This window comes from Salvelinus alpinus, chromosome 5, assembly GCF_045679555.1.
Source record: "Salvelinus alpinus chromosome 5, SLU_Salpinus.1, whole genome shotgun sequence".
Taxonomy (NCBI): Eukaryota; Metazoa; Chordata; class Actinopteri; order Salmoniformes; family Salmonidae; genus Salvelinus; species Salvelinus alpinus.
In genome coordinates this window covers 34,003,800-34,147,978 of record NC_092090.1, presented here as the reverse complement: position 1 = coordinate 34,147,978, position 144,179 = coordinate 34,003,800, and the positions used below count along the sequence as shown (strand labels likewise).

The 144,179-nt window shown below is 44.4% G+C and overlaps 3 protein-coding genes across 3 annotated transcripts in view; all 3 read left to right on the top strand.

Moving 5' to 3' along the window:
* The window catches only part of LOC139575978 (immunoglobulin superfamily DCC subclass member 4-like), a 63,463-nt gene extending 43,156 nt beyond the window's left edge, over window positions 1-20,307 (top strand). The window contains exons 5-20 of the mRNA XM_071401512.1: window positions 1,177-1,314; window positions 1,873-2,025; window positions 2,213-2,623; window positions 2,855-3,019; window positions 3,381-3,518; window positions 4,059-4,232; window positions 8,148-8,384; window positions 8,598-8,699; window positions 8,834-9,017; window positions 10,600-10,727; window positions 11,973-12,143; window positions 12,266-12,400; window positions 13,530-13,632; window positions 14,821-15,058; window positions 15,166-15,294; window positions 16,344-20,307. Of these exons, the coding sequence (XP_071257613.1) occupies window positions 1,177-1,314; window positions 1,873-2,025; window positions 2,213-2,623; window positions 2,855-3,019; window positions 3,381-3,518; window positions 4,059-4,232; window positions 8,148-8,384; window positions 8,598-8,699; window positions 8,834-9,017; window positions 10,600-10,727; window positions 11,973-12,143; window positions 12,266-12,400; window positions 13,530-13,632; window positions 14,821-15,058; window positions 15,166-15,294; window positions 16,344-17,180 (3,443 nt within the window). The 3' untranslated portion in view covers window positions 17,181-20,307. The remainder of the gene's footprint in view (window positions 1-1,176; window positions 1,315-1,872; window positions 2,026-2,212; window positions 2,624-2,854; window positions 3,020-3,380; window positions 3,519-4,058; window positions 4,233-8,147; window positions 8,385-8,597; window positions 8,700-8,833; window positions 9,018-10,599; window positions 10,728-11,972; window positions 12,144-12,265; window positions 12,401-13,529; window positions 13,633-14,820; window positions 15,059-15,165; window positions 15,295-16,343) is intronic.
* A 6,691-nt stretch (window positions 20,308-26,998) lies between these two features.
* Window positions 26,999-133,362, top strand: igdcc3 (immunoglobulin superfamily, DCC subclass, member 3). Its single transcript, XM_071401511.1, has 14 exons — window positions 26,999-27,343; window positions 40,113-40,418; window positions 94,957-95,101; window positions 95,510-95,640; window positions 95,868-96,005; window positions 101,915-102,073; window positions 106,543-106,708; window positions 117,749-117,996; window positions 121,575-121,739; window positions 122,171-122,359; window positions 122,540-122,644; window positions 122,962-123,097; window positions 123,201-123,426; window positions 123,797-133,362. The coding sequence occupies exons 1-14, from the start codon at window positions 27,280-27,282 to the stop codon at window positions 123,971-123,973; spliced, it is 2,355 nt and encodes a 784-aa protein (XP_071257612.1). The 5' UTR covers window positions 26,999-27,279; the 3' UTR covers window positions 123,974-133,362.
* An 8,554-nt stretch (window positions 133,363-141,916) lies between these two features.
* The window catches only part of cilp (cartilage intermediate layer protein, nucleotide pyrophosphohydrolase), a 56,614-nt gene continuing 54,351 nt past the window's right edge, over window positions 141,917-144,179 (top strand). Inside the window, exon 1 of the mRNA XM_071401508.1 lies at window positions 141,917-142,498. The gene's annotated coding sequence lies outside the window, so the exon portion shown is untranslated. The remainder of the gene's footprint in view (window positions 142,499-144,179) is intronic.

Here is a 144,179-nt window from a genome sequence, read left to right as displayed (position 1 = left end):
TCCCTCAGATGCCCTCTCTCTCTCTCTCTGTCAATCCGTCTACAATAAGTGACTCCAAAGAGGTTTAGCATACATACTATAGAGCCTTCTGCTCCTCTCTTAAGCCCATTGGGGTAGCTAGCTAGCCTGGTTGTGCAGCATTCTTTCTGGTTTAACCAGGCTAGTAGCTAACTCTGTCTCCTCCACTCCTCTTCCTGACAGAGCTGCTAACTGTCCTAAACAGTGTTGCCAACGATTTTTCAGTGAGAATCTCTATTGGGTCTTTGATTTGTCGCTAGAAGTCGCTAGATGACATTTTGCATTGCCGCGACTACATCACAGCACCAATTGGCCTTGCTGCGGCACAGCTGCGATCCCCGACATCGCGTTTTTGGCCCCTCTCCTGCCGCAAACCCTCTTCCCTTGTGCTTCTCTGCCTGTGTGTGCACCGTTGCTGTGATTTCTGTTACACAGACAGCTTCTCCCATTCTCGTTTGTGGCAGAATTGTGTGGGAAAAGTCACTAAATGCTATCAAAGCCGTAGAAACTCTCAGTAGCAAAAACTCCCCAAAGGCAGCCTGAAAAGTTGCTGAATTTGCCGCTAAACTCTTTTACCAATATGAGTCACTGGCGGTGTCTGAAAACTTGATAAATATAGCGACAAAGTCACTAAATTGGTAACACTGATCCTAACTAACCGAGAGGGCCAAGCTTTAATCACTGTGGGCCCAAGGGGAAACTAGACTGGTGTCAGGTGATCTTTCCTCCTCTATTGAGAGCTGCTGTGATGTCATAGTGATGGACAGGACAGGACAGGACTGGTGGTGCTTTCAAGACAACTGGGAACTCGAGGAAACATGGTAAAATCAAGACGTCAGTTATCTTCAGGTTGGAAAGTCCGAGTTCTAGAAAAATGCCAGAGTTTCTAGCTTGGATTTCCGAGTTGGATGACCATTCCCAGTTGTCTTGAGTTCCGTGTTCAGAGTTGTTACACTGAATCTTGACAAGGGCCCCAGCATTGTCTTACATCAGATAGCACCACAACCCTGCCTAAACTGAGTTCATTGGTAGGTCATTTGTGACATGCCGCGTTAGAATGACAGTGACTGATATAAGACATTGAGGGTTAGAGTTGGTTGTAAGGCAGCTGTTGATTCCTGTGTCTGTGTTGTGTCTGTGATGTGTCTGTGTGCCCAGGTCCTGGCCCTGCCCAAAGTGAGGTAGTGATTGTGGCACCTCCTCAGAATGCCACAGTGGTGCAGGGGCGTCCAGCACTGATGGAGTGCATGGCCCAGGGAGGGCAGCCCAAACCCCTGGTGTCCTGGAGCAGACAGGGTAAGACTCTCTCTCAATCCCTCCGGAGTGGTGCAGCGGTCTAAGGCATTGCATCTCAGTGCAAGAGGCATCACTACAGTCCCTGGTTCGAATCCGGGCTGTATCACATACGGCCCTGATTGGGAGTCCCTTAGGGTGGTGCAGAATTGGCCCAGGTTTGGCCGGGGTAGGCCGTCATTGTAAATAAGAATTTGTTCTTAACTGACTTGCCTAATTAAATGAAAAAATAGACTCAATACCAACGTCACAACGAGAGCCTGGTCACTGTGTTATTTCTGTAATATCATCTTCATTGTGTTTCATATTTCTACCTTTGCTGACAAAACTCCCGTCATCACAGAGGTCTTACAGTGCTACCTAGTGGCTGGATATGCTCATTATACTTTTCTGTGATTGACGTTCAACTGCTGAACTGAGCTGCCTTGAAATGGCAGTGCCTAGTGTTGTGTGCATGAAACTACTGTTTTTAATTGCTTTAGTTTGGTCTTTTCAGATATTTTTTTCTCTGAAAACGCTTGTCTCTTCTCTGTTCCGTTCTGCTCTTTCTCCTGGACACAGATGGGAAGCCCATCGCCACCGACGTGGTTGTCCTGGAAACCAACCTGGTGATCCCCAACACACGGCGTTACCATGCGGGGGTCTACGTCTGCCGTGCCAACAAACCCAAGACCCGCGAGTTTGTCATCGCTGCGGCTGAACTGCATGTGTCAGGTAAGAGGAAGAATATGTGAGTGTGAGAATGTGGTATAGATTGCATGTTTGGCTTCGATCTTAGATCTCTGATTTGTATTTTTGGCTTCGATCTTAGTTCTCTGGTCCTCTAGTAAATTGTAATGTATATGCTGCTGTGAAGGATTTTTTTCCTAAGAAGGATGTTTCTCTATTTGCATTCTCCCAGCCCCACCAGTGATCCTCCAGCCCCCAGAGACGGTTTCTCTCTCTCGGGGAAACACAGCCAGGTTTGTGTGTAACAGCTCTGGGGAGCCTCCCCCGGCACTGCACTGGCTGAAGAATGGCAAGCCGGTCAAGTCTAACGGGCGGGTGAAGACCCAGAGCCCTGGGGTGCTGCTCATCAACCAGCTGGGCCTGGACGACGCAGGGTACTACCAGTGCATCGCTGACAACGCTCTGGGGACGGCCTGCGCCACAGCCAAGCTGTCTGTCATTGTGAGAGAGGGTCTACCCAGCCCGCCACACCAGCTCTCTGCCACGCCCCACTCCAGCACCACCGCCCTTCTCACCTGGGAACGGCCCGAACACAACAGGGACCAGATTATAGGCTTCTCTGTGCATTACCAGCCCACTTCAGGTGTGTGTGTTTGTGTGTGTGTGTTTGTGTGTCTGTGTGTCTGTGTCTGTGTGTGTTTGACCTGTACGTACGACATCTATGCACAAGGATGCTAACTAGTTTCAAGTGTATAGGCATTAACATACATAGGTTCCTGGTTCCTTGATAGCATGGTAGAGAATGACACTGTCAGGTCAGGCTGAGTGTGTCCTGTGCTGTCCTGGTTAAACACTGAGCTTGTGTGGTCCACAGGCTCTGATCACATGGAATACCAGTTTGCTGTGAACAACGACACCACAGAGTACCATGTGAAGGAGCTACTGCCACACACAGCCTATACCTTCTACGTGGTGGCCTACTCCCCCATGGGAGCCAGCCGCCCGTCACTGCCCGTCACCGTGGAGATGCTGGAGGACGGTGGGTAGACCAAAGACCTCACTTCTCAAAGGAAAATAACAGAGACACAGTTAGATCTAATGCATCCATATGACAGCCGACATGAGTCATCATACACTTGAGAATAAAAAGAACGTATTCTACTTTGTCGCTAAGAGATAATGTAATGAATAAATTGGTATAGTAGCCTGTAGAATAGTATGGTTGATGTATGGATACTAAGAGTGTCCTGTACCTGATCTGACATGCTCTACTCCCCTGTGCCCCTGCAGAGAATATGATAGGCTACTTAAGTCACCAGACACTAGATCCAGGGTTATCTGTACTGCAAACTATATGACACATTAATACTAAGAATGTCCTGCCATGCTCTACCCCACAGTACCCAGTGCCCCTCCACAGCTGTCCCTGCTCAGCACCTCCCCTACAGACATCAGAGTGATGTGGCTGCCCCTGTCCTCCCAGCACAGCAGAGGAGCTGTCACCCGCTACCGCATCGACTACTCCACACTGGAACAAGGCGAGCACATCGCCATCTACTGGCACGGAGGCCACAGTACTACACTGCTGTCCTGTGTTATTATAACGCTGTCCGGTATTAGAACGTGGTGGTACATGTGTTCATGTTTCAGGAAGGCACAAAGCCTCAAATCAATGCATGATTTATGCAACCAAGTTAGGATTCCTGTAGTAGAGAAGTATGTTAATTATGGCTGAATGTGTGCCTATGTGCGTGTGTTTGTGTATGCCCTGTTGGCATGTGTATCAGTATGCAACAGCAGAGAGACAGCCAGGCAGTTGTTGTTGGGGAGTGTGTACAGAATGACTACAAAAGACTCTTAAACTCAGTCACACACATTTTGGCTCAAAGAACAATTGTGGATTCTAAGCATTAAGTATTGAAGAGTGACTTGGGGTATAAGCCCAAAGCATAAAGTGTTCTATGTTCTATCCATGGTATACAATGAGTCATCAGGTCTTGCATAATAAGATAATGGATAATTATGAAGATGGGCTGCATCTTATGTATATCTTATGTATGTGTGTGTGTTTACTGCAGTGGACAACGTGTTTTCTGTGGACGTGGGGGGGAATGAGACTCAGCTTACCTTGCGAGAGCTACAGCCTAACCAGGCCTATCGACTGCGGATGGCGGCGGGAACGGGAGCAGGCTTTGGTGTGCCATCTGAGTGGTCTCAGCACCACACCCCAGCCCACTTTAACCACAGCATGGGTGAGACCTCGCGTCCTGCCCCCCCCCCCCCTCTCTCTCTCTCTCTCTCATATATATATATATATATATATATATATATATATATATATATATATATATATATATACACACACACACAGTGCCAGACAAAAATTAGGACACACCTACTCTTTCAAGGGTTTTTCTTTATTTTTATTATTTTCTACATTGTAGAATAATAGTGAAGACATCAAAATTATGAAATAACACTTATGGAATCAAGTAGTAAACAAGAAAGTGTTAAACAAATCAAAATATATTTTAGATAGACTGTTGGAAAAGCATTGCCGGTGAAGCTGGTTGAGAGAATGTCAAGAGTGTGCAAAGCTGTCATCAAATGATACTCAGATACTCAACTAGTCTGAAGAAGGCCAGTTTTATTGCTTCTTTAATCAGGACAACAGTTTTCAGCTGTGATAACATAATTGCAAAAGGGTTTTTAAAATTATAAACTTGGAGCATCACCTGGAGCATCAGCATTTGTGGGTTCGATTACAGGCTCAAAATGGCTAGAGACAAAGAACTTTCTTCTGAAACTCATCAGTCTATTCTTGTTCTGAGAAATGAATGCTATTCCATGCGAGAAATTGCCAAGAAACTGAAGATCTGGTACAACGTTGTGTACTACTCCCTTCACAGAACAGCGCGAACTGGCTCTAACCAGAATAGAAAGAGGAGAGGGAGGCCTCGGTGCACAACTGAGCAAGAGGACAAGTACATTAGAGTGTCTAGTTTGAGAAACAGACGCCTCACAAGTCCTCAACTGGCAGCTTCATTAAATAGTACCCGCAAAAGACCAGTCTCAACATCAACAGTGAAGAGGCGACTCCAGGATGCTGGCCTTCTAGGCAGAGTTGCAAAGAAAAAGCCATATCTCAGACTGGCCAATAAAAAGAAAAGATTAAGATGGGCAAAAGAACACAGACATTGGACAGAGGAACTCTGCCTAGAAGGCCAGCATCCCGGAGTCGCCTCTTCGCTGTTGACGTTGAGACTGGTGTTTTGCGAGTACTATTTAATGCGGTATATATATATTGTTAGGTTCTAAATAAAGAGTAAAAACTCATGGATGATTAGTAAAGCTCAAACCAAGTTTATTCACCCAATGGGTCAGACAGCTGAACAGACCAAGACATATTCACACAAGCACTGGTATTTAACCCTTCCTCCTATGTTGAGTCTCCTCCTTACATCTCTGAACAGCCAATACACCTCTGTTGCTAGACAGAACTTTAGTGATATCCGTTCCTCCTCACTTCATCTGACCTGACCTCTGCCCAAATTCCTCACTCCTCCCCAACTCACGGCTATCATATATATATCACACACAAACACATACACACCCTTCAACTTCAGCATCAATAGCCTACACTATGAAAGTATCCACCACAATAAGTGACCTGACCCGGTATGGTCCTTACTTATTTAACCTTTTATTTGTCCAGGTAATCTCATTGAGATAAAAATCTCTTTTTCAAGAGAGATCTCGTCCAACCAAGACAGCAGCAGGGGGGAACAAAGTTTCAGACACATCTCAGGCCTACTGTAATAACTTACAGACAGAAGCACACCATAAACAAATTATTGACGTAGACAAATAGATATCCAATTGTCACGCCCTGGCCATAGAGAGGTTTTTATTCTCTATTTTGGTTAGGCCAGGGTTTGACGAGGGTGGGCATTCTAGTTTCTTTATTTCTATGTTTTCTGTTTAGTTTAGTTACCTTACAGAACTGTTAATTTGTCTCTTTGTTATTTTTGTTCAAGTGTTCTAATTTATTTAAAAAATTATGAACACGTACCATGCTGCGCTTTGGTCCACTCCTTCTTCGTCAGACGAGCGTGACAGAACTACCCACCACAAACGGACCAAGCAGCGTGGTAAGTTGGAGCGTTTTCAGGATTCTTGGACTTGGGAGGAAATCCTGGAGGGGAAAGGACCTTGGAGGCAGGCTGGGGAATATCGCCGTCCGAAAGAGGAACTGGAAGCAGCTAAAGCTGAGAGGCGACGGTATGAGGAGGCAAGTCTTCGAAGCAGGCACGAGAGACAGCCCCCAAAAATGTTTTGGGTGGGCACACGGGTTGGCGAGCGGGGCGAGCGGAGTTGGTCACGGTTCCAGTGCCATGTTTTAAGGTTTTACGCACCGTGCATTCAGTGCAAAGTCACAGCCCGGTGCGTGCAGTACATGCTCTCCGAACCTGCTGCGTAAAGAGGGGTATCCAGCCAGGTAGGGTGGTGCCGGCTCAGCGCTCCTGGTCTCCAGTGCGCCTCCTCTGCCTGGGTTATCCTGCTCCAGCTCTACGATCCCCAGTTCGTCAGGAGAACCCAGTGCGGCCGGTTCCAGTTTCCCGCACGTGCCGGGCTAAAGTCGGCATGCAGCAAAGAGGAGAGGTGCACGTGTTAAGCACCAGATCTCCAGTGCTCCCCCACAGCCCGGTCCATCCAGTGCCTCCTCCAATGACCAGGCCTCCAGCGATGGCCTACAGTCCCGAGCCTCCAGCGATGGTCTCCAGTCCGGAGCCTCCAGCGATGGCCTACAGTCCCAAGCCTCCAGCGAAGGTCTCCAGTCCGGAGCCTCCAGCGAAGGTCTCCAGTCCGGAGCCTCCAGCGATGGCATACAGTCCCGAGCCTCCAGCGAAGGTCTCCAGTCCGGAGCCTCCAGCGATGGCCTACAGTCCCGAGCCTCCAGCGAAGGTCTCCAGTCCGGAGCCCCCAGCGAAGGTCTCCAGTCCGGAGCCCCCAGCGAGGGTGCCCAGTCCGGAGCCCCCAGCGAGGGTGCCCAGTCCGGGGCCCGCAACGAGGGTGCCCAGTCCGGGGCCCGCTACAAGGGTTCCCAGTCCGGGGTCGGCGGCAAGGGTCCCCGCGCCAGTGGCGCCACCAAAGTGGGGGGAGGCGGAGGGGGGTCTACGTCCCGCACCAGAGCCGCCGCCGTAAAGGAAGCCCACCCGGACCCTCCCCTTTAGAGTCAGGTTTTGCGGCCGGAGTCCGCACCTTTGGGGGGGTACTGTCACGCCCTGGCCATAGAGAGGTTTTTATTCTCTATTTTGGTTAGGCCAGGGTGTGACGAGGGTGGGCATTCTAGTTTCTTTATTTCTATGTTTTCTGTTTAGTTTAGTTACCTTACAGAACTGTTTGTTTGTCTCTTTGTTATTTTTGTTCAAGTGTTCTAATTTATTAAAATATTAAGAACACGTACCATGCTGCGCTTTGGTCCACTCTGAGGTTCTTGGTAAAGGCAGAAGATTCATTTCTAAGAAATGGACAGAAATCTATTCAATCCTTTTCTATACAGTGACTGAGCTCTCACAAATGCCCTTAATGCACAGAAGAAGAAAATCTGTTAATGCACAGAAGAAGAAAATCTGTTAATGCACAGAAGAACGAAAATCTGTTAATGCACACAAGAACAAAATCTGTTAATGTACAGAAGAAGAAAATCTGTTAATGCACAGAAGAAGAAAATCTGTTAATGCACACAAGAACAAAATCTGTTAATGTACAGAAGAAGAAAATCTGTTAATGCACAGAAGAAGAACATTTCACTGAGTAGGACCTCATTGTCAGTTCATGTGAATTACAGGAAGCTACTGAGGGGATGACGGCTTATACTAATGGCTGGAATAGATTGGAATGGTATTAAAACACATAGTAACAATGTGTTTAATGTTTGATACCATTCCATTAATTACTATAAGCCCATCATCCTCAATTAAGGCGGCACCTGTTCTAGATACATGTCTATAGAATTACAGAATTTAATGTTAAAGCCATTAGGAGATTGTCAAATTGAGTTGGTACCACAAATCAGTGTCTGGATCTTGTTTTCTTGAATCATGTCATGTGCTCTAGTAATGTTGTTTCATGCTGGCTCCTTGTTTGCTTTTCGTCTTTCCCAGTGATCTTTGCTCCCACAGAGCTGAAGGTTAGGGCCAAAATGAACTCCCTCCATGTCACATGGCAGCCCCCGCCCAATCACACGCAGATCTCCGGCTACAAGCTCTTTTGCAGGGAGGTGGTTGGTGAAGAGCTGACCAATGGGGAGACTCATCCTGAGAGGGAGCGGGTGAGGAGGATGGAGGCCCACACCATCAAGCTCCGCAAGAGGGTCAAACATCATGAAGTCTCTAGTCTGGGTGAGTCTGGGATGTTCACATGCCAGTGTTGTTTAAATCACTTCCTACTGGTCCAGGTGATATTATTTGTATGGTAAAATGTGACTATTAATAATATGTTTGGAACTCGTGGTCATTATGCCAAGCTTTCTTGTGGTTATGTATAATTTGGTGTGTTTCTGCGTTGAGATACGTTTCTATATATTTCTGTGTGTGTGTGTGTGTGTGTGTCAGTCCCTGACAGACTATATGAAGTGAAGGTGTGGGCCTTCAATAAGCAGACGGATGGCTATGCTGCAGGATGGAAGGGCAGGACAGAGAAGGCACATGGCAAAGGTGTGTCTATTCATCGGTGTGTGTGTGTGTGTGTGTGCGTGCGAGCGTGTGTCATTCTATTCTGTCTGTCAGAGTTAAAGAAAGTCTGTACAAACCACTATTTGTGTATAAACTGTCTGTGTGTGTTTTTGCAGCACCCCCTAAGGGGAACCCCCCTCCCCTGCCCCCCAGCAGCATCAAGGCTACAGCCAACAGCTCCACATCCATCTGGCTGCGCTGGGAGAAACCTCGCTTCAGCAACGTCCGCATCATCAACTACACCGTACGCTGCAGCCCGGCCGGCATCAGAAATGCATCGCTTGTGTCCTACTACACCAGGTCAGTCAGGGACCATCCAAAACACAACACATCTCCTGGTCTCCTACTACACCAGGTCAGTCAGGGACTATCCCAAACACAACACATCCCCTGGTCTCCTACTACACCAGGTCAGTCAGGGACTATCCCAAACACAACACATCTCCTGGTCTCCTACTACACCAGGTCAGTCAGGGACCACCACCCCTAACACAACACATCTCCTGGTCTCCTACTACACCAGGTCAGTCAGGGACCACCACCCCTAACACAACACATCTCCTGGTCTCCTACTACACCAGGTCAGTCAGGGACCACCACCCCGAACACAACACATCTCCTGGTCTCCTACTACACCAGGTCAGTCAGGGACCACCACCCCTAACACAACACATCTCCTGGTCTCCTACTACACCAGGTCAGTCAGGGACCACCACCCCAAACACAACACATCTCCTGGTCTCCTACTACACCAGGTCAGTCAGGGACTATCCCAAACACAACACATCTCCTGGTCTCCTACTACACAAGGTCAGTCAGGGACTATCCCAAACACAACACATCTCCAGGTCTCCTACTACACCAGGTCAGTCAGGGACCACCACCCCAAACACAACACATCTCCTGGTCTCCTACTACACCAGGTCAGTCAGGGACCACCCCAAACACAACACATCTCCTGGTCTCCTACTACACCAGGTCAGTCAGGGACCACCACCCCAAACACAACACATCTCCTGGTCTCCTACTACACAAGGTCAGTCAGGGACTATCCCAAACACAACACATCTCCAGGTCTCCTACTACACCAGGTCAGTCAGGGACCACCACCCCTAACACAACACATCTCCTGGTCTCCTACTACACCAGGTCAGTCAGGGACCACCCCAAACACAACACATATCCTGGTCTCCTACTACACCAGGTCAGTCAGGGACCACCACCCCTAACACAACACATCTCCTGGTCTCCTACTACACCAGGTCAGTCAGGGACCACCACCCCAAACACAACACATCTCCTGGTCTCCTACTACACCAGGTCAGTCAGGGACCACCACCCCAAACACAACACATCTCCTGGTCTCCTACTACACCAGGTCAGTCAGGGACCACCACCCCGAACACAACACATCTCCTGGTCTCCTACTACACCAGGTCAGTCAGGGACCACCACCCCTAACACAATACATCTCCTGGTCTCCTACTACACCAGGTCAGTCAGGGACCACCACCCCGAACACAACACATCTCCTGGTCTCCTACTACACCAGGTCAGTCAGGGACCACCACCCCTAACACAACACGTCTCCTGGTCTCCTACTACACCAGGTCATTCAGGGACCACCACCCCTAACACAACACATCTCCTGGTCCTGGGTCAAACACAGGACAGTAGAAGAGATATCCAGCCTCTCTTGGAGGAAAATGGAAATTCCATTTAAAGAATCAGATTAAAGAAGTGCTTTTCATTGAAATTTTATATTTATTCCACAATGACTAAATCTATATTCAGGTTATGAATGGAAGGATGTGCAAGTTTTCCCATTTGTGACTCTTCATTCATTCATTCATTTTTTTCTCTTCCAAACTGTGTTTTGCAGCTCTGCTCAGGAGATCCTCTTGGGGGCGCTAAAACCCTACACCCGTTATGAGCTGGCTGTGCAGTCCATTGGAGGAGACGTGGTTGGTCCCTTCAGCGGCACCGTGGAGGAGTCCACTCTCACTGACGGTAAGTCTCTACTGTTCTCATCAGTGTAGTGTAGAAATCTGTGCATCAGTGTAACGTATAGGTGGATGCTTGTATTCAATATGCTCTGTCGCTTGCTTTCTCTTTCTCTGTGAGGGTGTTTTTGTTTCTGACAGAGGTGTGTAGTTCGTTGGTGTTTGTGTTTGTGTGTTTTTGTTTTACTATCCTTGTGGGCACCAGAAGTCCTCACAAGTATAGTAAAATGTAGGAAAATTCGGAACAGTGGGGAGATTTTGACGGTCCCCACAAGGAAAAATGCTATTTTAGGCTTAGGGTTTGGGTTAGGGTTACAATTAGGGTTAGAATTAAGGTTAGGGTTAGGAGTTAAGGTTAGGTTAGTTTTAGGGTTAGAGGTTTGGGTTTATGATTAGGTTTATGGTTAGGTAAAGGGTTAAGGTTAGGGTTAGATTTAGGGTAAGGGAAAATGGGAAAATAGGATTTTGGATGGGAATCAATTATTTGGTCCCCACAAGTATAGCAATACAAAACTGAGAGAGAGAGAGAGAGAGAGAGAGAGAGAGAGAGAGAGAGAGAGAGAGAGAGAGAGAGAGAGAGAGAGAGAGAGAGAGAGAGAGAGAGAGAGAGAGAGAGAGAGAGAGAGAGAGAGAGAGAGAGAGAGAGAGAGAGAGAGAGAGAGAGAGAGAGAGAGAGAGAGAGAGCAAGTGTGATTGAGGCAGGTTAACAGAGAAGGGATTAATCTTTAGCAGCGTAGGGAGATAATTGGCTGTAATTAAATGTCCAGATGGAAGTGGCCCTTGTGTTGGCCAAGAGCTGTCTGGGACAGGGCCCGTCAATCAGTTCAGCCAAGTGGTGTCAGGGAGGGGCCAGGTACGAGGGCTGATCTAGGATCAAGTCCTCTCTGTCCATATAATCTTATTCATTACGATCTGAAAGGTCAAACTGATCCTAGATCAGCATTGAGACGCTTTGTGAATACTGACCAGGAGGGGCCATCCAGCAGAGGATTCATTACCAGAGCAACGAAGTAGGGGTCTTTGGTTTGACACAGCAGGGGTAGCTGCCTGCCGTACCCCATACTACCACCCTCTGTCACCTGAGACCCAGTCCCTGCCCTCAGCCCTCCCTCTATGACCAGGTGGCAAGGGCACCTTGTCCCAGCAGGGTGTCACACCTGTCCCAGCCAGCCATACAAAGCCTGTGTGGCCAGCCCACTGTGGTGCTTTATTTCTGGGGTGGGATTACTGACTTCACCCCCTGTGTCCCCAGTACCCTCCACCCCCCCAGCGGAGCTGCAGCTCAGTGCCTTGGACTCCTCCTCTGTGTTGGTGAACTGGCGTACGCCTGTGGAGCCCAATGGCATCATCATCAGCTACAGGATCCTATACACCATCAACCTCAGCCAGCCTGAGCATCTGTGGAACAACCTCTCCCAAGATGGTGGGTGGGTGGCTGAAGGTGCGGCTGTTGCGGGGAGCTGTGTGGGTTCTATAAGTGGATGCAAATGTGACAGTTAATGACTCACACACACTTACCCCCTCTCTCTCTCCCCCCCCCCTCAGGGACCATCATGAGTGCTGAGGTAACAGGGCTGTCTAGTGGTACACAATACTTCTTTAAGATGAGGGCGTCAACTGAGGTGGGGGTGGGGCCTTATTCCCCAGTGAAGGATGTGCGCACTCCTCCCAGGAAATATGGTGAGTGGGTCTACTGTCTACACATACTGTGATGGTGTGCGTCATCACTTACATAAGTATCTCCCGACACTTTCAATCACACACACACACACACACAAACACAGAGTCCTTTAAAGTGGTTAATCCATCCCTGCCAGTGGGGGAGAAAAGCCTGCAGGAGGCTGTTACTTTGGGGAGCCTGTAGCATATCTCTCCTCTCTCTCTGGCTTTCTGAGGTGAATATTAAAGGGGTGGCATCAGCAGCCACTGCACCCCGGAGAGCTCTATGAATCAACTTCACATCTGACTTTGAGAAGCAGAAGAGCTGTGGATGACACCTTGTCTATAACCACGGTGAAGGGGCCTGTGACGGAGCGGCTCATTCTATAGGGGGCTTGGCAGGGGAAAGAAAGATAGATATGTGCACACTGTTGAATGCTACTGCAGTTTCGTCGGGCTTCTCAAGGAGACCTCCATCACCTCCATCAATCCTCATCTATTTGTAGCCCAATTACACTTTGTCCGTCAGAGAATAATGAACACAACAGCTAAACTCGAGCATCTAGAAGCAAGCCTGGAGAGAGCTCCATTCTACAGCAAAAGGTCATCTCATTGGAGCTAGGGGAGTCCATCCTCCTCTGGTTGGCACAGGGCATTAGCTGAAACCACTGAGACGGAGTAAGATGAGTAGCAGGTTTATTCTGGTCCTGCGGAGTTGCCCCATATTCGGCTCCATCAGACAGTCTTGCCAGTTGTAAATGCAATGTGATTGAGGGCGAGGTGGATGGTGGGCGGGCGAGCGAGAGCGGGGCGAGAGCGGAGCGAGCACCATCTGTCCTCTCTCCACTCTGCTGCCAGACAGACAGCCATTGCCCAAGCTGAATTAATATCTCCCTCCCTGGAAGTGTGAATTGGTTCCTTCATGGCCCGCTGAAATTGATTGAGGGGTGACAGAATGGGTTCTGCAGAATTTTTGGAATCCGGCTGTCATCATACCTCATATACAGTATATTATCATTCATCCTCCCACCTAACTTCTGTTCTCTAACTGTGTCCTGTGCTGACAGGTTCAGACACTCATCCAGTATCTTGTCTGTTTTCTCTCCCCGTTTCCTGCATGCCTTCCTGGGCTGTTCCCTGTTCTCTATAGAGCTGGACATCCATGCAGTGACAGGCATCATAGTTGGTGTGTGTCTGGGGCTGCTCAGCATTCTCCTTTGTATGTGTGTCAGCTTCCGCAACGGCAAGGCCAGGTAAGAAGAGGCCACTTGAAAGCAAATGACTACTTTAGTATGTACGTCTAGGATTTGAGGATCATTAAGCTTTCACTGGCATTGTAAGATTTAAGGGAAGGTGTGTGTGTGCGTGTGCGTGTGTGTGTGTGTGTGTGTGTGTGTGTGTGTGTGTGTGTGTGTGTGTGTGTGTGTGTGTGTGTGTGTGTGTGTGTGTGTGTGTGTGTGTGTGTGTATGTGAGTGTGAGTGTGAAGCTGCAGCAGCAGAGAGACAGACAGGCAGATGTTGTTGAGTGTGTCCTGAAAGACAGAGCACCACGGATGGCTGCTCTTGGTCTATTATGAAGCTGTGCGGTTAATGAGCAGGAAAGAATATGAAACAAAAGTCATGTTTCCCTGCATTGAGTTTGGCACGGAGAGCAGTAAACTGATTTAAATAGAAGTGGAGTATTTGGAGATGTTTTGTATAGTTACAGTATTAGGGTGACTTTTGTGTGAGACCCAGGGGGGGGTCCATGTCTTCATGCTGCACATTTGACATTTCAGATTTGAATAATTTTGCATTAATACGAACGACTATTATTACTGTCTGTTTTGGTATTTAGCTCAACTGTTTGAATTCCAGTGTGTACTATAGTGAATCCAGCTAGCCATCACAATATGAGATGGAGTGACAATATGTTGTTCATCCTACTGTTATAGTTGTAACGACTGTCTATGACAATGCATTCCTCATATTTGTTTTTAAAGGGATACTTCAGGATGTTGGCAATGAGTCCTTCCTTTGTCTACTTCCCCAGAGGCAGATGAACTCATGGATACCATTTCCATGTCTCTTTGTCCAGTATGAAGGAAGTTAGAGGTAGTTTCGTGTTAGCGCCATGACTGGAAGTCTATGGGTATCTGCTTGCGTGCTAGTATATACCCATAGACTTCCAGGCATTGCGCTAATGCTAGTTAGCAATGGCTCGCGAAACTACCTCCAACTTCCTTCGTACTGAACACATAGACATATAAATGATATGCAAGAGTTCATCTGACTCTGGGGAAGTAGACAAAGGGCCTCAATGCCAGAATCCCGAAGTATTCCTATAAAACACAATTGTTAATGATAATCCTTGTTTTTATACTGTGCTCTGAGTTTAAACCGTGTGCAGTGACATAACCCTGGTCCATAACCCGTGTCCCTCCTCTGTGCTGTGTAACCAGAGAGGTGTCTGGAGGGCTGGACTCCACAGCTCTACCTCCACAGTACCGCCGTGGGGGTAGGTCTGTGCCCACCATGGTGCCAGAATGCAGTGATTGCCATGAGCTAGAGACCCTGATGCCCCTGGGCAGCCTGGACCATGACCATGACCGCACCCAACCCCTCACAGAGCCCACTGAGGAGCACAGCCTCATGGGTAATGTAGGAGTAGGGGACGATGCCCTAGGAGCTGAGCTCAAGGTGAGTAGTCAGGACACTAGATACCACACTAGACACATCTACAAATATAGTACTTTTCAAGGTTACTTGTTGAGTCGTGTTTTTCTTCTGACCTTGTCATTCTCCAGGCTGCTTGGAATGGGTCAGTTAGTTGTAACTGGGCCAACCGGATCACCAAATACAGGGATACCATCACAGAGGACTCTCCAACGCTCAACAATGGAACTTTGGACATGACCAACACAGAGAATGGCAAGGTATGTGAGCAGAGTGTGTGTGTGTGTCAATGCATGCACGTGCGCGTGTTTGTGTGTGTGTGTGTGTGTGTGTGTGTGTGTGTGTGTGTGTGTGTGTGTGTGTGTGTGTGTGTGTGTGTGTGTGTGTGTGTGTGTGTGTGTACAGGGAAAAAACGTAGATGGGGTAGAAAGGGGTTTGTATGTGAGCGTGGTGTGTGTCTGTGTGCGTGCGAGCGTAGTTTGTGTGTGAGCGTGGTGTGTGTGTGTGTGTGCGAGCGTAGTTTGTGTGTGAGCGGGGTGTGTGAGCGTGGTGTGTGCGTGCGAGCGTAGTTTGTGTGTAAGTGTGGTGTGTGTGTGTGTGTGCTTGCATGTAGAAGAGCAGTAAGAGAGATGGTGTAGAGGTAGAGTGGTTTGTGTGAGAGCTGAACAGGAAGTAATGAAACAATGAACGAGGTGTCAGGATGACGTATAGCTAATTAGAACGTGACACTCTGGCTGAAAGCTGAATGAGCCGCTTGATCATGCGTCTGATAAATTAATTACTCTACCACTGTTAAGGCGCTCTCATACCCTTCAAAAGTGTAGGATGGGAGAGCTATAATTAATCTATAATGAATCCCTCATTTATTTTGCAGTCACACCACATACCACCGCTTCTCTATTTTACTGGTGACATTTCGGTCTTATTCTCAATGATTTAATTTAGAGAATGGTATGCAGTTCGGAAAGCTGGATAGCATAACATGAAATAATGACTGTTATAATTGTATTATGGCTACCTTTCAGTTATGATTGATACCACTGGTGTAAGGTCATTTACAGTTGTATGTTAATACAGAACAACAGGAGTACAAACACACTGCCTTGTAGGACTCCACTGTTACATGGGCTGACTGTATGAAATGAAATGAAAGTATGAAATGTCTGCTAACTGTGTGTGTGTGTGTGTGTGTGTGTGTGTGTGTGTGTGTGTGTGTGTGTGTGTGTGTGTGTGTGTGTGTGTGTGTGTGTGTGTGTGTGTGTGTGTGTGTGTGTGTGTGTGTGTGTGTGTGTGTGTGTGTGTGTTTCAGGGCGACCCTGAGGACCGACTGGGCTCCTCCCTGTGCAGCAGTAACCAGGTGGAGGCAGAGGTCATAGTTCACTCTGAGCTGAACGACCTGGAGAAGGAGCAGCAGGAGGCGCGGAGTGACAAGGATGAGGACTCTCAGGCCACCAGGGGGCCGTCATTGTCCGAGGCAGCTTACTCCCCAGTCAGACAGCCTGCCCAGGCGGCACAACATCCAGGGGAGCCAGTCAGACAGCCTTCCCAGGCGGCACAACATCCAGGGGAGCCAGTCAGACAGCCTGCCCAGGCACCACAACATCCAGGGGAGCCAGTCAGACAGCCTGCCCAGGCACCACAGCATCCAGGGGAGCCAGTCAGACAGCCTGCCCAGGCACCACAACATCCAGGGGAGCCAGTCAGACAGCCTGCCCAGGCACCACAGCATCCAGGGGAGCCAGTCAGACAGCCTGCCCAGGCACCACAGCATCCAGGGGAGCCAGTCAGACAGCCTGCCCAGGCACCACAACATCCATCACCAGGGGAGGAGTCCCTAGAGACACAACCCCTGCCCAAGGTCCCACCCGGCCCTGTCCTGGAGCCAGTGTTCAATCACAATGGGCAGCCAGAGGGCATGGTTGGGGGCATGGTGGGCGTGGCAGCCCAGCTGACTGTAGATGTGGGGCGGCATACGGGAACAGGGCTCACCAACGGCTTCCACTCCACCAAGCCCCTGCGGACAGGGCAGGAGACCCTGGGGAACGGGGACTCCAGACACTGCCCCCCTCTCCCGTCCCCCTCTCCTTTCGTCAGCACCGGCCTTGTCCACTCTAACTCTGCAGCGCACAGCTACCTGTGCCCTTAGCAAGAGAAGAAACAAACCCCCACACCAAGACCAGTTGGACTTCTTTCTTTTTCTCATCCATGATGAATCCAATTATTTTTTTTTAAAGCACCTCAGTATCTGATTTTCTTCTTCCTGGCTCAGTTTTATAGGTACTTTGAATCCATTGTTTTATATGTGTATATATACAGTATATATTTTTTTGTGCTAGTAAGTATGGGTATTCATTTTGTTGAATAGCAGCAGTATGTTAGTCTGGCCTTACTCTGTGCTTTGCTACAGGCTCCTGTTACAGATGACGGAAGCATAATGTAGAAAGGAGGATATTCCCTTTTTTCATAAGCCTTGACCTGTTGGTCTCTGAGATTGAGCGTGGGCGTGTGGTACTTCAAGACCTACCTTTGGTCAACTGATGATGGTAGAGAGGCTCTTGATTCAGCACCATGGAGGAAGATAGAGCAGAACCGTGACCATGTGGCCCTTTCACTCTCACTCTGGCTCCTTTCCAATGACTGAGCTGTTCCTATTGGCTGTTCCACTGTATGGATGCTCCTGCCCCAGCACCAGGAAAGAAGCCTTATATTTAGACACAGAGTGCGGACCTCTTGTCTCTCTCTCTCCAACCTCCTGCTGTCTCAGGAACCACACACATTCCCTGACTGGGGGGCTCCCTGACTTGGGGGTCTCAGGTGCCTAATACTTTTAGGTGCATTTTTAACCTCTGTATATTTATATAGATGATTATATTCAATAAGAATAGGACAAATATGTTGAAAATGAAGAAAAAGGAAAATAAATGAGGCAATTGAAGAAAATTTGAAGGAACCGCATACAGTACATGTAGTTGATATAGGTTGCATTATTCTGGGGGGGGGGACTAGATGAGATGTGTAGGTGTATGATAAAATAACACATCTTAAGCAGTGGTCTCCTGGTTTTGCTCCCAGTCAACAGCACTACCTCATTTCTTTACAGGATGGTTTGTTGGTGATTTTAATTGTGTCATGCAGATAGGTGCAACTTTTAGAATCTGCTTTTTAACTGTTTGATTCATAGCCTTCAATACTTTCAGGAATAACTTCTTGTCCTCTTCTTTCTATATACATCAATTTGTATTACCTACAGGAAATGACACGTATGGTACATAACGGACTGTCTCAGATCTCTGTTTATTGCCCTTTTCCTCATTATCGGTTGTCCCATTCGATCTGGGTTTCCAGCTGTCGTCACCCCACTCAATGTTACATCTACTTTGGACGGGAAAAGAAAAACATTTTTAATTTACCAGTTACCTCAAATCACTTTTCACCTTAGGTAAATCATGCAGCAGTTTAGTTACCAGGCCTGCTATATGGTAGTCTGTTACTAGACCTACTACAGAGGAACAAGCCTCCGTCGGGAGGCCTCACCCGTTGTGATGCTATCTGACTCATCCTCTCTCAGCTGTGTCTGAGCTCCTCCCTCTGCAGGTGGGGGGGATGGTAATATCATAGAGAAATGAACCTAGAAACCACTTCTATTTTCAGCCATATTTACATTCTTTCTTTGTACTTATGACTCTCGCCTGCCTGAGGTCTTTCACAATACCATATGTAAAGTCTACACCCCTTTGAACTTTTTTCACATTTTGCTGCGTTACAGAGTGGAATTAAAATGGATTTAATTGTCATTTTATATACTCTGTAATTTTAAAGTGGAAGAAAAATTATATAATTTTTAAAAGATTAATGAAAAATAAACACTAATATAGGTTAGGTAAGTATTCACCCTCCTGAGTCAATACATGTTAGAAACACCTTTGGCAGTGATTACCGCTGTGAGTCTTCCTGGGTAAGTCTCATAAGAGCTTTGCACATCTTCAAGCTTTGCAAAATCTTCAAGCTCTGTCAAGGTGTTGGGGATAATGGCTAGACAGCCATTTTCAAGTCTTGCCCAAAAAAAATGCGCCGATTTAAGTCAAAGCTGTAACTTGCCCACTCAGGAACATTCACTGTCTTCTTGGTAAGCAACTCCAGTTTAGATTTGGCTTTGTGTTATAGGTTATTGTCCTGCTGAAAGGTGAATTCCTCTCCAGGTGTCTGGTGTAAAGCAGAGTGAAGCAGGTTTTTCCCTAGGATTTTGTGTGCTTAGCTCCATCCGTTTTCTTTTCATCCTGAAAAACTCCCCAGTCTTTCCCAATGTCAAGCATACCCATACCATGATGTAGCCACCCCATGCTTGAAAATAAGAAGGCAGTTACTCAGTGATGCGTTGTGTTGGAATTGCACCAAACATAAGGCTTTGCTTTTAGGCCAAAAAGTTTATTCATTTGCTGTGTTTTTTTGCAATATTACTTTAGTGCCTTGTTGTATACATATGCATGTTTTGGAATATTTGTATTCTGTGTATTTGTATTCTTCTTTTCACTCTGTCAGTTAGGTCATTATTGTGGAGTCACTGCAATCTTGTTGATCCAGCCTCCGTTTTCTCCCATCACAGCCATTGAACTCTATAGCTGTTTTAAAATCACCTTATGGCCTCATGGTGACATCCCTGAGAAGTTTCCTTCCTGTCCTGCAGCTCAGTTCAGAATGACGACTGCATCTTTGATGTCTCTGGGTGATTTAATACATCATTCACAGCATAATTATTGACCATGCTTATACCTGGTCTTGTAGTTGAATCTGTGCTTGAAATTCAATACTTGACTGAGGGACCTTACAGATGGTGTATGTAGGGGGGACAGAGGAAGGGGTAGTCATTCGAAAGTCAGTTCAACCCCTATTATTTCACGCAGAGTGAGTCCATGTAACTTATGTGATTTGTTAAGCCAAATGTTACATCTGAACTACTTTAGGCTTGCCTAAACAAATGGGTGAATACTTATGCAACAACTATATTTTAGTTATTTAATTTGTATTAATTTGTAAACATGTGTAGAATTTTCTTTTCACTTTCACATTATGGAGTATTTTGTGTAGCTCAATGACAAAACATACAATTAAATCTACTTCAATCCCACTTTGTAACGCGACAAAATGTGAAAGAAAGTTTGAAGCGGCGTAGACTTTATATTGGCACTGTAAATAATCCTTCTGACAAACACAGATCCTCTATTTTCTATTACCCTCGTGTTTTCATTTCTTCCATTATAGCATTTTTAAACAAGCATCTTTATTATTTTATTGAACATAATGCATGCTTGCATTTCTTATAGTTACCTTTTGTGGACCCTAACAAAATATGTTTTCTTCAAAATAGTCTCCACACAAGGACAAGAATATCTTGTCATACTTTGTGTGAGGCTTTTTGTCTAAATTAGAGTATGCCCATATCAAAGACTATACAGGTATAATGGGCCTGTTGTAAACGTGGCCCAAGACATTGAGTCTTATGGTCTGTCTGATGAATGAGGACTCAGCTAGTCCAGATAGGTACTAGAACTCAGAGGCATATAGAAGAGTCTCATAACTAAAGCATTCCAGTTTTATACTTTGAACAGACCTCACTCAGGATCAGGCATGCTCAAACTATCTAAGGAAAATAATGTCAATGTTGTGTTCTCATCTTACAACACTTAAATGCATTGAAACCCCATACATTCTCAGTCTCGTACACTACATGCTCCTGTTTTGGCTTTTTTTTCTCAAGACGTATCCTTCTGGTCTATTGGGAACAGCACGATCTTCAGGAAAACGTTCTCAGTCCATCTATGATCTATACAATTAGTCCAGTCATTATGGACGCAAAAGTCCTTTTACAAATGAATCATTGTGCTCTGATTAACTCATTCAGGTTTATTTAGTCAGTTACATTTTAATGAAAGGTGTCCACCCAATACAATATTTAATAGGACTGTGTGTACAGTATAACTACCAATATCTATTTTAAACTGAGTGAAGCTGTGAGAAGGTGACTGTTTGCAGTTCATTTCAATCTCACAGGCGTACAGTTCATTTCAATCTCACAGGCGTACAGTTCATTTCAATCTCACAGGCGTACAGTTCATTTCAATCTCACAGGCGTACAGTTCATTTCAATCTCACAGGCGTACAGTTCATTTCAATCTCACAGGCGTACAGTTCATTTCAATCTCACAGGCGTACAGTTCATTTCAATCTCACAGGCGTACAGTTCATTTCAATCTCACAGGCGTACAGTTCATTTCAATCTCACAGGCGTACAGTTCATTTCAATCTCACAGGCGTACAGTTCATTTCAATCTCACAGGCGTACAGTTCATTTCAATCTCACAGGCGTACAGTTCATTTCAATCTCACAGGCGTACAGTTCATTTCAATCTCACAGGCGTACAGTTCATTTCAATCTCACAGGCGTACAGTTCATTTCAATCTCACAGGCGTACAGTTCATTTCAATCTCACAGGCGTACAGTTCATTTCAATCTCACAGGCGTACAGTTCATTTCAATCTCACAGGCGTACAGTTCATTTCAATCTCACAGGCGTACAGTTCATTTCAATCTCACAGGCGTACAGTTCATTTCAATCTCACAGGCGTACAGTATGTATTGTATCGTTGCAACATTACAGAAGGTGTTACATGTTCTTTACTCACATTTCTACTGAAGCGTCTGTTTTTAACATACACATCTTGTAGTGTCATTCTCAGCTCTGTTTCAAACTCTTACTCGAGGGGCACCTATTGCAGCGGCTTTGTGTGGTCTGTTGAAAACAGAGCCAACGTTGAAGACCTAAAACCGCCTCCAGCATAAAGAATGTGTGCTCTCACTGACGAAGTTCACTTAGTTCTTTTTACTATTTCCTTCTAACCACATATCTTACAGTACGTAGTGTTCCTTACTGTAAGCATCTTTGCCCAGAGTAAGCAGATGTGATGCTCAATGTAGTAATATCTTGCTCTAATCTGATCAAATATGCACGTTAGTTCAATAACGGGATCCTCTCTTTTTTATAGAACTTTTATCAATAGAATACCTCATTTTGTTGGTTGCTTGTTAATTGAATGAAGATCATTATGAATAAGGAAATTATGTTTATAAGAATCTTTTTGTGGGAGCCAAGCTGGCAGAAGATGACGTAATACAGTAGACTGCTTGTCTTGTCTTATCTCAGCTGGAAATATCACTTGTTGCAGTGGATTTATTTTTGACTCTAAGAATAAACCCTTGAGTGGTGAGTGGATGCAGGTGCAGGGAGGTGGGGGGAGGGGGGCGGGGGTGTGAAGAGAGGGATGAGGGCAGGGAGGTGGGGGGTGATGTGAAGAGAGGGATGAGGGCAGGGAGGTAAGGGGAGGAGGGTGAAGGCAAGTAGGGGTGAGGTTAGGGAAAGTAGTGAAGGGAAACCCCTGTGATATCAGTGCCAAGAAGAGTGGAGTTGTGAAGCGGTGATTGATTGTTGAAGAGGAATGTCTACCTGCAGGTCTTACCTCAGTGCAGACATTTCTGTAGAATACTGGTCTTTACTGTTCCCTGCTCAGGTGGCCTGTCTTTGCATAAAACTGTAGAGGAACATGCCAGCATGTACAGTATACCCGACTCTGAAGCATGTCATTCGTTTTCAAACAAAACCTCACCACAAACACTGATACACAGATTCTGATAAAAGTTTCTGCGAAATGGCATATATTATTTTGCTTTTAGTTTTGTAAAAAAAAAAAAAAAAAAGATCAATGTATTCTGGCTCTGTGTCCTCTCTGGTGCTGTGTGGTGAGCTACCTTGTCCAGTGATGTCACATTTGTGCATTCTTCTTCTACTTCTTAACCAGCTGAACTGTGCTTTATCCAGAATGTCCAATCATAGAGACGCTAGTCTTGTGCCACCAGCAGAACTCAGTCTTTTTTTTACAGTACATTATTTCCAATGTGTCGTATGTATGCAACCTCTTTCACGTCATACTCACTCGCGCTATCATCGTCAACTCTTGTTGTTGGAGCACTTCTTGTGAATTAGCACTTCTATTATCTTCATATGTGTATGTGTATGTGTGCAGTGTCTTGAAAAAGCATTTGCATTGTGAAAGTAGGAATAACATGTTGGCGGCGGTATCGCTGCGTGACAGAGGCAGTAGAGGGTGTCAATGAGTGAGTCGGGCAGTGCTCGGATGCTCTTCTCTCCCTCTTGCACAGTGTGTCTTCACGGCCATCCTCGCTGATTAACACACCTGTCCACTGCTAAACACCTTTCCATCACTACACATGGCCCCTTCCATGTTGGCATCAGCTTTGCACAGTAATATGTCTTCCCCTTTTTATGCATTCCAGCATTGGTTAATTAAATTGTTATGGAAGTTGGGGCCATGGCAACTTCAGACTGTCAGTCTCAAAAATGTCAAGAAGTGCAATTTAACTTGGTCTTTAAAAAATGAGAGGATGTTTGTGTTAGCGATAAAATCCTGATGAAACCTTTAGTTTTGGAGGTGGCTGTAACATATACTCTGAGTGTACAAAACATTACGATCACCTTCCTAAAATTGAGTTCCACCCCTTTTGGCTGGATGTCCTTTGGGTGGTGGACCATTCTTGATACACACAGGAAACTGTTGAGCCTGAAAAACCCAGCAGCATTGCAGTTCTTGACACACTCACACTGGTGCGCCTCACACCTACTACCATAGCCCGTTCAAAGTCACTTAAATATTTTGTAGTGGCCATTCATCCTCTGAATGACACATATACATAATCCATGTCTCAATTGTCTCAATGCTTAACATGTGTCCTCCCCTTCATCTACACTGATTGAAGTGGATTTAACAAGTGACATCAATAGGGGATCATAGCTTTCACCTGGATTCACCTGGTCAGTCTAACTCATGGAAAGAGCAGGTGTTCCTAATGTTTTGTATACTCAGTGTACATATGGCTGGTCAAAGTTGTGGACATGGATGAGAAGTAATCTTGTTTTTTTAGAAGTTTATCCACACTGTGTTACCATCAGTGAACTTGTCAAACTCACAGCAACTCAAGATGTCTGAGCAAACTACTGTTGTGTAAATAAAACATCTTAATAAAGAGATGAGGATAACTGAGCAAAGATTTGTCTGACTGTTTGTAACCCTTCTTTAACCACCTTCTGATCATCTTTGGTCTTGATGTTTCACTAATATTACAGTCACCCATGAACAACCATGCGTGGATACTTATGGCTACAGAGAGTTCTGCCTTGACTGCTCTTGGTTCTCTGTTCCCTGTGTAACCGGTGTCAGTGCCCAGCGAGCACATAAGATCAGGTGTGGCATTAGTGGGAGCTCCATCCTGGTGGTGCAGTGTATTCATTCCATGGATAAAATACAGAAAATCATAGGTTAGAATCTTACTGATGCTGAGCCACAATAAAGAAGAAATGTGTTTGCATGATTAAATACCAAACAAATTAATTTCCATGTGTCCTATCTTTGCTCGGAGTTGAAAACAGTTAACCTAAGCTAGTAGTGATATTAAAAGTCTTACTGAAACATTAAGTGGCCTCCAAATAACTTAAAATTCCCTTCAAAATATTAACACTTGGAGAACGTTCTCAGAACATTATTTAATTACCTTCAAATAACCTTTCATTTCCGTTCTCAGAACATGAATAAAACATGTGGTTTTACTGGTCAGGACACGTATGGCTTCGTTCCCAGAACCAATGGGCAACCAAAAACGTACATTCCCACAACTCTCAATTCGTTACACCTAGGTGGAACACAGGCCATACACTAAAATAGCAGAGACATTATGCACACACTGTAATTATATATCAAAAAAAGAACAAAAAATAGCCACACTTGTCATCTTTGAAGAACTTAGTAGGAGGTATGTGTAGTTTTGTGATTACAATAGTTCACCTTGGAGATAAACAGAGGCTTTATCTTTGAACATTTCTCACACGTATCCTCTCCTACACATGACAGTCGGTTAATGTTGCAGAATTACAGTAGGTCTATTACTTGGTTCCATTAGGCTACCTCAAACTGAGGCACCAGGCGCTTAGAACAAGAGGGGGGTTAATAAGATGTAAATTAGAACCTCCAAGATTGCAATCACACCATAAGAGGTGGGCCTATTAAGAAAATCAAACCTGTCCATTACTAAGGATAACTAATGAAAATGTCGTTTGCATAGTAGGATTGCCTTACGCATAGTAATATAATGGAGTAGAATAACAACTTTAGTAGGCCTATGTAAAATCCTTTTGTTGTGTTTTGGGTATATGGAGATTAAAGATACAATATTATCATGAAATGAATGAAAGTGGACAGAGCTACCCTAAAGAGTAAACAAAGTCCATGAATAGGCATATTTATATTTTTAATGACAAAATGTGATTGAGCCTTCCTGGACCATAGGCTAGGCCTACCGTATGCTATAAAGGTGTCCATGCTATATAGCAGTACGCCACAGTTCATTTACAGGCTACTTTACCTATAGGCATTTCATCTAGGCCTACTCGCAACATATTCTGAAATATCACCTTCTAAATTTACAGTTACAGTAACTGTAGTCTGGATAACAGTATTTTTAGCTAACATTCCACTCCTGTCATTTGACAAAGAGACTGGCCTTTCCGCAATCTCAACGTTCAATATGCAGCCGGATTTACGGTGCAGTTGCTGATTGGTAGTTGGAAACATAGAGATGCTATTCAATTAATCTAATTCTTAATTATATGGTTGGAAACAACATTGATATAGCCCATGACAACGTTATGGAAGATGGGGTGCGCGCAAACTTGGCGCAATATAGAATTTGAATTTTAAGAACAACAATGTGGGGGGGGGCAGGATCAATGAAAGATCATGTTGTTTAAAATGGCTAGAGAGGACTCCGTAATGAGAAATAAATAATGATATATGAAAAAATACAAGATTGAATCGAGCTACGTTTGCTTCAGTAGCATCCCAATAACGAGAGGAAAGAAACACAAAACTCGCCTGTCTTCATTCCTCGCACATGCAGATCTCCATGACTTGCTTACATTTTTTTAATTTTGTTATGCTCATTTCAGTTACGTATTATTTGTAACTCTCTTAATGAAACTTTCTGAATGGACATAGAGAGAATTAGCCAAATGACAGGAGTAGCAAGGAGTGGAATATATTGCCTAATAGCTGAACAGAGGCGGCAACTACGGTGTAACGGCGCTTCTATTAGGGAATTCCACCTAGTGATGCTCTGCTGATAAGTTGCAATAATGTTCCTCACCGTTAGATGTCACTCCTCTTCTCTTGGTCGACCATGTAACATCTTTTTTTCAACGATGTGATCCGAAAGTGGTCCAGAATAATTGATGCACAATAAATCACTGGAAATGTCGAGCAGCATAAACGGTGATTTGTGAGCGCACTTTGCCATTGTTGTTTTCATTTCACATTTTAACACCTTCAACAAAAATCATGTTGTTTTCATTTCACATTTTAACACCTTCAACAAAAATCATGTTGTTTTCATTTCACATTTTAACACCTTCACCAAAAATTATATTTCAGTTATTTGTCCTTTGACTAACATGATCTATCATTATATTTCATAATACTAGTAATATAGCTCAACAGATAACAGCATTGTTCGAATATTATTCATAACATTAAGTATTATTATTTGAATTATAGTATTATTATAGGCCTAAGCTACACATTAGAAAACATGACATTAATGTTAGGCTACAACTAGCAAACGTTTATACATTTGGCTTAGCCTATAACGATGGGAATCAATTATTTGGATACAGTACTCTAATGGTACAAATTATGGTATAATATTTGTTTTAAATATAGATCCACTTGCAAACTAAACATAGCTTAATAGTGGCTTTACTATATGCATTGTGAGTGCAGCGGTCTGGTCGCTTTTGTTCCCAGAGTAGAGACTCCTAAAAAAAAAGAATTAGCGAATGCAGTCGAGGGAGGAGGGGAGAAAAATGGAAGAGAAGTGTAGTTCATGGTAAAAGCTACAACGTGGATATGTGTGTGAGGCAGTGGCTCTGGGATACAGAGGAATAGAGGAGAGAGCACGAGATGCTGACAGATTCCTGATAGATGTGCAAAATGGCGCAAGCAAGTTCTACCCCTGCGAGCCACCAATTGTTGTAGCTCGGAACATGAAGAGCTAGCCGTATGTCTGTTTTCTTCTGATCGCCTCACGTTGTTTTTTCAAGTATCGTAATATATTTCAAAGTGATTAAATGGCTACCAGAAGGCTCTGCCTTGTTCCATGCATGTTTGGATTACTCCTCAACGCTTTAGTCGGTAAGTGTTTATTGATATCCTTTCTAGGCTACTACTACCTCTGCAGGATAACACCTTTTTGGAACGGAACCGCCTTTTGCCCCTATCAGAAGCTGGTGCTGCAGACCAAAGATAGTGCATAATATCTAGCCCAATATATTTCTATACCGTCTCCGCTGCAGACATGGTTGGACGAAACTATAGAAGCACTGACCATCTCGGCTGGGGAACTTGACCATATTATTCTCTTGCGTTTATTCCTCGAACGCTCATCTTCTTTTGGGGAATTCAGTTCCATTCAGTTCCATGTGTATTATATTGGTGTGTTTGTGAGTGTGTGCCAATGGAATTTAGAAACCGATATTTGTATATCAAGGATCTCACACTTGAGTAGGTGGTGATGTGTAGCTGGCACGAACTTGTTTGACACTCTTTGAAAATATTATCATATTAGCCTATATAACAACATGGATGTTGCTTAAAAAATGAATGTTGAATCCATGCGCCCTTTGGTTATATTGTATGTAGCCACGTGCAGCATCCTTCGTCCTAGAAACCACATAGGTTAACCCACATAGGGTCTGTTGCATAATTGTATAACCTCACACCCGGAAAATGATATAGGCAGATGATGATGATGATGATAGGCTCCTACCATTGTAGCCTACGACTTGAACCAAGAAAAAGTGGCAGGCTAATAATGATCATAATTATGATGATATTGATAATAATAATAATAGCCTAATAATAGGCCTAACAATAATAATAACAACAATAGGTTATGAGATGATTTTGATTTTATGATGTTTAAGTAGGCTATCCTATTAATTGAATGCATTAAAAATAAGATTTATAATTGTTTATACTCATTATGGTCCATGTGGTTCTTAGGTGTGTGTGTGTGTGTGTGTGTGTGTGTGTGTGTGTGTGTGTGTGTGTGTGTGTGTGTGTGTGTGTGTGTGTGTGTGCGTCCTGTTGTGTTGATTTGTGCCAAATACACTCTCTGTGCCAAAGAGTGCCTGAAAGACTAGTATCTCCTTCCTTCCTTTCTTGACTGTGGTCACTATGAATCCTTACCATTGATGCACACAAACCAGCCTTTTATGCATTTATGGAATGTTATTACTTTTAAAAATGTTTATTTATTCCCAATATGTTCTGCCACTTGTCTGCATAGAGAATATTAGCCTTTTTTTATCAGAGCACTGAGCACTGCTGCGCTTATCATCTGTCATAGGGGGAGATAGCTTTAATTGACTGAGTCTTTGTGTAGTCAATTTATTGCTGTGAGAATGAATAAAAAAAACAGCAGTTATTGCCCGCTGAGGAGAATATTTGTACAGATGAACTTCTTTTTAAAATGTTCTTGGCTCCTTTGTTCAGTATGATTGACAGTTTTTAGTCCCTCAATGCGAGGCCCCATTTCCCAGCATGTAACCCGGATAGAGGGATGCTTTTATGATGAGCATCATGCCATAGAGACCCACAGGAGCCCACCACCCATGTAATCACATTTCCAGTAAAGGCTGGAGCAGTACTATGGAGGGTAAGAAAAGAGGAGTGAAGGATTAAGGAAGGAGGAGTGAAGGAGTAAGGAAGGGGGAGTGAAGGAGTAAGGAAGGAGGAGTGAAGTAGTATGGAAGGAGGAGTGAAGTAGTAAGGAAGGAGGAGTGAAGTAGTAAGGAAGGAGGAGTGAAGGAGTAAGGAAGGAGGAGTGGAGTAGTAAGGACGGAGGAGTGAAGGAGTAAGGAAGGTGGAGTGAAGTAGTAAGGAAGGAGGAGTGAAGAAGTAAGGAAGGAAGAGTGAAGGAGTAAGGAAGGAGGAGTGAAGGATTAAGGAAGGAGGAGTGAAGTAGTAAGGAAGAAGGAGTGAAGTAGTAAGGACGGAGGAGTGAAGGAGTAAGGAAGGTGGAGTGAAGTAGTAAGGAAGGAGGAGTGAAGAAGTAAGGAAGGAAGAGTGAAGGAGTAAGGAAGGAGGAGTGAAGGATTAAGGAAGGAGGAGTGAAGTAGTAAGGAAGAAGGAGTGAAGTAGTAAGGACGGAGGAGTGAAGGAGTAAGGAAGGAGGAGTGAAGTAGTAAGGAAGGAGGAGTGAAGGAGTAAGGAAGGAGGAGTGAAGGAGGAGTGAAGTAGTAAGGAAGGAGGAGTGAAGGAGTAAGGAAGGAGGAGTGAAGTAGTAAGAAAGGAGGAGTGAAGTAGTAAGGACGGAGGAGTGAAGGAGTAAGGAAGGAGGAGTGAAGTAGTAAGGAAGGAGGAGTGAAGTAGTAAGGACGGAGGAGTGAAGGAGAAAGGAAGGAGGAGTGAAGTAGTAAGGAAGGAGGAGTGAAGTAGTAAGGAAGAAGGAGTGAAGTAGTAAGGACGGAGGAGTGAAGGAGTAAGGAAGGAAGAGTGAAGGAGTAAGGAAGGAGTAAGGAAGGAGGAGTGAAGGAGTAAACATGATGCATACATTTTTTATTTGAGGCCTTTGAGGTCTTTGTGTGTGGCTAGTGAGTGACTTATAAGGGAGTTGTTGTGATGTATTCTAGCCGACACATCTAAGAGAAATGAAATAGTTTCAATTGATTTGTTTCACTAATCCTGCAAAGATGGAATCACTTTTTGTGCCGTTTAAAGTTTCAGTCAATATGAGGATGACCACAGAACCACTGAGGTAAGAAGGTGTATGGTTAGAAGCTGTAGTGAAGCTTGAATAGAACAGTCCATTTTTTGTTTTCATTCTGCAAGGTATGACCAGAGAGGTGTGCACTGTTAGATGTTTGTTCAAAATAAAGACAAATAGCAACAGTAACAACAGCAACAACAAAAACTCGTATTGGCTGAACAACAGCAACGTCTCCCAATTAGCATAAATCTTTCTTATTGGTTGTTTGGATTTGAATCGTGAAACAAATGATTTTGTTAGTCACATTCACTATAAGGATGCTATTGTTGTTTACTTGTGTTATTCTTGTGAGGTTCATCTTGGACCCTGTAATATAATTTGTAGGCTAGCCATAGACTGCACACACAACTGTTATTCTTCTATGTTAGTTTGGTGAAAGATACTGATGAGTAGTCTACACAGAGACCTCAGGTGCACCTATCCCATAGGGAATGACCATGTGTTGACAATGTTATGGACACATGTCAGACCGCCGGACTACCTTTTAGAGGGAACTAGACATAGGAATATTGTTGATTGAAGCAGGTGGGAGTTACTGCATTGGCCAGGGTGAGTCATCATCACAATGCAAACAGTTGTAATTTGTATGAAATGCACATTTTCTTAGAGCTTATAGTGGGACCATTGTTAGTGCATATTTCTTGTCAATATCATCTTCCTGGTGTTGTGATTTAGTCTGTGGGTCAGTTTATTGCTTTGAAAGGTGAAGGGCACCCTGTTGCAGCTGTGTGTGTGTGTATATGTGTGTGTGTGTGTGTGTGTGTGTGTGTGTGTGTGTGTGTGTGTGTGTGTGTGTGTGTGTGTGTGTGTGTGTGTGTGTGTGTGTGTGTGTGTGTGTGTGTGTGTGTGTGTGTGTGTGTGTGTGTGTGTGTGTGTGTGTGTGTACGTGTGCCCGTGTATGTGTGTTTATAGAATGAGAAAAATAAATGAGAAAAAGAAAGGTTCATAATGATTCATAATTGACATGGGTAGATGCCTGTGGCTAGGTATACAAACATATAGTCTTTACTTACCGGGTCTACCCTAGAAATAAAGATAGTGTTTTGATCTCCCACGGCAAAGTGCTATAAAAATAGCTTTTTACTTTAGACCGTAGAATTACCGTTATGGATGTTACACCCTCTGTTATGGGTGTTACAGAGTCTGATTGGCTGCTGTCAGAGATAGTCTGCGAGGTTGTAAGGATAAGGTCAAAACATGGATAGCCGTTTCGAAGGAAGGACTTGGCTGAACACAAAAACTATAATTTTATTGTTATTTCCATTATTAGGAAAAAGGAAAAAAACAAAAAACAGAGTCTGAAACAGAGTCTAATTTCTTGATCGAAGTCTAGCATGATACATTATTTGTCAACAGAAGCCATACTACCTTAGAACTACATAACTACAGGTAGCCTTAATAGTATACTGCATAGGCTAAGGCCAGGTACCACACCGAATACAATATTTTCTAAATCTAGGTATACATATATCAAAATGTCCGTTACGAGTTGAATGTAGACACAAATATGAGATTATTATTATTGCACATTTTCTGAAATATTGTATTAAAATATGTAAATGAAGCAATATACAGGTAACTGGCAAAATAAAGGAAACACCAACATAAAGTGTCTTAATAGACTGTTTGGCCACCACGAGCCAGAACAGATTCAATTCACCTTGGCATAGATTCTACTAGTGTTTGGAACTCTATTGGAGGGATGTGACGCCATTCTTCATGACCCTAAGCATGACGAGATGTTAATAGCTTAATTAACTCAGGAACCACACCTGTGTGGAAACACCTGCTTTCTTTTTTCCAATATACTGTACTTTGTGTCCCTAGTTTACTTAAGTGTTTCCATTATTTTGGCAGTTACCTGTACATGTGCCTATTCTGCCAACCAGTGGTGTAAAATATTTAAGAAAAATACTTTAAAGTACTACTAGTGTATTTTGGGGGGGTATCTGTACTTTACTTTACTATTTATATATCATACTTTTATTTCACTACATTCCTAAAGAAAATCATGTACTTTTTACTCCCTATCTTTTCCCTGAAACCCAAAAGTACTTGTGTCACGCCCTGACCATTGAGAGCCATTGTTTCTCTATGGTATAGTAGGTCAGAGCGTGACTGGGGTGTTCTAGTCTATTATTTTTATGTGGTGTTCTAGTTTATTATTTCTATGTGGCGTTCTAGTTTTCTTATTTCTATGTCGGTGTGCTTGATATGGTTCCCAATTAGAGGCAGCTGGTAAACGTTGTCTCTAATTGGGGATCATATTTAGGTAGCCTTTTTTCCATCTGTGTTTTGTGGGATATTGAATTTTGTATTTTGAGTAAGTGTATATAGCACCTCTGTAGTCACGGTTCGTTGTTCATTTATTGTTTATTGTTTTTGTTATTGTTTCACTATTAATAAATTATGTGGAACTGTAATCACGCTGCGCCTTGGTCCGGTTCTACAAACGATCGTGACAACGTGTTACATTTTGAATGCTTAGCAGGACAAGAAAATGGTCCAATTACACACTTCTCAAGAGAACTTGGAGTGTGCCCCTGCTACCCCCGCCCCCCCAAAAAGGGTGGTGCCATCTGGTTTGCTTAATATAATATGAATTTGAAATTATTTATACTTTTACTTTTGATACTTAAGTATATTTTAGCAATTATATTTACTTTAGATACTTAAGTATATTTAAAACGTAATACTTTTAGACTTTTACTCAAGTAGTATTTTACTGGGTGACTTTCCTTCATTAACATGTCAACTTCATAACAAACACTGGGGGACATCTATAAGTGCCAAAACAAGCTCTGTGTGCCCTTTCCAAAAATAATTAAATACATGTATGGTTGACCCCCCAAAATTATTTGGGTGATTCCATGCAAGGATAGCCCCAATACGTTTTTTTGTATCTCAGATTGTTCTGGCAATTCTCACATAGAAACTTAATTGGTAGGAAGGATGTTTAACATGCTTTTTATATTTGTATCACAAACCATTTTTGAGAAAATCATGATGAAAGTGGCCATTTTAGGCCCTTTTTAAACCTGCACATGCCTACTGTAAGACCCTATGATCTGTGAACCGTACATGATACTGTCAAGGCTGTGGTTAACTGGCGAAAGGAGTCCGGCGCAGGAGAGCTGAGATGTGTGGACAAGGTATTTAATACAAGAAAACACCAGTATAAACACAATACTATGGTCCTGGAAAAATACCGGTACCACGAAATAAACGGGCGTAATAACAAAACCCGGCAACAATATACCAGCTGTCAGATACAGCCTTAAAATAAAACAAACACGCACACAAACATGGGGGAAACCAGAGGGTAAATAAACAAAGACAAAACAAATGGAAAATGAAAAGTGGATCGGTGATGGCTAGAAGGCCGGTGACGTCGACCGCCGAACGCCGCTCGAACAAGGAGAGGGACCGACTCCGGTGGAAGTCGTGACAGATACAGACAACATCTTGTGGTCACTTCTTATAGTTTGCTCTAAAATATTGAGAATGACTAGAATCTGAAAAACACATTTTCACATTAATTATTCAACATAAAAAAGTACCCTTTTTGGTTTAGCTTATTTTATACATATTGTTTGGAACAAAATACTTTTCAAACATTTCAAACATATTTCCAGAGTGGGCTCTGGTACTTTTGAAGATAAGACATGTTATAATATGAGAAATTGACATTATAGGTCATTAACCAATCACAGCCCTCCTTTAGGATTGTACATTCAGCAAATCACCAGCGTTCCCTTTGAATCCATTTTCCCATTCACTGTGTTGGTGGTGCTCATAACTTAAAAATTTGCATAAAGCCCACTCTGGAAATTTGATGTATTGTTCCAAACAATGTCTTAAATTGAACAACATCAAAAAGGGCACTTTTGAGATGTTAATATTTTTCATGTTGAATAAATGAATGTTTTTAGAATCTAGACATACTCCATATTTTAGAGCAGGCTCTAAGGTGTACATAATTATACCAAAATGTTGCCTGTATCATGGATGAGTTGGCAATGGATGGTAGCCTACAGGGTTGAGTAGACTTGGCATTGAAACTGAGGAAGAGGTGGATGAGAGAGCCTTGCTATTTCACTGAGAAGGTGAAATAAAAGAGTGGAGAAAGTGATGAGACAAAGATCAGGTCCTGCTTCTGATATCTAAACAGTGTGAGGGATGACTAGATGGGTTGCTCCCGATACAATATTGCTATTTAAACGCTTAACACGTTTACCCTCTTAATGTACTGTTATTGTGTGAGATGATTCGAGTTTTTAAAAAGTCAATTTTTTTTTGTGCATCTGAAATTGAGACCTGCCTCTTGATTGCATTGTAATGATCTGATCCAGATCTGTGACTGTATGGGTCTGATTAAACAACAACAGCAGTGGCTGCTGAAATTGAAGTGCCTCATGTGACAAGGGACAAATTACCCAGGAGTGCATTTTACTGAGGAGGAAATTATGGGAGCATTAAGTATGCATTGTTCTGCAGTGTTCAGGATGCTCACTGTCTGTGATTGATTAAACCAAGCTTTTTATGTGTTTTTGCACCGCAACAGAATGTGCTGTGATGCAGCTTTGACTGCTTGATTTCTAACAATGTTGATAAGAGCTTGGTTATTATTTAGCCAACTGCAGCAGTTTGGCTGTGAGACTGTGGATGCCTCCCTCCCTCCAGTCCTTCGTACAGTAGCACGGTGGGCTTAATTGAATGCCAGTAGTAAGCCTGAGCGCGAGCCACACTTAGCCACCACTAGTCTCTCTCAGCCTGGCAGGCTTCTGGTCTCCCACGGTGGTAATCCTAAACCCCAGGGTGCCCTTCCCCTTGTTAAAGGGAGCATTAAGAGGAGGGGTCTGCCTGACTGTGTGTGCCTCTTTCTCAGTCTCTTTGACAGTGTGTCAATGCTCTGACCTCTGGCATCTACAGCTGTGCTGGCCTCTCTTCTCCTGTTCCACGCAGCACAGCACCCAGCAGCACAGCACCCAGCAGCACAGCACCCAGCAGCACAGCACACAACACACACATGGCCAGCCAGCCCTCCCCTCCTCATCCATAACCCTGACCCCTCTAAAGCTTAGCTAGGTGCTCAGTGCTTCTGCTGTGCCCATGTGCTGGTAATGCTGTCCACCTCTCTCTGTTTCTCTCTCTCTATCCTCTCTCTCTCTTCTTACCGTCTGTTATTTCACCTCTCCTCTTCTCCTTTTTTTTCCAAAGACAGTGTTGGAACCAGTCATGAATGTTCCATGTGGACCTTAATTTGTAATGTCTTGGAGGCAGTCATCAGTGCTTTGTGAGAGTCCACAGACCTCCGAGTCTATCTGATGCCATTGATGAGCCAATCAGTCAAAGCTATCATTTGAAAAGCTGCAGGACCCTGCTCTCTCTCCATGCTTTATTCATTTAAAAAAAAACAAATTCATTGAATTCATCAGCTTCCTGTTCAGCTTAAAGGACACACTGCAATGCATTCATGAATGGCTCATCGCTGGGAAATACCTTAATAAAGCCATGTTCTGCTGCTCTTGAAATCACTGACATGATAATAACACGGATTCAGTTTGTTGATGTTACTACGGGCGACGAAACACTACTTGGATTTAGATTTTATCTGGGTTTCTGATGCTGGATAACATCTATTAATGCCCTGTAACAGTTTTGAAAGCTTGACATGAACATCCCTTCTATATCCAGAGGTCAGAAACAGAGCCCCCTCTGTCTCCTAAGAAAATGTAATATGTAACACTTTTGTATCATCTAATGCTAAATTTGTGTATAATGTATAATTAGTGTATAATGCTAAATTTGTGTATGTGTATAATTAGTGTATAATGAGTGTTTTAGCTTCCATCATTGTTTTGCCCATAACAGGAAGCGTGACTGATTGCCTCTGTACCCGCGTGCTCTTTGTTTGCTGTTCATGTACTGGTAGCTGTGCTGACTGCGCTGGCTTCCTGTGTGTGTGGAACGCTCAGGCTTTGTTGGGGCAGCGGAGCAGAGCGCTCTGTGCAGGCAGCACGGCCAACAAGGGGTTAAATATTTCACCACCCCCTTGTTTTTCAGAGGCGATAGCACTGTTGTCTCTTTGGTCTCGTAGCAGCTTTACTTACCTCGCAGAGAGAGCGGGAGGGAAACGGTTAGAAAGGAGAGCATGTCAATGAATTCCTTGTCTGCACCTAAAGGGGAGTATTCCTGGGCTGGAATTTGAGGGATGACGCCGGAGGTCCTCTGTGCTGACCCCTGTGCTTCCCCTCCCGCCCAATCCCCCACTCAGATTCCTGGGTCCGAGGCAGGGACTGTTAGTGCTTAGTCCTTGAGCAGCTGAAACCTGATACTGAGAGCACGGAGGTGCAGGAGAGTCCGCTAAGCTTTACTTTTATGGCGCCAAGTCAGGTCAGCTTGTTTACATCCTTTATTTATTGTTCTCTCTCCTTCTGTTCCCTCTCAGAACCACAGACACTAAAGACCTCACTCTGGTATCATCGCCAAGCATAACTATTGATATTAATGAATTAATCAGTACCTCAGTAATAAGTCACAGAAGGGAAGTATGTGTGTGGGTGTGTGTGTAATACGAGCTTGCAAGTGTGAATTATTGTGTGTGCCTGTGTGTGTGTGTGTGTGTGTGTGTGTGTGTGTGTGTGTGTGTGTGTGTGTGTGTGTGTGCGTCTGCTCCATTCTTGTTGTGTAAGACTTTATCATGACCAGGTAATCATTTAACCCTGCTCTCTGGCTCTGGCCGAGCTGATCAGAGAGAGGAGTGAAGACTAACATGAATAGTTTCCTTATTTACACTGCCCTGTGCTCTCTGTCTCAGCCCACACACACTGCACAAACTCACACACAGAGACCTTCACTGACACTAGATGGAAATATACTAAGCCAAAATAGAAACGCGACATGCAACAATTTCACAGATTTGACTGAGTTACAGTTCATATGAGGAAATCAGTCAATTGAAATAAATTCATTAGGCCCTAATTTATGGATTTCACACGACTGGGAATACAGCTATGCATTTTGATTCCTTTAAAAAATGGCCCTCTAATGGGCCTCAGGATCTCGTCACGGTATTTTTGTGCATTCAAATTTCCATCGATAAAATGCCCATACCATAACCTCACCGCTACCATAGGGCATTCTGTTCACAACGTTGATATCAGTAAACCGCACGCCCACACAACTCCATACACATGGTCTGCGGTTGTGAAGCTGGTTGGACGCACTGCTAAATTCTCTAAAATGACGTTGGAGACAGCTTATGGTTGAGAAATTAACATTAAATTATCTGGCAACAGCTCTAGTGGACATTCCTGCAGTCAGCATGCCAATTGCACGTCCCCTCAAAACTGTGGCATCGTGTTGTGTGACAAAACTGCACATTTTAGAGTGGCCTTTTATTGTTCCCAGCACAAGGTGCACCTGTGTAATGATCATGCTATTTAATCAGCTTCTTGATATGCCTCACCTGTCAGGTGGATGGCTCCAACCCACTGGCTCCAGGTCATCTATAAGTATTTGCTAGGTAAAGCCCCGCCTTATCTCAGCTCATTGGTCACCATAGCAACACCCACCCGTAGCACGCGCTCCAGCAGGTATGTTTCACTGGTCATCCCCAAAGCCAACACCTCGTTTGGCTGCCTTTCCTTCCAGTTCTCTGCTGCCAATGACTGGAACGAATTGCAAAAATCACTGAAGCTGGAGACTTATCCCTCACTAACTTTAAGCATTGGCTGTCGGAAAAGCTTACCGATCACTGCACCCGTACACAGCCCATCTGTAAATAGCCCACCCAACTACCTCATCCCCATATTGTTTTGTTTTTTTGTTGCTCTTTTGCACCCGAGTATCTCTACCTGCACATCATCAACTGCACAACTATCACTCCAGTGTTAATGCAAAATTGTAATTATTTCACCACTATGGCCTATTTATTGCCTTACCTCCCTAATCTTACTACATTTGCACACACTGTATATAGATTTTTATATTGTGTTATTTGACTGTATGTTTCTTTATCCCATGTGTTGTTATTTTTGTCGCACTGCTTTGCTTTATCTTGGCCAGGTCGCAGTTGTAAATGAGAACTTGTTCTCAACTGGCCTACCTGGTAAAAATAAAGGTGAAATTAAACATTTTAAAATAAATCTTAACAAAGGAGAAATGCTAGCTAACAGGGATGTAAGCAAATTTGTACACAAAGTTTGAGAGAAATAAGCTATTTGTACATATGGAAAATGTATTTTATTTCAGCTCAGGAACCAGCTCATGGGACCAACACTTTTCATGTTGCATTTATATTTTTTTCCAGTGTAGATGGACACTAGATGGATAGTCCTCAATCAGCTCTCTCTCTCTCTCTCTCTCTCTCTCTCTCTCTCTCTCTCTCTCTCTCTCTCTCTCTCTCTCTCTCTCTCTCTCTCTCTCTCTCTCTCTCTCTCTCTCTCTCTCTCTCTCTCTCTCTCTCATATGTCACCAGGTCAGGGGAAGAGGAAAGAATCTTACAGTTATGTTATTGTAAGACAAAGATGAAATGAGTGCAGCAGATAAAATGATGAAAACACGACAGTCCCCAGTGACCTTGGCCATAATCTTTAGCTTCGTTTTCTATCTGCCCTCAAAAGGCAATGCTCGTGTCTCTGAAAAGCAGACAATTCGAAACCTTCTCTGTTGCATTCCACTATTGATCTGAGCAAATCTGTATTCAAGCCATTCAAAATGCAGTCGTTTGAGTTACTGACCTAAATTAATGTTTATTACAGCCTCTCTGTGCCAGCGGCCTTCAGGGCCTTAACAGCCTACAAACACCTTCTGAATTACATTTTATCCCTGGCAGAAGAAGCAGATTTCAAAGTGACAATCACATAATCGCTGTCACCTTGCTCTTGGTGTTGATGATTGACCCTGCAGGTGATTACAGAGCAAGGAAACATCAAAGTGGCCCAGCAATAGGGCTGGGAATTGCCAGGGACCTCACAATACGATGTTATCACGATACTTATGTGCCGATACAATATGTATTACGATTCCCACGATTCTCATGATCCCTATTGTGATTAGATACTGTGATTTTATTGCGATTTGATGTTCCAAACATATTGCTCATCATATGTCTGCTGCAGAGAGACAAGAGAGAGACATGAGAAAACAACTTTTGATTGAGAACTAGCTTTGAAGGACAAATACTGGCGTTTTGTTGCAAGTACAGCCAACTAGCACAAAAATAATATTGCAATATTGTCTAACGATACGATATATCAGCAAAAATAATATCCTGATATGCAGTGGTGTAAAGTACTTAAGTAAAAATACTTAAAATACTTGTCAAGAGAACATCCCTGGTCATCCTTACTGCCTCTGATCTAGCGGACTCACTAAACACATATGCTTCATTTGTAAATTATGTCTGAGTGTTGGAGTGTTCCCCTGGCTATCTGTAAATAAATAAATTAAATTAAATTGTGCCGCTATACAAGTTACAATTTTACCTTTACTTTTGATACTAAAGTATAAACCAAATACTCTACTTTTACTTGAGTAGTATTTCACTGGGTGACTTTCACTTCTACTTAAGTCATTTTATTTTAAGGTATCTTTACTTTTACACAAGTATGACAATTGAGTACTTTTTCTGTTTCCTCCATCACTAGCCAGCAATGGGTTCCATTTGATACAATGGCATAACGAGACGGTATTGAGTGCATCATGTCTCAAAGGCAGTAGGTAGGCGGATTGTCAGCAGCACATCAAGGTGGTTTATTATGGTACTGGAAGCTGGCAGACAGTAGCATGCACAGTAATCAGACAGTGTACAGTTATTGTGCTTTTTTTATTCTATAGCACACATCAATATCTGCCACCACAGCTCCATGGTTTCTTTGTGATTAGAAAGAATTCACCAGTCTGTTCCTTCTACATTCACCTGGCAGTCTATTCTCTTGTGCTTGTAGGTGTGGATAGTTCATTGTCACTGTGCTGAAAAACATGTTCTTGCTAGTGAGTGTGAATGAATTCTCTTGAGACCAAACTCTAACCTATCTTGCTAAGGCTGTTTGCTCATGAGCACTGTGTGTATTTCCTGTGTAGCTGTGTAGGTGTAACGTATGTATTTCTCTGCTATTTGTGTAGGTGTGACATCGGGAGCAGAGCTCTCCTTCACCCTGGAGCCCAGTGACATCATCGCGGTGCAGGAGCAGCCCCTCATGCTGCACTGTCAGGTGGACGGTATCCCACCAATCACCACGCAGTGGAGGAGGAACGGAATCCTCCTGGTGGATGACCAATACTACACCATGTTCCACAACGGCACTCTGCTGATTGGACGCTTCCAGAGGACCAAGTCTCACAGCTCAACTGATGAAGGGGATTATGAGTGCGTGGGCCAGAACTCCTTTGGTCTGGTGGTGAGCCGCAGAGCCAGGGTGCAGGCTGCCAGTAAGTGTTCCTTTAATAACCTTGCTACGGGGGTTATTACTGCCATAGTAGTACCATGTTATTACAATGTTATTGAAAAGCATAATTAGCAATCCCCAACATATTACCAACATTGGTAATAGGAGAGGTATTTGTTGATTGCTAGCAAGTATGACTCAGTGAATACAATGAATATGCATACAATAATTCAATAATATGTAGGTTGAAGTTTAAATCTGTTTAAAACTTTTTGCCGTCACTATTGTTGGAAGGTGGTGAAATCTGACGTTGGGTTTGTTAACCCATGTCTACAGTATGTCTCTCATGTAGCCGACCGCTGCTGGATACGTGGCTGTACAGTCAGAGTAACCAGCAGGATACTGTATTTACCCAGCTTTAATATTGGAGCCACATTATGTTTGGATGAGCCCAATATGAGCGACTTAGGGAGCCAGGGATTTGATGGTTTGACAAAGAAGCCTTATTTCCAAAGGAACATTAGCATTTTGGATTTTGCCCTCCCTTCGTGTAATGTTGCATGTCCCTAGTAATATTTCATACTTAATCTGTGCTCTTCTCTGGAATTTACTATTAGCAAGCCTTCATACTTGGCGTTCACACTGCGTTGTTGTGCCTGCTGTAATCTCAATGTGTTGCTGATGGCCCTCTCGCTGGTTGCTGGCACCAAGATCAATTTTCTGCGCTCTGCTCTAGCCTCAAAGCTCTTTTTTTGGATTCACTTGAGTTCCACGTCAAGCGCTAAGCATTGGAACCATGGCACAGGGATAACATACTTACAATCTGTCTCTTTGGTGGAGAGAAAATGTGGCTGTTTGGTTCAGACTCTCAGAGCAGTCTCTATTGAACTCTATCCTTCTCTCTCGCTCTTTCTCTCTTTCTTCTCTCCCCGTTCCATTTCTCTCCCCCTCTCTCTCTCTATCACCATCTCCATGTGTGTATCCCTCCGTCAAAAAAAAGCCATCCCCCTGTCCTCTAGCCCTCTGCTCTGTTTGACCAGACATGTGGCTGTTGTTTGGAGAGAGACAGAGAACAGCACTGTGCTGGACACTGCCTCGTCTCTTATTGCTGCCTTGGCGTTTCTCATTCTGATACTGTAGCTATGTACACTGCACAGTGTATGTGTAGATTACACTGTAAACATACGGCTATTGCATTGTCAAGGTTGTGCTTGACTTGACTGGAAACGGAAGAAAACTTAGTGGCAATGGTCATTTAAACACATAGACAGTATAGCTTACACGGTGGAGTTATTCCAGTGGAGGCTGCTGAGGGGAGGACGGCTCATGATAATGGCTGGTATGGAGTCAGCGGAGTGGTATCAACCACATGGTAACCATGTTTTTGATGTGTTTGATACCATTCCACTGACTCCATTCCAGCCATTATTATGAGCCGTCCTCCCCTCAGCAGCCTCCACGGAGTTGGTCTCAAAGTGAATGTGTTATGCTATGTGGCGCTTGTTATTTTCAGAAGGTCTTGTCTCCTTGCTTCATGAGGCTTCGGGTCGTTGTAACTGAACAGTGAAGTGACCGTAGAGCAGAGGGTTGATGGTGTCTTAAGTAAGGCAGCCACAGTAATTGATGTGGTCTCCAAGCTTGTGAAGCAGCCTTTGTCCTTTAACGACTAATAGAAGACCCTCTGTATTGAACTCTGTACCTTCATATGTTTGTTAATGATGATGTGGTGTGCTCCAGCGCTCCATTGCTGTGCAGTGCTGGAGAACAATAGACAAACCCATGTGTTTCTGTGGAAGAAGAAAGAAACGGCATATGTCAGTGCCTTACGCTGGAGAACAATGGGTCAGTTGAATGTGCAGTATTCTTAAAAAAAAAACTTTGTGTTTGCACACACACACACACACACACACACACACACACACACACACACACACACACACACACACACACACACACACACACACACACACACACACACACACACACACACACACACACACACACACTTGCCTACAATATAGTAACTCAAATGCACAGGCATCCACTGCAGAGGTCGTGGGGAGCAATCAAAGCAGCACCTTTGTGATACTGTACAGTTAAGCGTTTCTGAAAGCTCTTCTGTGCTGCGTCGAGTTACACACTGACAGACAAAGGCTGGCAGAGGGCTTAGATTCCTGCCCTGTGTGTAACACAGGCCAGGAAGGAGACAGCTCACTGCTGTGCTGTTGTGTCCATGCGGCCTCGCCGCTCAATGGGACCGAGGTGGCTAAGTGGTCACGGGGAGGGCCTTGCATCTCACAGGCCACGGGAAAAAGTAATCCCTGCGCAGTGGTGCCGCAAGACACAAGAAACCTTTTAAAACCTCCTTAGGGAGGCTTTCTCTCAAAAGTCAGCCCATAGTTACCGTTTCAGCACCTCCCCGCTTTTACATGAGAGAAAATCCTGGATTTGGCTATTCCATTAATTATTATTTATTATTTAGTGGTCTGAGGGTGGAGTGGATGTAAAACCGGGAGGGGGGGTTGAAATGAAAATCTCTGCTGATAGCACCTGAGGAATATTATTTTTTTTTTACCTTTATTTAACTGGGCAAGTCAGTTAAGAACTAATTCATATTTACAAAGACGGCCTACCCCGGCCAAACCTGGGCCAATTGTGCACCACCCTGTGGGACTTTCAATCACAGCTGGATGTGATACAGCCCGGATTTGAACCAGGGACTGATATGCAGTGCCTTAGACCGCTGCGCCACTCGAGCATGCCCATAGCAGGTATAATAATGGAATTATTTATTTCAGCAATGTTAGTACAGTATGCATTATGCATTGCTTTATAATCTATGTTATCTGTTCCTATCTGATTAGCTTTGAGTCTATTATCATTTGAAAGAGTTGGCCAACATTTGCATTTTATTCTCTTAATTGTGTGGTTGACCCTGCTGACTTTGCATATAGAATCATTGACCAGAAGGGGAATTTTATGAGGTGTACAGAATAAAGACAAAGGATGAATTAGAATTTTGGGACCAATTAGAATATTCACTGCTGAGGGGGGTGGCTAATATTAGGTCTGGTCTACAGCTGGTATTACAAACAACCTTTCATATCCAGTGATACAATGAATATGTCACACAATGAATCTACTCATGTATCCACACCTGGCCAGCACAGATCTCTCTGATCTCTCTGAATGTGCTCCACAATCTGATTACAGGATGTACTAGGATGTAATGCTATGTGCAGACAGCTTCTTTCTCTCTGTGTCAAGTTGAAGCTCATTGCTTCGGGTGGTAGGGCTTTTTCCACCACTGGCTCCTCTTGAACAGATAATGGTGTGCTCTCTTCTCTTCTGGGCTTCCTTCCTTTTTGTTTTTCAGGGTCACTTAAATGGATGACCCCTGCCCTGTGACTCATATTGATTAGCTTAAGGATTACTGATGGTCTGGAGGTCACATTCTGACATTATGGCCTTTGACCCCTAAGGAGGGTGTGTTGAGAGAGGGCCCCATTCTAATGAAGCATGTGATATTTACCTGCTGGGAATGGGGATGCCTACCATATGTGTCCTGACATGCCTACCATATGATAGTAACCATGTGTGTGTGCGTGTGTGCGTGCGTGCGTGCGTGCGTGCGTGCGTGCGTGCGTGCGTGCTTTGCTTGCCGATGCGGGACTCTGGCAATTTATGTCTTTGTTGAGTGACAAAAAGAAGCTAAGTGCAGGGCCTTCTCCTTAATGAATCTTTACTTGGTTATCTGAGCCTGCAGGACACCAGGCTTCAGGACAGGAGGAAGCAATCATTGTGAAAAAGAACAGCTGGGCAATTTCACGGTAACGGAATTACGCTTTGACAAAGTTTAACAAACCATACAACTCTATGCACAAGGACTGCTTTTAACAATTTCCACTGAAAAATGTACATAAAAACTAATTTAGTGGAAGAACTGTGCAGATGCAAACTTTGGTAACAGAATTACGGTAAAATCTCCCTCAGGTTTTTATGCCACGTTTTCTAAAAACTCTGTTAAATATCTGCTCTGAATGAAGATGAAAATATGTCTGCAGAAAGAATGAGGTGTCAGCTATGATAGGGCACATTGAGTTAAAAAAAATATATTTTGGTTATTGAACTACAGTAAGTGAAGTGGATTTACACCCGGTAACAGAATTACGGTAACGGAATTGCATCATGGATCCCTGATCTGTACTACACAGAAATGCATACTTATGGATATGAATGTCATTCTCCTCATGTTTTCACAAGTTTGGAGCACAGTAGAGTACGGTGCAGTACAATAGCAGAGTAGAGTAGGATAGAGTAGAGTTCAGTTGAGTACAGTAGAGATCAGTATAGTAGAGTTCAGTAAAGTACAGTACAGTAAAGTAGAGTATAGTATAGTTCAGTACAGTTCAGTACAGTAAAGTATAGTATAGTTCTGTACAGTACACTATACTCTACTCTACTGTACTATACTCTACCTTTCTTCACTGTACTGTACCTTATCGTACTGTACTACTGTATTGTATTGTACTGTACTGTGCTCTACTCACTGTACTGTACTGTACTGTGCTATCCAAACTTGTGAAACATACGTCTATGATAGATTTGGTCCAGTCCGGTCCATCTGTGGACTTTAACATCAAGGCCATGGGTGAACTGACCAAATTTCAACTACATTTCAACGTCCATGGACGTCCGGTGTCGGTCGGTGCTCAGTGGGTGAGGATGCTAGTTACAGGAAATGGAAAGAGATGGGGCTCATGGGTAGGTGTCAGTAAGAGCTGGGAGAGGTGACATTAACTGGAGAGGGAGAGAGAAAGGAAAAAAGAGAGAGAGGGAGAGAGAGAGGGAGGAGTTGTCCCACCAGACACCAGAAAGACAAAGAAAACAGTTATGAGCTGAACATAAAAGGGAAGACAGTAGCAGGTGACCCAACTGTGGTTTGTGACTATTAGGATTTCCCATAGTAGCCAATTCAGTTGCAGTAATTCCATTACTGATTTGGTAACGGAATAACGAGTTTTAATCACTCAATAATTCATAAACAAAATCGATATCCGTAAAAACACTAATTGATAGGTCTACCTTTACTTCTTACTTCTGTGAGCTTACATTATCCTCTCTCATTAGGTAGAGACATTTGAAAATATTCTAAAATGTAAAGATATGTAGGTTTTTAGTAAAGGAATTACAAGATAATATTTCTTAAACTTACAAAACTTACCTTTTAAGACTTTTTCTGGTAGATGTTTTCTAAGACCCCTTTTCCATTTGTTTACCCAGAAATTACTTATGCCTAATTTTTAAGATGGAAAATTGTTGGAAAATGTATCTATGCCTTTATTTCCCATAAATATAGACTCTTAGCTTTCATTTGACACCCAATTTGATATGCTTCTAAAAACTTCACATGTTGGTGCTAATGGGTCTTTTTCAGTGGAAATGCCCAGGTAGAGAATGGACAAATGGGCTCCGCAGGAATTCACAGCCCCAATGTCTCATGCAGCCCATCGTGGCGTGGTCATGTCTATTGTTGTTTGGGAAAATGGTGGTTAAAGCATGATCCTCTCAGTAAAGGTCAGTAAAGGTCTCTGTGTGCTCCTGGGTGCACTGTCGCAAACATAAAATGCTTCTGGGCTTACAAACCAGAGTCAATGTCCCTTTGATTGCCGCACGTACAGATGCCCTGCTAGATATGGAGTTTGATCTATGAATCATTACACATCACGAGGGGCTTGAACAATTCACACTGGGTATTGTTATCACGTGAAGCAAAATCCATATTTCCTTCTTCAAAAGCAGCGGGCCTAGTTCTTGTTTTTTTATATCATCCAGTTGGAGCCTTTGTTAGTTTGTTTTTTATTCTTCAGTAAAAGGATGTGATGGACTGGAGTGATTCACTGCTGGATGGAGCCAATGACCTATATAAACCCTGGATTGCTGATGCTATTTATTGGCCATTGAGAGTCACCAGTCGGCCATATTGGTACTCCCCAGTAGAAACAGTCATCCATAGGAATTCTACAGTATTTCAAAGTTTCAAGGAATAAATGACATGTACAGTGGGGAGAACAAGTATTTGATACACTGCCGATTTTGCAGGTTTTCCTACTTACAAAGCATGTAGAGGTCTGTAATTTTTATCATAGGTACACTTCAACTATGAGAGACGGAATCTAAAACAAAAATCCAGAAAATCACGTTGTATGATTTTTAAGTAATTAATTTGCATTTTATTGCATGACATAAGTATTTGATCACCTACCAACCAGTAAGAATTCCGGCTCTCACAGACCTGTTAGTTTTTCTTTAAGAAGCCCTCCTGTTCTCCACTCATTACCTGTATTAACTGCACCTGTTTGAACTCATTACCTGTATAAAAGACACCTGTCCACACACTCAATCAAACAGACTCCAACCTCTCCACAATGGCCAAGACCAGAGAGCTGTGTAAAGACATCAGGGATAAAATTGTAGACCTGCACAAGGCTAGGATGGGCTACAGAACAATAGGCAAGCAGCTTGGTGAGAAGGCAACAACTGTTGGCGCAATTATTAGAAAATGGAAGAAGTTAAAGATGACAGTCAATCACCCTCGGTCTGGGGCTCCATGCAAGATCTCACCTCGTGGGGCATCAATGATCATGAGGAAGGTGAGGGATCAGCCCAGAACTACACGGCAGGACCTGGTCAATGACCTGAAGAGAGCTGGGACCACAGTCTCAAAGAAAACCATTAGTAACACACTACGCCGTCATGGATTAAAATCCTGCAGCGCACGCAAGGTCCCCCTGCTCAAGCCAGCGCATGTCCAGGCCTGTCTGAAGTTTGCCAATGACCATCTGGATGATCCAGAGGAGGAATGGGAGAAGGTCATGTGGTCTGATGAGACAAAAATAGAGCTTTTTGGTCTAAACTCCACTCGCCGTGTTTGGAGGAAGAAGAAGGATGAGTACAACCCCGAGAACACCATCCCAACCGTGAAGCATGGAGGTGGAAACATCATTCTTTGGGGATGCTTTTCTGCAAAGGGGACAGGACGACTGCACCGTATTGAGGGGAGGATGGATGGGGCCATGTATCGCGAGATCTTGGCCAACAACCTCCTTCCCTCAGTAAGAGCATTGAAGATGGGTCGTGGCTGGGTCTTCCAGCATGACAACGACCGGAAACACACAGCCAGGGCAACTAAGGAGTGGCTCCGTAAGAAGCATCTCAAGGTCCTGAAGTGGCCTAGCCAGTCTCCAGACCTGAACCCAATAGAAAATCTTTGGAGGGAGCTGAAATTCCGTATTGCCCAGCGACAGCCCCGAAACCTGAAGGATCTGGAGAAGGTCTGTATGGAGGAGTGGGCCAAAATCCCTGCTGCAGTGTGTGCAAACCTGGTCAAGAACTACAGGAAACGTATGATCTCTGTAATTGCAAACAAAAGGTTTCTGTACCAAATATTAAGTTCTGCTTTTCTGATGTATCAAATACTTATGTCATGCAATAAAATGCAAATTAATTACTTAAAAATCATACAATGTGATTTTCTGGATTTTTGTTTTAGATTCCGTCTCTCACAGTTGAAGTGTACCTATGATAAAAATTACAGACCTCTACATGCTTTGTAAGTAGGAAAACCTGCAAAATCGGCAGTGTATCAAATACTTGTTCTCCCCACTGTATTTAAGAATTTTTGTTGTTGTAGTAAGGACAGTAACATTAGTAATCTCTCAAAATTATATTTTAAGGAAAGAAAATGTATACTTTTTTTATTTAACATTTTTATGTTTAGCTCACATAATATAATTTAAAAGCATGCATTAAGGTGTACATAATAGAATAAACATGGCATAAACGAATGTAGACATTCATAAATTAATTTCTATAGCTTCCAATATATTTTTTACAACAGTGGGGGAGTGCCAAAATGGGGGTGCGGTAGCTTCAGTCATCTAGTGTATATATAAATCAATGGATGAAGCGCAGTAGGAATCAACCCTGGCTCACCCACTGGAGGAGACATGAGAAGAAATGTGGCAAAAGTGAAACAGCTCTGCTCTTCTTTCCTCCCAGGGAGGAGGGACAGGTGAAGGAAGGGAGTATTTCTCACACCTTCCTCCCCCTCAGAGGTTGAACTACATATTGATTATGTCAGGGTACACCATCAGGGCCTTTCTGTCTGTCCACCTATCTCCAGCCAGTGGAGTGGAGGGAAGAAGTGTTGATGGGAGGTGAAGAAATGCTATGATGATGTTATCAGCCTCTGAATGTTTTCGTTTCTGTTCGATGCCTCTACTTAGCTCTCAGCTGTTCCTGTATTGCACTTTTGGGGGGGTTGTCTAAATACTTGGTACAGAGGATTGTGATACAGGAAGAAGTGTGAAAGTGAATTAGCTATAAGGAAGGAAGGAACACAGAGGCAGACAGGAGTGCTGGGTAATGTTCTGTCAGTGCAGAAGGCCTCTCCTAGGGAAGACACTAATAGCCAACCTCCAGCAGGGGCAGTTTAGCATATGAGAGAGGCTTGAACCATTTCAGATCTCTTTTATCCTTTTAGGGCCCACCAATAGAGAAATACATTTGAGACGGGAAGGAAGCTGAGACCTTTTTTCTCTCCTTTAAAGAGAGGTGGCATAGATCTGTTGCTCAAGACTTCTAAAGATCAAAGGCTATTTTCTGTCTGATGTATTTGTCTGTGTTGGGGCTCATGCTCAATTTGTACTTTAGGGTAATTTGTGTGCATTACAGCCTCGCTCCCTACACCACGGCACCATGGCAGTCTCAGTAACAGGCAGGCATTGCTGCCATGCAAATGGTGGCGCGATTAGTGAAGCCTCTTTATAGCCCCCCTCAGATAAAGTGTCCCGCCCGGCCCTCAACCCCATCCACCATAAATTGTTCTTCTTATTTACTTGTCTGCCGTGTGTGTGAGCTCTCTGCTGGGAGCTGGTGCAGCATGGGCTCCCCGTCGGCCCGCTCAATTGGCCAGACGTCCAGGAAACACTTCTTTTTGTAAATGTTATCTCTTTGATGGCTTTGCCTCTCTCCCTCTACTTCTCCGTCTCTCCCTCCCATTTCTCTTGGAGTTCCTCATTAGCTTAGGCTCAGGAAGCTTTTCATCATTTCAATTAATTACAGCGCTCAGTATAGTAGACCGGCCGGACCAGCGGTTTACTGATTGGTCCGCCTTTTATGCCCCGCACGCCTGTCACCAGGCAACTGATCATAAAAGCCCTCGCTTACAAAATAGGATCAATCGAAATGACAGGCTTTTGTCCCCTTTTTTATGCATTAATTGGAAAGAGTTTAAGCTTTGTTAAGTTATAATTTATTTTAATTCTGGGGACCATTCAGGCTCTGAGTCTGTAATTGACCTGGGTAACCCTGGGGTGATCAAGAGAAGCACGGTGGGGTGTTGGGTGGAAAAAAGGAAAGGCCAAACATGAAGAGTGAAGTTGAAAATAGACAAATAGGTACAACTCCATTCTGACTACCATTTGTGTGTGTTTTCTATACATACAGTATCCCAGACAGATGGTGTTTAATTGCCCTCCCAGCCTAACGCCGGGATGTTGAATGATAGTTTATAAAACAGAAGATTGCAGGGGCTGTCAGGGATAAAAAGAGGAGCAGAATGTTAGAGAGAGACTACCTGTAACAACACTGTCATCTGTGTGAATGTAACTATCAGTTCCTCTCAAATCACATTTTCTGTATTGAAGTCAATGTACCCAAGTAAGGGCTTTTTTCAAATGTATTATTTAGCTAGGTAAATCAGTTAAGAACAAATTCTTATTTACAATGACGGCCTAGTGGGTTAACTGCCTTGTTCAGGGGCAGAACGACAGATTTTTACCTTGTCAGCTCAGGGATTTGATCCAACAGCCTTTCAGTCACTGGCCCAACACTCTAACCACTAGTCTACCTGACATCTACAGCAGGCTATTGAGGCTACTGTAGATCTTCATTGCAAAACAGTGTGTTTTTATCAGTTATTTGGTTACGTGAATACATTTAGTATAGTTTTATCTAAAAAATATAACTTTTTTTAATGTTTCACAATTTACTATTTTCTGAAATTCACTGAGTAGGATGGTCCTCCCCTTCCTCATCTGAGGAGCCTCCACTGGCATTTAGAAGATATAATTGTTTTCTCTGGCATAGTCAATATCCAAGATATCCATAAATTCCTCAAGATCAAAAAGGATGCCACTACTTTGCCTTGGAGCAATCAGATCGAATTGTATTTATTACATGCGCCGAATACAACAGGTGTAGACCTTAAAGTGAAATGCTTACTTACAAGCCATTAACCAACAATGCCGTTTTAAGAATAATACCTAAAAAAAGAAATAAAAGTAACAAATAATTAAAAAGCAGCAGTAAAATAACAATAGCAAGGCTATGTACAGGGGGTCCTGGTACAGAGTCAGTGTGCGGGGCACCGGTTAGTCGAGGTAATTGAGATAATATGTACATGTAGGTAGAGTTAGTAAGGTGACTATGCATAGATAATAACAGAGAGTAGCAGCAGAGTCTCATGGCTTGGGGGTAGAAGATGTTTAGAAGCCTCTTGGACCTAGACTTGGCGCTCCGGTACCGCTTGTCGTGCGGTAGCAGAGAGAACAGTCTATGGCTAAGGTGATTGGAGTCTTTGACCATTTTTAGGGCCTTCCTCTGACACCGCCTGGTATAGAAGTCCTGGATGGCAGGAAGCTTGGCCCCAGTGATGTACTGGGACGTACGCACTACCCTCTGTAGTGCCTTGCTGTCGGAGGCCGAGCAGTTGCCATACCAGGCAGTGATGCAACCAGTCAGGATGCTCTTGATGTTGCAGCTGTAGAACCTTTTGAGGATCTCAGGACCCATGGCAAATATTTTCAGTCTCCTGAGGGGGAATAGGTTTTGTTGTGCCCTCTTCACGACTGTCTTGGTGTGCTTGGACCATGTTAGTTTGTTGGTGATGTGGATGTGAACAAGGAGTACAGGATGGGACTGAGTACGCACCCCTGAGAGGCCCTTGTGTTGAGGATCAGCGATGCGGATGTGTTGTTACCTACCCTTACCACCTGGGGGAGGCCCGTCAGGAAGTCCAGGATCCAGTTGCAGAGAGAGGTGTTTAGTCCCAGGGTCCTTAGCTTAGTGATGAGCTTTGAGGGCACTATGGTGTTGAACGCTGAGCTGTAGTCAATGAATAGCATTCTCACATAGGTGTTCCTTTTGTCCAGGTGTGAAAGGTCAGTGTGGAATGCAATAGAGATGGCATCATGTGTGGATCTATTGGGGCGGTATGCAAATTGGATTGGGTCTAGGGTTTCTGGGATAATGATGTTGATGTGAGCCATGACCAGCCTTTCAAAGCACTTCATTGCTACAGACATGAGTGCTACGAGTCGGTAGTCATTTAGGCAGGTTACCTTAGTGTTCTTGGGCACAGGGCCTATGGTGGTCTGCTTGAAACATGTTGGTATTACAGACTCAGACAGGGAGAGGTTGAAAATGTCAGTGAAGACACTTGCCAGTTGGTAAGTGCATGCTCGGAGTACACATCCTGGTAATCCATCTGGCCCTGCAGCCTTGTGAATGTTGACCTGTTTAAAGGTCTTACTCACATCGGCTGTGGAGAGCATGATCACACGTCCGGAACAGCTGACGCTCTCATGCATGTTTCAGTGTTACTTGCCTCGAAGCGAACATATAAGTTATTTAGCTCATCTGGTAGGCTAGTGTCACTGGGCAGCTCTCAGCTGTGCTTCCCTTTGTAGTCTGTAATAGTTTACAAGCCCTGCCACATCTGGCGTGCGTCGGAGCCGGTGTAGTATGATTCGATCTTAGTCCTGTAGTGATGCTTTGCCTGTTTGATGGTTCGTTGGAGGGCATAGTGGGATTTCTTATAAGCTTCCGGGTTAGAGTCCCGCTCCTTGAAAGCGGCAGCTCTACCCTTTAGCTCAGTGCGGATGTTGCCTGTATTCCATGGCTTCTGGTTGGGGTATGTACATACAGTCACTGTGGAGGACGATGTCATCAATGCACTTATTGATGAAGCCAGTGTACTCCTCAATGCCATCGGAAGAATCCCGGAACATATTCCAGTCTGTGCTAGCAAAACACTCCTGTAGCTTAGCTTAGCTCAGGAGGAGGGGTGCATGTAAAGAATACTGGCATGTTAGCCAGCCACAGTGCTAAACAATAACACCATACTTACTCAGTCATACACCCAGACAGCACTCTGTGGAGAGTGGTGAGTGTGTCGACACATTGTAATAGCTTTAAAAGGTTTTTCCAGGTATTGGGCAATGGTGTGTGTTTCCAGGTATTGGATAATTATTATTATGTGTGTATGTGGGGGGAGATGTGGATGGAGGATACAGTATACAGTTTTAGTCAGAAGTTTACATACACTTAGGTTGGAGTCATTAAAACTCGTTTTTCAACCACTCCACAAATTTCTTGTTAACAAACTATAGTTTTGGCAAGTTGGTTAGGACATCTACTTTGTGCATGACACAAGTAATTTTTCCAACAATTGTTTACAGACAGATTATTTCACTTATAATTCACTGTATCACAATTCCAGTGGGCCAGAAGTTGACATACACTAAGTTGACTGTGCTTTTAAACAGCTTGGAAAATTCCAGAAAATGATGTCATGGCTTTAGAAGCTTCTGATAGGCTAATTTACACTATTTGAGTCAATTGGAGGTGTACATGTGGCTGTATTTCAAGGCCTACCTTCAAACTCAGTGTCTCTTTGCTTGACATCATGGGGAAATCAAAAGAAATCAGCCAAGACCTCAGAAAAAAATTGTAGACCTCCACAAGTCTGGTTCATCCTTGGGATAAATTTCCAAACGCCTGAAGGTACCACGTTCATCTGTACAAACAATAGTACTCAAGTATAAACACCATGGGACCACGCAGCCGTCATACCGCTCAGGAAGGAGACACGTTCTGTCTCCTAGAGATGAATGTACTTTGGTGCGAAAAGTGCAAATCAATCCCTGAACAACAGCAAAGGACCTTGTGAAGATGCTGGAGGAAACAGGTACAAAAGTATGTGTATCCACAGTAAAACGAGTCCTATATCAACATAACCTGAAAGGCTGCTCAGCAAGGAAGAAGCCACTGCGCCAAGACCGCCATAAAAAAGCCAGACTACGGTTTGCAACTGCACATAGGGACAAAGATCATACTTTTTGGAGAAATGTCCTCTGGTCTGATGAAACAAAAATAGAACTGTTTGGCCATAATGACCATCGTTATGTTTGGAGGGAAAAAGCGGGGGCTTGCAAGCCAAACATCACCATCCCAACCGTGAAGCACGGGGTGGCAGCATCATGTTGTGGGGGTGCTTTGCTGGAGGAGGGACTGGTGCACTTCACAAAATAGATGGCATCATCAGGGAGGAAAATTAGGTGGATATATTGAAGCAACATCTCAAGACATCAGTCAGGAAGTTAGAGCTTGGTCGCAAATGGGTCTTCCAAATGGACAATGCAAGCATACTTCCAAAGTTGTGGCAAAATGGCTTAAGGACAACAAATTCAAGGTATTGGAGTGGCCATCACAAAGCCCTGACCTCAACCCTATAGAAAATTTGTGGGCAGAACTGAAAAAGCGTGTGCGAGCAAGAAGGCCTACAAACCTGACTCAGTTACACCAGCTCTGTCAGGAGGAATGGGCCAAAATTCACCCAACTTATTGTGGGAAGCTTGTGGAAGGCTACCTGAAACGTTTGACCCAAGTTAAACAATTTAAAGGCAATGCAACCAAATACTAATTGAGGTATTTGTAAACTTCTGACTCACTGGGAATGTGATGAAATAAATAACAGCTGAAATAAATCCTTCTCTCTGCTATTATTCTGACATTTCACATTCTTAAAATAAAGTGGTGATCCTAACTGACCTAAGACAGGGAATTTTTTTCTATGATTAAATGTCAGGAATTGTGAAAAACTGAGTTTAAATGTATTTGGCTAAGGTGTATGTAAACTTCGGACTTCAACTGTATATCCTCATGTTTTTGTCTGTGTTGGGGCTCATGCTCAATTTGTAATTTAGGGTAAGTTTTCTGCTGCTATTACAGCCTCCCCACACCACAGCAAGCCCAGTGACAGGCAGGCAGTGTTGTCCTGCAAAGGGTGGTGCAATTAGTGAAGCTTCCCCACTGGGCACAGACAATGTTTAACATTTGTCAAACGTGAATTCAATGTGAAATCAAAAAAAAAATGCACCATGCCATCGGCAGGGACTTGGAAGTTTGTCAGGATCAGAACACATTTTCAAGGAGCAAAGCCAAGGTAAAAAATGTAAGGAAAACCCAATTCAGTCTTCTGTAAACCTAATCCTGGGATAGAGTTTTACTTATCAGAGAGACAATTCCACAAGTGTTTATGCCAAACACGCCAGCATGGCTTGTAACAGTCCTGACCTGTTTTATGTTGTTTTTATGTGTTTATGGTCAGGGCATGTGTTTTGGGTGGGCAGTCTATGTTATTCGTTTCTATGTTGGTTTTGGTTTGCCTGGTATGGCTCTTGATTAGAGGCAGGTGGTTTGCGTTTTCCTCTAATCAAGAGTCATATTTAGGTAGGGCATTCTCACTGTTTGTTTGTGGGTGATTGTCTCCTATGTCTGTATGTATGTTCGTACCACATGGGACTGTAGCGTTTGTTTGTTTCGTTTCGATGTCGTCCGTTTCCTGTACGTAAGTTTATGTTTAGTTATGTAAGTTTATGTTCAGGTTGCGTCAACGTCGTTTTCTTATTTTGTAGTTTGGAAAGTGTTTGTTTCGTTTCGTGTGCCATCGTAATTTATAATAAAGATGGCTTATTTCCCTGAGCCTGCGTTTTGGTCTGAAGATCCTTCTCTCCTCACCTCTTCCGAGGATGAGGAGAGCGACACCCGTTACAGAATCACCCACCAACAAACAGTGGACCATCCAGACAGGATCTGCCAGAGCCGCCAACCAGACAGGATCTGCCAGAGCCGCCAACCAGACAGGATCTGCCAGAGCCGCCAATCAGACAGGATCTGCCAGAGCCGTCAGAGAGCCATGAGCAGCCAGAGCCGTCAGAGAGCCATGAGCAGCTAGAGCCGTTAGAGAGCCATGAGCAGCCAGAGCCGTCAGAGAGCCATGAGCGTCGAGAGCCGTCAGCCTGCCATGAGCGTCGAGAGCCGTCAGCCTGCCATGAGCGTCGAGAGCCGTCAGCCTGCCATGAGCGTCGAGAGCCGTCAGCCTGCCATGAGCGTCGAGAGTCGTCAGTCAGCCATGAGCTGCCCTTCAGCCTGAAAAGGCTAGATACCCAGAACTGCCCATCAGTCCAGAGCTGTCTCTCTGTCCGGAGCTGCCTTTCAGTCCGGAGTTGCCCCTCTATCCTGATCTCCCTCTCTATCTTTATCTACTTCTATATTCTTATCTATCCCTCTGTCTTGATTTATCTCTCTGTCCCGGTGTTGTCCTTATTAGATATGTTGTTAAGGGGATTTTGTGGGGGTCAAAAGAGGGTGGACATTCTTGGAGGGAGGAAGTTAGGATGGACTATGGTGGTATGGGGACAGCGTCCTGAGCCGGAACCACCACCGTGGTCAACTGCCCACCCGGACCCTCCCCTGGACTTTGTGCTTGTGCGCCCGGCGTGCGCATCTTGAGGGGGGGTACTGTAACAGTCCTGACCTGTTTTATGTTGTTTTTATGTGTTTATGGTCAGGGCATGTGTTTTGGGTGGGCAGTCTATGTTATTCGTTTCTATGTTGGTTTTGGTTTGCCTGGTATGGCTCTTGATTAGAGGCAGGTGGTTTGCGTTTTCCTCTAATCAAGAGTCATATTTAGGTAGGGCATTCTCACTGTTTGTTTGTGGGTGATTGTCTCCTATGTCTGTATGTATGTTCGTACCACATGGGACTGTAGCGTTTGTTTGTTTCGTTTCGATGTCGTCCGTTTCCTGTACGTAAGTTTATGTTTAGTTATGTAAGTTTATGTTCAGGTTGCGTCAACGTCGTTTTCTTATTTTGTAGTTTGGAAAGTGTTTGTTTCGTTTCGTGTGCCATCGTAATTTATAATAAAGATGGCTTATTTCCCTGACTCCGCATATTGGTCTGAAGATCCTTCTCTCCTCACCTCTTCCGAGGATGAGGAGAGCGACACCCGTTACATGGCTTTCCAACAGGTGTTGTGTTCCCGAATAGTCCAGTATCAGTCCTGACTTAAATTTGCTTGAAAATCTGAGACAAGGTTTGAATATTCCTGTCCATCAATTATTCCCGACTAAAATGTACTGAGTTTGAGCAATTTTTACAAAAAACAATGGACCTATGTTGCCCTAAGAGTTGTGCAAAGGTAGAATATTATTCAAAATGATTCACAGCTGTAATGACTGCCAAAGGTGCTTCCACCAACTATTAACCCTGGGCCGTGAAGACATATGCAATCAAGACATCTTAGTTTTCGTATTTTTTATTGATTTTTACAGTTTTCTTTAACCTTCATTCACGTTGTAAATGCGGAGTAGGTTGTGTAGATCTGTGGGTGGAAAAACACATTTAATCCCTTTTTAGATGTAATTTTAAGGCAGCAAATTGTGACGACTGCGTAAGTGGTGTGTATACTTTCACTAGTCACTGTATAGTATCCCAGACAGACATGGTAGAACCTCCACTGCTTGGATTTTAACACTACTTTTCTACTCCTCCCAGGAGTTGAATGAGAGATTAATAAAAACAGAAGATTGCAGGGGCTGTCAGGGATAAAAGAGGAGCGGAATGGAAGACAGAGAGAGGCTACCTGTAACAACGCTGCAGGGCTGTCATTTGTGTGAACGTAACTATCAGTTCCTCTTAGGAGGTGGGGTGCATGTAAAGAATACTGGCATGTTAGCCAGCCACAGAGGTAAACAATAACACTATACTTACTCAGGCAGACACCCAGAAAGCCCTCTGTGGAGAGTGACTAGTGTGTTGACACATTGTAACAGCTTTAAAAGGTTTTTCCATGTATTGGGCGATGGTGTGTGTGTGTTTCCAGGCGTTGGTTGATTGTTATTGTGTGTGTGTATGTGTATGTGTGGGAGTAGTTGGAGGAGATGCTACTCCGTACCCCTCCCATTCATCCTAGCCTCCTGACTGGGTGGACGCTGAAGCGCCAGCCTTCCATCTCCCTCGGGTTTCCTTTGTCTGTGGGTGAAACCCGCCCCTCAACCCCTCACCCCCCTTCCTCCATCCACCAGCCTGGCCCGAGCCTTTGAAGCTGCCCTGCTGCTGCACTTCCCACTGACACTCAGCTCAATGACTGGGCTGCACAGGTCAGGAGACTGTCTCAATAGAACCGCAGCGCAGTACACTGGGCCTCCCTCCCTACGGATTTGCTGGGAAATTGGCTTGCAGAGAGAGAGAGATTGTAACCACACCAGTGTTTTTTTTCTTTCACAATTTGGGTAGATATAAGGTAACATATACTTTGTAGACAGACACATAATGAGAGTAATTCCCCTAATGGAGCTAACAACCACAGGTCTCAGTGCTCAGAGAGTGATCTATGATGGAGGCAGGGTAAAGGAACCCGCATACTAGGCTCGTTTTGCTCCTAGCAGAACTCGGCTAGGCGAAGAGAACGCCTGTGCCTCGCATAGTCCCTTAAAATACCTTCGCTGTAAAAATGTGAAAAGAACGACAATATTACTGTTTGCAACAACATAGCCAGTATACACTTCCTCAAAATAGTCAAAATGTATCTAAGATAAATCAAGGAATCTGTCATTAATTTTGAGGTTGTTGCCAAGGTCTTAGTTAGATATTTAGATCAGTATTTCGCAAGTGAAAACAATTGCATGAAAAACTTAATTGAAGAATCCCGTCCATAGTTCCCACTTCTACTAGGAGAGGTACTGTTGACCATGAAGAACGGGCGTAGACTTTGTCTACCAAACTTCTCAACTGCTCAAACAGACGAAGAAAAACCCTGCCGAACACCAAAACAAATAAACTGCACTCATCCTTCCTTCCCTCACTAAAATAAATCAATCTAATGTATTTACACGCACACACGCACACGCATACACACACACCAACATTCTGTTACCGCTCAGGACAGCGTGCCCCCGCCCCCTTCCCAGCCTCCTCTCCACTCCTCTCCCCAGGCACGATGAGAGAGGTGCTGCTGAGAGCTCCTGCCACTGCCTCTGCAAATCACCTCAGTGAGAAAATGCAACATGACATGCCCCTTTTTCCTGTTTACCAAAGGCCTACGTCCAAGCTTGGAAAACAGACATATATAACGTTTTGAGGACCAATGTGGTTATCACTATGCAGATTAATGTGTCTATTTTACCCTGCTGTGCATGGTCATATCTCTCTCTCTCTCTCTCTCTCTGTCTCTTGCTCTATCTCTGCTCTTGGGAGATTGAGGTATAATATGATTTCTCTGACTGTAATGCTGAGTTGGGCTGAAGGGCTCAGAGCTCTGGACGCCTGTTGACTGATTATACGTCTTCACAGGTGTCTATCTAATCTACCTGCCAGATGGAGAACTGGGATCTGAGTTAAATTGATGCCAATCTGGTCAAGATAAGTTGGATCATTTCATTATTTAGATTTATGAATTCATATCAGAGTACACCAAACCAATTTTCTTTTTTTGGCTCTGTACATAAATGTAAGAGGATAACCAACTTTAGGAGTTCGGTGTGATATATCTTCAAGTGCATTTATTTATTTGTTTTTCATTTTTCTTAAGGGGTGGATGAGCTTTAATATTGCGGATAGATTGTTGTTTCCATCAATGTAATTGTCTGCATCATCTTCATGTGCATTTAGCCAAGGGACATATTACTGTGAAAAATGATTACGATTATTTCTTGGCAAACAACAGACTTCTGGGAAGGGAAATCACATAAGATATACACTACAGTTCAAAAGTTTGGGGTCACTTAGAAATGTCCTTGTTTATGAAATGAATATGAAATATAGTCAAGACGTTGATGATTTTTAATTGAAATAATAATTGTGTTCTTCAAACTTTGCTTTCGTCAAAGAATCCTCCATTTGCAGCAATTACAGCCTTGCAGACCTTTGGCATTCTAGTTGTCAATTTGTTGAGGCAATCTGAAGAGATTTCACCCCATGCTTCGTGAAGAACCTCCCACAGGTTGGATTGGCTTGATGGGCACTTCTTACGTACCATACAGTCAGGCTGCTCCCACAACAGCTCAATAGGGTTGAGATCCGGTGACTGTGCTGGCCACTCCATTATAGACAGAATACAGACCAGACCATCACATTGCCTCCACCATGCTTGACAGATGGTGTAAAGCACTCCTCCAGCATCTTTTCATTTTTTCTGCGTCTCACGAATGTTCTTCTTTGTGATCCGAACACCTCAAACTTAGATTAGTCTGTCCATAACACTTTTTCCAATCTTCCTCTGTCCAGTGTTTGTGTTCTTTTGCCCATCTTTTTATTGGCAAGTCTGAGATGTGGCTTTTTCTTTGCAACTCTGCCTAGAAGGCCAGCATCCCGGAGTCGCCTCTTCACTGTTGACAGTGTGACTGGTGTTTTGCAGGTACTATTTAATGAAGCTGCCAGTTGAGGACTTGTGAGGCGTCTGTTTCTCAAACTAGACACTCTAATGTACTTGCCATCTTGCTCAGTTGTGCACCGGGGCCTCCCACTCCTCTTTCTATTCTGGTTAGAGCCAGTTCGCGCTGTTCTGTGAAGGGAGTAGTACACAGCGTTGTATGAGATTTTCAGTTTCTTGGCAATTTCTCGCATGGAATAGCCTTCATTTCTCAGAACAAGAATAGACTGACAAGTTTCAGCTGATAGTCTTTGTTTCTGGCCATTTTGAGCCTGTAATCGAACCCACAAATGCCGATGCTCCAGATACTCAACTAGTTTAAAGAAGGCCAGTTTTATTGCTTCTTTAATCAGGACTACAGTTTTCAGCTGTGCTAACATAATTGCAAAAGGGTTTTCTAATGATCAATTAGCCTTTTAAAATTATAAACTTTGATTAGCTAACACAACGTAACATTGGAACACAGGAGTGATGGTTTCTGATAATGGGCCTCTGTACGCCTATGTAGATATTCCATTAAAAATCAACCGTTTCCAGCTACAATAGTCATTTACAACATTAACAATGTCTACACTGGATTTCTGATCAATTTGATGTTATTTTAATGGAGAAAAAAATGTGCTTTTCTTTCAAAAACAAGGACATTTCTAAGTGACCCCAATCTTTTGAACGGTAGTGTGTGTGAAGGCAGTCAATGAGGCGTGACAGATTGAAATAGAACAGCTCAGCTCTGACACAGGCGCTGTTCATCTGCCAATACTCTCAATACTCTTAATCTAAAGCAGGACATTCTAGATATGGAAGAGCACTCTCTTCTTCTCTCTGCTCGTGTCTTTCTTGGAAATAGTATTTACCTAGTCTCCATTTTGTGTGCCTTGGCTCCATTAGGCTTTTGTATCTGAAGGCCGAACGAACAGCCAGGTGAAATGAGCCCTTGGAAAAACACTTGAAGCAGTTATATTTACAAATGTCTCTGCTTACCCAAGTCCCCCACCCGGGATCAAGACATTTTTATTTTCTATTATTTCTTTAAACTGACACATCGCAGATCTGGGAGCTTCTGGAATTGGAGCTTCTTTCTTCCTATTGGTTGGCTGTACAGTATTACCGCTTTACCTGTTTATTTCACGCCCTACATGGTGCTGATGTGATACACGTCAGGAAGAAGATAGTGTTGGAATTAGCTCTACCTCAGCTGACAAGCCACAGGAGACATGAAATGGAGGCTCTGCATCTCCGTTGCACTCAAAGAGGTGCCCTAGGTAGTGCCCTAGGTAGTGCCCTAGGCCATGTGCCAGCCTACAGTACCTCCAACCCATCCATCCCTCCACCCAGTCTCACTCAGGCTCCGTTCCCCAGTCTGTAGCTGCCAGCCTGGGCTCTCAGCTCCCTCTCCCAGCCCGGGAAGGATCCTTGGAACGTTCCCTGGAAGGCCTCTCATTCCATAGAGAGGAATCCTATGGAATGCAACCTTGAGCGGAGCTGCAGAACAACACAATGACCCTTAGAGCCTGTTTAGTACTGTATTGTGTGAATGGCAGGAGCTACTGTACCACTGAGCCGTTCTGATGCACAGGGACCATCACAGAGCTTCTTAAACACTGGGCTATGCTGACACAGGTCATGGGAATGGCAGGTGTGCAGAGCAGAGCTATAACAGTCATACTGTATGGGGAGGAGACGGGAGGAGGGGGAAGAAAGGGTGGGGGTGTAAACACTATGAAAGCAGCATTGCTCAGTTAGTGTGGCTGTGGCTGTGGCTTGATGTTATCCTGCTCTCTAAGTATCTGCTTGTGTTTACAATACCTCACAGTAAACTGAAGGAACTTAAAAGAGGATATCATTTATGCATAAAGACCCAAATGCATTGATTGCAGTGCGTTGACTGAAAAGGATACTGCCTGGGATATTGAACTGCTCAAACAAAAAGTTCCCTGATTCCTCGCCTCGCTGCTTCATGTTCAACAAGATTGAAATCCCCATCATATCTTTTTCGAGGAGTGATATTATCACAAGTGGCGTTGTGTTGTATATGTTTCATATGTTTGCGGGTCATATTCATAACTGGGAAGTGTAGGCTTCCTAGTTGCAGATATATTCTTTCCTTCCCTCCTACTTGTCTGCAAAGAAGAGGAAGGAAAAGCTGGCAAAGCGCCAGCAACATCAATAACTGATAATACACTTATTTAAGAACAAAGCAACTGCTGCAGAGAGAGAGAGAGAGAGAGAGACGACTGGAAAACAGCTGCATGTCTCAGAGGAAAGCCATCCTTGTCCGAGGCCTAGCCTCCCACAGCACAGCAGACCACAGCACTGTTGTGACAGGGGCGCTGTGAAAACACAACGACATGTCTGCAGAGCTGTGGCGTGGCCGCCCGCCAGACGGACGGCAGGTATAGGTATAGCTGAAATCTATCTCTCTCTCCCACAATCTGTAAGTCAAAGATGAAGTGGCAATAGCTGTCGCTCAGAGACAAGAGTTAGGAGCCAGGCAGTAATGTCACCCCGCCCCCTCCCCGCTCTCTCTTTTATCTTTCATTCTTCCTTATTCTCTCTCTCTCTCTATGTTCTCTCGCTCTTTCTTCCTCATTCTCTCCCTGCTGTCTCAAAGCATCTCGCTCTCTCTCATCAGCTATCTTTCTCTCCGTCTCTCTACCCCTCCCTCCATGCTACTCTGCTAACAAGTTCCATACCCGAGGTGAGAAGAGGAATGTGGCTGATTGACGTGAGATGGGATCAGAAAGAAAAACCGCTGTCACTCGAGCTTCAGTCTCAGTCTCAAGGCTGGTAGAAAGGTCTCTAATGGTTTGGAAGTAAATATTTTAGATGTTAAATTCTTCCAATTGCGCTCTCCGCTCCCTCTGTGCAGCTCAACGTGGTCTGGTGGAGATTATTCCTTCCAGAGTGTCCTAAATATTTCTCCCAATTACCCATTACGACATGATTTCAGAAAATGTGTTGTTGTAAATGTGCACATTTGAAGAAAATAGAGCCAGTGTCAAAATATGTGTCTTTTCAGTTGTCTTTCTGCCAATCGTTGTTGAAAGGCTCTAACCTTGACCATGACCATCAGAGTGTCTGCATGCAGCTGGGTTTTGGTTCAAATTAAAATGCAGGTCCTTTGTGGTGAGGATTTGTCCCTCTGTGAAGTGTGTGTGTGTGGGGGGGGAGGGGGGTGGAAGGTCGTGGGAGGCACATGGCGGGGTGGTATCTTTTTAATGAATTCTGTCTTGGTCTGGTCTGTCTCTGGACCACCCTAGCCCTTCTCAAACAAACTAATTAAAAGAGGGCCCTGAATTCCTCCTCCCTGGTTTTAAGGCTCATAGGGGGAATTCCTCAGTAATAGAGGTCGGAGGTGAGTGGGAAAAGGGCAGAGGTGGGGTCAGAGGTGAGACAAGAGGGCTGTAGTCTAGCCCAGAGTTTTTACCAGATTTCCAATGTGTTTTGATTCTGAGGATCAGTCTGAGAGTCTGAAATGTTGACATCTGGTTATTTGGTCATTTGATCTGTGCGTGTGAGCACTGCACGCGGGTATGCACGTGACGCGTGTGTCTGTGCATACGTGTGTGTATGTGTATGTTTCCATGCATGTCGGCCTGCCTGCCTGCTGGCTTACCCTGCTAAGTGTCTGTTTTGTGTTGACAGTAAAATACATTTCCCATAGTGTGTGATAGTCCAGATCCACCCATCACTACCAGTGTTACTGTCCAATGTCTACTCTTGTGTGTGTTCTGTGAGGTAATGTCTCACTAGGGGCCCTGCCAACTCTCTGTGGTAGTTCTTTCAAAAGGCCCCTCCCCACTGCCCCATCACCACGCTTGACTACACTTGCCTTTACGGACAAAAAAACGCAGTTAAAAAGCTTTACAGGGCCAGCACCATCCACCAATAAAAACTCCCTCTTCCTGTCCTCCCCTTTGGAGGACATTTTGTACAACCTGTGAGATTGGTAAAGACATATAAAAGTGTGAAAGGAAGAGGACGTGGAGTGTCAGAAGGAGAGGAGGAGGTGATGGAGGATGTGTCTGGTCAGACATCGTCTGTCTGTCTGTCTCTCTGGCCCCACAGCCCCACAGGCCTGGCCATTCTCTCTTCCCCCCCCATGAGCCCACAGTTGGCCACATTGTCAATACCAAGACCAGTAAGTGGAGGATGGGCTCTCCTCTCCACACCTCTTCACATGAACCAGACGGACAAAGCCCAGCCTTAGACCAGAGTGATGGACAGGCAGGAGACAGCGCTAATCTGACACAGAGAGGACAGGACAGGACACAGTCAACTAACTGCCCCACTCCCCTTCTCTGGGCCTCCGACGCAGACCGCTTTATGTTGGGTACCTTCAAGGGAGAGAGTTGCAGCAGCCATTGTTGGGGTGAATTGAAGTCTGTGGAGTGGCTGGGAACAGGGTGAGATGCTGTTCAGAACAAAACCAGGCCCTCTGGTTGGCTCCTCTTTGTGAGAATGACCATGGCGCTATTCTTTCCTGACTGACTGACTGACGGAAGGACTGACTTGCTGACTGATGCCCCCTTTTGTCATTCCTCACTACTGTGCTCTGCCCTGTCCTGGGTAGGTGGGTGCTTTTCTCTCCCCTCCCTCTCCGTGCCCCTTCCCCCACTCTGTCTCTGCATATACTCAGAAATGGGAAAGTCAGAGGTCAGGGGGAGAGGGGGAGGGTTCAGCTGGAAAACGGTGACCTCTGTGTGTGCACTGGGGGAGAATACCCCTCCTCTTTTTTAATCCTCCCCCGTAACGCTCCTCCTCCTCTCCCACTCTCTTCCAATTCTCCACTCGGGGGGGGGGCATCCCCCTCTCCCATAGCCCCAGGGCAGCTGCAGTGACCTTGGCTTTGGCAGCGAATGAAGTGGCCCTAACCTGCCACAGTCCCTGACCCCTTCCCCAAACACCAACACCACGGCCTCCGTTTGGAATTGTGAAAGGCCAGAGCCAAACAAACACTCTCTCACACACAGAGAAAAACATTGATTTGTCACGCTGTCACCAGAGATCTGTTCCAATGGTTTAATGTTCGTCCCAGCTGGCTGAACGGTTAGTCAGTGGGAATACATCGCTTTTCATGTACAAAGGCCCTCTTTGCTGCTGTTGTTTTCATACTTGTTGGCGGAACGACAACATCAGAGCCAGCTTAGAACATTTTAGCAGTTGTGTTTGATCAGGGCAAAACTTCATATTGTATCCATATCTATCTGGTTATATGTTGATTACCTTCTCTGTCTTTATGAAGGAGAGTCTGAAATGAGATGCAACATCTTTGCTTGCTCAGTACATTCGCTAGCTGTATTCTGTGAGATGAGAATGTTTCGAGCGGAAAGTCTCTCTTAAGCTGACTAGAAGGTAGGAGCGGATGGGGAGAGAGAGCGGGCAGGGATTTCCCTTTTCTCTCCTTGAGTCCTCTGGCACAAGGGGACAATGCAGCTGAAATGGACAGGGTTAAAAAGCCTGTTACACTGTTGTGTGTGGATCAGGTCACTTGGGTCTGGAATGGAATTCCACAAGAACCATTTAGATGATGTTTCTAGGTTGGAATGTGAGTGGAGCTAAGGATTTTGGGTCAAAGGGCACCACTAGCACCTGCTTTCATATTCTCCATTATACTGTACATGTATGTACTGTGCATATACTGTATTCTCCACATAGCTTAGCTCCTAATATACCTACTACTGTACATACCATTTTCCTTCCAAATTATACACTGTCTATACACACCACGTATTTATATTCTGTATTCTGACATGTTCACTCGAATATATCTACCCCTGGATTGTTCATTGGACTCGTTCTGAAATGTCTTGAATTTCTTGTTTCGATTTTTTATTATTTGCATTGTATTTGCGAGGTATTCTACTGCGCTGTTGGAGCTAGTAACATAAGCGTTTCGCTGCACCTGCTAGAACATCTGCAAATCTGTGTATGCAACCTTTTTATTTGTTTATTTATTTGACCTTGTTTTAACTTTGATTTGATTTGATTCATTACCACTGGCCCAATGTGTTTGTGGGCACTCAGGATACTTTATATCATTCAGCTTCCAGATCCTATGTGTATATTTGGATACAGTTTATTTTGTTTAATCTAATTGCCTGCCTGTCACGCGAGGAATTTACCTGACAGTAATATAACGTAACGTACTGTAGGTAACATGACAGTAATGTAACGTAACATACTGTAGGTAACATGACAGTAATATAACGTAACGTACTGTAGGTAACATGACAGTAATATAACGTAACATACTGTAGGTAACATGACAGTAATATAATGTAACGTACTGTAGGTAACATGACAGTAATATAACGTAACATACTGTAGGTAACATGACAGTAATATAACGTAACGTGCTGTAGGTAACGTGACAGTATTATAATGTAACGTACTGTAGGTAACGTGACAGTAATATAACGTAACGTACTGTAGGTAACATGACAGTAATATAATGTACTGTAGGTAACATGACAGTAATATAATGTACTGTAGGTAACATGACAGTAATATAATGTAACGTACTGTAGGTAACGTGACAGTAATATAACGTAACGTACTGTAGGTAACGTGACAGTAATATAACGTAACGTACTGTAGGTAACGTGACAGTAATATAACGTAACGTACTGAAGGTAACGTGACAGTAATATAACGTAACGTACTGTAGGTAACATGACAGTAATATAACGTAACGTACTGTAGGTAACGTGACATTAATATAACGTACTGTAGGTAACGTGACAGTAATATAACGTAACGTACTGTAGGTAACGTGACAGTAATATAACATACTGTAGGTAACGTGACAGTAATATAACGTAACGTACTGTAGGTAACATGACAGTAATATAACGTAACGTACTGTAGGTAACGTGACAGTAATATAACGTAACGTACTGTAGGTAACGTGACAGTAATATAACGTATTGTACTGTAGGTAACATGACAATAATATAACGTAACGTACTGTAGGTAACGTGACAGTAATATAACGTAACGTACTGTAGGTAACGTGACAGTAATATAACGTAACGTACTGTAGGTAACGTGACAGTAATATAAAATAACGTACTGTAGGTAACATGACAGTAATATAACGTAACGTACTGTAGGTAACGTGACATTAATATAATGTACTGTAGGTAACGTGACAGTAATATAACGTAACATACTGTAGGTAGCGTGACATTAATATAACGTAACGTACTGTAGGTAACGTGACAGTAATATAACGTAACGTACTGTAGGTAACGTGACAGTAATATAACGTAACGTGTAGGTAACGTGACAGTAATATAACGTAACGTACTGTAGGTAACGTGACAGTAATATAACATACTGTAGGTAACATGACAGTAATATAATGTAACGTACTGTAGGTAACGTGACAGTAATATAACGTAACGTACTGTAGGTAACGTGACAGTAATATAACATACTGTAGGTAACATGACAGTAATATAACGTAACGTACTGTAGGTAACGTGACAGTAATATAACGTACTGTAGGTAACGTGACAGTAATATAACATAACGTACTGTAGGTAACGTGACAGTAATATAACGTAGCGTACTGTAGGTAACGTGACAGTAATATAACGTACTGTAGGTAACATGACAGTAATATAACGTACTGTAGGTAACGTGACAGTAATATAACGTACTGTAGGTAACATGACAGTAATATAACGTAACGTACTGTAGGTAACGTGACAGTAATATAACGTAACGTACTGTAGGTAACGTGACAGTAATATAATGTAACGTACTGTAGGTAACGTGACAGTAATATAACATAACGTACTGTAGGTAACGTGACAGTAATATAACGTAGCGTACTGTAGGTAACGTGACAGTAATATAACATAACGTACTGTAGGTAACGTGACAGTAATATAACGTAACGTACTGTAGGTAACGTGACAGTAATATAACGTAACGTACTGTAGGTAACGTGACAGTAATATAACGTAACGTACTGTAGGTAACGTGACAGTAATATAACGTAACGTACTGTAGGTAACGTGACATTAATATAACGTACTGTAGGTAACGTGACAGTAATATAACGTAACGTACTGTAGGTAACGTGACATTAATATAATGTACTGTAGGTAACGTGACAGTAATATAACGTAACGTAATGTAGGTAACGTGACAGTAATATAACGTAACGTACTGTAGGTAACGTGACATTAATATAATGTACTGTAGGTAACGTGACAGTAATATAATGTAACGTACTGTAGGTAACGTGACATTAATATAATGTACTGTAGGTAACGTGACAGTAATATAACGTAACGTACTGTAGGTAACGTGACAGTAATATAACGTAACGTACTGTAGGTAACGTGACATTAATATAATGTACTGTAGGTAACGTGACAGTAATATAACGTAACGTACTGTAGGTAACGTGACATTAATATAATGTACTGTAGGTAACGTGACAGTAATATAACGTAACGTACTGTAGGTAACGTGACAGTAATATAACGTAACGTACTGTAGGTAACGTGACAGTAATATAACGTAACGTACTGTAGGTAACGTGACAGTAATATAACGTAACGTACTGTAGGTAACGTGACAGTAATATAATGTAACGTACTGTAGGTAACGTGACAGTAATATAACGTAACGTACTGTAGGTAACGTGACAGTAATATAACGTAACGTACTGTAGGTAACGTGACAGTAATATAACATAACGTACTGTAGGTAACGTGACAGTAATATAACGTAGCGTACTGTAGGTAACGTGACAGTAATATAACGTAACGTACTGTAGGTAACGTGACAGTAATATAACGTAACGTACTGTAGGTAACGTGACAGTAATATAACGTAACGTACTGTAGGTAACGTGACATTAATATAACATACTGTAGGTAACGTGACAGTAATATAACGTAACGTACTGTAGGTAACATGACAGTAATATAATGTACTGTAGGTAACATGACAGTAATATAATGTAACGTACTGTAGGTAACGTGACAGTAATATAACGTAACGTACTGTAGGTAACGTGACAGTAATATAACGTAACGTACTGTAGGTAACGTGACAGTAATATAACGTAACGTACTGAAGGTAACGTGACAGTAATATAACGTAACGTACTGTAGGTAACATGACAGTAATATAACGTAACGTACTGTAGGTAACGTGACATTAATATAACGTACTGTAGGTAACGTGACAGTAATATAACGTAACGTACTGTAGGTAACGTGACAGTAATATAACATACTGTAGGTAACGTGACAGTAATATAACGTAACGTACTGTAGGTAACATGACAGTAATATAACGTAACGTACTGTAGGTAACGTGACAGTAATATAACGTAACGTACTGTAGGTAACGTGACAGTAATATAACGTATTGTACTGTAGGTAACATGACAATAATATAACGTAACGTACTGTAGGTAACGTGACAGTAATATAACGTAACGTACTGTAGGTAACGTGACAGTAATATAACGTAACGTACTGTAGGTAACGTGACAGTAATATAACATAACGTACTGTAGGTAACATGACAGTAATATAACGTAACGTACTGTAGGTAACGTGACATTAATATAATGTACTGTAGGTAACGTGACAGTAATATAACGTAACATACTGTAGGTAGCGTGACATTAATATAACGTAACGTACTGTAGGTAACGTGACAGTAATATAACGTAACGTACTGTAGGTAACGTGACAGTAATATAACGTAACGTACTGTAGGTAACGTGACAGTAATATAACGTAACGTACTGTAGGTAACGTGACAGTAATATAACATACTGTAGGTAACATGACAGTAATATAATGTAACGTACTGTAGGTAACGTGACAGTAATATAACGTAACGTACTGTAGGTAACGTGACAGTAATATAACATACTGTAGGTAACATGACAGTAATATAACGTAACGTACTGTAGGTAACGTGACAGTAATATAACGTACTGTAGGTAACGTGACAGTAATATAACATAACGTACTGTAGGTAACGTGACAGTAATATAACGTAGCGTACTGTAGGTAACGTGACAGTAATATAACGTACTGTAGGTAACATGACAGTAATATAACGTACTGTAGGTAACGTGACAGTAATATAACGTACTGTAGGTAACATGACAGTAATATAACGTAACGTACTGTAGGTAACGTGACAGTAATATAACGTAACTTACTGTAGGTAACGTGACAGTAATATAATGTAACGTACTGTAGGTAACGTGACAGTAATATAACATAACGTACTGTAGGTAACGTGACAGTAATATAACGTAGCGTACTGTAGGTAACGTGACAGTAATATAACATAACGTACTGTAGGTAACGTGACAGTAATATAACGTAACGTACTGTAGGTAACGTGACAGTAATATAACGTAACGTACTGTAGGTAACGTGACAGTAATATAACGTAACGTACTGTAGGTAACGTGACAGTAATATAACGTAACGTACTGTAGGTAACGTGACATTAATATAACGTACTGTAGGTAACGTGACAGTAATATAACGTAACGTACTGTAGGTAACGTGACATTAATATAATGTACTGTAGGTAACGTGACAGTAATATAACGTAACGTACTGTAGGTAACGTGACAGTAATATAACGTAACGTACTGTAGGTAACGTGACATTAATATAATGTACTGTAGGTAACGTGACAGTAATATAACGTAACGTACTGTAGGTAACGTGACATTAATATAATGTACTGTAGGTAACGTGACAGTAATATAACGTAACGTACTGTAGGTAACGTGACAGTAATATAACGTAACGTACTGTAGGTAACGTGACATTAATATAATGTACTGTAGGTAACGTGACAGTAATATAACGTAACGTACTGTAGGTAACGTGACATTAATATAATGTACTGTAGGTAACGTGACAGTAATATAACGTAACGTACTGTAGGTAACGTGACAGTAATATAACGTAACGTACTGTAGGTAACGTGACAGTAATATAACGTAACGTACTGTAGGTAACGTGACAGTAATATAACGTAACGTACTGTAGGTAACGTGACAGTAATATAATGTAACGTACTGTAGGTAACGTGACAGTAATATAACGTAACGTACTGTAGGTAACGTGACAGTAATATAACATAACGTACTGTAGGTAACGTGACAGTAATATAACGTAGCGTACTGTAGGTAACGTGACAGTAATATAACGTAACGTACTGTAGGTAACGTGACAGTAATATAACGTAACGTACTGTAGGTAACGTGACAGTAATATAACGTAACGTACTGTAGGTAACGTGACAGTAATATAACGTAACGTACTGTAGGTAACGTGACATTAATATAACGTACTGTAGGTAACGTGACAGTAATATAACGTAACGTACTGTAGGTAACGTGACATTAATATAATGTACTGTAGGTAACGTGACAGTAATATAACGTAACGTACTGTAGGTAACGTGACAGTAATATAACGTAACGTACTGTAGGTAACGTGACATTAATATAATGTACTGTAGGTAACGTGACAGTAATATAACGTAACGTACTGTAGGTAACGTGACATTAATATAATGTACTGTAGGTAACGTGACAGTAATATAACGTAACGTACTGTAGGTAACGTGACAGTAATATAACGTAACGTACTGTAGGTAACGTGACATTAATATAATGTACTGTAGGTAACGTGACAGTAATATAACGTAACGTACTGTAGGTAACGTGACATTAATATAATGTACTGTAGGTAACGTGACAGTAATATAACGTAACGTACTGTAGGTAACGTGACAGTAATATAACGTAACGTACTGTAGGTAACGTGACATTAATATAATGTACTGTAGGTAACGTGACAGTAATATAACGTAACGTACTGTAGGTAACGTGACATTAATATAATGTACTGTAAGTAACGTGACAGTAATATAACGTAACGTACTGTAGGTAACGTGACATTAATATAATGTACTGTAGGTAACGTGACAGTAATATAACGTAACGTACTGTAGGTAACGTGACATTAATATAATGTACTGTAGGTAACATGACAGTAATATAATGTAACGTACTGTAGGTAACGTGACAGTAATGTAACGTAACGTACTGTAGGTAACGTGACAGTAATATAATGTACTGTAGGTAACGTGACAGTAATATAATGTAACGTACTGTAGGTAACGTGACAGTAATATAACGTAACGTACTGTAGGTAACGTGACAGTAATATAATGTACTGTAGGTAACGTGACAGTAATATAACGTAACGTACTGTAGGTAACGTGACAGTAATATAATGTACTGTAGGTAACGTGACAGTAATATAACGTAACGTACTGAAGGTAACGTGACAGTAATATAATGTACTGTAGGTAACGTGACAGTAATATAACGTAACGTACTGTAGGTAACGTGACAGTAATGTAATGTAACATACTGTAGGTAACATGACAACGGTAATTTGAACAACAGAGTAGTTCTGAATAGCCACAGTCAAATAAACAGCCTTGAGTAAAACAGGCTGAAAGAAGATGAAAGTGGAAGGAGTGAGCTCCAGGCCCTTCTGGCTCTGGAGGTTGGACCTTGAACCAGGAAGAAACATTCTATTCCAATGTGGTGCTGAGGACCCCGCCAGCTTTGTTTTAACGGCAGCCTTCCACATGAAGCAGGCATGATGCACAGAGAGAGAGCATGAGCGAGAGAGACCCAACTACCTGTAGCTGAATGCTTCTAGAACACAACATGCCTGCCCCTCTGTGGCCTTAGATTACACACTTACACTAACCTTCACGTAGATTTACCCCTATATAGTACACTCACAGTTCAAGTCAAACACTCTTTGTCTCTCTGTCTGTCTCTCTCTAGCTCTCTCTCTTAATTAAATTATCTCTTTCTCTCTCGCCCTCTCTCGTTCTTTCTCTCTCTCTCTCTCTCTCTCTCTCTCTCTCTCTCTCTCTCTCTCTCTCTCTCTCTCTCTCTCTCTCTCTCTCTCTCTCTCTCTCTCTCTCTCTCTCTCTCTCTCTCTCTCTCTCTCTCTCTCGCTCGCTCTCTCTCTCTCTCTCTTTCCTCACACACATTAGAAGTTCACTCCAACAGTTAATGTACATTCCCTCTACTGTAGATGATAGATGTCATTATGACCTTTTTTTAATGTATTTAATATGCGCTTGGTATGTATGTCAGATATAGGTTAACAGGGACCTGGGGATTCTATGTCACATTCTGTGCCTCTTGTGGTTTCCTTATGTGCCAGGGGTTAGGATATGTTCAGTTTTGCTATCACATAAAGAATTTATATCCACCTCCCAACCAGAGGCCTTTATCATATTTATGTATGTGTCTTAGGCTTTTTTATTTATAAACGCGATATTAAAGTGTGTAAGTAAGTCATAAAGTCGACTCTTTTATTTCCAGCACTGCCAAGAGATATAACAACCCCACAGTGTATTAGACTACTCTATTTGCCCACTGAGGCGTCATTTGAGAATGAAAAGGCAGTGGCAGGGGGATGGCTCCCGTCCCTCTCTGTACCTAAGACTAGCAAATGTGTAGTTTGTGGTCCTCTGTAGCATGGCCTTTGCTACGTCAGGTTAGTGGGTTGGATTCCTGGTTCCACCCATATGTAAAATGCTTTGGATTAAAGTGTCTGCTAAATGGCATATATTATTATTATACCCATCACTGGGAGGAAGACGTTTATACCCATCACTGGGAGGAAGACGTTTATACCCATCACTGGGAGGAAGACGTTAATTCCCATCACTGGGAGGAAGACGTTTATACCCATCACTGGGAGGAAGACGTTTATACCCATCACTGGGAGGAAGACGTTAATACCCATCACTGGGAGGAAGATGTTTATACCCATCACTGAGAGGAAGACGTTTATACCCATCACTGAGAGGAAGACGTTTATACCCATCACTGGGAGGAAGATGTTTATACCCATCACTGGGAGCAAGACGTTTATACCCATCACTGGGAGGAAGACGTTTATACCCATCACTGGGAGGAAGACGTTTATACCCATCACTGGGAGAAGGACGTTTATACCCATCACTGGGAGGAAGATGTTTATACCCATCACTGGGAGGAAGACGTGGGGTCAATACAGGTCTGTACTGGAGCCTCATCCTGGCAGGTAGAATAGAGACAGGCTGGCTATGTACTCTGCTCTGTCATTTCACTGTTTCTGTGTCTCTCTGCTAGCTAGCTTAGCCTTTATTTAGTCCTCACCGTGAGGCCATGGGCTTTGCTGAGCAGGAAAAGGAGGGAACCTGTGTGTGTGTGTGTGTGTGTGTGTGTGTGTGTGTGTGTGTGTGTGTGTGTGTGTGTGTGTGTGTGTGTGTGTGTGTGTGTGTGTGTGTGTGTGTGTGTGTGTGTGTGTGTGTGTGTGTGTGTGTGTGTGTGTGTGTGTGTGTTTCACACACCTCACATGTTGGACGTCTTACCTTACGTGGATCTGAAATGTGAAATGTTGAAGAGAGCTGACCAAACTGAAGGTAAGGGCAGAGAGAACTAGACCAGGCGTGTTAGGACCAGCTGGAGAGGAGTGTGGTACACTGTGTTCAACACTGAACTAACTCAAGTGAAGTAGCTCACAGGTGAAAACACACCCCTCTTGACTCTAGCCACATAGCCAAAGGGAGCTGCTTGTACAATCACAATGAAACTAATCCCATTTAATCCAGGCTTCAGAGTGACATTAGGAGATTGAAGTGGCCGTTTTAAACGGCTGTTTTTGACAATTACTGGGACAGATGTTTACGGGTTGGATTTGTTTAAGACCCGGCTTCACTGAGTGGGACTTATAGCCTATTCAAAGAACTGTTTGTTTTTTCCTGACTGTAAATCCCCTCTAATCTTAATGAGTGTTAATGTTCAGTTCGGTATATAATAGTTTCTCTGATGGACAGAAAGTTAAAGCTGGGGTGGTCCACATAGTGTATGACTGAAATAGCAACATTTCATGAAACCAAGAAAACCTTATAATGAAACAAATAACAAAGAAACATGTCATCTTTGTCTGTTTTTATTTGTGGTCGGAGGAGGACAATAAGGAGGAACAGCCAAGCAGGCTTTTGTATCTAACCCAGGTTGAATACTAAGTGATTGTGACAGAGCCTATATTTATCATTTGTATTTATTTCCCTCCCATGCCTCCTGCTGTCAGTGTGCTGCATGGTGCTGGCATAGGCCTAGACCCCACACTGAGGGTCTGGGTGTGTGTCTGTATGGTGAAACGACACACACACACACACACACACTGAGAGCGAGAGAAATGCGGGAGGCGGTGCGCTTCATATTAGCATGAATTCATATGGATTAGTCTGCTCTGGAGGGGCGGGGCCTGCTGATCGACGGGAGGGATGATGTCCCTGGTGAACGCGGTCAGCTGGCAGCTTGAGGACTCGCCGGAGAACAAGAAGGGAAAGGGAGAATGGAAGGACGAAAAGAAAAGAGGGAGAGCAGCCACCTAACTGCCAGCTGTCTTATGATAGAGGACATGATGCAGGACACGATGTTGACAACATCTCTGTGTCACAAAGAACCAGATTTTAAGATGGCCGCCGGTTGGTTGGCTGGCTAGCTGGCTGGCCGTATATAGAGTACAGTAGCCCAGTGTAGAGTTATGATGAGGTAGAGACACTCCTACTCTGCTCTGCTCTCTGCCTCCTGGCTCTCTGTCCTTCCCTCCATCATAGACATACACTACATACTACATACAAGCTGGCTGCTTCATCAAGTGTGTTGTTGTTGCCTTTGGCTCAGTGGGAATCGTATCTCTTTATTTATCCCCGGTGCACACTCCCTAATTTATGCATGTAAGATCATTATTCAGCGCCAAGGCAGAGTGTGTGTGTGTTACGTGCGTGCTGTGGTTAGTGTTTTTGGGGTGCTGTTGCTTGCTGAAGTAAGGAATAGCCTCTCCTTCTCACTCAATATCTGTCTGGCTTGTTGGCTGTGATTGATGCAGCGGGGGGCTCCGCCCAGTAATTGAGCTCATATCCATAGTGTGGCGTCTGGGCTTTTGTTTTGCTTTATGTCCTCATCCTCTATTCAGCTTAACGTGTCTGTCAGCGAAGGAGGAATACCCAACCGCTGCACTGTAGCAGCCACACAGGATTCACCAGTGAGGTCATTCTGGTGAATTAAGCAACATTACGTACTACTTTTTTTCTCTCTCTCTCTCGCTCACTCTCCTCCATCTCGTTCGCTATCTCTCTCTGTTCCTCCCTCCCTCCTCCTCCCTGTCTCTTGCGCTCCCGCTCCCCCTCTGTCTTGTATTGTCATTGCACCCCCCCCCCCGTAAACGCATCTCTGCTTGCCATACACGTGATGGCACAGTCTTGCCCTAGATTGTGATTAATGGCCGCAATTCAGCCTAAAAGATTCCCTTGAGTCGGTGCCAGTTGGCTTACGCAGAGGAGACAGAAGAAGAAACTCATTACTGCTGTCAGTTGAGTTGACGGAGCAGGCAGGGGTGTGTGTGTGTGTGTGTGTGTGTGTGTGTGTGTGTGTGTGTGTGTGTGTGTGTGTGTGTGTGTGTGTGTGTGTGTGTGTGTGTGTGTGTGTGTGTGTGTGTGTGTGTGTGTGTGTGTGTGTGTGTGTGTGTGTGCGCTCCTTTGTACGTATGTGTGAGTGCATGTGCATGCGCTTCCATGTGCACGTGTTAATGCTATCATGCCTTATACCGCATACAGTATGTGTTTTAGGCTCAGTGTAAGAGGGACAGTGCTACTGCTGCAGGATATTCTCTGTATGACTTGTCTCTAAGGTAACATGGGTGATTTCCTAGAAATGGCTGTGTACCTGACTCTCTAAGAACCTTGCGAACAAGCTCTGATTTGAGCTTCATAATGTATAATGTATATATTATGGATATCCTGAGGTCATCGATCACACTGTTTTATGAGCTATTCACTCAGCCTCTTCCCTCCGCTTTTATGTTTGAAACAGATGGATTCGTGTTGGTGTATTACTTCACAAATCCATCCCCTTAATGGAGCGCCCTAGCTTTTATCAGCATTTAGGTAAATACAGAGGGATGGGGAAATGTGTATTTGATGTGGGAGCCCATTCATGTTCCATCGATGTGGTGGTTTTCATTTAAAATCCATAATTGCTTGTCCATCCTTTCAAAAGAGCAAGAGAGAGCGGGTAGAGAGGGAACAGTTGAGAGAGAGAGAGAAAGAGAGAGAGTGAGTAGGTAGAGAGCGAGAGAGAGAGAGGGAGCTGGGAGTTTTTTCCTTAAATTCACCGACACAACAAAGAACGCCGAACAGAGGATTTGGAAGCGTTCTATATCCAGTGCAGATGTGGAGTGTGGATGGCAGGCATGTGCTCCACACACAGTGATGTATTACAGACAGCCGGGGAGCCAGCCAGGGAGCCAGCCTGGCCTGCCAGTAAACAACACAATATTAACTACTGGGGCTCTGCCATCCTCCCTGCCTATTTCAGATGGTCACCGGGGCAACCAGTCAGCACATGCAAACGCTGGTGGCATAGCTTTGAGTCATGGGGACAGAGCGCTGTAGCTGGCAATAGAAGGGAGTCTAAATGTTTTTTAACAACAGCGCTCAATATGAAATGAGCCACTTCAAGTGCAGTACCTACATAATGCTTCTCCTTCTGCTTGGATTGTGGGTCGACAAGGGTTGTGGGTTGACAATAAATTATTTTTAATATACAGGTATGTGAAAGGTATATATTCCCCTGTTTTTTCTCTCCCTCTGCTCATTCTTTCTCCTGCCTCGGTCCCTCCTTTAGTCATAACTTCATCTGACTCGTCTCAGAGCGGAGGGCAGCCATGAATATGGATGAAGAGTTTAATCAGTGCAGCAGGGAAATAAATTGTGGCTGTGAGGCAAGCAGGGCCTCGCTCTGTGAAACTCTGCTTTAACATCGACAGGAACCAACACAACACAGCACCTAATCTACATATTACGTTTACATTTTAGTCATTTAAGCAGATGCTCTTATCCAGAGCCACTTACAGTTAGTGCATTCATTTTAAGATACAGTGGCTTGCGAAAGTATTCACCCCCTTTGGCATTTTTCCTATTTTGTTGCCTTACAACCTGGAATTAAAATAGATTTTTGGGGGGGTTTGTATCATTTGATTTACACAACATGCGTACCACTTTGAAGACACAAAATATGTTTTATTGTGAGACAAACAAGAAATAAGACCAAAAAAATGAAAACTTGAGTGTGCATAACTATTCACCCCCCCCAAAGTCAATACTATGTGGAGCCACCTTTTGCAGCAATTACAGCTGCAAGTCTCTTGGGGTATGTCTCTATAAGCTTGGCACATCTAGCCACTGGGAGTTTTGCCCATTATTCAAGGCAAAACTGCTCCAGCTCCTTCAAGTTGGATGGGTTCCGCTGGTGTACAGCAATCTTTAAGTCATATCACAGATTCTCAATTGGATTGAGGTCTGGGCTTTGACTAGGCCATTCCAAGACATTTAAATGTTTCCCCTTAAACCACTCGAGTGTTGCTTTAGCAGTATGCTTAGAGTCATTGTCCTGCTGGAAGGTGAACCTCCGTCCCAGTCTCAAATCTCTGGAAGACTAAAACAGGTTTCCCTCAAGAATTTCCCTGTATTTAGCGCCATCTATCATTCCTTCAATTCTGACCAGTTTCCCAGTCCCTGCCGATGAAAACATCCCCATCCCCTGTTCTCTTGCACCAGATTTTTTTTTTATTTTTTAAAACAAGTTATTTTTTTCATTTCACTTCACCAATTTTGACTATTTTGTGTATGTCCATTACATGAAATCCCCCCCAAAATCCATTTAAAGTACAGGTTGTAATGCAACAAAAAAAATGTTAAATGCCAAGGGGGATGAATACTTTTGCAAGGCTCTGTATGTGTGTGTGTGTGTGTGTGTGTGTGTGTGTGTGTGTGTGTGTGTGTGTGTGTGTGTGTGTGTGTGTGTGTGTGTGTGTGTGTGTGTGTGTGTGTGTGTGTGTGTGTGTGTGTGTGTGTGTGTGGTTTGTGCGCAAGCATGTGTGTGTGTGTGTGTGTGTGTGTGTGTGTGTGTGTGTGTGTGTGTGTGTGTGTGTGTGTGTGTGTGTGTGTGTGTGTGTGTGTGTGTGTGTGTGTGTGTGTGTGTGTGTGTGTGTGTGTGTGTGTGTGTGTGTGTCACAGTGGGTGTGCATGTGTGTTGGTGGGGGGCAGTGATTTACGTCACCATGTTGGGGTCCCAAATATGCAGGGTCCTGTGAAGTGCAGTGGAGCGCACTGGGGCCGTCCCGCCCAGGCCAAGACTCCTTTCATAGGGACGTGGGAGTGCCAGATGTGGGGCCATCCGTCACCTCCTGTTCACACTCCCTCTTCACACGGACCCACCAGCCCCAGGCCCACTGTCAAGTTCACTGCCACCACACTAACACTGGAACAAACTCTATGACACCAACTCTAATACATACAGTAGGGTATCGCACTTCTATTTTATAAAGTTCATTTTATAAACTTCCTCTGCCAATGTCTGAAAATAGACTAGTGTTTAGGCTGATCTGGTGACCATGAACATTGAGTGCAAGAGAATCAGAGATTTATCCCGTCTGTGGCCCTAAGAAAGAATGGCCCTCAGCAGTTACTCTCTAATGAGGGGGAAGTAATGGCTCTTTGGCTCGGGAGGATTGTGATGCCAAATGTCCATCCACTTTGTTATTCAAAACTGGGCCTGTATAGCCAGCACCAAATTCATCTTTTTAATTTCTGTGGTGACAAAACGACAAGGAGTAAAAAAGTCAAGGAAAAGAACTAATGGCATTTCCATTTGAATATAAATGGTATTTCACCCCAGATGTCAGTAAGCGTTTTCGATATTTCAAACTCCACACGAAAGGAAACTAAGAAAGAAAACGGCACTTTAAGAGGCAGGTTTTTCCTCATTGGAATAAAACAGAAATGTTTCCTTGGCGAGGAGGTGAATGAAATGACTGGAGGACAAGAGAGAGAGAGAGAGAGAGAGAGCGAGAGAGAGAGAGCGCATCTCATTTAATTCATAACAGCCAGTTGTATCAACTGCTATTGGTGATATTGATTAGATATGTGGCCCTAGGCAACAGCGTGGATGTATAGTCTCTCTCCACCAACAGGTGCTGAAATTATTTTCTGTCTGTAAGACGAGATAGTGGAAATCTTTTTGAAGGTACATTAGTTATGGCTCAGTATAGCCCCCCTGTGAATGAATGACTGCCTGCCGTTGCAGAGGTAGATGATTGTAGTATGGACTACATGAGGGGGAAATATAATGTAGTGTACCTAATGATGATAGGAACTAAGTGAAAATGGCTTTGACGGTTGAGTGAGATGGATGGCTTGTTGAGCCTATTGTTTTACGAGGGGGGATGCGTGATTTGATTATTAAAACTGTGAAAAGGCCAACCTGAAGACATGGATGTGCATAATAGTGGCGTAATTAAATTGCCATTCAATGTGAAAATGTTTGTCTTTCATCAGCCTTTGCAATCTGTTCAGAGCAGAATAGGTTTCCCTCTCTACCTCATCTCCTGTGTCCCCCTCTGTACGCACATTCCCATTCCCTCTGCTTCCCTCGTTTGCCTTTCCTGTCTTCATGATCCCTCACTCCATCCCTCCACCCCTTCCTGCTCCCTCTCTCTTTCTTCTCCCCCTCATTCCCCCCCTCCTCCACTCCTATTTTTTCTCCATCTCCCCCCCACCCCATACCCCCTCCCGCCACCTCTCTGTGGTTCTCTCTCTCTCTCGGGACGCTGTAGTGTTTCAGCTCACTGTGCTCTGTGTCGCTCGGCCAGGGAGTGTTTCTCTCACTGCTGCTTTAATGATTCCTGGTACGGCGAGCCTCAGCCTCGGCGCACCTCGCCTCGCTCCTGCCATATTCTTTCCCGCGAAAACCCCATTAACACCAGAGTCCCTCTCCACAGCCCCAGTGTTGTTGCTGAGAGGAAGAAGGTGATTTGAAATGACAAGCTGGTGAGACTGTGGGCCGTCAAAGCCAGATCGGCATGCTGCATCCGGAGCCATCCCCAGTGCAAAGCCTTTAATGAGGGGGTCATTTGGCAGGGGGGCCACGCTGAGAGGGGGCAGGTTAAGAGGAGATCAGGTTCTTTCAAGTGGAGAATTCCAGGCCCCAATAGAATGGGAGTAAACTAGTGTTGCTTGTGTGTCCCAGCTGAAAGCCCTCTTGGTTATTTTTTGTACGTACAGGCGCAGGATAACAGGCTTTGAATGGGCCATGTTGTGTCCCAGTTTAGGCTACAGTCCGTTGAAAGAAACTTTTGTGGTGAAGATGCAGTGAATGTAACGTGTGCCGTTGTCCCACACCACCGCAACAGGTGGCGGTGTTAACCCAACTGACAGAGGTGTTGTGACCACAAGCTGCCCTGTAAACACTCCCAACAGAACTAAGAAGTTCCAAACTTTGTTGGAGGACTTTTATCTTTTTGAAAGATGCATCTCCTCTCTGTCACTGCACCGAGGCATCCACAGGGTAACCGCGTGATTTATTTAGTTTACGAAGCCTGAATGTGAATACAAACACGTCTCTCTGTTCTCCCATGTGTTCCACAGTGGAATGAAGAGGGTTCCTCTGAAGCCAGGGTGGGGAGGTGAGGCCTTGTGTGATCCAAAGCTAATGAGATATTAAATGAGTGGCAGTGGCAGCGGCCTAGTTTTCTGAGAACTGTTGAGCCTCTGGTCTGGTCTACTCTGTTGTATTCTGATGTGTTCTGTTCTGCCGTACTGTTCTGTGTTGTGGGTGACAGGCAGGTTGAGGGGATTCAGCCTGGGAAGACAGGGGCTCCTGTTGCCACACACACAAACATACACACACAGCGAGAGCTGGGCCACGGTGAGGGTTGCCTCAGCCCCTTCTAAGCATGTTTGTCACTGCCACTCATATGGTCTCTGTGTGATTGTTAACTGCGGTGTTTGAAGTGACTTAATGAGCATGCATATCTCTGGCCAATCAATTATTAAAACAAACAGTCTTCTCTGGGGTTTTTTATTCTCGCACATCAAGGCTCGCCTTTGTTGCATTTTGCGCACAGCGCCCGTAAACATCTACTAATGACATGCACAAAATATTAACAATGACTGCATCAACAGTGGAAAAACGCTGCTAATTAATTTGTAATGGTATGCAACTTTGCGTGCGCCCGCCTATTTTCTTTCTGTCCTTCTTTTTTTCTTATTTTCTACCTCCCTCGCTTTTCTCCTCCCCTCCCCTGTCCTTTCTGTCACAGTCATTTAAATAATCTCTTAATTTTCAGCATCTGTTGTGTTTTAATGGGCCCCACTTTAATTAGGCCTGCATGCTTATGTATGTAGAGAGGCTCGGTGTTGAGAGAGAGAGAGAGAGAGAGAGAGAGAGAGAGAGAGAGAGAGAGAGAGAGAGAGAGAGAGAGAGAGAGAGAGAGAGAGAGAGAGAGAAGGACCTCCTCTTCGCTTAGGGTTGGGGCCGTGGCTGCTGTGGGGCCCAGAGGTCGCACCACTCTTTGTCCCTGGGTGGAGGGGCCAGGGAGGGGGGCCAACGCCCTCACTTCACTACAACAGGCAGATCACTCTCCGTGGGGTCGTCAGAAAGCAAATGTTTCTGGTTTCTGGTTCAACCTAACTTCCATTTCCCCTGAAAAACAGATGTATTTTTACGCCTGCTATGTTAGGTTACATAATGAGTGACAGGGCTTTCCCAGCAGCCTCTCTGGCTGGCTCCATTTCATCAGAACAAAGCTTTTATGGTTGTCTCCTAATGACCTCGCTATCTTCCTCTCTTCGGGCTACTAATGTATAGCTCTGGATACTAACACAGAGTGCTCTGAGGCCTCAGCCACAGTTGTTATTTACAATATGAAAAAGGTCTTATCTTTATATGTCCTTTTCAAAGACCTGTAGTCCCAATAATGTGCCAATTAGCTGCTCTGTGGTGGTGTTGTTTTTGTCCTTCAGTCACCACCATGCCTTTATGTCCACATGAAGCTATGACACCAGAGATCCTTAACAAGAGAAGAGCATCGCTGGCCTCTTCTTCTGTTCAACAGCGTCTACAGAAGAATGAAGACACACTAACCCTTCACACACAAACACAAAGCCTTTGGTGTGTATACCCACGGCCTTGCGACCGTGTGGCTATTGGGGATGTCTTTTATGAGGAGGTCTAATCAGCTCATATTTGGTTGTGCTTAGGGAGAAGTAGACTAGTTGAAACAGACTATAAATAGACTCCTCGGTAGATATAGACTAGACTCTCTCTGTGTATAGGCTAAGAGTTCCCTGCTCTATAATGAGGGTCTATGGGAGGAGATCTTGTGTGTTTTGGTGGCCCTACCATAGATCAGTAGTGAGTCTATGGGAGGAGATCTGGTGTGTTTTGGTGGCCCTGCCATAGATCAGTAGTGAGTCTATGGGAGGAGATCTGGTGTGTTTTGGTGGCCCTGCCATAGATCAGTAGTGAGTCTATGGGAGGAGATCTGGTGTGTTTTGGTGGCCCTGCCATAGATCAGTAGTGAGTCTATGGGAGGAGATCTGGTGTGTTTTGGTGGCCCTACCATAGATCAGTAGTGAGTCTATGGGAGGAGATCTGGAGTGTTTTGGTGGCCCTACCATAGATCAGTAGTGAGTCTATGGGAGGAGATCTGGTGTGTTTTGGTGGCCCTACCATAGATCAGTAGTGAGTGTGTCTGACGCTGCTGCTACCTGCGCCATGTCCCTGTATGACAGGTTTAATGACACCCATCCATCTAACTTTATTTAGCATAGTGTGCACTGCGCCCGCTCCAGCAAATCCATCAATATAACTGTATTTAGGACAGACGGCGCCTCTCAATAAGGTGCATCACCGTCAAGCGGCTAGAGGAAGCATGGTTCAGACAAGCCACATACAGCGAGGAACCAAATCCAATTGTAAAACACATTACAGATGTTATAGGGAAAGGGGTTTTACTTGAGCTGAAAAACTGGGTTGTACTTGATCTGAATGACAGAGAGGTGACAGTGACTCACATTGGCCCTGTACCGTAGACTGATAGGATGAGTAAAACACAGAGTGAATCTCCTTCTAGCCAGGAAGACAACAAACGAATTACCATGGTGACTATCAGTATCAGAGGGTCCAGTCTTAGATAAGTACAGCACCCTGGAATGAGATGCAGACAGCACCTCTGGGCTGAGACAGTAGGTGTGTGTGTGTGCGTGCGTGTACGCGACGCTGCGTGTCATTGGGTCTTCACCCTCAGCCTCTCATTTACTGCAAAGTGTGTGGGAGGAGCCTGGCTGCCCTCAGCCCTGAGACAGTGAGGGTGAGTGATGCGTGTGGGAGGAGCCTGGCTGCCCCCAGCCCTGAGACAGTGAGGGTGAGTGATGCGTGTGGGAGGAGCCTGGCTGCCCCCAGCCCTGAGACAGTGAGGGTGAGTGATGCGTGTGGGAGGAGCCTGGCTGCCCCAGCCCTGAGACAGTGAGGGTGAGTGATGCGTGTGGGAGGAGCCTGGCTGCCCCCAGCCCTGAGACAGTGAGGGTGAGTGATGCGTGTGGGAGGAGCCTGGCTGCCCCCAGCCCTGAGACAGTGAGGGTGAAGCTGCCGTGTCCCACCGTTTATGGGCTAATGCGTTAAAAGAAGAAAATGGGATGCAGTGCCAGGAGAAGACAAAGTACAGTATAGAGCATCAATACAAGACCCCCCCCCCCCCGGTGAGATCAACACGCGCCACAGACCAGCAGAGTAATGCAGCGGTCAGGGTGGAGCGGTCAGGGTAAAACAGCACATCTGCATGCAAATGCTATCTCTCGAGTCCCTGCGCCTAAAATGCTATTTCAGGTTGCCTATTTAAAGCATGTTGAAGCAGTGACTCTCCACACTGGATTTGCATCATATACCATCTGCGTGATTTATGGCAACCATTACCATTATGGTTTACCACCATTACCACTGGTTTACTGGGAGGAGAGGAGAGGAGCAAGAGGTTTGAGTGCTAGAACAACGGGTGCCCTCCCTGCCTGATGATCCCATGAGCCTGAGGGGGCCCAGAGGGTTTGAGGTGGTGGGGGTGGAATGGATGGGAGGTCAAAATCAAATCAAATCAAATCAAATTTATTAGTCACATACACATGGTTAGCAGATGTTAATGCGAGTGTAGGTGGGGGTGGAGGTGGGGGTGGTAGGTGGGGGAGTGTTGGGGGGACAATAATATTATAACATGGAAGTTCAGTGGAGCCTCACATCATTGAAGGCTGGAGGTTTGAGAGTGCTGGGGAGCGACGTGTGTCTCTCTTCTGGCACCGTTAACTCTGTCATATCAATGAATCAGGACAGCTCATTCCATCCAATCCAGGGGAAACATACAGTACCAGTCAAAAGTTTGGACAATCCCACTCATTCAAGTTTTTTTTTTACAATGTTCTACATTGTAAAATAATAGTGAAGACATCAAGACTATGAAATAACACATAGAATCATCAAGGCTTAGGGTGGCTACTTTGAAGAATCTCAAATATAAAATGTATTTTGATTTGTTTAACCTTTTTGGTTACTACATGATTCCATATGTGTTATTTCATAGTTTTGATGTCTTCACTATTATTCTACAATGTAGAAAATAGTAAAAAATAAAGAAAAACCCTTGAATGAGTAGGTGTGTCCAAACTTTTGGCTGGTGCTGTACATCACAGAGACACTGTATAACCCGTGAAGTGCCTTGATATTTTACTGCCCATGTAGTTGTCACATAAATGTGTTTTGACTGTTAAATCAAATCAAGCCCAAGAGCTCTCTCCATCTGGGCTATTTCCATTATTGACTATCTGTTGGTCTGTATCTGTGTCCAACAGTCTATGTGAAATTGTTGGATCACATTTGACATTGAGCAGGTTTTGTGGTATTTGGTGGAACGCCTTAAAAAGCCCTTTGGGCTCTTCCAGGAATCTGCGGGCCGAGGGGAGTCCCTGCCTGGCTGAGATAAAATGAGAGGTTTGACCCACTCTGCAACTGTGTCATATTAGAGGGTCTGTGGGAACTCGCTGATTTCTTCTCCATGTCACTTTCTCAGTCCTCACACTCCTGTGGTGATTGTCATTGTGAAACCAGCTGCATCCAAGCATCACGTTCCTCTCCCCCTGCACTCCTTAATGGATGTATCTCTCAGCCTGTCCTCTCTCAGCCTTCTATCCCCGTAATTAGATCTGCTTAATTTACACTGTGGCTCCGTGCTGGGAACGGACGATCTGTTATAATGTCTTAGGGTTTCTGAACACTTGCCAGAGTAACACTCTATGAGGAATCATAAAAAGGGTTATAAAAACAAGTCTACTGCTGACTGGAGAGCCATTACTGCCTGCCTTCTGCCACGCTGACCTACCGCTGATCAACCTGTGTGTGTGTGTTTTATATAGCCACGTTTATACTCCTCCTCCTAGCCGTGTTGTGCTGTTGTGTATAAATACTGCATGTGTCTCTCGTCTATGTGTTTCTGTGTGGCCGGGCTGTGTGTCAGTGTGGATTTGTAGCAGGCTGTGCTCCTGTGATGGCGGCGGGCAGTGTGGAGGAGAGTGGAGGTGTGGGCCTCTCTCTCTCTCTCTCTCTCTCTCTCTCTCTCTCTCTCTCTCTCTCTCTCTCTCTCTCTCTCTCTCTCTCTCTCTCTCTCTCTCTCTCTCTCTCTGTCTGTCTGTCTGTCTGTCTGTCTGTCTGTCTGTCTGTCTGTCTGTCTGTCTGTCTGTCTGTCTGTCTGTCTGTCTGTCTGTCTGTCTCTCTCTCTCTCTCTCTCTCTCTCTCTCTCTCTCTCTCTCGCTCTCTCTCTCTATGTGTAGCCCGCCATGTTGTATGCATGAGGGTTGAGGGCAGGGACCCTCTGGGGTGGTGGTCGTGTCTGCGGGGACACACAACAGCCAGATCAGGAGACATGATGACTACTTGGCACAGCTGCAACAGAAAGGAAGCTCTTTAAGGAGGTGATCGTTCCCTCTTTTTTTTACTCATTGTTTTCTTTGCCCACTCTCTTTTTGCCTCGGTGTCCTCTGTGTGCCTGTGACAGCGTTGGCCATGGACTGCGCACAAACAGCAGCGTGTAATCGGTGTATGTGTGCGTACTTGCTTGTGAATACATGTGTGAAAAGAAAGGGAGCTGCTTTAATCACATCAGGGATGTGCTCAGTCCTCTCTCTCTGTTTCTGTACATGGTGTTCTGTTCACAAAGCTCCCTTGGCTGACTGTTCCAATACACCTATATGTATCACCACCTCCACACTGCCTCCAGGCTCCCCTTAAATCAATGCTCTACACAGGAGCCTCTGCTGACACTCGTACAGTCTTATAGTGCTCTAGATTACAGTGGCCACTGCTTATATTTATATAATAGCCAAGTTATCGTTACTCATTGTGTATTTATTCCTTGTGTAATAATTGTTTGATTATTTTTCGATTTGCCTCTGCATTTTTGGCAAGGGCTCGTAGGTAAGCATTTCAATGTTAGTCTACACCTGTTGTTTTCGAAGCATGTGACAAATACAATTTGATTTGATTTTGATGTGATTATTATGATATAGGGAATACTAGTTACAGTAAATGAGGGGCTCTGCTCAGAGCTGTGCTGCTGGATATGGTCATTGTAAGGTAAAGCCACTGGGGGTTGACAGTGTTTTAATCCCAGAGCCTGTCACTGGGACGTGATTCTCATAGACTGTAAAAAAAAATATGGACAAAGCCATTGATGACGTCACCCCATTGTTTCCTATGAGAATGCTTAGTGGCGCATTTGAAGATCAGGAAGTGTCATTTCAGCCTGTCACCATTTTGCTACATGGAAGAGTTTTTGGAAACATCGCATGCGCAGTTTGAGCTACTCTAGAAAGTGACGTTGCAGGCTAGCTCAGTGCTGCCCCCTGTCATGGAGTAGCTTAAATTGAAGGCCGACCCGAGGTACTGCAGGCTGCCATTAGCAACTAAATGATCCCCTTATCTCCATCTGTGTGTGGTTTTTAAGTAATTGGTTCAAGGACATACATCTGATGAAATAAAAGCAATTATTGGTATCATGATTGTGTTCAATGTTTTTTTATATACCCACGAATATTGACCACGAAGATCGCCAATTGGAGGAGGTTAGGCAAATCTCTTTATGGCCACACAAGGTTGCTAATCCCAGGTGAGGATATTTTAGTTGGGTCCTTGAGAGAGGCAATAATCCTAAAATGCCTCAGTTAAAAATGAGCTGTTTAAATGTATAATGTGTCTGGGAAAACAAAACAGAATCTGACCGCTTGTACAGTACATTTACCATGCTGAATACGAGTGTCAGAGGCAAAGTAATAATATACTTTTAGTACTGGTGGTAATTAAGAAATATTAGGCTACTAAAATATGTGTAGGGCTTTACAGGAGGATTATTTATTCCTGTCCTTTATTGTATGTAACCTCTGAAGAGCAAGCAGCCAGGGGTGTAGGAATTCTAAATGAGCTTGGTAAAATTTTAATCAGAACGGTGGTCTCTATACATCCATTTGGAGACTTTAGGAGTCTTGACAGGGAATGCAGCGTTTCTCATTAGAGCTTAGACTGAAACGCAACTTATTAAATGTTAATTGACGACGCGGTGCAGCGCGGGCTTACAGTGCTCCAGCAAGATTTCAGTACATCTTCGTCTTCCTCCTCACTCCTACACGTTTCCAGAAGGCCATCAATGTGACATGTTTTTCCCTCTCTAGGCCTCATCTCAGTTCAGACTTTTTTTCTCTTTTTACTAACTCCATCCCTCCGCCTTTGTTTTTCGGGGAACAAAAACAACACGCTACAAAAACGACTGTGTGAAGGCTGATCCGCTCCGGACGTAGCGAGCTTTCTGTGGGATCCGTAGAGCCGCGCGGGGTTCTAGCTTAGCTTAAATACATTTACCAGTTGAAAAAGAACAGAGGAACAGAGCAAGGAGGGGGTCTAGGCCTCTTGTCATGCTAAGAGTGTTCAGATAAGTCCTGCTTGGTCCAAGTTAATTATGGTTGACATTTAAATAAGTGCACTTGTCTTGAAGATGGTGGGAGAGCTGAGAAAAAGACAGGCCTCTCTCTAATTGAGGTTGTGTTGCATGCCCCACCCCCCACATCACAGCACCAAGCCCACATCACTGCTTTGTTCCACAGGGAGCTGATATGTGAAATGCAGCTGCTGAATGAGGAAGCACACATTATGGATGTATCTGCACAGGTGTTTTTGTGGATTCTGCCATGTTCTCTTCCAGAGATTACGTTGTTTGAAGCATAAACCTACAGTATGTTCTGTTATTTACAGACCTATATCCATCCTGCCCTGCCTTTCTAAAGTCTTCGAAAGCCAAGTGAACAAACAGATCACCGACCATCTCGAATCCCACCGTACCTTCTCCGCTATGCAGTCCGGTTTCCGAGCTGGTCACGGGTGCACCTCAGCCACACTCAAGGTCCTAAACGATATCATAACCACCATCGATAAAAAACAGCACTGTGCAGCCGTCTTCATCGACCTATCCAAGGCTTTCGACTCTGTCAATCACCGTATTCTTATCGGCAGACTCAACAGCCTTGGTTTCTCTAATGACTGCCTTGCCTGGTTCACTAACTACTTCTCAGATAGAGTTCAGTGTGTCAAATCGGAGGGCCTGTTGTCCGGACCTCTGGCAGTCTCTATGCGGGTGCCACAGGGTTCAATTCTCGGCCCGACTCTTTTCTCTGTATATATCAATGATGTCGCTCTTGCTACGGGTGATTCTTTGATCCACCTCTACGCAGACGACATCATTCTGTATACATCTGGCCCGTCTTTGGACACTGTGTTAACAAACCTCCAAACAAGCTTCAATGCCATACAACACTCCTTCCGTGGACTCCAACTGCTTTTAAATGCAAGTAAAACTAAATGCGTGCTCTTCAACCGATAGCTGCCCGCGCCTGCCCCCCCGTCCAGCATCACTACTCTGGACGGTTCTGACTTAGAATACGTGGACAACTACAAATACCTAAGTGTCTGGCTAGACTGTAAACTCTCCTTCCAGACTCACATTAAGCATCTCCAATCCAAAATTAATCTAGAATCGGCTTCCTATTTCGCAACAAGGCCTCCTTCACTCATGCTGCCAAACATACCCTCGTAAAACTGAATCCTGCCGATCCTTGACTTCAGCGATGTCATTTACAAAATAGCCTCCAACACTCTACTCAGCAAATTGGATGCAGTCTATCATAGTGTCATCCGTTTTGTCACCAAAGCCCCATATACTACCCACCATTGCGACCTGTATGCTCTCGTTGGCTGGTCCTCGCTACATATTCGGCGCCAAACCCACTGGCTCCAGGTCATTTATAAGTCTTTGCTAGGTAAAGCTCCGCCTTATCTCAGCTCACTGGTCACCATAGCAGCACCCACCCGTAGCACGCGCTCCAGCAGGTATATTTCACTGTCATCCCCAAAGCCAACACCTACTTTGGCCACCTTTCCTTCCAGTTCTCTGCTGCGAATGACTGGAACGAATTGCAAAAATCACTGAAGTTGGAGACTTATATCTCCCTCACTAACTTCAAGCATTGGCTGTCAGAGCAGCTTACCGATCGCTGCAGCTGTACACAGCCCATCTGTAAATAGCCCATCCAACCAACTACCTACCTCATCCCCATATATATATATTATTATTATTTATTTAATTTTTTATTTTTTCTGCTCTTTTGCACACCAGTATTTCTACATGCACATCCTCATCTGCACATATATCACTCCAGTGTTAATTGCTAAATTGTAATTACTTCGCCACTATGGCCTATTTCTTTCCTTACCTCATTACTTCATTTGCACACACTGTATACAGATTTTCTATTGTGTTATTGACTGTACATTTGTTTATCCCATGTGTAACTCTGTGTTGTTGTTTTTGTCGCACTGCTTTGCTTCATCTTGGCCAGGTCGCAGTTATAAATGAGAACTTGTTCTCAACTGGCCTACCTGGTTAAATAAAGGTGAAATAAAATAAACATATATTTTACATGTATGAAGCGAGATTGCCCCAAATGTCAATTTACACCTATAGAGATCAACAAATTCACCTTGGCTATGTGTGTTGTCATTCTGGGGAGGTTTGCTTCACACTGATACAGTATGTGTTAACAATTGGAGTGAGCCAGACTGGACTGTCAGTTCCATTAAGTAAGGTTGTATTGGGGTCTTTGAAGCGCATGAGGATACAGGAGACCTTTAAAGGTTTTGATGTTGGATCTCACCCGGTAGCATTTTTGAAAGCACTATACAGTAGGCTACATTATATGATATGGTACGGCATCACTGTATAATCATTCAATCAGATGGAATTGGAATGGATCCTATATGATGCAATCTAGGCTATACGTTATATGTGTCACTTCTCATACTATTCTCCTATATCCATGTGAGTAGCATCTACCCTACATTAGGGATGAGCACGGTTAATCAAATATCCGGATATCTGAATACTGAGTTAGTATTCAAACACTTATGACATTATTCATTTTTTGAATTTTTTTGGGTCGCCTATTTAAAAGGAGTTGTCTAAATTCAATTCAATTGTCCATGTTACCTTGTTACACACAAGGATATACCATGACGTTTGAAATGCTTAATTGAATAAAAGAACAAACTTTAGAATGTAGTGTTTATGTACGGTGCACTCAGCTACTGCTGTTTCAGACCTCACGTGGCTTTGACAGTACATTGTTTACAGTTGCACACTGGAAATGTAGTCTACAGTTCTGAGGACGCACAAAGTGATTGTTTTATTTTTTAGCTCATTTTCTCTCTCATGCGCAATGGGTTATGGGTTGCGTTTTATATGAAAAGGCATTCTACTATCCTAGCGCATGTAGCCCAGACAACGGTGTGCTATTTCCCCCGCATTCAAGTAGTGATTAACCTACAGGCGGTCCACAAGACTGACACTAATCAATGCAAAACACTCGCCAGAAACGTTTTTGTGAACAGAATCAGTTCAATGATGGCGAACATCAGACTCCTCCTTCACTTCTGCTGTTAGCCTAGGCTACTGTTAACTTAGTCTGCTGTTAGCCTAGTCTGCTGTTAGCCTAGGCAGCTGTTAGCTTAGTCTGCTGTTAGCCCAGTCTGCTGTTAGCCTAGGCTACTGTTAGCTTAGTCTGTTATTAGCCAAGTCTGCTGTTAGCCTAGGCTACTGTTAGCTTAGTCTGTTATTAGCCTAGTCTGCTGTTAGAATAGCACCCTGAGAACAACTGCGTGCTGTCTGTTGTTGTTACATTTTGTGAAATTATAGCATTATTTCAAATTCCCCTTCCTCCCCTACATCACTGTCCTCTCCCACCTGGCCCTTTCCTCCCCTACATCACTGTCCTCTCCCACCTGGCCCTTCCTCCCCTACATCACTGTCCTCTCCCACCTGGCCCCTTCCTCCCCTACATCACTGTCCTCTCCCACCTGGCACTTTCCTCCCCTACATCACTGTCCTCTCCCACCTGGCACTTTCCTCCCCTACATCACTGTCCTCTCCCACCTGGCCTTTCCTCCCCTACATTACTGTCCTCTCCAACCTGGCCCTTTCCTACAGCACTGTCCTCTTCCACCTGGCCCTTTCCTTACCTACATCACTGTCCTCTCCCATCTGGCCCTTTCCTTCCCTACATCACTGTCCTCTCCCACCTGGCCCTTTCCTTACCTACATCACTGTCCTCTTCCACCTGGCCTTTCCTTCCCTACATCACTGTCCTCTCCCACCTGGCCCTTTCCTTCCCTACATCACTGTCCTCTCCCACCTGGCCCCTTCCTTCCCTACATCACTGTCCTCTCCCACCTGGCCCCTTCCTTCCCTACATCACTGTCCTCTCCCACCTGGCCCCTTCCTTCCCTACATCACTGTCCTCTCCCAACTGGCCCTTTCCTTCCCTACATCACTGTCCTCTCCAACCTGGCCCCTTCCTTCCCTACATCACTGTCCTCTCCCACCTGGCCCTTCCTCCCCTACATCACTGTCCTCTCCCACCTGGCCCTTCCTCCCCTACATCACTGTCCTCTCCCACCTGGCCCTTTCCTTCCCTACATCACTGTCCTCTTCCACCTGGCCCCTTCCTTCCCTACATCACTGTCCTCTCCCACCTGGCCCTTTCCTTCCCTACATCACTGTCCTCTCCCACCTGGCCCTTTCCTTCCCTACATCACTGTCCTCTTCCACCTGGCCCTTTCCTTACCTACATCACTGTCCTCTTCCACCTGGCCTTTCCTTCCCTACATCACTGTCCTCTCCCACCTGGCCCTTTCCTTCCCTACATCACTGTCCTCTCCCACCTGGCCCTTTCCTTCCCTACATCACTGTCCTCTCCCACCTGGCCCCTTACTTCCCTACATCACTGTCCTCTCCCACCTGGCCCTTTCCTTCCCTACATCACTGTCCTCTCCCACCTGGCCCCTTACTTCCCTACATCACTGTCCTCTCCCACCTGGCCCTTTCCTTCCCTACATCACTGTCCTCTCCCACCTGGCCCCTTCCTCCCCTACATCACAGTCCTCTTTTACCTGGCCCTTTCCTTCCCTACATCACTGTCCTCTCCCACCTGGCCCTTTCCTTCCCTACATCACTGTCCTCTCCCACCTGGCCCCTTACTTCCCTACATCACTGTCCTCTCCCACCTGGCCCTTTCCTTCCCTACATCACTGTCCTCTCCCACCTGGCCCCTTCCTCCCCTACATCACAGTCTTCTCCCACCTGTCCCCTTCCTCCCCTACATCACTGTCCTCTCCCATCTGGCCCCTTCCTCCCCTACATCACAGTCCTCTCCCACCTGGCCCCTTCCTCCCCTACATCACAGTCCTCTTCCACCTGGCCCTTTCCTTCCCTACATCACTGGCCTCTCCCACCTGCTGGGAACAGTAAGGGAGCTAATTGGACATAATTTATCTAATTAATCTAGTTCAGGAAGTGAAGTGCCTGCCTGGGCCTGGCTGACTGTCTGGCTGATTGTCCGTTGTTTGGCCACATCACTACAGTACATCTGCAGCCCCGGCCTGGCCACTCACACTGTCATTACTCTCCCCCAGAACCCTACTGTATGTATATAAATGTCCCTCCCCACCTGATGGAGCACTCACTACAGTGGTTCAGTGTTTACTCTTTACTCCTTGTTGTCAGAGGTCTCTCTCTCTCTCTCTGAGCCCAGCTGTGTTTGTTAGCATAGCATAGGGGCGGCAGGTAGCCTAGTGGTTAGGGCATTGGACTAGTAACTGAAAGGTTGCAAAATCAAATCCCTGAGCTGACAAGGTAAACATCTGTTGTTCTGCCCCTGAACAAGGCAGTTAAACCACTGTTCCTAGGCTGTCATTGAAAATAAGAATTTGTTCTTAACTGACTTGCCTAGTTAAATAAAGGTAAAATAAAAAATTGGGTATGATCCGAAGCTAACTAGGAGCCTCTCATTTACTCAGTGTCACGGCTAACTAGGAACCTTTCATTTACTGTGTCACTGATGAGGGCCAGATTATCCAAACACAGGCTTTCCCCTAGAACTAGGGGTAATGATCACTAGGGTTTCCTGCACAGTGATTGCTGACAGCAGAACACAGGTAATTGCCTAACCACATGGCAGCTCCCTGCCCTGGTCAGACTGCTGTCTCGGCTGCTCATTTGGTTCATATTATTGCAATGTGTCTGCTCAAGGTTAAGAGCTGCCCAGTGTTGATTTAGATAAAGCCACTGGATTATGACTCATTCCACTGAAAGATGGAGCCATTATTTCCTTTTTTTAAATCTTATTTTTGGCCAATAAGTTAATTGCCTTCCAGTGCGGGAATGGGTATAAAAAGAGGAATAAACTGTAGGTAATACCTCCCTGGTAATTGGTTATGATTAACTGGGTTGGTGTGCCACTGAGTTTAGGACAGTAATACACTGTTACTTTACGTGGCAGCAATATTTACTGTAGGCCTTTATGAAAGATGCTCTGGGAAAAAAAGAAAATGTTGCATAGGTTTTCAAACATTGAATTGACCGCTGCATCTCCCCTTTCTCTCCAGCGATGGCGGAGTTCCATGTCCAGCCGCGGTCAGTGCGTGCGGAGGAGGCGGGCGTGGGGCGGTTCCAGTGCCAGATTCACGGCCTGCCTGAGCCTGCCATCAGCTGGGAGAAAGATGGCCGCTCCGTGGACACTAAGGATGAGAGGTACAGTAAAGTAGGGTTCCTCTGTGTTAATCACCTCAGCTGTCCCTACCAACTACTGTAGGTCCACTGTACTTGCACACAAAACTCTGTCTGTCTAGAAGCAAATTCACTGTAGCAGCTTCACAACTTTCACTTAACTGTTACCCTGCCAAACCTCACCACCTGGAATCCAGTGTGCTGTTGCCTCCCTTGTGTCTGTCTAGCTGTTTGAAATGGGGTTTACGTTGCGTGTGTAAACACACTTAATTAAGCAAACAATGATCTACTCCCTTGATTCTCTTTTTTTTCTCTCCCTCTATCTCTCTCTTCTCCCCCCTCTCTCTTTTTCTCTCTTTCCCTTTCTTCCTCTGCCCTCCCTCCCCCACCCTCTCTCTCTCCCACCCTCCACCCATTCCTTCTCTCTGTCAGGTATACCCTGCTCCCCACTGGTGTCCTGCAGATCACAGGTCTGCGTCAGGAGGATAGTGGTGTGTTCTGCTGTGTGGCCCACAACAGTGCAGGAGTAAAGCACAGTGCCGGGGCTCGCCTCACCGTCTCAGGTCTCAATACTCCTACGTACATACATATGTACACACACACATACACACCTTCCCTGGATACCCACCCACCGCACAAATATGTGGCCATGCATCATCTCACACAGCCTTACCGCCAAGATGCTCGCGCTGGAGATGATGCGCAACGGTGAAATCCAATTAAATGTTGCAATCCATAAAGCTCTCGCACACTTACGCTTGCGTCACTCCCCCCCCCCTCTTCCCCCCAGTCTCCCAGTCTTCTGTTTACAAAGAGCCCATGATCCTCGTGGGTCCTGAAAACCTCACTCTCACCGTTCACCAGACGGCCATCTTGGAATGTGTTGCCACAGGATATCCCCGCCCCATCGTGTCATGGAGCAGGCTTGGTAAGACCAAAACCCCGCTTTCTCTTTTACATCCAATCACAGCTGCAGCCTTTTGGGTGCTGCACAGGCGTTAAACCCCCCTAGCCTTGAGGGCTATAGGACCCTTCTATGTTCCATAAGGTTCCGTGTTAGATTGCTTGTCTAGTTTGCAATCATCCGAAACACGACTTGAAATACATCACTATAGCTGATAGAAAAACATGTCACCATAGTAGTATAGCTGAATTATATATACATTTACCTAAAGCACACAGGCAAAACACAGAGATTGAAGAGGACATTCTGTTAAACGGGACATTCTGATACAATAAGATACGGCGGCTTTGTGTGTGAAATTGGTCATGGCATGCTGCCTTCACAGCGTGCACGGAGCCCATTGTTTCCCAGATGGTTGAAAGCCTATTTACCAGACATTATCTTGCTGACCTTGATATAAATGAAGGGAGGAAAAATTGAGTGTTCAGTGACTGCTTCTAATGTGGTACAGCACAGTGATTAAGTAGCCTACTGCTGCCCAGTGTGTATTTGTGTGTGTTTTTGTACGCACGTGCAGTTGTGTGGAAGTGCATGTGCATTGATGTTTGTGTGTTTGCGGAAGTGTGCATGTATGTATGTGTGTCTGGGTTAGCTCGTCTCTGCATTGTGTACATACGTGTCGTATGTTCTTTTACGTAACGTCTAATGGAACATTCATCTTATGTACAAATGAAGTAGGGGATTGCAGCCTATATGAGTCTTTGAGGGCTAAACACAATCTTACTTTTTGATGAACGCATTCTTTACTCTCCTGGTAGAGACAAACCACTAAAGTGAGTAAGTGACACACGGTGGGAGATTGCTTAGAGGTGTTCAGCCCAGGCAGGATTCAGTCCCCACCACTTCACACGTTCCTCTTGGCTATCACTCAAACTCTGCCGCTACCAATTTTGGAATCAGATATTTGTTTTTCTAAGCTATTATCCAATCTGATTTGCTGTTCAAAATGTAAATTGCAGCCCCTCCCCAACCAGAGAGGAGCTATAATCAGATTGTGGATATTGCCTTGCACAATGTTGCTGTAATTAAATGCTGACAGGATGGGATTTCAGCAGGGGCGACATGCAACCATTATTTTAGAGGGGGCACAAAGTATGTTAAACACCTGTTTAAAACAAATCTGAAACAGCTTTTTCCTGCAATCTAGAGCCATAATCATTATGTCTAATTTTATGTAAAAAAAAAAGATATAAAATCAAATCACATTTTATTGGTCACATATTTACCAGATGTTATTGCGGGTGTAGTGAAATGCTTGTGTTCCTAGCTCCAATAGGGTAGTAATATCTAACAACTCACAACAATACACACAAATCTAAAAGTAAAGGTGGCATTGACTAAAATACAGTAGAATATAATACAGTATATACATATGAGATGAGTAGAGCAGTATGTAAACATTATTAAAGTGACCAGTGATTCTAGTCTATGTACATAGGGCAGCAGCCTTTAAGGTGCAGGATTGAGTAACCGGGTGGTAGCCCGCTAGTGATGGCTATTTATTAACAGTCTGATGACCTTGAGATAGAATCTGTTTGCACCTGTACTGACCTCGCCTTCTGGATGATAGCAGGGTGAACAGGCCGTGGCTTGGGTGGTTGATGTCCTTGATGATCTTTTTTTGATCTTTTTTGTGACATCGGGTGCTCTAGGTGTCCTGGAGGGCAGGCAATGTGCCCCCGGGGATACGTTGGGCAGACCGCACCACCCTCTGGAGAGCCCTGTGGTTGCAGGCGGTGCAGTTGCCGTACCAGGCGGTGATACAGCCCGACAGGATGCTCTCAGTTGTGCATCTGTAAAAGTTTGTGAAGGTCTTAGAGGCCAAGCCAAATTTCTTCAATCTCCTGAGGTTGAAGAGGCGCTGTTGCAACTTCTTTACCACATTGTCTGTGTGGGTGGACCATTTCAGATCGTCACTGATGTGTACGCCGACTAACTTGAAGATTTTTACCTTCTCCACTGTTGATGTGGATAGGGGCGTTCTCCCTCTGCTGTTTCCTGAAGTCCACGATCAGCTCCGTTTTGTTGATGTTGAGGGAGAGGTTATTTTCCTGGCACCACTCTGCCAGGGCCCTCACTTCCTCCCTGTAGGCTGTCTCATCATTGTTGGTAATCAGGCCTACTACTGTTGTGTCATCTGCAAACTTGATGATTGAGTTGGAGCCGTGTGTGGCCACGCAGTCATGGGTGTACAGGGAGTACAGGAGGGGGCTGAGCATGCACCCTTGTGGGGCCCCTGTGTTGAGGACTAGCGAAGTGGAGGTGTTGTATCCTGCCTTCACCACCTGGGGGCGGCCCATCAGGAAGTCCAGGACCGAGTTGCACAGGGCAGCTTTAACAACGGGGACAGTATATCCGGAGAGAGCCATGGTTCCATGAAACAAAGTATGTTACAGTCGCTGATGTCTCTCTGGAAGGAGATCCTCGCCCTGAGCTTGTCTACTTTATTGTCCAGAGACTGAACATTAGCGAGTAATATACTCGGAAGCGGTGGATGGTGTGCATGCCTCCTGAGTCAGACTAGAAGTCCACTCCGAATACCTCTTTCCGCCGGCAGCGTATTGGAACAGCCTCTGGGATAAGTTCAATTCACCTGGGAGGTGCGAACGAAGGATCCAATTCTGGAAAGTTGTATTCCTAGTTGTAATGCTGGTGAGTTACCGCCACTCTGGTATCCAAAAGTTATTTCCGTCTGTATGTAATAACACAAAAAACGTTATGGGCTAATAATGTAAGAAATAACACACACAAAAACTAGATACTGCAAAGTTGCTTAGGAGCTGGAAGCAGAGGTGCCATGTCTGTCGGCACCATTTCTATGTATATTTTTCTGCATAGGTTATCTAAGCATACCTCTTTAGCTTTTCAGTTGTCATTTCAATTAATTATGTAGATTGATTCTTTAAAGGTGCAATATGCGAAATCGCTCCGCCATTTCCTGTTTGCTAAAATTAGAATAGTTCACCCAATTTCAGTTTATGTGACAAAACAAGCAATGCATAGTATAGAGAATCATTGTACAATCTAAACCGCAGTGAAATATATCTTTGTATTTTCAGCTGTTTGAAGTTGGTGTACAATATTAAAATAAAAGACGCAAAAATGTAACTTAAGAACGAGAAGCATAGAAATAGCGCACATAGAACAGATCAACCACTTCTTAGACTAGCTTTCGATGAGAATAACAGATCTATTACTCACATTTCTATGTGAATTCGGTCAAGTTGCCCAAAAAGTGATATATTGCAGCATTAAGAACTTTTATGCCATATGAGTTTACTACAACTGCCACACCGGTATATAGTACAATAACCCAATAATTAAAACTATTTTAGTATTTTCTAAAGTCTAGCAACCTTGCCTGCAGGCATGCCAGCAGAGATAGTTAGACAAGCTACTATATCTTGATTAATAACCGGAAATGGCTTGGTAGCTAATTATGAGGTTGGGAGACTGGGAACATATCTAGCTGGCTAGCTAAAGCCAACTTCATAAAATTGCTTGGTCGCTAGTATTACAGAGAAACAACAAAATGTTTTGTTTTATTTATTAGTCAAGAAGGAATCAATAAGCTACATAGCTTGATCAAATTAATTTACAAACATTCCTCCTGCGAGTCCTGCCCATCACCGGCTCAATTAAGTTGAGTAATTAATTTAACATCTGAAAAATGTAAAAACAGGAAAAATCTGAGGGGGCACGTCTCCTTGTGGGCATGACGCCTCTGGATTTCAGTGTATTAGATTACAGGGAGTGAAGGCCTGGGGATAAGCTGCATAATTAATTTAATAGATTCACATCAGTCATTCCTTAATGCCAGAGTTTGTTTGGAACTTTTCATTCATCAGCACTCGTGCTCTCTGGGCTACTTTTTGACACTAACTAAATTACAGACTGACATAGAGATAGCTGCATCCATTCAGACAGCACACACACACACACACACACACACACACACACACACACACACACACACACACACACACACACACACACACACACACACACACACACACACACACACACACACACACACACACACACACACACACACACACACACACACAGATCGAAAGAGAGAGAGAGAGAAATCAAGTTTCTGTGAGAGAGAGTGTGTCGGGAGAGATAAGAAGTAGCCATGGAGGAACTGTAAACTGTGTCCAACTGTTGATTTTACAGTTCACTCAGCAGCTAGCCCGACTTGAGTCAGGTTTATTGTAGAGGGGTAATAACGCCCATTATATGGTTCACAGTTGTTTAACCATTCCTAGCTGAGTCCCTTTAGTTATGACACTGGACTGGGGCTGGGAGTGGGAGGGTCAGGTTGAGAGCCTGAGGCTTGCACTTAATAGTACCATGGAGCATGTTTAAGTTATACTGTACTAGCCATAGCTTCTACTACAGTCAATAAGAAACTCCACTGGCTGACTTAGCTGACCAGGCTGTTTCAATTGGATTGTAAATACGTCTGAATAATAGGTTCCTATGTTCTACTGAAAATCCTGTAGCCTACAGCCCACTGTTGGTGCTGTTTGTTGCAGCTACACGAACACGGAGAGGGCTAAGGTTTGTATATTTTAGTTTGAAGGCATTCTCGTGAACTCTGGATGTACTGTCCACCTTTTTCCATTCTCGTGTTTCTCTTCAGCCCCCAGTGCATTGTCTTGTCGAGGTCCAGGTTTGTGGAGTGTTTCCAAATGACCCTCCCTTTCCTTGTTGTGGTTCTGCTCAGATGCACACAGTGCTCACAGAGGAGACGTGTGTTGCCCTCCTATAAAAGGCCTGGGCCAGGCCATATGGCCCCAGTCTCTGGCTGGCTGGCTAGCTGTCTGCTAGCTGTCTGTTTGAAGATGTGAGGAGAGGAGGATGGCCAGTCTGCTTTCTCTGCAGGCTTTTAGCATAGCGGCCATGTCCCCCGCACAGCCTTTTAACACTCTAAGCCGGGACACACAGGACGCAGATGTTACAAATATAAAGAGGGACTGAAATATCTTCAGCTGTGCCATGTCTTTGTTGGTCCTAACCCCAGTATAACGCCATTGAAATAGGAAGAGATGGAGAGCAGGACAGGGTATTTGATGGAGGGACAGAGGGGAGTGGCAGCCTAGCTTATCCGTGTAGCTCTGCCTGCTCAGAGGGCATTTCCCCAGTTTAAAGCATGGTGTGCCTAAGGCAGTAGAGGGCTTTGTCAAACCATGAGATCAAACCGGTGTGTGGGTGTGTGTGCGTGTGCATGTGCGTGTGTGTGTGTGTGTCACTAGCCTGTCAGAGCGGGGTGGGGAGGACAGGGCTGGGGAGGTATAAAAGACCCCCTCACACACACATACAATCACACACTCTAACACACAATGGAGTCATGGCAACATAGTTCCTCTGCGTGACTGGCTGTGTCGGCGTGGCCCATGGCCCTCGCCCAATACACTCGCCTCATTTGCCACCTTTGTACTGAATATGGTGATTCCCACAAGACGTGCTCTGTCACACTTGTGAGAACTGCTCTGATATTTACTGTGAGATGTGTTTCGCAGCGGTATGGGGCGAACTAAAATAGCATCTCCTCTTCTCCAGCGTTTAATCCTTTGTGTACATTATAGTATTTTTAATCAATCATTTATCTCCCTTGGTATTTTTATAGCCTTTTTTATAGCCTTTTTGTGTATATTTAAAGGGCATATTTTTTATATATTCTAAACTAACTCAGCTAATTTGCTATCTCACTCCTCTCCTCCTCTCTCTCTCTCTCTCTCTCACTCTCTCTCTCTATCTCTATCCCTTCCCTCATTTAATCTCCTCTCCTATTCCCTACTCGCCTCCCCTCCCTTCCTCCTCTTCTCTTTTCTCCTCCTCTCCTCTACTCTCTCCTCCTTCCTCAGATGGCCGTCCGATAGGTGTGGAGGGCATCCAAGTGCTGGGTACAGGGAACCTGATGATCACAGATGTCGGGGTCCAGCACTCTGGCGTCTACGTCTGCGCTGCCAACAAACCAGGGACCCGTGTACGCAGAACCGCTCAGGGACGTCTGGTGGTCCAAGGTGAGCCTTTACACACACACACTCAGTATGGTGTGTGTGTATGTCTGTCTGTGTCTGTCTGTCTGTCTGTCTGTGTGTGTGTGTGTGTGTGTGTGTGTGTGTGTGTGTGTGTGTGTGTGTGTGTGTGTGTGTGTGTGTGTGTGTGTGTGTGTGTGTCAGTGGAGGCTGGTGGGAGGAGCTATAAGAGGACGGGCTCATTGTAATGGCTGGAATGGTACTTATGGGATGGAGTTAAATGTATGGTTTCCATATGTTTGATGTGTTTGATATCATTCCATTTATTCCATTCCAGCCATTACAACGAGCCTGTCCTCCTATAGCTCCTCCCTCCAGCCTCCACTGGTGTGTGTGTGTGTGTGTGTGTGTGTGTGTGTGTGTGTGTGTGTGTGTGTGTGTGTGTGTGTGTGTGTGTGTGTGTGTGTGTGTGTGTGTGTGTGTGTGTGTGTGTGTGTGTGTGTGTGTGTGTGTGTGTGATTTTGAATGGAAATACATTTTAGGTCCCCACAAGGTTAGTAAAATAAGTAAGTGTGTGTGTGTGTGTGTGTGATTTTGAATGGAAATACATTTTAGGTCCCCACAAGGTTAGTAAAATAAATGTGTGTGTGTGTATCATTCGTTGTGTGATTTTCTTACTCATATTTGACCAATTGGAGTCCGTTAGTAGGGTCTTCCGACCAAGCAGGATGCATTCAGCGTGTGCCTCACATGCTTATCAGCCAAAGGGCCCTGCCCTTGGCCCCAGCCAATAGTAATACTGCTCCCAGTCAATATTTCATTTAATCTTCCTGTCCATTGTTAGACAAGGCCCTGCTATAGAAGGCTCTGGAAGAAAGCTATGCTGTTGATTATGTGTCAATGTCTATGGTTTCTTTATCGATCAGTGAAAACTAGAAAGCGACCTCAGCTAATGATCTGATGCGATATACAGTACATGTGTTTTATGATAAGAAACGAAAAGGCTAAAGCCTGGCGGTGGACACAGCCTTCAAGAAGCGTTGCTTCATGTTCTCATGGCAGCAGTGTTCTCCTCCTGGATGTATTTCACAGTCGGGAACCATATGACTGACTGACTGACTTGCTATGAGAGGGTTGTTATGGTGATAAGGCATCTGACTGTATAGAGTAGCAGCATACAGGTGACTCCCTCCCGCCGTCCGGCCGGCTGTTTTGATCAGAGTAAGGTAGGCTGTTTCTTAAGAGAATTGATGTGATCTTCGTGGCCAGATGGTTGGCACAGCGGCCCTCTGCTCACGGCACTACCCTTCATTTACCTCAGAGTGAGAAAGTGAGGAGAGAGAGAAATGGAAAAAGAGAGAGTAGGGAGAGAGAGAGAAGGAAGGAAGAAGAGAGAGTGAGAGAGATTAGGGGGAGAGGGAGAGAGAGAGGGAAGAAGAGAGGTTGGGGGAAGAGAGTAATGGAGAGTAGGGGGAGAGGGAGAGAGAGAAGGGTAGAGAGAGAGAGGAGGGGATTGAAAGAGGGAGAGAGAAAGATAGAGAGGGAATGGGGGAAAGAGTGCTGATCAGACCCACACCACAATTGCACATCAATACTCTCCCTGACCCACCATCCCCCTGCCTCCCTCCAGCCCTTCCCTCCAGTCCCTACTCACATACACACATCCTCTATAGAGCAAACAGAGAGAGATGGAGAGAGAGAGAGATGAAAAGGGACCAAAGAGAGAGAGAGAAAGAGAAAGAGATGAAAAGGGAGATGGAGGGAGAGATGGACAGGATAAAGCCAACCTAATCCTCATCATACCACAGTGCCTAGAACGGTGTGAATTTCAGGTCCCGACACTTTTACTGACAGGGTGACATACAGTATGGAGATAGCTGAGATTAGAAAACCATCATAACACCTCATCTTATAAATAACTAGAATTAGAAAGGGGAGGGTTTGTTTACAGGAAGATAGTTTAGATAGAGGATGCTAAATAACTAGAACTAGAAAGGGGAGGGTTTGTTTACAGGAAGATAGTTTAGATAGAGGATGCTAAATAACTAGTACTAGAAAGTGGAGGGTTTGTTTACAGGAAGATAGTTTAGATAGAGGATGCTAAATAACTAGTACTAGAAAGGGGAGGGTTTGTTTACAGGAAGATAGTTTAGATAGAGGATGCTAAATAACTAGAACTGGAAAGGGGAGGGTTTGTTTACAGGAAGATAGTTTAGATAGAGATTGCTAAATAACTAGAACTGGAAAGGGGAGGGTTTGTTTACAGGAAGATAGTTTAGATAGAGGATGCTAAATAACTAGAACTGGAAAGGGGAGGGTTTGTTTACAGGAAGATAGTTTAGATAGAGGATGCTAAATAACTAGAACTAGAAAGGGGAGGGTTTGTTTACAGGAAGATAGTTTAGATAGAGGATGCTAAATAACTAGAACTGTAAAGGGGAGGGTTTGTTTACAGGAAGATAGTTTAGATAGAGGATGCTAAATAACTAGAACTAGAAAGGGGAGGGTTTGTTTACAGGAAGATAGTTTAGATAGAGGATGCTAAATAACTAGAACTGTAAAGGGGAGGGTTTGTTTACAGGAAGATAGTTTAGATAGAGGATGCAAAATAACTAGAACTGGAAAGTGGAGGGTTTGTTTACAGGAAGTTAGTTTAGATAGAGGATGCTAAATAACTAGAACTGGAAAGTGGAGGGTTTGTTTACAGGAAGATTGTTTAGATAGAGGATGCTAAATAACTAGAACTAGAAAGGGGAGGGTTTGTTTACAGGAAGATAGTTTAGATAGAGGATGCTAAATAACTAGAACTGGAAAGTGGAGGGTTTGTTTACAGGAAGATTGTTTAGATAGAGGATGCTAAATAACTAGAACTGTAAAGGGGAGGGTTTGTTTACAGGAAGATAGTTTAGATAGAGGATGCTAAATAACTAGAACTAGAAAGGGGAGGGTTTGTTTACAGGAAGATAGTTTAGATAGAGGATGCTAAATAACTAGAACTGTAAAGGGGAGGGTTTGTTTACAGGAAGATAGTTTAGATAGAGGTTGCTAAATAACTAGAACTAGAAAGTGGAGGGTTTGTTTACAGGAAGATAGTTTAGATAGAGGATGCTAAATAACTAGAACTAGAAAGGGGAGGGTTTGTTTACAGGAAGCTAGTTTAGATAGAGGATGCTAAATAACTAGAACTGGAAAGTGGAGGGTTTGTTTACATGAAGATAGTTTAGATAGAGGATGCTAAATAACTAGAACTGGAAAGTGGAGGGTTTGTTTACAGGAAGATAGTTTAGATAGAGGATGCTAAATAACTAGAACTGGAAAGTGGAGGGTTTGTTTACAGGAAGATAGTTTAGATAGAGGATGCTAAATAACTAGAACTAGAAAGGGGAGGGTTTGTTTACAGGAAGATAGTTTAGATAGAGGATGCTAAATAACTAGAACTGGAAAGTGGAGGGTTTGTTTACAGGAAGATAGTTTAGATAGAGGATGCTAAATAACTAGAACTAGAAAGGGGAGGGTTTGTTTACAGGAAGATAATTTAGATAGAGGATGCTAAATAACTAGAACTGGAAAGGGGAGTGTTTGTTTACAGGAAGATAGTTTAGATAGAAATATTAGAACCAGAAGGATAGCTGACAGGCAAATAAACCTGCTAATGTGAGAGTGGAAAGAAAAATAGTTGCTGATTGTGGGAATGATCTCGTTGTAAATTACGACTAGATGATCCCTAATTGCAGTCTTAATTGTCTTCCCACTCACTAGGAAGTTATTACGAAAATAACTCAAGTTATCCTATCATAAATGACAATATTGATGTGGCTTATAATACGGGTAGCTATGAATAATGAGGTGAGATAAGTACCCCAACAGAAATAGCAACAGCAATACCAACCAACAGCTTGGATCAGATCCGGGAGGAGCGTAATCACAAATTTGAGGCGAAACTAAACACTGTTTAATTAAGAGGTAATAGAGATTTGCATTACCTGTACCTCTGTGTCAATTAGCGCAAACGGAGCATGGCTCATAGCTCAAAGAGAGGAGGGAAAGAATGACTCCTAGGGAGGGAGGGAGGGAGGGATCCTCTTCCTCCTCCTCCTCCTCCTCCTCCTTTTGTGTTCCTAGATCTTCTTCTTCTCAGTTCCGATGACGTTAATCTGATCCTCAGCTAATAATTGTTTTGCCAGACTCTGTCGCTAATTCCCCCCCACACACACACACACAATCTAATTCTGATAAATGTGATTAGCCTGGATTAAGCCCAGGGTAATACGCCTTCATCCCTCTCTCCTCTTTTCCTTCCCTCTAGAAGGCTGGGAGCTTCCTGCTTTTTCAATATACCTTGGTAGCTTATGTTTTCAAACCACTAGTGAAAAAACATAGTTGTTGTGCAGCATAGTATGGGGAATGAGAAAGACCCTGTCAGCATGTTACTGTATCTATGTAGCAAGGCACTTTATATTCAGTTAGTAAGTAGCCCACTATCTGTCTTTCTCTTTCCCCTGCGTCTGCCACAGCCCCAGCAGAGTTTGTGCAGCCTCCCCAGTCCATCTCCCGGCCGGTGGGCACCACTGCTATCTTCACCTGCCAGGCGCAGGGCGACCCTGTGCCCCAGCTCACCTGGCTAAAGAACGGGCAGATCCTGGAGCCTGGAGGGCACGTCAAACTCAGGAACAACAACACGTGAGTTAACGTACAGCCATGGAGATACATATAGTAAGTGTGTTCTATTGAATTGTGTGTTGAAAGCAACAGGGACTGTACTCATTCTGTATGGTAATAACACTATATCCATTCATGCATGCAGCCATCCATCCCCTGTAACATAGCTACATGCCATATGTGCATGGCTGGCAGTGTCGTTGGCGTAATCAAAGGCTCCATTATTTCTGATCTGATCTACTGCGCTAATGAAACAGCTGGCCAAGATGTCTGCCAAGAGATACACTGACTTGTTTTAAATGGAGCTGTGACATTACATTACGAGGGTATCTATCGAATCACTGCTGGACCGGCTCCCAAGGCTGTCCGGTGGAATTTCCAGGAACAGAACAGAAGGCTCGGCCAGTGTATTGTGTCATTTAACATTCTCCATATGAGAGATTATGAGGCCAGGTTATTGTGTTTAGTGTTGTGTTGGGCGGGCGGGCGGGTTGGGGCAGGCAGGGAGAGACGGGAGGGTTGTAATGAGGCTGGGACTGGTCTCGCTCCAGGTCTAGGAGTGTGGCTCTGTGTAGTGATAATGATTCAAGTCTGCTACTGTATTTGGAGCTTTGCTGTTTTATTGTCCTGAGTGGTTGTCACCACCGGTGTTTCCCCAGAACCGTTAAACACGGAGCCAGACAGCCTGGTGGCTGGTGTCAGAATGCTTCTCATTCAGGTCAAAGAGTAGACTCCAAACATAGCTAGGAGTTATAGCTCAGTAATACCTCAGGTGACTGGAGGCTTGGATGGTTCTCCTGAATTTGGTGCGCATACTGGTCAAGGTATTTTGTCAATGTCCTGCATGTGTTTTGATGTTTTCCAGTTGAAGATTTCACAGCACCTAATCCCTATATAGTGCACACTTTTGACCAGAGCCCATAACACAAAGAATACACAGCATGTCGTTACATATGACGCCGACCTATATTTGTTCACGCAGACAGGGGAGATCGTATTATTCATACATTTTAACTGTCAGCCTTTGAAAGATTTATAGGTTAGATTTCTTTCTGGCTGTGGGAAATGAAAGTCTGTTCTATATACAGGTTGATTACAGTATACATGATGAGTTCAGTGCTGTACGTACACCAGTCGTGTTTTCCAAAGTGAGAATCCATCTGTGTGTGTTAATATTTATAAATGCAAAGGATGGTGAAGTGATTACATTACATATGCACAAGAAAATCAATAAAGCGGGACAGTGAAGTACATGTAAATGATGCAGGTGTTCCAGACCTAGTGGTACATGGGGAGAGATAGGCCTAGGCACTACCATCACTCAGACACACTGCTCTCCTCTACCAGTTACAGAGATAGAGAAAGAGAGAGGGCCAGGCAGAGGTGAAGAGGAGCGAGGGGCAGAGAGAGAGGGGGGGGCAGACAGAGAGAGAGATAGAGAGAGAGAGAGTGCCAGGCAGAGGTGAAGAGGAGCAAGGGGCAGAGAGAGAGAGAGAGAGGGCCAGGCAGAGGTGAAGAGGAGCGAGGGGCAGAGAGAGAGAGAGGGAGAGAGGGGGGGGCAGACAGCGAGAGAGAGAGAGCGCACATTAGGCGCTGGAGTTGGATGGCTGAAGCAGACTGTGTTGTAGGGAAAGAGTGATGGAGAGAGAGGGAGGGAGAGAAAGAGAGATGGAGAGGGGTTAGAGGGCAGCCTAGTGATAGACCTCCACCTGACACTGCTCTGCATCTCTCTCTGGAGCCTCTCATCACTACGCTGGGACTGGTTAAGTATGGAGGCCAGAGTTCCAGCACCACCATTAGCTAATTGGCTCATAAACTGAGGTAGCCGAACACGAAATGTAGCCATTTATGGAACATAACTTTACGTGGCATCCTAACTTACTTAGTAGGCCTACAGTAAGTGCTGAGTTTGACTGTTGTGCGGTAAGTGTTTGGGTGCGAGGCTGGTAGCTTACCTCATTGCTATTCTGATACATTCCTACAGCCCATCGTACGTCTCCATCTGGTGCGCTACAGTATTAGTTCTACAGAGCAGTCGTTGTCGGATTGCTCAAGGAACTCAGTCTCTTGGTTGGGCGAGCATTGCAAGCCCAGTTCAATCCCAAGTAGCCCTTATTTTCTGTTGTCGTCACAGCAGATCCTGCTGTTTTCCTTTCCTATGGAGGAGTGATTGAAAGGATAGACAACCACATTCAACAGGCCCCAGTCTTCCCTACAGGTGCAAGGCAGAGGTAATGATATGCCCCTACAGCTCACTGTTTCTGCTGTTATATAGAAAGCTTGTATCTAATATTGGAGTCCTGCCTCTGTGCAAGATTACCTAGCAGTGTGATTTTAATTAGAATGTTCCTAGCGGTGTGTGTGTGTGTGTGTAGGCAACGGTAGGCAGGCTATCAGCACGTCACCCACTACTTTGCAATGTGAGCTGGAGGCAGTATGAATTTTGAAAACATATACTTCATTGTTTGAAACCTGAACGTTCTACTTCATATTATGAGCCATGTCTTACCTTGCTTCAAAGTAGCCTAGTTAAAATCCTACCATAGAAACGTGGAGGCAATTATTTTATAAAGACTTCCTGATGCCATTAACCAGCATTTCTCTGCTGTTTATTGGTTTTCATATCAACTTTCTTTCGCTGTCCAGAACCCAAAGGCACAATCCTAGTCGTATTAGCAACTCATCCTAGTTGTTGCTATTAGATTCCTCCTCTATGTTTCTAACTGAGATTTTCATCTCGGTCACATAAGGAAACGCTCTCATCAGGTGCTCTGTTTAGAATGGTGTTTTCCCACGAATTGCATTTTGGCAAGTATTTTATTGGCTGCTTCATTACAGGAGTTCTGTTCAGATGAATTACCGTCATCTAAATGTGATGTCTGTCATTCTGAGCACTGTGGACACCGATGGGTTACGCAGCCAATGCATACGGGTCCGGTAAATTTCTCAAATGGCCAGTAAATTAAAATCTTCCCGGTCATGTTGTCCGATGCCAGATTTTCCTAACGGAAAATGGAAGGGACAACACTAGAGATATGCACATACTGCATATTGTTCCCTACAGGATTGTCTCATGCTGTTGACCTGCCAGAGAGGATAGGATAAGAAAGCAAGGGGATCTATTGTGTATTTTACTCACATACATGCACACACATTAATCAAGGAACGCACGTAAGCACACACACACACACACACGCACACACACACGTTCACATGCATACATACACACACATATCAAACATGCAAATTCTCCCGTGCATTGCCCTTTAGACTGTCTCCCTGCAGCACGCTGTATCCAATTACACACTGTACCCAATTACACACTGTACCCAATTACACACTGTGACAGTCTGACAGGTGTGAACTCTGTGTGAGCTAAAATGGTGTCACAATAAATTCAGATTGGCAGCTAATGCAAATATAACAGTGGGATTATATTGTTTTGACGATGGACTTACTTTGTGTGTGTGTGTGTGTGTGTGTGTGTGTGTGTGTGTGTGTGTGTGTGTGTGTGTGTGTGTGTGTGTGTGTGTGTGTGTGTGTGTGTGTGTGTGTGTGTGTGTGTGTGTGTGTGTGTGTGTGTGTGTGTGTGTGCTGGATGTTGGTTGGTTGACTTAGAAGGGCAGAGAGTTGATGTTCTTCTCACGGAGGGCACTGAGGGGTGGTCACGGGCTGTTCCATAAACACGAAACACCATTACCCCAGTAATGAAAATGCCTGGCTGACCTCCATTAGAATCATGGCCTCAGAATGTGCTATCCTGGCTGTTTTCAGGGGAGTACGACACTTACAGTATGAAAGGACTGTTAACAGGAATATCTAAACCAGCCTGGCCCGCCCATGACATAGTCAGGATAATCTGAACCAGTATGCTCTCTGCACCATCGAGAGCATCCTGACGGGTTGCATCACTGCCTGGTATGGCAACTCCTCGGCCTCTGACCGCAAGGCACTACAGAGGTTAGTGCGTACGGCCCAGTACATCACCGGGTCAAGCGTCCTGCCATCCAGGTCCTCTATACCAGGCGGTGTCAGTGGAAGGCCCTAAAAAAAATTGAAGACTCCGGCTACCTTAGTCATAGACTGTTCTCTCTGCTACCGCACAGCAAGCGGTACCGGAGCGCCAAGTCTAGGTCCAAGAGGCTTCTAAACAGCTTCTACCCCCAAGCCATAAAACTCCTGAACGTCTAATCGAATGGCTACCCAGACTATTTACATTGCAAGTAACATCGTTCCTGGGTAGAATGTCAGCCTAGTATATGTTGTAGAAATGGCATGATTTGTGGAATAGTTTTGACAGGTGAGAATTGACTCTAAACTGACTAATCTTCTCCTATGTTTTTATGGGGAATGAAGACTTCTATGATTTATTTGTGTGAGTAAGTTTCAGTGAAGAGATGTGTCCTACTCCCTCTAGGAATATTCCACTGGGCTGCATTTGTTGTTGTTGTGTATCTGAACCTATTAAAAGGAAATATGTTTTCCTTTTTTTCCTGTTTTCCTTCTGTGGAAGCCCTGTCTTGTTATTCCAGCGAGCTGGGACCTGGGCATTGGCCTTGACCTCTAACCCTGCAATCAGTCATTTCCGTGGGCCTTCTGTGAGCCAGAGACAGCTCATCGCTACTCCCTCTTCAAAGCCCCTACTCTCCCCCTGTTCCCTCCTTTCTTCCCTTTTTTCCCTCTATCCCTCTCTCTAGTTTAGAGTGGTGAGAACTGGAATGGCCACCCCTTGCCTTTCACGGGCCTTCGTTCAGTGACAACATTGCAAACACACAGCCCCAGAACCCTCCCACGCCCCCTCGCCCCCAGCCCACTGAGTCCAGTGAGCCCACACAGATCCTTAGCCTCAGCCCAGTGAGCCCACCCTAGCCCCAGCCCAGTGAGTCCACCCTAGCCCCATCCCCAGCCCAGTGAGCCCACCCTAGCCCCAGCCCAGTGAGTCCACCCTAGCCCCATCCCCAGCCCAGTGAGCCCACACAGCTCCCTAGCCCCATTCCAGTAAGCCCACACAGCTCCCTATCCCCAGCCCAGTGAGACCACACAGCTCCCTAGCCCCAGCCCAGTGAGCCCACACAGCTCCCCAGACCCAGCCCAGTGAGCCCACAGAGTTCCATAGCCCCAGCCCAGTGAGCCCACCCTAGCCCCAGCCCAGTGAGCCCACACAGCTCCCTAGCCCCAGCCCCATCCCCAGCCCAGTGAGCCCACACAGCTCCCTAGCCCCAGCCCAGTGAGCCCATCCAGCTCCAGCCCCCTCACCCAGCCTGGGGGGAATCCATCAATCGATGAAGTGGCCTTGAACTGATGAGTAAATGATGCTGTCAACCTGCCGGTCTGTCATGACAGCAAGGCCAGGCAGATGGCCCAACCACAGATCTTTTCTTCCCAACTTACACACACACTTTGCCCAAAACACTGACTCACGCTCTATCTTTCTGTTTCTAAGATGCTCTCTCTCTCTCTCTCTTCCCCCCCCCCCCTTATCAGGAATGGTTTTCTCTCTCACTCTCTTTCTGGCATGCTCTTTCTCTCCTTTTCTCTATTTTTCTCAGTCTCTCTCTCTCTCTTGCACTTCAAAGCCTCTATGTGTTGGTATGATGCTATTGTTCCTCTGACTGCAGTAGCTATAGTTTCTTTCTCCAGTCAAAGACTCTCTGTGTGATCTGCCAGATGATTGACACAAACCTAGAGAGCAGCAGCATCCGGTTCCTCAGTCTGCCTGGCAGCCCAGTGGTTGCTAGTCGGAGCTGCTGAAGAGGGTACAGCACAGGAGTCACATTATAAGTCTGGTCAGACACATCCAACCTCAAAGAAAAAGGTCTCTGGGAAGAGGGGCAGGAATGTCGCTCGCTGAGTGCTCAACTCTGTTTTCTTGCATCGAGGTCGGAGTTGCGTTTTGATAACTGGTTGTGGGATTTTCTAGCAACAACATTGAGCCACCATCATTCGATTCTAGTAAAAATGTAAATTCAAATAAAATGTAATTACATTTTATTTGTCGCGTACACATATTTTGCAGATGCTACAGCGGGTGTAGCGAAATGCTTATGTTCCTAACTTCAACAGTGCAGTAGTAACTAACAATACAAAACAACACATGCAAATCCTAAAAATTAAAAGGAAGGAATTAATAAATAAATAAATATTAGAACGAGCACTGTCGGAGTCTGGAATCTAATATACAGTTGAAGTCAGAAGTTTACATACACTTAGGTTGGAGTCATTAAAACTCGTTTTTCAACCACTCCACAAATTTATCGTTAACAAACTATAGTTTTGGCAAGTCGGTTAGGACATCTACTTTGTGCATGACACAAGTCATTTTTCCAACAATTGTTTACAGACAGACTATTTCACTTATAATTCACTGTATCACAATTCCAGTGGGTCAGAAGTTTACATACACTAAGTTGACTGTGTCTTTAAACAGCTTGGAAAATTCCAGAAAATGATGTCATGGCTTTAAAAGCTTCTGAAAGGCTAATTGACATAATTTGAGTCAATTGGAGGTGTACCTGTGGATGTATTTCAAGGCCTACCTTCAAACTCAGTGGCTCTTTGCTTGACATCATGGGAAAATCAAAAGAAACCAGCCAAGACCTCAGAAAAAAATTGTAGACCTGATTGTAGTCTGGTTCATCGTTGGGAGTAATTTCCAAACGCCTGAAGGTACCACGTTCATCTGTACAAACAATAGTACGCAAGTATAAACATCATGGGACCACGCAGCCATCATACCGCTCAGGAAGGAGACGCGTTCTGTCTCCTAGAGATAAATGTACTTTGGTGCGAAAAGTGCAAATCAATCCCAGAACAACAGACAACATCTATATCCACAGTGAAACAAGTCCTGTATCGACAAAACCTGAAAGGCCGCTCAGCAAGGAAGAAGCCACTGCTCCTAAACCGCCATAAGAAAGACAGACTACAGTTTGCAACTGCACATGGGGACAAAGATCGTACTTTCTGGAGAAATGTCCTCTGGTCTGATGAAACAAAAATGGCCATAATGACCATCATTATGTTGTGGAGGAAAAAGGGGGAAGCTTGCAAGTTGAAGAACACCATCCCAACCGTGAAGCACGGGGGTGGCAGCATCATGTTGTGGGGGTGCTTTGCTGCAGGAGGGACTGGTGTACTTCACAAAATAGATGGCATCATGGGAAGGAAAATTAGGTGGATATATTGAAGCAACATCTCAATACATCAGTCAGAAAGTTGAAGCTTGGTCGCAAATGGGTCTTCCAAATGGACAATGCAAGCATACTTCCAAAGTTGTGGCAAAATGGCCTAAGGACAACAAAGTCAAGTTATTGAAGTGGCCATCACAAAGCCCTGACCTCAATCCTATAGAACATTTGTGGGCAGAACTGAAAAAGCATGTGCAAGCAAGGAGGCTTACATGCCTGACTCAGTTACACCAGCTCTGTCAGGAGGAATGGGCCAAAATTCACCCCTTATTGTGGGAAGCTTGTGGAAGGCTACCCGAAACGTTTGACCCAAGTTAAACAATTTAAAGGCAATGCTACCAAATACTAATTGAGTGTATGTAAACTTCTGACCCACTGGGAATGTGATGAAAGAAATAAAAGCTGAAATAAATCATTCTCTCTACTATTATTCTGACATTTCATATTCTTAAAATAAAGTGGTGATCCTAACTGACCTAAGACAGGGAATTTTTTATGGGATTAAATGTCAGGAATTGTGAAAAACTGAGTTTAAATGTATTTGGCTAAGGTATATGTAAACTTCCGACTTCAACTGTATATGTACAGTGTGATGGTGTTTATAGACATTATGGGCAGTATATGAATAGAAAGGGTGTGTACAGCAGTAGTTATATGAGCCTTGATTAGAATACAGTATATACCTATGAAGAGGGTAAAACAGTATGTAAACATTATATTCTGAAAACGCTTAGCTGTACTTGTGTTTGTCCTTTACAATTGCGGTCCTTCACGGGGTGCTGAAATTCATACTTTTAATAAAACCTTTAGGGAATACAACCACCTACTTTTCCCCCATTGCTCGAATGTAAGTCGAGATTCAATTGGGTCCGTGTTAACCAGGATCCTTGGGACGTAGTTTCTCTAATGTCCGGTAAATTTAAATGTTGCCGGTCAAATTTCCAGCACCACCTTTTCCTAATGGAAACCCTGGTGTGTGTGTATGTAAACTGGGAGAGAGAACAGTGTTGGGGAACTACAGGGCCAGGGGGCTGCTGCCGGACTGTCTGAAATATGCAGTGCTTTGTGAAATTTCCCAGAATCCCCTTCCTGCTCTGATCTGTTTAGGCCAGGCTGACGTTCAGTAGTTCCTCCCTTGGGGCCTCTTTGGTGTGTGTCTGTGGCGTCTGGTCAGGTTGCCTGGCTGAGAACACTCCATCCATCCCTCACTTGAAAGGCTGTCAGAAATGTAACGACTGAGGGCGCTCGACTGCTGCCACCTGAGAGGTCAAAGGTGAGATTGGCCTGGAGAAGGAGAAGGAAGGTGTGCCTCAGGAGGGTTTTAACTAATAAGGATACAGCTTTTCTCAGACAACTTATGCGGCAGGTTAGGAAAATGTATGTAGCAGGTTAGGAGAATCAGGTTAAGGTGGGGCAAAGGGTTAGGGTTAGGGTGAGCTAAAATGCTAAATAAAATAAATAAAAGATGCATTCTTTCTAGCCATAACCCATCAGGAGAGTGAAACAGAAAGCCTTTTCCGCCCTAATAAATAACTAGACAGGCCTGGTGAGATTGATTCCACCTGGCAGACACTGGGCCAACCTATCCTCTCTGGAATAATGGCCCTCCTCACAACCCAAGCCTCTCTCTCAATCTCTTTCTACACTGAAACCAGTGAACCACTAAAGCCACTCGTTCATATAACATACATTTTTAAAAGGTAATCGAATGATCCACTCCTCATCATACTTCATACAGTATAATGTCCATTGAACTGTAAGACCAACACCAGTCCCCTCCACCCCTTCACTTGTGAAACGTCAGGTATATAAAGTCACTGTCCTTTACCTCTGTAATTCAACCGGACTACATTCTCTCCTCATGGTTTCTCATAGTGTACCACAACATGAGTCATAATACCCATAAAACCTAGCAGTCAAACAGGGAAATGGTTCCAATTGTTTTTCCACCATAAATGTTTCCCAGAAGGGATTTTAGAAACACCTAAAATAAGGGCTGTGTTTCGTGTAAGCTTGCCCTGACATGACGTTTTGATAACCGTGTAAATCTCTCTCGGACAAGGGGACCTTTATCAATATATTTGCCTGTATTTACCCCCAACAAATGAAATGCGAATTAGCTGCTAATGTGGATATCATAAAGAACTACAAATGCCATGATGATCTGGACAAGACTACCGATTCGAGGCAAAGGTAAGAATCTATGGATTAAGAGATGACGTGCAGGAGCTTGCAGGGATTTGTAGTCTTGCATGATGTCTACTTTGATGCTAATTCGCATTTTCAAATCTGAGAGTAAAATAGAGCCGAATATATTGATAAAAGTCACCTTGTCCGAGAGAGATTTACATGGTTATCAAAACGTCACACCAGGGTAAGCCTACACGAAGCACAGCCCTTATTTTAAGTGTTTCTAAAATCCCCTAAGGGAAAAACAATTGGAACCATTTCCTTGTTTGACCGCTAGGTTTTATGGGTATTATGACACCTCCACTGTGGGGCTCTATTGTGAGGGGTACAGTATAGGCATTTACATTTAAGTCATTTTCATCTAGTCGGCTCGGAGATTACAAACCAGCAACCCTAAATGTACACTATGATCTTGTCCTTATGCTCATGTTGTGTCCTTGAATTCCTTCAGTCTTTCCACGTCAACGACTTTGTTCATTGAATCGGTAAACCCTAAAGAACACCCACAGGTTTCTCATTCAGAGACCACACACCTACAGCATGAACAAACTGGCCCCTGTTTCTCCCACATTTAAACGGGCTGGAGGTGCCCTGGAAAGGTAGTGAAGACGGATGTGGCCCACCTGTCTGTGTGGACACCTCCAGCCCGTTTAAACAGCTGCAGACATATCGAAGTCAACTGGAGTCAGACACACAATGGTACGGAGAGAGGAGATAGATTGAAGTTTGTGTTTGAGGCCCTTCTGTAGAATAGCAGACCTAATCAGCAGGCAGGACGTGAGAGATGGATAGAATATAAGGCGTTCATTTGCAAACAGTGATTGATCTTACACTCCCACCTTGAAGCTTTTCAAAAACGCACTTCTCACACTAGCTGTCGGCGTCTATCCCAAAGAAATGCAATATGCTGGAGGGGTTCATTTCCATATTATGCTCCTGTGTGTTAAATCTTTTATTTTCTCATCCCCTCAGGATTAAGAGGAGAAGAGCGGATGATTATGTATTCAGCTCTAATAATACCTCCCCTATGCCCTCCACCCCCCACACACATCAACCCGTACTACACACACACACACACACCCCATCAAGTCATCCTCCAGCAACGGCAGATAGAGGGAGGAAGGAGGGATTGGAAGGGAGGCAGAGGGGAAGAAGGGTGGAGGGAGAGAAATTGAAAACAGGGGAGATAGGTGTGCGCCACCACCCCCCATCTCCATCCCATCCTCCAGCAACGACTAATCCACTCCCAGCAGTCTCATTCTGTAGTAACAGTGTATCTGCTTAGGATTGAGACATAAAATAGGAGGGAACCGGCTATTAGAAATGCCCTACTACTGGTGTACTGGAAATAAGACTTTGATTCAGATGCTACACAGAAGGATTTCATACACTATTCTATTGTTTACTTGACTGCCTGCTGTGAGAGTTTTAAACAAAGCCCTTGTCAGGTTCTGCCGGCTTTGTTTTCCTCAGAAAATGCCACCGCACGCACAATACAGTCATCTTCGAAATCAATATTCATCTCTGAGAGCTTCCTGTTTGCTTTCTCTCCACTACCCAATAATATCCTAATCCTTCTCGCTGCAAACCAGAGACTCACGTCTTTCCTATGTCTCCTTTCCTCTCTCCTCCTTTACCCCTCCTTCTTTCTTCCTCCTCTTCCTCCCTCCTCTTCTTCCTCAAGCACGCTGACCATCTATGGCATCAGTCAGGAGGACGAAGCCATCTACCAGTGCATCGCTGAGAACAGTGCCGGCTCCACCCAGGCCAGTGCCCGTCTCACCGTGCTGTGGGCAGACGGCCTGCCAGGGATGCCCAGTCTGGTGCGGGCCGAGGCCCTCTCACCCAACGCCATCCAGGTGTCCTGGAAAGAGTCTGCCCAGAACACTCAGGAGATCATCGGCTACGTGCTCCACATCCGCAGGACCACAGGTTAGTGGCTAACACCATCTCTAACACACCAATAGAACACACAATACTGCTCTGCCTCAGATGAACTGGTTCACTATGGGGAGACTGGATGTTACTCAGTCATTGTAGTACATTCTCTACCATCTAGCTATCACCTGAAAGAAAGGTATTTTGCTTACATGCATTAGCTCTCTATGAGACGTATGTTGTTTTACTGAGGCTACGTGTGGTAGAGATGATACAGAACAGTAGGGAGTGTGGTGTGTACAGTAGGTAGAGTGGTCTGTGTGTTATGGAGCGGTGGGTGGGTGTAGACTGTATGGGGCACCAGGTGGCTGTGCTGGGGAGGGGAGGCTGGCTCCCCCAGGGCTGACTACAGCTTCTCTTCCAACGTCACAACCCTCCTCTAGCTCCTCTTCCCCTGGGCCCTCACTGAACTGAGAGCAGGAATAGGAGGGGAGAGAGTAGGGGAGATGAGGAGAGAGCAGGAAAAAGCAGAAGGGAAGGAGGGAGCTAAAAAGAGATGGAGAGAACCGAAGAGAGGATGGGAAGGGAGAGGGGAAAAAAAGAGTAAGAGGTAGAGAATGAGAAAACAGGAGACAGCAGGAGGGAGGAGAGAGCAGTAGACAGACAGCAGGAGAGAGGAGGGAGGAGAGAGGAGGGAGGAGAGAGCAGTAGACAGACAGCAGGAGAGAGGAGGAAGGAGAGAGCAGTAGATAGACAGTAGGAGAGAGGAGGAAGGAGAGAGCAGTAGACAGACAGCAGGAGAGAGGAGGAAGGAGAGAGCAGTAGATAGACAGCAGGAGAGAGGAGGCAGGAGAGAGCAGTAGATAGACAGTAAGAGAGAGGAGGAAGGAGAGAGCAGTAGACAGGCAGCAGGAGAGAGGAGGGAGGAGAGAGCAGTAGACAGACAGCAGGAGAGAGGAGGAAGGAGAGAGCAGGAGAGAGGAGGGAGGAGAGAGCAGTAGATAGACAGCAGGAGAGAGCAGTAGATAGACAGCAGGAGAGAGGAGGGAGGAGAGAGCAGTAGATAGACAGTAAGAGAGAGGAGGAAGGAGAGAGCAGTAGACAGACATCAGGAGAGAGGAGGAAGGAGAGAGCAGTAGACAGACAGCAGGAGAGAGGAGGGAGGAGAGAGCAGTAGATAGACAGTAAGAGAGAGGAGGAAGGAGAGAGCAGTAGACAGACAGCAGGAGAGAGGAGGGAGGAGAGAGCAGTAGATAGACAGCAGGAGAGAGGAGGGAGGAGAGAGCAGTAGATAGACAGCAGGAGAGAGCAGTAGATAGACAGCAGGAGAAAGGAGGGAGGAGAGAGCAGTAGATAGACAGCAGGAGAGAGGAGGGAGGAGAGCGCAGTGAGGACGTACGGTAACAGGACACCTGTTTCTCCAGCCACGCCAGGTTGGATGGTCGCTCAGCCATCCCCATCCTTCATGTAGAGGAGCCGTAAAAGTGGCTTTTAATTGATAATTGAATGAGACTAAATTTTATGTTGCCATGTTAATGTTTATTTGCTGGGGGTGTGAGGTCTGGTGGGGTGGCAATCTCCAGTGTGTGTGTGTGTGTGTGTGGTTGTGGGTGTGTGTGTGTGTGTGTGTGTGTGTGTGTGTGTGTGTGTGTGTGTGTGTGTGTGTGTGTGTGTGTGTGTGTGTGTGTGTGTGTGTGTGTGTGTGTGTGTGTGTGTGTGTGTGTGTGTGTGTGTGCGCGCACATCCAGTATGTGTGTGTGTGTGGTTGCGTGCTAACATGTGTGTATCTCTATGGGTGTGTGTGCAGCAGCGAAGGAGTACGTCACCCAGGCACAGCTGCTGCTCTCTCTTCTGTAGTACTATCAGATGTATAATTAAAGGCCCCAGGGGCTAGCCTATAGGAACTGCTTTAATTACCTACCAAAGACAGGCTGCCCCAATGGGCTGAGAGCTGGAGGTAGATAGTGGTTATGGGTGAGGAACTTTGACTTAAGGGCCATAATGAACTGTAACCCCCTCTCTCTTCAAATTTAACAAGCACTCACCTAGAGCCACCCCCTCGATTCACTAAGCTCTGTTGTTCACAGTCACAGCCCCTATTACCAAATTATGCAATCCTGACAGGACACTGTAAAACAAAATCTAATTGTTTCAACTAATTATTAAGTAACTAGTTCCGCAGCCTTTTTTTTTTTGTTTACAAAAGTTTCCGGTCCAGGTATTACCTGAAAAAATATATAATGAGTTTGAACTCACAACCTCTTGGTTCATGGCAGTACAATTCTCCTGCTACACCACCATGTCTTTGTCAATGGCTGAGTTCACCTCTATTGCTACACTTTGCACTTCAAAGTACTGTATCTCAGCTCTGTTAAAAGTACACTCAAGAAAAACTATTTTATTTATTATAGTGATTAAGTAGTAATATTAGAACAGAGTAATATGCCAACTATACAGAAAAACCTAACATTTGTGAAATAAGTAAATCAAATCAATGATGAGAGAATAGTCGGATTAGTCCAGTCACCCAAGTTATAGACCGTTTTCTCTGCTACCGCACGGCAAGCGGTACCGGAGCGCCAAGTCTAGGACCAAGAAGCTCCTCAACAGCTTCTACCCCCAAGCCATTAGACTGCTGAACAATTAATAAAATTGGCCCCGGACAATTTACATTGTCACCCCCCCCCCTCATTTGTACACTCGCTATTTGTTTGTTACCTATGCATAGTCACGTCACCCCCACCTACATGTACAGACTACCTCAACTAGCCTGTACCCCCGCACACTGACTCAGTACCGGGGCCCCCTGTATATAACCTCGTTACTGTTATTGTGCTACTTTTTATTAGTACTTTTTATTTTTGTCTACTTGGTAAATATGTTCTTCTTCTTGAACTGCACTGTTGGTTACGGGCTTGTAAGTAAGCATTTCTCTGTAAAGTATACACTTGTTGTATTCGGCGCATGTGACTAATAAAGTTTGGTTTGATTATCTGAGAATTGACACAGACATGGTGGTGTTGCAGGAAGATTGGATTGGAATGCCATGGACCAAGAGGTTGTGAGTTCAAATCCCACTTGAGGACATGTTGAATAATGATTCACGTAATGATTTTTATCAAATATGTAAGTTCAAAAGCACTGTGTGTGAAACCAGTTACACAGCCTCTTTTAGTTAAGATGCTCAAATAGTAATGTATAGCTGAATGAACATATGAGACAAGTTGAGCAAACACGTCATTAAAAATGTACTGCATTTTTGCCTATGTATAATCTGGAAGTAGAAGCCTAAGTGTTGTTGTTAATTAGTTTACTCCAATTAGGGGAGGGCTGGTAGGGTTAGGGAAATATATTTTTAATATATATCATTTATTTTTTTTCTATTTTTTTTCTATAAAAATATATGGGGGGATTGGAAATGATGCAGATAATTACGTTGATAGAAGCCACAGTTTATCTGCGATATTAAAGCTGATCTACCCCCTAAAAAAACAGTTACTTAGTAATAATTAGTTGACACAACTACATTTTTTACAGTGTACAGATAACCGTTAAATTAAACAATCTCGCTCTCTCTTTTTCTCTCTCTCTTTCTCACTCCCTGTCCATCCCTCTTTCCATCCCTCTCTCAGACCCCGTGGAGATGGAGTACCAGGAAGCCGTCAGTAAGGTGACTCTACAGCAGGTAGTGGGTGATCTGGAGCCCTCCACCAGCTATACCTTCTATGTGAAGGCCTACACGTCCCGCGGAGCCAGCAAGCCCTCTGAGAGCGCCACCGAGATCACACTGGGCGAAGGTATGCCTTGGGAACGCACACACTTGCACACATACACACACACTTGCTCAAACACAAATAGAGCACCCCCCCCCCACACACACACAGAAGCATATGCAAACAGCACACACAAAGACTTACACACACAGGCTTGCACACACACACACACACACACATAAACGCTCACTTAATTGGTGTTAATTACATGGACCAAAAAAGGTTTTTATGAGTTGTTTATTGTAAAGGTTCTGTAAAACACCTACAGGAGTCTGTAGTACTGTAGCCACATACCTGACTGAGATATTCTGAGAAAGTACTAAAGACCTGTTTTATAGACTAAAACATGGTTGACTTAACAAGCCTAACGGCTTGTGTTTAATTTAATATATCATGTCGTTTGTTTTTGTTCTGTGGATGTTTAATGGATTCTAACACCGCTGTTTGTGTTTCAGTGCCAGCACCCCCGTCACTATTCATTAAATTGATGAACAGCAGTGTGGTGCAGGCGGTGTGGGAGCCATCCTCTAAGATGGGCCAACATGAGGGCTTCAGGCTGTACTACAGGAGGGTCCACACCCCCCTCTTCACCGGACCACTCACCTTCACCCGCAATGTCACCCAGTACAACATCACTCAGCTGGGTGAGACAGGGGGACATGGGCTGGGGGTAGGATGATCCATGGAGATGCGTTGAAGGGATTGTTACACAGTCAATGTGTTTAAAGTGATGCCTTGAATGATTGTACATTAAAAGCCAACTCTATTCATGTAGCTTTATGTCTCAACTGCTCTCTCTCTCTCTCTGTCCCTCCTCTCCTCAGATCAAACTCTGGTGTATGAGATTAAGGTTCTGGCCTTCAACCAACACGGAGACGGCAACGCCACCATGCGCTTCGTCTCACTGAAGGAGGCTGTGGAGAAATCAGGTGACGTCCTGCTGCCCGCACACGCACACAAACACTCACGCGAACCAGGGCTCACACGTCCTGTAATCTTTTCAGAGCAGCGTTGAAGAGGCCTCCTGCAGGCTGCTGTGTGTTTACAGCTCTCCGTTGGACTGGATCACTCCATGCTGCCACAGCATTGGTAGTCTGGCTGGCAGCACTAGATTAGATTGTGGGTGTACTGTATGACAGCTCTGTGCTGTGGGCTTTGTTTCTCTGTGTGTATGTGTGTGTCACTGTGCTGCGTGGCATTGCTGTTGTCTTTACTGGGTTGTGTGTGTGTGTGTGTGTCTCTACAGTGCTGAACACCCCCTGTGACTGTGTGAAGGATGAACAGAGTAAGACCTCTACAGCCGGCATCATCATCGGCATCCATATAGGAGTCACCTGCATCGTTTTCTGCGTGCTTTTCCTCATGTTCAGCTACAGGGGGAGGTGAGTATTGGTGCAACGACAAGGAGACTATGTGTGTCTGTGTGGGCTTGATCCTGGCAGGGGGCCTGACGGTGGGTTTTTTGTGTGATTTGTGTACCTCCAGGTTGATGACGTGTAAGACAGTGCAGGCCACCCCCCAGGCCGGGCGTAACATTTCCCTAGAGTCGTCGTCCTCCTCCCAGGGGGCCCTGGCCTTAAACGGGGTGAGCAGGTCAGGCATGGAAGGGAACGGAAGCGTTGCTGGGAAGAGCAGGGGAGACAGCAACGAGCTGGAGAGACTCTTCTCAGGTCCGTCCCACTGTGGAGACCTAGCTGACAGTTCACGCATGGTGAGTAGAGGGCCTGACACCAAGTAGTCAACTGAAATCAAGTCAAAAGAGTTCAATTTATCCAAGTCTAGAATGATGCAATGGGCTAGATTTACATTAGATTGGCCATTTTCTATATTACCATATTAAAGCTGGAATCGTTAATTGGTGAAACTGCTACGCCCGTTAACAATATTACAACCACAGCATAGTTACTGCAAACAACTAACACAGTTTTCCCCTCATTACACACACGATAGAACAGCACTATTTGAACTGCAATGTTCACCTCGTCAACAAAACAATAACAACGGCAGTGGGGCGGACGGTGGCGCTGTTTCCCCTACTACACATTCCATCTTTAACTACATTACTGTGTGTGTGTTTCCAGTTGGATAGATCCCTGGTGTCCTGTGCGCTGAACGAGACCCAGTTGTCCACTCTGCCGCTGGATGACTTCAGCCTTGTGGAGGAGGACAGAGAGACGCAGTTCCAGAGGCCTCCAGCAGAGGGCCGGGGGGCCAGTGACAGGGCTGTGGCCGGGGTCACCCAGCAGGACCAGACCTGAAAGAAGCATGAAGGTCAAGTCTGTGACACGGTCACAGTGTCACCTCAGACTCGTATCACACTCAGGTCGACCGAAGTATTTCCTTTCATATTCGTTTTTCTTTGTGCAAATAATTGTATTATTGGTAAGTTAAATAAGTCACCTCTGGAAAAGTTATAGGATCTCGGACTCGTTCTTGGAGGTGTCCCTGGCCTAGGTTTTTGGTGCGCTTTTGTGATGGACAGCTAGGTTTTAGCGTTGGCAGGTGAATGATGTGTTCTTGTTTTTTTCGTACTTCCTTCATTTTCTGGTTGCCGGCAGCACACAGAATAGATGCCCAGAATGTCTTTGTTATACACTCATCATTTTATCTCAGAGTCTAATATGTTTTTATTTCTCTACTATCTCACAAAATGGTTATAAGTTATTGGTCTTATTTCTACTTTTTCTTTCAATGTCAATGACTGCTGCCTACTCTTAGCCTAGCAAGGATTCCACAGACGCATCCAACGAAGACTAAGGCCTTCTTCCAGTGATTTCATATATTCTCTGTCTCAGGACTTTTATTTTCAGTGATATCAATGGTTTTTTTATTAGTTCTCGGCCTTCATACAGGTTCTAAACTTGGCTCTGTGAACCTTAGGATTCAACAAAAACCTACCTCAGCCGGAATGAATGTGACGTGGGAAACCTTTTTGGGATCCGTCTTTTCCCCTTGTGTTCAGTTACTTTTACATGTAGAGCGATCGGTTCGTAAAACACGAGAACAGGTGCCGCGCTACCTCAGATGTCAAGAACCGCCGCTCTCCTGCTTGTCGAAGCCGGGGAAAAAAGAAGAAAAAATCTAACGGAAAGCACTTCAAGAAAACGCTGAAGTCCACGTTCTACCTCAAGATAACGATGTTGTAGTTGTTCTCTCATAATGAAACATGTACTTCTGTTGTGAGGAGCTCCTGGCTTCCCTCCGTCGATCAATTGCTGTTTGTGGATATGTCAGTACCTCATGCAAGTTGACAGATGATATTGTTGTATGTATTCTACTTGTAAAGACATTTTTCATCGTTTTCCATCGTGTTTGCGTGAGATATTTTCTCTTTGTTTTATTTGAATCTTAGTTGCTTCTGTTGATGGAAAAGACTGTTAGAGATGCACTGCACTGCCACTAATCATTTCAGGACAATTTTACTGCTGTGTGAGAACTGCTGCAGATATTCCATTGGGCAGGGGAGGTTTTAGTTACATTTAAACTCGATTGAGACATACATTATATGTGTATTTATGAATGATTGCGTGATGGAACTGTATGTGTGCGTGCGTGCGTGCGTACTTGTCTGCCTGCCTGCGTGTGTGTGTGTGTTTTTGTGTGTGTGCGCTAGATACCGAGTGAATGTGATGTATTAAGAAAATTAAGCACAAATGTATCAAAATGTCATTGTAGGCATTGACAACCACAAATGTTAATGTATCTGATATGATACCAGGTAATTGGCTCTTTAATTGACAATAGTGTCATTCTAATCTGATTTTTGGGCTGCCTGTCACTCACTCCAAGCTGTGGCACAGTGCACGCCTTTGTTATATTTAATCAGGGCTGAAATCAAATCAATTCCCTTCTGTCATAAAGGAACAGCCCAGACTTATCGAGCCTGTCCATCCCAGATCCCTCACTCCATCCCTCCTCCACACTGACAAATGAAAGTGCTTCAGGAAAACCTTTATTACAGTGCTGCATGTAAATCCAGAGGGAGATGGTTTAACAGGTGGACCACAGGTATTAACTCACAGGTCTGAGTTCAGTGTGCTCATGCTGTCATCTTCCTGAGCAAACACACAGTCAACGGGATGTTATTAGACTTGGATCTGATCCAGGGTCAGATCTGGGAGTACCAACACCACTGCTCCACCTGTTCCTCCAGAACCATGCTCTCTGGAGCTGGAGCTTCCCTGAGGCAGAGCCAACCTGAGTCAGGCCAGTACTCTTACGGTAGCCTGGGTTAGGGCCACTGTCCGACTGACCCCCTGTCTTCTCCCTGGCTCTCTCTTCTGTAGAGATAGATCACATTTGAACTCTTATGCTCTCTACTGTGTCTCAGTCACGTAATGGCCTAAAGCAGTATTACTCTGGTACCTACCTCAACCCCGACACGACAGGCCTGCTCTCAGGTTGCTCCCTCTCACACTTCTATATGTGCATAAATATACACCACACACACTCCACACACACACACACACACAAACGTAATGACACACACACTCCTAGGGAAGGGAGGATGTCTTCAGGGCCTTGTGGTAGTGCAGTTGTGTGACAGAAAAACAGTTGTTTTCGTCTTTATGCTTAGCTTTTGTGGATGTGAATGTATCACAATTGTTTTTATTACATTCTTGTTGTATCAGAAGCTTTTACGTTTTTGTTTTTCCACTCAGACTTGAATGTCTTTGAACATGTGTCTGTTATGGACTAATAAACGAGGACATCAAGCACTCACTGCAAACTGTAGTACAGCTACTCACTACAAACTGTTGTACAGCTACTCACTGCAAACTGTAGTACAGCTACTCACTACAAACTGTAGTACAGCTACTCACTGCAAACTGTAGTACAGCTACTCACTGCAAACTGTAGTACAGCTACTCACTACAAACTGTAGTACAGCTACTCACTGCAAACTGTAGTACAGCTACTCACTACAAACTGTAGTACAGCTACTCACTGCAAACTGTAGTACAGCTACTCACTGCAAACTGTAGTACAGCTACTCACTACAAACTGTAGTACAGCTGCTCACTGCAAACTGTAGTATAGCTACTCACTGCAAACTGTAGTACAGCTACTCACTACAAACTGTAGTACAGCTACTCACTGCAAACTGTAGTACAGCTGCTCACTGCAAACTGTAGTATAGCTACTCACTGCAAACTGTAGTATAGCTACTCACTGCAAACTGTAGTACAGCTACTCAGTATAAACTGTAGTATAGCTACTCAGTATAAACTGTAGTATAGCTACTCACTGCAAACTGTAGTATAGCTACTCACTGCAAACTGTAGTACAGCTACTCACTACAAACTGTAGTATAGCTACTCACTACAAACTGTAGTACAGCTACTCACTATAAACTGTAGTATAGCTACTCACTATAAACTGTAGTATAGCTACTCACTACAAACTGTAGTATAGCTACTCACTACAAACTGTAGTACAGCTACTCACTACAAACTGTAGTACAGCTACTCACTACAAACTGTAGTATAGCTACTCACTGCAAACTGTAGTATAGCTACTCATTACAAACTGTAGTACAGCTACTCACTGCAAACTAGTATAGCTACTCACTACAAACTGTAGTACAGCTACTCACTGCAAACTGTAGTATAGCTACTCACTGCAAACTGTAGTATAGCTACTCACTGCAAACTGTAGTACAGCTACTCACTACAAACTGTAGTATAGCTACTCAGTATAAACTGTAGTACAGCTACTCACTACAAACTGTAGTACAGCTACTCACTGCAAACTGTAGTACAGCTGCTCACTGCAAACTGTAGTATAGCTACTCACTGCAAACTGTAGTACAGCTACTCACTACAAACTGTAGTATAGCTACTCACTACAAACTGTAGTACAGCTACTCACTGCAAACTGTAGTATAGATACTCAGTATAAACTGTAGTATAGCTACTCAGTTTAAACTGTAGTACAGCTACTCAGTATAAACTGTAGTACAGCTACTCAGTATAAACTGTAGTACGGCTACTCAGTATAAACTGTAGTATAGCTACTCAGTATAAACTGTAGTACAGCTACTCACTATAAACTGTAGTATAGCTACTCACTACAAACTGTAGTATGGCTACTCAGTATAAACTGTAGTATAGCTACTCAGTATAAACTGTAGTACAGCTACTCACTATAAACTGTAGTATAGCTACTCACTACAAACTGTAGTATGGCTACTCAGTATAAACTGTAGTATAGCTACTCAGTATAAACTGTAGTACAGCTACTCACTATAAACTGTAGTATAGCTACTCACTACAAACTGTAGTATAGCTACTCACTACAAACTGTAGTATAGCTACTCACTGCAAACTGTAGTACAGCTACTCACTGCAAACTGTAGTATAGCTACTCACTACAAACTGTAGTACAGCTACTCACTGCAAACTGTAGTATAGATACTCAGTATAAACTGTAGTATAGCTACTCAGTTTAAACTGTAGTACAGCTACTCAGTATAAACTGTAGTACAGCTACTCAGTATAAACTGTAGTACGGCTACTCAGTATAAACTGTAGTACAGCTACTCACTACAAACTGTAGTATAGCTACACACTACAAACTAGTACAGCTACTCACTACAAACTGTAGTATAGCTACTCACTACAAACTGTAGTATAGCTACTCAGTATAAACTGTAGTACGGCTACTCACTACAAACTGTAGTACAGCTACTCACTACAAACTGTAGTATAGCTACTCACTACAAACTGTAGTATAGCTACTCAGTATAAACTGTAGTACAGCTACTCAGTATAAACTGTAGTACAGCTACTCACTACAAACTGTAGTATAGTAACTCAGTATAAACTGTAGTACAGCTACTCAGTAAAAACTGTAGTACAGCTACTCAGTAAAAACTGTAGTACAGCTACTCACTACAAACTGTAGTATGGCTACTCAGTATAAACTGTAGTATGGCTACTCACTACAAACTGTAGTATGGCTACTCAGTATAAACTGTAGTACGGCTACTCAGTATAAACTGTAGTATAGCTACTCAGTATAAACTGTAGTATGGCTACTACTGCTTTTCTCCCAGAACCCTCCTCACAGATGATGTGCATGATGATCTGCAGCAACAGGTGTTTGTAAATACAGATTATGAACAGTCACCAGTTCTCACCCCTGATTTATTGCAAGGGATTCCTGCAGTTATCATACTCAAATTGTGTCAATAAATGGAGTAACGCCATTAGATATGAAATACTGTACCCTTGATATAAAACATCTCCTGTAAAGGCACACACCTATTCCTACCTTCCTAGACTGTAGTAATCGATTGAATTGTAGTAATTTGTTGGTCCAATATGTTTGAGTTAGATCGTTTAGAGCAGCCAGTGCTCTCATCCCTTTGTAGTTGGCTGATTAGAGGAAGTGTGTCCGGTGCTTGGTCCATTCTAGATTTGATATGGTAACTACACTAGCCTGAAACGGACTGGTTAAATAAATGGGATGTCTGTGTTAAAGCCGGGTTGTGTTTCTATTAGACTATCTATTGTACAGTTATAATGCACATTACATTCCAGAGAGACGCGTCAGTGGGGGCTCCTCCAACAGAGGGTTTTTATTGTACGATGCAGTAGAAGTCGTTGTTGTTAATGCTTTGCATTATTGCTGAAAACGTGGAACCAGAACTCATCTGCAGTAATTCTGTACTTTGTGTTTGTTTGTTTCTTCACCGTGCATTTCTTTTGTTGTCTCGCGTGTACTCATTGCTTGTATTTTCATTGTACATGATGGTAGATTTACATGGCAAGTCTTAGTGAACAGTAATGATAGTTGTCAAACTAGCGGAAAGAAATGCCTCAATGTTACACGTGTATTTATGAACTGTTGATGTAATGTTCTCTCTAGTGCTTCTTTAAAAACGTAATAGATGTTTGTGAGGGGTCTCTCCAGAGAAACCAGAGGTACTTTTTCTTAATAATTTACGGTTAATTTCCGATGCTGGAAATTGCCCACATCTCATCCCTGATTTGACAGGTTTTAGTGCCATACAGTGCACAACTTATTTACCCTTCACCCAGAATGCCGAGCTGAAAATGGGGCGTCATGTTTACATGATTGATATGATCATGATTCTCCCAGTGCTTTACACTCCTATAGATCAATGTTAAGAGCTGCCCTCTGTGATCAACTGCTGAAGCTGCTCTAGTCTATTCTGACTTATTACCACTCCATTGGCTGGTGAGATGAGATTCTCCCGCTATCTATTCTCAGCCCTGCTTCTTCCTCTCGTGAGATTCCCATCCGCTGAGTTTGTTTCTCTGGACAAAGAGAGAGTGGGCTGACTGTGCTCAGGGAACGTCTATCTAATCCTTATGTTGTATTCGTCACAGCGGAACATGGACTGGGCGCTCCACTATGAGAGTCCATGTCATTTAGTACAATCTTCCTCTCACAGTGCTCTGACTGTGCCCTATTCAACCAGTTTAGGGGGAGGGACTGCCTTTTTTTGTTTATCGACTAGGCAAATAATCAAGGAGATAATCTCTCCACTTTCACACATACTGAGCAGATAATGGTAATCCTCCATGCATGAAGATGTGTAGCCTCAGTGAGCCACGTATATAGGGATTCATGAATGAAGTTCACAACCGCTCTTCTTAGTACGGTTTTGTCTCCTTTTGTCTCTCTTCCTTGCCCCTCTCTGTAATGCCACCTCTCCCTACACACACACACACACCAGCGACACACACACACAACTTTGTAAAGAAAGGAGTGTTTGTCAGAATTACCCCAGTGCCCCAGCTCTCCCCAGAGAGAATCAGGGGAGAGACATTAGCTGGTTTATCTCTGGCAACACAAGCCTATTGAGAACTGGAGAGGAAAAACATCAAACTGGGACTCTGTAAAACAAACATTTTTTTCTGTGTGACAATAATGTTACCATTTCAGCTTTTTAAGCCTCTTCATGAAAGGGATTAAATGTTCAACCGTTTTCTCTGTTCTCTACCCCAGCCATGGAAGGCAAGGGGAAACTCTGAAACTACTGGTGGCCATGTTATTTTCCAGTTTTTTTCCCCTTCTATTTTTGCAGATGCTATACATGCTAATTAGGACTCCTAACAAGTTAGGAACTCTCTTAACTGGCAGTTGCTGACCAGTGGCCACAAAGGAAATAGTCAAGTATCTACCAAGACTAATATAGACACTTGCACAATCTTGTAGAAGTGATTGTTTGAATTTTAGATCATGTTACTGTAGGAGTAGGTAGTCACGGTATGCCATACTGGCCTGATGTCTTAAAACAAAGAAGGTAACCCTCCCCCCAAACTGGATTGGGCATGAGTTAGTATCTTAGTAAGATTTGTTACAACATGTCCATGAAATATGGTGTGGTGTTGAAGTTACATGAGATACATGTCCAAGTCTGTCCATGTATTCCACATTTTTGTTCATATTGTAGAAATAGGAGAAAGCTAGCTACATATTGTAGGAACTTAGCGAAAACGGTTACAGCAATATCTCATTGTTGACATGTCTGACGGTGTAACCAACAAACAAGCACTGTTGAGAGATTGGCCTTTTTGTTATGCTGTAACACTATACGGTTCAGATGTATTGATCTGTTCATATGCGTTGTATTGATCACTGTGGCACCAAATTACTATACTTTTGATTGTAAATTGATTACATTCCTGATGCTATTATCTCTCAGATATTCTCCCAAGAACTCAATGACTGTACATGTCAGATAATGCCGATTTGAAGATTTTCAAATCATTTGAATTCTTGTCATTTAATGGTGAATTAATGGAATTGTAACTTAAAGCATGTTTGAGATCCATAGTATATTTGTACCTCCGTCGAGAAACAAGTTAAATCCAATGTATTTAAGCATGGCTACAGAGAAAAATCTTTTTTTTTTAAAAAACCATATCTTTCTCAGCTATTCGCAAATGTGCTGTTTTAGCAGACTGCTAAAGTGTTAGTTTATCATTATTGGATTTGTGATGGTAACACTGTGACAGTTAGCCATTGGAATAGGGAAAATATTGTCATCTTAACATGGTGCTATTGATGTTTCTATTCCACACCGTTGGTCTACATATTTGATAGTGTGTATTTGCTACAACTGTTTCTACTCAGAAAGACATTGTTATATATAATCTTGACTGCTTGTTGATCATCTTCATATCGTCATGACACTCTTACCTGTTATTATAGCTCACTTTGTCTTGTTTGATCACTTTCCACCACTAAGAGATGTAATTGATTCACAGTCAAACCGTAAAATCGAGTTCATGATCATTGAACAGTGGAGACAATAAAGCGTGAACCTTTCCGTACAAACGTTTATTAACATGTTTTCATGTTAAAGCTGTGCTTAGAGAAGCATGCGTTTATGGAAATACACACAACGTATGCACAGCTGTAGCGCTGTAATCTACAATACAGACCTGCGTTATTACTGCATCAGCAGGGATACAAGAGCTGCTTGTATCTCCAGGTAAACTTATTGTAGCTACAGTTGAGCTTACACAGGTGGTATTATTGTCATATTTGATCTCCTCTTACCCAGTTTGGTTGACAATACTGACTGTATCCCTCCTCACTTCCTCACAAAACCTGTGGCATTCTCTGCAGAGTCTTGTCACTTCCTGTAGAAGCCACCAGGTACATCGCACAGGGCAAGAGGAAAAGGCTTTCTCATACAGTTATTATGCGTGTGACTGTCAAAGTCATTGTTGCTACTGCTACTACCATGCCATTGGGTTATGGTATCGCTGCCAGGGTGCTAACCTAAACCAAATGCCAAATACAGTGCCCAGCCAGTTTCTATAGCCTCACTGTACTTTTAATGGGGGGGAAAGGCGCCTTGGTTTTTAGTGCTTGTGTTGGGTTTGATATAGGGACAGAGCTGGTGTGATGAGAATAGCCAGGCTATGGAGAAGGAACTAAGAGAGCACAAACCTGTACAGTATAGTATAATCAGCTGCATATTGTCTGTGGGGAGCTGTTCAGTCACATCTGTCTGTCTGTCGGTCTATACGTCTGTCTGTCTATATGTCTGTCTGTCTGTCTGTCTATATGTCTGTCTGTATGTATGTCTGTCTATATGTCTGTATGTCTATATGTCTGTCTGTATGTATGTCTGTCTATATGTCTGTATGTCTATATGTCTGTCTGTATGTATGTCTGTCTGTATGTATGTCTGTCTGTATGTATGTATGTCTGTCTGTCTATCTGTCTGTCTGTCTGTATGTCTGTCTATATGTCTGTATGTCTGTATGTCTGTCTGTATATATGTCTGTCTGTCTATCTGTCTGTCTATATGTCTGCTGAGGTCAGTGCCTCTGCCTGCCCAAGTATCCCACAATCAAATTCAGGTCAATATGAAATGATTTTAAGAGATTTTAGATCATTTTTCCCATCAGGGATCACTTTTATGTGTCCACAAATGTGTGTTCTCTATGATACAGTATCTGTAGTTGGTCGTGATGGTTGGTCGTGATTCACATGTGTATACATATGTATAATACTGTATGTATGTGTATATGTGTATAAAGACAGACTAGATATTTTTTAGTGGTTTGTATTGTTTTAGAAGTCATTGTGCCACGCTGATTAAAGGCAAAAGACGACAACAGCAATGTTAATAAACTAGCTCTAGTAATTAAAATGACAGGTGTGAAGTGTCTCTTACTCTGCGTGTGGATGTGTGTGCATGGATGTGTGTGCATGGATGTGTGTGCATGGGCGCGTGGTTGTTTTGGCGACACAATTATCTTCACATTTGTCTCACATATTATAATTAAGAAATTGACGGCCTTCATCAAAAGCACATTCACGCTCATGACACATCAGGTTAAATAAGGCATAGCAGAAAAAGGAAACACAAGGTTAACCCTACAGTAGCCTTACAGTACATCGAAGCTGCATCCTACAATGCCTCACATTCTACCATGATGAACCCCATTCATGTCGTTGGTTTATAATACACTCATTACCGTATGCAGATTGTGTCCTTGGTACTGCACAACATGCCATGTGCAGTGTTTACCACGTTAAGGCTGCAGGTGAAGTCTGGGACTATTGAACAGGATACTGGTTGTTCTGTCGATGGGAAATGCTGACGGATTTCGAACCACCGCCAATCCAAGATAGTCAGGCTTTAAGAAAGACTAGGAATCTAAATCAAACTCTCTCTGCATCTCGCTTATTTGGGCTGTGAATTATATTCTGAAGCCTGTTTCAATACTAGTTTCATCATCCAGTTCACTTGCTTAAATGTAAATCCTGGAGAGAAAACCAGCACCAAAACCTCTCTATCTAATTCAACACCTTCTTTACACTCCACTCCTTAATCCTAATTCTAAATTCTGAATCGGAACATATTGTTACCGTAATCCTAAACTTTTAGAATCCCTTACTTTTCAGTACCAAGGGGATATCCATAATGTATCCGGTTAAGCCATGGATGACCAGTAAAAAGTGTGTGTCGTTATTTACTTTGGTAAAACATGTACGTCTTCACGTGGCAGTAACTGTGTGTACTAGGGCTGGGAATAGCCAGGGACCTCACAATACCATATTATCATGATACTTAGGTGCCGATACGGTATGTATTGCGATTCTCACGATTCTATATGTATTGTCAAAACGATACGATATATCGTCAAAAATAAGGTCCAGATATGTAACTACATAGATTTTTTCCCCCATCGCTAGTGTGTACACTATATTAGTCTAAAGTGGTCTGCTATTTGTGTGTATGTACATGTATGTTCCCTAAGCCCCACAGTGCAGTCTCACACTGCCACGCTGTCCCAGTAATGACATTAACAGTCCTGTTTGTCAGTATGGGCTGGCTCAGTGGGCCCCCCTGGGTATAGTACAGTATGAAATGCATGTGAATGCCCCTGTAATCTGAGGCACCCTGACTCTGCCTCGCTCCCCGATGCATGAGATCAATAACAGCACTATGAATAACATTGATCTTAGTGCATTTGATTGTAACCTTGAAACTACGCCATTGTTTCAACTAGAGATATGAGGTATGAGATTAACTTGTCCATGCAGCACACACACACACACACACATACACACACACACATGTGACTGTCGTATATGTTGCAGTCACAGGAGGCTGGTGTCACCTTCATTGGGGAGGATGGGCTCGTTGTAATGGCTGGAGCGGAATTGGTGGAATGGTTTCAAATACATCAAATACATGGTTTCCAGGTGTTTGATGCCATTCCATCTGCTCCGTTCCAGCCATTATTATGGCCGTTCTCCCCTCAGCAGCCTCCTGTGATGATGACATTGTATATGTGTGTGTCTGTGTTGTGTATGTGTATCTGTGTGCAGTGTGTATGTATCTGTGTGGCGTTTACATGTATCTGTGTGGTGTGTACGTGTATGTGTGTATCTGTGTGTGGTGTGTATGTGTAAGTGTGTGTGTGTGTGCTTGCATACAGGTGACTGTGTGTGGTGTGTATGTGAATCTGTGTGTGTGTAACTGTAAGTGTGTGTGAGCGAGAGTGTGTGAGAGAGTGTGTGTGAGAGAGAGTGTGTGTGAGAGAGTGTGTGAGAGAGTGTATGAGAGTGTGTGTGAGAGAGAGTGTGTGAGTGTGTGTGAGAGAGAGTGTGTGAGAGAGAGTGTGTGTGAGAGAGAGTGTGTGTGAGAGAGAGTGTGTGTGAGAGAGAGTGTGTGAGTGTGTGTGAGAGAGAGTGTATGAGAGTGTGTGTGAGAGAGAGTGTATGAGAGAGAGTGTGTGTGAGAGAGAGTGTGTGTGAGAGAGAGTGTGTGTGCGAGAGAGTGTGTGAGTGTGTGTGAGAGAGAGTGTATGAGAGTGTGTGTGAGAGAGAGTGTATGAGAGAGAGTGTGTGTGAGAGAGTGTATGAGAGAGAGTGTGTGTGAGAGAGAGTGTGTGAGAGAGTGTGTGTGTGAGAGAGAGAGTGTGTGAGAGAGTGTGTGTGAGAGAGAGAGTGTGTGTGAGAGAGAATGTGTGTGAGAGAGAGTGTATGAGAGTGTGTGTGAGAGAGAGTGTGTGTGAGAGAGAGTGTATGAGAGAGAGCCCTGCGGCGCTGGTTTCTTCATTATCTCTTGCGATAGTAAATCAGAGAAAAAAGGGAGCTGTGTTCAAAGGCAGGATGGATGGCCCCTCAACCACATAACAGCACAGAGCTGAGCAGAGTGGCCCAGACTGGCCATATAAACCAGTGAAACTCTATCCCCGGCCACGGCCGGACCACCTCCACTGGGGGTCAACCAGCCCCCCCTGACCCCACATCATTTAGGCCCGAACTGAGAGAGGGGGACCTCTGCACTCCCCAAGAGCGCTTCAAGAAAGGGGGGCGCAGCTGTCTTTTGGATTCTCACAACGCACGCCTTTTAGCAGCTCAAAGGGAGCAGTTGAGAGAGAACGGGGTCACAGGTCAGACCAGCCAACTTTCATGCCCGCCTCCCTCTGAAGTTTTCTGCTTTTTTTACTGCTTCCAGATTTCCCAGCCGTAACACTCTTCCCAGGTGACTGTGAAGGGGGAAACGTACCTCCTCACACATCGCAAATAATCAAAACCATCTTGTCAGCTCCTCTGGTTTTAGAGTGGGTCCTCTGTTTGTCTTTGTGTGTATTTTTGTGTATTTTTCTAATTGTAGGGGTGGTGTTTTGAAAATTCTGGAACGGCCTCATACTAAGCATAGAGGATTTACAGTCATTTTGACTGCTACCCTTCCCATCCCCTTCGGATGGTGCTGGACTGACATGTCTTCCCTTTGGTCATGGTGGAGTCATACAGGATTTCAGTGCTAGCTCACATTGTGTCGTGTGTGATGGAGGATGTATGCATTAACTTTGGGAGGCCACAGGAGACGTGGCACTGAACGCATTAATGGAGTGACTGCTTCTCCCCAGAAAGGAGGACTGGTGTAATTGCAGACCGTGCAGGGGGAATTGCTATGAAGGAGTAAAATGGCTGCCCCTATAACACATTTCTATGTATTTGCCGGAAATAAATATGGTGACCTTTTCAGTGGCAGTGAGTGAATGTCTCACATGCACAGATATGGAATCATATCTCTGACACATGCACTTATCTCTTTCTCTCTCCCTCCCTCCCTCTCCATATATTTCTCCCTCTCCCTCTCCCTCTCCCTCTCCCTCTCCCTCTCCCTCTCCCTCTCCTCCACACACATATAGTACACACACATCAGCCCCTGAAGAAAGAAAGAAAAGGAAAGGAAGGAAGGAAGGAAGGAAGGGAGGGAGGGAGGGAGGGAGGGAGGAAGGAAGGAAGGAAGGAAGGAAGGAAGGAAGGAAGGAAGGAAGGAAGGAAGGAAGGAAGGAAGGAAGGAAGGAAGGAAGGAAGGAAGGAAGGAAGGAAGGAAGGAAGGAAGGAAGGAAGGAAGGAAGGAAGGAAGGAAGGAAGGAAGGAAGGAAGGAAGGAAGGAAGGAAGGAAGGGGAGCTGCTTTCATTGGACAGGCAGGCAGGCAGAGATGTCGCATCCCCAGAGCGCCTGATGCCTGAGATGTGTGAAGCAGGACAAAGAGGGGAGAGAGAGAGAGGGAAGCTGGGAGGGGAGGAGGAGGAGGAGGAGGAAGAGAAATGACATCTCCAAAAGCACCCATCCGTGAGCCCAGGGAGCCCCTCCCTAATCAAACACATGCACACAGAGAGAAAGCCAGCAGCCATGGCACCAGTAATAGCTGGGAGATAGAGACGGAGCCCCAGCCTGCTCAGCTGGCTGAGAGACGCATGCAGCCTTTGTCCCCACAGGAAAAGACAAATACATATTTACCTTGCTTTGGCCTTGGAGATGAAAAATAGCTTGGGCATAATGACATGACAAAATATATAATTAATTGTATGTTTGACTGACTTGAACATTTTCAGTATTGATTTCCCTGGGTCTAATCAAACTCCTTTGTGTCAAGGTCGAATCACTGTCTTAGCCCCATGAGAGAGAGAGAGAGAGAGAGAGAGAGAGAGAGAGAGAGAGAGAGAGAGAGAGAGAGAGAGAGAGAGAGAGAGAGAGAGAGAGAGAGAGAGAGAGAGAGAGAGAGAGAAAACAAGCTAACGCAGCAATCCTGGCTGCATGGACAGAAAGAGGGAGATGGGGACCCATGTGGTTAACTCTCTCTCTTCTCTTTTCGATCTGTTTAATCACATGTAGCCATATGGGTGCACAGTGTGCTGCATTAATTAGACCCCAGAGCAGCGGCTCACACACTGACACACTCGCTAGGCTACCGGTGGAGGAGAGGAGAGGCAGTGTGAGAGAGTCTATCTCCCTCCCAGGAGAAAATGGCTACCTGACCTATTTCACCTGACGGAGCAGCTTTGTTTTTGAGCAGGATCATGGCCACCACCATCACCACCACCCCTCAGCTGTGTTGTGAAAGCCGCTGTGCTTGGTTGAACGATTGGCTCAGTTTGTGTGATGGTGTGCTGGTTGCACAGGGGAGACTTGGAGGGAAGCAACAGATTTGATCTGATCGTACTGCTGGGTGGCTCCTGGTCTAATTAAAATAATCTATATTTGGGGAAATGGGATTTTTCTATTATTTTATATAGCTAGTTGAAAAAGTAAAATGTTGTCCTCAAGGTTGATTGAAATTATCATTTTTATGGCTATCCAGTCCTTAGAAGTATCATTGTGTGTTAGCTAATTAGAAACTATACCAGTGCCTTCATGTTCTGTGCCATGTAAATGGTCAAAATGAGATTGAAAAGTCTCTCTCAAATTACCTCCTAGACCGCTTCAGATCCTGCCCAATATGGGGTTATACTGCCCTCGTCTCTGTGTGAGCCTTATAATTAAGATAGAAGTAAATGTACACAGAGGCAGCCCTAATTCGCAGGTCTATATTTAGCAGTGGCCTGTGTTTGTCAGGTGCTGTGGTGTTGTCGTCGATCGGTCCGTTGCTGCTGCATGGTGCCTGACTACAGGTCAGTGTCTCGAATGAAGCCACTTTCGTGTCTCCTTCAGACTCGTCATGGCGCTAATGATCCTTGCTATAGCTGTCAATTAGAGGATGGGATGGCAGGCAGGCTGCTAGTCTGTACTATGCTAGCCTAGCCTATACACTGGCCAGTTTTCTGTTTGCATTGCCAGAGCACTGTAGCCGCGGCAGGCGTTTCTGAGCCCCATTCTCTCACTTTAATGCTCATGCTTTAAAAGACAAGCATCAGGCATCAGGACAGTTTTGTTGGGTGGAACCGATGCAGAGCTCCGAGTATTATGTATGTAAATGTGTACTTCACAGACTATATAAGCCTGTATAAGCACTGCGCGGGGTTAATTACTGAAACCACTGGGGAATGGAGCGGGGGGGGGGGGGGGGGGGTGCTTGTGAATGTGTGTGTGTATCTGTGTTAGTGTTTGCGTGTGTGTGTTAGAGTTTCTCTCTTCAAATGTGTACCAGTTTAAGCCATGCACCATGTTAGTCACTGACAGAAACAAAGCTCTGTGGAACTCTACTTGACTAAGTAACATCTTGGTCAAGCCTCAGCTCTTTTATCTACTGCCACTTTAGATAATGACTACTGCAGGTATAGTACAGCACATCATTAGCGCTTCACCATTTGCCCTCCTTATTCTTTTCTGTCTTTCATTTCTGTACAGGGATAATGTGTGCATTCATCAGCATTAGAGAGAAAGATAGAGGGAGAGATGCTGGAATAGAAAGGGATGTGTACAGACAAAGAGAACATACAGCTAGATTGGGAGGAGAGCGATGCAGAGAGGTAGGGGAATTTGTACGGACAAAAATAGCATAAATGATGATAGGGGAGGAATGAGAATGAGAGAGAGAGAGAGAGAGGAGGGAGGGAGGGTGAGAGAGAGGGAGAAAGAGGGAGAGAGAGAGTGAGAGAGAGAGAAAGAGGGAGGGGGAGAGAGGAGAGGGGGGAGTGTTTTTATTCCAGTAATCCTATTTCACTGTGTGCACATGTGTAGTTGTCATGAAAATGTGTCATTCTGCCTTGCCCTGGGGGAGAGGACAAGGTGGCAGGCCGTCCATACTCTGAGCTCTCCACACCACTGGATAAACACAGCCGCAGGAACACCACGCTTAACCCTACTCAATGTAGCGCCTCATCTTCCCATCTTCCCACAAAGGAGGAAAGAGGGCAGCTTGTCTTTTCTCATCCTCCTATCTTCTTCTCACTGTCTGTGGCAGAACTCACACTCCCTTGCTATCTTTGCTTATCGCTGGCTGTAGCCTGAATGGAATTTTCAGCCAGATTCACACACATTCAGATTCTGGACCCTGCTTCAGTGTCTGTGTCTCTGCCTGACCTTTGCTGTTTGCCAGAGCTCTTAGGGTGTTTAGAATTCCAGCGTCTCACGTGTATAGTCCCACAGAGAGCCCTGGTGCCATGGGTGGGCCACTGTCCCAGTTGCTAGGCTGGCGAGGTAGAGACTGGAGCCAGGGGCGAGGCTGGGGGCGAGGCTGGGAAGCGAGCAGGGAATCTGGGGGTTGTGGGGATAAAGGGGCAATACGGGTCAGTGTTTGCCCAGCTGTCTCCAGGGCCAGTTGAAGAGGGAGGGACAGTTAGAGGGGTGAGGGGCGAGGACATAGGGGGGTGTGGGGCATAGAGAGGGATAGTTAAAGAAGTGAGGATGGAGTGGGGTGTAGTGGGGGTGGGGGGGGCATAGGGAGGAATAGTTAGAGGGGTGAGGACGGAGGGGGATGTGGTGGGGGGGGAGGTGAAGGTGGACAGGGAGTGGCATTTTCTCTGATAAATCACAGAAGACAAAGTGGTGGGATGAGGCCCCTGTCTTACATCACAACGGGGGAGGGCTTTGGGGGGTTGGGGGGGGGAGTGTGTGGAGGGGTTAGCTGGCCCTGTGATGTTTAGAGGAGAATGCAGCTGTATCAGTTTCAGAGCGTGGCCACTTTTTCTTTACCCTCCTCCACTGTTCCCTGTCCTGCAGGGGCGCTTGGCCTTGTGTTTCCACTCTAATGCCTTCCTCATCCACAGACACTGTAATCCCCACAAAGCCCCCCCCACGTCCCACGGGAATGTCATGCCCCCCGCTCGTCTTGCCTGGCAAATTCCCCCTGTCTGTCTTCTTTTATTTTCCACCCACATCTCCAGAATGCGTAATTGAAAACTTAAGTCCACCACCTCAGTTGCGGTGACATATCACTTTGTTGGCCATTGCCAACCGATGAAGACCCTCGTCCCCAGGAGTGTGATTGCATTAGCATGGCCTGGCAAGCGGGGCTCACCAGTGACATGATGATATAGGCTGCGTTCTGATTCCAACAGAGATGTACCTTACACATTTCATTTATATATTTATTTATCCCCTCAGTCTGAGGAGGAATGAATCAGTCACAGGGTGACCTCTGGACACTTCCTCTCATCCCTTCATCTCTCCCTCTCTCCAGTCCCCCCTCCCTCCCTCCCTCTCCCTCCCTCCTTATTTGAAGTTATATTCCGATATTGTGATATTTGTTCTACTGCTACATTGATGTCTTGAAAATTATATGAAATTTGTGTCTTATAAGCCCCACAGCTGAGTACGTATGTGTGCATATGGTGGGTGTTCTGCAGTGTCGTCAAATTTTTTTGCTGTTCATTGATATAAGAAATTGGGACTTGTGTAAGCCCCGAAGCTATACTCAAGTATGTGTGCATACTGCAGTGACGTCTAAAATGCTTTGAATGAATTAGCACCTTGGAGAGGGCTGTCCGTTTCACCACCATAGATAGTAGGCTACTTGGCTGCTATGTTGTGTTGGACACTTTTTTTCTCAATGTGTTCCGATACCTCAGAGCCCCCCGGATAAAACCCCCCACTATGTGTTCTGGGACCTCAGAGCCCCCTGGATAAAACCCCCCACTATGTGTTCTGGGACCTCACGATTTACAAATGAAGCACTGCCTCCCTCCATCTATCCTTCCCTCAATCCATCCCATAGTTCCTCCCTCCCTCCCTCTATTCTTTCATCTCTCCATCCCTCCATCCTGTAGTCCCTCCCTCCTTCCATCCTTCCATCCATCCCTCCATCTCCATCCCTCAATCCATCCCATAGTCCCTCCCTCCTTCCATCCCTCCCTCTCTCCTGTCCTCCATCCATCCTTCCCTCAATCCATCCCTCCATCTCTCCCTCCCTCCATCCTGTAGTCCCTCCCTCCTTCCATCTCTCTCTCGCTCTCCCCCCCCCCCCCCCCCCCCCTTCAGCCCCAGGTCGTATGTGTGTTTACTAATGGCCCCATCGCTGCTGAATAAAACCAAGCCAACATGATCTGACATACTCACTCAGATAGAATGACTTCCACTGTAGGTTCCAGGGTTTTGTGTATTAACATATACAGAACATACAATAAACACCCATAGTCACTGACATGTTAGATAATATGATACATGCTGGTGACTGTTACTCCTTTTTATTTTACTGACACGCTAACCATGAAAACCAGCATCTACAAATAGACGTTACTCACCTCATCTATGGCTATCTCGTCACTCTTGGTTTATTTGGACGTTCTGCTTACTGTCATAGACTTACAGTAAGTAGTCCACAGATGTTCTCCAGAGTGATGGAATGAGAATGTGAGAATGTGTTTTTGTTGTTGTTGTTGTGTGTCTCCATCTCTCTATCGCTCTCTAGAGACGAGGGTTCCTGTCCTGGGGGCCTGAGAGAATCCCAAAGAGCAGAGAGCTAATCCCCAGCCTGGTTGGCACAAACAGACCTCTGGTGGACAGCCAAGCCCCAAGCCCCTCCTTAAGCCCCACTCTGGGACTGAAGAGTGGAGACTGGTGAGAGCCTGGAGGGGAGCTGTTGTTGTTGGACGATGAGGTAAGGAGAAGGAGAACCCTTCTGCCCTGGGTTCTGTGTTTAATCCCATGGCTTTACCCATGAATCAGTGGAGTGATGTTATTGCTGCTGATTGCATCATCCACATCCACAGATGCCGAGAGGGCTGGATGTGGGGTCATGATGTTATTATAGAGCAGTGATCATTAACTAGATTCAGCCGCTGGCCAAATTCTTCTTGAGCGGATGTTCAGGGGGTCGGAAAATAATTACAAATCATTTGGAAACTGCAAATTGACCGTTAGACGCACAAACAGATATAATATTTGATTATAACAATCATTTCAAACCTTGCTTACATTTGTAAATAATCACGTATCTCTCTATTATGCGTGGGAATAGTTGGGAACAGATTTCCACAATTAAAATCAGATGGAGCTGATTTCTTGGTGTTTTTACAGTCTTTTATGTCCAACAATGAAAATTCAGCAATTTAAAAAATAATACTAATAATACGATTTATTTGGGGGCCAAATAAAACCACCCACAGGCCAAACTCTATAAAACCCTGTTATAGAAGAAGGGTGATCTGATGATCTCTATACCTCTCCATAATCCATTAACATGGCGCCGATGGGAGGGCTGCCGTCTTATCGGCTCTTAACCAACCATGCTATTTTGTTTGTTTTTTCACGTTGTTCGTAACTTGCTTTGTACATGATGTTGCTGCTACTGTCTCTGATGACAGAAAATTGCCTCTGGACATCAGAACTGCGATTATTCACCTCAAACTGGACGAAGAGATCTTCTTCAATGAGTTGGACGGGAGGGATATAATACAGACACTCGACCAGGCCCAGATCCCCGTTATTCGCTGGAGGAGGAAGTGAAGATTTTGCGGAAAGAGATCAGGGTGCCTTGTGAGGATCAGACAACGAGTGGCTAAACTGACCTTGCCCTCCGTCCTGCTAGCTAATGTTCAATAGCTGGAAAATAAATGGGACGAACTGAAAGCATGTTTATCCTACCAACGGGACATTAAAAACTGTAATATCTTATGTTTTACCGAGTCGTTGCTGAACGACGACATTAAGAACATACAGCTGTCGGGTTATACACTTTATCAGCAGGACAGAACAGCAGCCTCTGGTAAGACACGGGGCAGGGGCCTATACATTTATGTAAACAACAGCTGGTGCACGATATCTAAGGAAGTCTCGAGGTTTTGCTCGCCTGAGGTAGAGTATCTTATGATAAGCTGTAGACCACACCATCTACCTAGAGAGTTTACATCTGTATTTTTCATAGCTGTCTACACACCACCACAGACAGATGCTGGCACTAAAACCGCACTCAATGAGCTGTATAGCGCCATAATCAAACAGGAAAATGCTCGTCCAGAGACAGCACTCCTAGTGGCCGGGGACTTTAATTCAGGGAAACTTAAATCAGTTTTACCTCATTTCTATCAGCATGTTAAATGTGCAACCAGAGGGAAAAAAATTCTAACCCACCTTTACTCCACACACAGAGACGCATACAAAGCTCTCCCCCGCCCTCCATTTGGCAAATCTGACCTTAATTCTATCCTCCTGATTCCTGCTTATCAGTCAATAAAAAAGTTGTCAGATGAAGCAGATGCTAAACTACAGGACTGTTTTGCTAGCACAGACTGGAATATGTTCCGGGATTCTTCCGATAGCATTGAGGAGTACACCACATC

What these genes read in the sequence shown, in the direction of transcription:
- igdcc3 (XM_071401511.1), top strand. Translation starts at nt 27,280, where the DNA reads ATGGCTACCAGAAGGCTCTGCCTTGTTCCATGCATGTTTGGATTACTC. An exon ending in CCACATCCGCAGGACCACAG is followed by an intron (nt 117,997 to 121,574) that starts GTTAGTGGCTAA and finishes TCCCTCTCTCAG; the next exon opens with ACCCCGTGGAGATGGAGTAC. An exon ending in GGAGGCTGTGGAGAAATCAG is followed by an intron (nt 122,645 to 122,961) that starts GTGACGTCCTGC and finishes GTGTCTCTACAG; the next exon opens with TGCTGAACACCCCCTGTGAC.